The sequence below is a fragment of the Columba livia genome, chromosome 1 (assembly GCF_036013475.1).
Source record: "Columba livia isolate bColLiv1 breed racing homer chromosome 1, bColLiv1.pat.W.v2, whole genome shotgun sequence".
Classification (NCBI taxonomy): domain Eukaryota; kingdom Metazoa; phylum Chordata; class Aves; order Columbiformes; family Columbidae; genus Columba; species Columba livia.
The window spans coordinates 194,984,685-195,123,864 of NC_088602.1; the positions used below are offsets into that span (position 1 = coordinate 194,984,685).

At 43.5% G+C, this 139,180-nt stretch overlaps 2 protein-coding genes across 7 annotated transcripts; one reads left to right on the top strand and one right to left on the bottom strand.

The window, feature by feature from the left end:
* Positions 1 to 16,991: 16,991 nt before the first annotated feature.
* On the bottom strand, positions 16,992 to 97,767 carry GRAMD4 (GRAM domain containing 4). 2 transcript variants are annotated; one of them, XM_065048970.1, is made up of 20 exons: positions 97,460 to 97,767; positions 71,344 to 71,554; positions 61,632 to 61,752; positions 47,822 to 47,942; positions 40,944 to 41,005; positions 38,839 to 38,971; positions 38,344 to 38,369; positions 36,573 to 36,664; positions 34,912 to 35,003; positions 33,882 to 33,930; positions 32,970 to 33,041; positions 30,648 to 30,691; positions 30,440 to 30,549; positions 29,058 to 29,212; positions 26,591 to 26,626; positions 25,071 to 25,218; positions 24,503 to 24,596; positions 23,372 to 23,456; positions 21,917 to 21,985; positions 16,992 to 20,898 (listed from the first exon to the last, which is right to left on the bottom strand). In XM_065048970.1, the coding sequence occupies exons 1-20, from the start codon at positions 97,486 to 97,488 to the stop codon at positions 20,797 to 20,799; spliced, it is 1,851 nt and encodes a 616-aa protein (XP_064905042.1). In that variant the 5' UTR covers positions 97,489 to 97,767; the 3' UTR covers positions 16,992 to 20,796. The 2 variants fall into 2 exon arrangements, with proteins under 2 accessions (XP_064905042.1, XP_064905043.1); XM_065048971.1 differs by lacking the exon at positions 26,591 to 26,626 and having other exon boundaries at positions 97,460 to 97,765.
* A 43-nt stretch (positions 97,768 to 97,810) lies between these two features.
* LOC102092935 (histone H2B 5) lies at positions 97,811 to 118,171 on the top strand. Of its 5 annotated transcripts, XM_065048974.1 has the most exons (4): positions 97,935 to 98,057; positions 102,279 to 102,333; positions 102,699 to 102,864; positions 113,238 to 118,171. In XM_065048974.1, exon 4 carries the CDS (start codon positions 113,270 to 113,272, stop codon positions 113,648 to 113,650), a length of 381 nt encoding a protein of 126 aa, XP_064905046.1. In that variant the 5' UTR covers positions 97,935 to 98,057; positions 102,279 to 102,333; positions 102,699 to 102,864; positions 113,238 to 113,269; the 3' UTR covers positions 113,651 to 118,171. The 5 variants fall into 5 exon arrangements, with proteins under 5 accessions (XP_064905044.1, XP_064905047.1, XP_064905046.1 ...); XM_065048975.1 differs by lacking the exon at positions 102,699 to 102,864 and having other exon boundaries at positions 97,934 to 98,057; XM_065048972.1 differs by lacking the exons at positions 102,279 to 102,333; positions 102,699 to 102,864 and having other exon boundaries at positions 97,811 to 98,057.
* The last annotated feature ends 21,009 nt before the right edge of the window (positions 118,172 to 139,180 follow it).

Here is a 139,180-nt window from a genome sequence, read left to right on the forward strand (position 1 = left end):
TGGAACTGGTAAATTAGGAGTGAGTTGTGAGCTCACTCAGGCTCAACCCTGATCCTGGCCAAGTCATTCAGAGCATGTTTTTGATGCTCTGTACGCATTCCTTGGTTTGGGTAGGTATGAGATACCTAAATAGCTTTATGTATCCATCTATCTTCTTTGTTCTTCTGGGCTTTCCTGTTAGTAGCATTTTCCACATTGCAATGATATAAGACATTGTGCTGAAAATTTACTTAAGTACTATTGTATATTTGTGTATTTAAACTGATGTCTATTTTGCCATTGCATGGTGATATAAGGAAGCCAGAACTTGTAGTATATAGCACTTAAGCACTTCTGGTTTAGTGTGTGGGAAGCCAAAAACACTGCAACAGGTTGCCCAGAGAGGATATAGGGTATCCATCCTTGGAGATATTAAAAACCTGACAGGACATGGTCCTGGGCAACCTGCTGTCACTGACCATGCCTTGAGCAGGGGGTAGACTAGATGTTCTCCAACGGTACTTGCAGCCTCAGCAATTCTGTGGTTGCATGGGACAATATATAGATCTGCCCTGAAACAAAATATTATATCTATGAAGGAAAACATTGTACACCAACTCTAGTCAAAATCATAGTTAATAGTTTAATTACGTTCATGAGCTACCTACTTTTCACTTTCTATTAAGATAATGAACCTCTAATGACACAGCATCTCATAATAGCATTCATAGATATTACATAATTTAATTTCCAATATAGTAAAGTGTTCAAGAATGTGCTTAAGTATCAGAATAACCCTACTGTGATTCACACCCAGGCTAAGCACCTGTTAGATGAACACATAAGCTTTACCTTTTTTAACACATCCACAGTTCTGCTGTCTGTCTCCCAGACCATGGAGCTGGCTAATAAAGGGCAAAATGAAGGTTTTATGTGCACTAGAAGTTCATATGTGTCCAGGTGAGATAACAGTGAGCTGGGAAACCAAGACCCCAGGAAGGGAAAACCTGAAAACACTTTCTGGTACAACCATAAGTTCTCCATTTAATTTCAAATGTATGCAGCTCAGCTGCTCCACATATCCCTGCTAACTTTGGCCTCAGACTGGAAATATAGGGAATTTGTTCTTCTGCAGCTGTATTTAACCAGGAAGACTGGTAAATGTGAAGCCTCCCAGCTGTCCTGATGCAGTTTTCCTGATCATCTTGTCCTTGCCCAGCACAGCACCCAGAGGTCACCCCATCCCAGGAGGATGTGTCCCAGCAGGCACAGCGCTCCACGAGCACCAAAGCCTTCATCTCCCCTTCCACGAACCCACCCTACACATACAGTTCCCCCAGCCTTCCCTTTCACCTTAAGCGGAAGAAAAAAGGCCTCCACAGCTTTCACCTGCATGGTATGAACCCCCACATCGCCGCAAGCACCTGAGCAGCAGTGCCATACTGTTGCTGATCGCTCTTTGCTGTGTTAACAGCCCATATCAGCGGGAGGCTATAAGAAACTGCTGAATGCCATGTTTCAGTACTACATTTTGTTCTACAGCATCATATTTTACCTTAAAAATCATGTTAATTAAAAATCTTTGCCTCAATTAATCTCCATGGCTTAGAGAATTTTGACTGAAGCTTTAAAAAAACCTCAATTCCTCTTTATCATTGTTTCTAATTTTGCATTTCTTTCAGAGTGATGATTCAAAGAGGTTTAATCTGATTCACTTTGGGTTTTTAATTGATTCCAATTCCAGTTTCACATCCTTCAAATGTCTCAAACAGCGATGGCAGGGAAATACAGACCCATTCTAATAACAAAATATCCTGTCCTGAAGATTTCCACCCTCATCTAAAGCAAAGCACCAAAAGCACAGTCATGTCAAACAAGACTTTGCTGAGAACCTGTACAGGAGACTTGAACCCTGGTGAGCAAACGGTAGGTTTTTAATCCTCAGCAGAAAACAGACCAACCTATTACTGTTTTTTTTTTTTTTAATTATTATCTCTCTCTACAGCTTAAAAAGCATCACAGACACATAAAAGAAATAGCTTGAGGTTTGTGATTCCTGGGGGCAGGGAGGGACTGTTTATTGGACTCACTTTCTTTAAACGAAAGGTGAAGTCTGATCCTACGGCTGGATCCACCAGCAGCTCTTCCACTGCTGTTGGCCCATATGTGTCTGAACGACGCTTTCAGTTCTCACCTGGCCCCAGATTGTCCTGAATGGAAGTAGTGAGATCTGAATGAGCTTTAACACTGCTCTGCCCATGGCTCTAAATGGAAGACTGATCATTTAAGCCTATTTAAAAATACTAAAAAAGAATATGGAACACACTGAATGCCGAAATCACAGCTGAAGCACAGAAAATAGGTTTGCTTTTGAAGCAGCAGTAGAATGGGTTTGGTTTTTTTCACAAGTATCTGTAAAATTGGTCAAAGAGAAACCACTTTGCCTTTCAGTGATATATTTAGAAGACCATTTGATATGCCAGTTCTTATGAGGTTTCACATAACCTTTTCCCAGATGCCTGCAATATTGTTGTCTCAGCTCCCTATTTCACTGTGGCCTAGCCTGTTATTCATACTGTGAGGTTTGTCACAGTATCTAACCTACCTGTTCTCACGCTGTGTTTTTTTCTCCTACAGTCTCTGAAGAACTCTTGACCTTACACATCTGTTGAAATGAAAGTATTTACAGGTTATGAGGCTATCCCATCGACATCCCTTCCTGTACTGCATCACACAGAGTTTCTTCAGGAGCTCCTTCTCATGTTGCCTAGATTTTAAATTCTCTTTGGCTGGCATTTTTCCTATGCTTTTAGAAACTCTGTGAATCATGTCAGTCCTTCTCTCTGCATTTTTAATTTTGTTTCTGGATTTGAAATGAGCACTGGCAGGTAAACATGCAGTGGATGCTCCACAGCCTTGGCAAATCTGGGCATTTAAACATGTGAAGGAAAGGAAAAGAAACCTTGCTTTGACTTTAGCCATGAAGAACATTTGCTTGCTTCCTGTATGATTGTACCCAGAAATCTTTCTAGTCACTTCGTGGTGCCTGGTTAGACATAAAAACTAACAAACCTAAAAATATTAATTGGGCTCTGTCTAATACGAGAGCAATCTGGAAGTCAACACAGATCCTGAAAATGAGAAGTTCATCATATAGAAACAGGGTGGCTTGCATGAGTCCCCTTTTTGAAGTGGTGAATTTGGGGCTACTACCAAGCAAGTTTACAAAGCTCACCAGAAGCTTTTTATCAAAATGATTTTTTTTGATTTAGCATGATTGTGTGTAAACAATGGGAGACATAGTTCCACCAAGGAGAGGATCCTCGGAGCCGCAGCCCTTCATATGTTCTCAGGAGGCTGACAACAGCAGCAGAGGTAAATGAGAGAAAGCAGAGGAGGTTGCTGCCTAATTCTTTCCTCGGGATTTTTGGCTGTGACATAGAAAAGTCACAGGAGCAAATGGGAGCAAAGAGGATCTAAACTCATACCCCTGCAGACTGCAGCTTCAGGGACATGTATGTGCTATAGATTGCAGCTTGAAGCAAAAACATTTAGATGTTTCCAAATTAGATGGGGTTTTTTGAACAATTTGTTCAAACTTTCACGTGTGCTAACACAAATATTCCAGCCTGCATCAGGACAAAACAACAAATGTTGAAGAACTCATTTTCTCCCGGGGATGAAAAACCTAATTTCTACTTGGCTGTGGAAAATAAACAACCCACAGTAGCTTAGAGGCTTAATTAAAAGCAGACTATACCTGTGGTAAGAACTGGCAAATATCGACTTTTTAATGGCTTCTGTGAGCAATCAGAACAAGAAAACCAAAATCTTGTTTGACTTTGCAGTGTAAGGAGAAAAGTAATTCTGAAGAGCAGCCAGGCTTTTGGACCCCGACCTTGGGGATGAACAAGACTAAGGCAAGCACTTAAGTGATGCACAGGATAGAAAATATTACCTTAACAAGATGTATTTTATAGAGCTGTGTGTTTTTACTACAAGGCCATGATTAAGTCGTAATGAAAAACAGAAATAGAAGTGCTTTTTGAGATGGTGGAAACAAAATTTATTACCACCACTGGTTGAAGGGTGAAGGGATCTAAGCAGTTTTCCCAGCACTTGCTGTGCAGACAGGGAGCCACTAAGAAGCGATGCAGCCGGCCACCTTGTGGAAAATGCAGTAACACTCAGCAGAGATCACACAGGCAGGATTTAAAAAATATTACACTAAAACCTGCAGAGTTTAATTTTATTTAAAAGGATTGTTTACTGTGAACCTTCTAAGACCTTCACTTGCTCTAAGGGCAGGCTCACAAGTAAACAAAAAGCCGCCATTGCAGAGCTGAAGAAGATTCAGCTGTCTTTAATACATGTAACAACAAGAAGAAATAATTAATAGCCTTGAACAGGATAGCAGATGAACAGAAAGTAGTTCCCATCAAACTCTCATCTTTGCCAACACTCTAAAACACACCCCAAGACTCATCCCGTTTATGTGAATGGTTTCTAAATGGCCCATTTGTTTAAAAGTCCCTTTTTGCTGTGTCGAATCTCCCTCCTATAGTCAGACAGCCACATTTCACACTAATAGTAGTGCTGCAGCTAGCAGACCCCCTGCAAGCACACGACTCATCGCTTCTGCGTTCGCTGGCCTGCAATGAAGTTCATTCCACACTGATTCATTACTAGGATGAAGATGCAATAGCAAATTCTTTCAGTCTTGCTGACTTGTTCATCTGTTAGTCAAATAAACAGAGGGAGAAGCTGGTTAAATTGGTAACAGGAAGACTTTCCTCATTGAAACATCACAGGCAGTAAATAACCATTCAGTGGGTTTTCATTTGTTCCCTTGATTATTTCGTGTCTGTAACAAAGAGAATACATCAGATTTTATGTTTAAATGAAGAAAATATATATATAGTTATTCGTACTGAAGTCATATGGGGCATATATAAGATATTTGCAGAGAAAGCATATCACAGAAAATAAAACACACACAATTTATTACCGATTTTAATCCTTTTTCTTCTTTCTTTTAGACAAGCTCATTACAGAAGGAGAACTGAATTTCTGCAGTAGCTGCCTTTGCTCACAGGCCTCTGATGAGCAATCAGCATTGTGCACTGAAGCATGAACTTTATATCTGTACAGAAATTCACAGTTCAACAAATTCCCCAGATCAACCTGGAGACAGAATAACAACAGAATTAGATGTGTTATTACAGATAGTGACCCAACACCTTCATTCTTCATCTTTCATTTACCTTTCCCTTTGCCTGCATCCAAAATGACAAGCTGAGTCTGTCTTCGCTCAGTCACTTCTGCATAAAGTGTTTGATGAAAAATCTGCAGGCCAAAAATATTATTCCTTTCTTTTTAATTTTGATGTTGTTTTTCTTATGTTGCTTTTCACATACAAGCCGCATATGGATGGAAGAGATAAAACAAAATGTTACTTTGCGTAGGCTTTGAATTAAAATGAGGTACTTGCGTTCCAGTTTTTTCATGTAGGAAAACACATTGTCCTGGTTTTGGCTGGGATAGAGTTGATTTTCTTCCTAGTAGCTAGTACAGTGCTGTGTTTTGGGTTTAATATGAGAATAACGTTGACAGCAAACTGATGTTTTAGTTGTTGTTAAGTTGCGCTTGTACCAAGCCAAGGAATTTTCAGCTTCCCATGCTCTGCCAGCAGGGAGGTGCACATGAAGCCAGGAGGGGGCACAGCCAGAACAGCTGACCCCAGCTGGCCAAAGGGATGTTCCTCAACATATGATGTCATGGTCAGTATATAAACTGAGGGGAGTTGACCAGGGGGGCTGCAATTGCTGCTTGGGGACAGGCTGGGCATCAGTCAGAGGGTGGTGAACAACTGCGTTGAGCACCACTTGTTTTGTATATTCTTTTATCATCATTATTATTATTTTCTCTTACTCTACTGTCCTATCAAACTGTCTTTATCTCAACCCACCATTTTTACTTCTTTTTCCATGCTCCTCCCTGTCCCACTGAGGGCAGCCAGAGTGTTGAGCGAGTGGCCGTGTGGTGCTTAGTCACAGGCTGGGGTCAAAGCACAACACTCATGAAAGATCCTACATTTCTTCTACTTTTATAAGAGCAATCACTGGGTGATTTTGTCTTTGCCATTGAAACCAGAGACAATTTTGGACTGCAACAGGTGGGATAATTTTAGTATCTGTTGTTGACTACAAAGCAAACTTCTCATTTAATTGTACCTCCTTCCCGCAAGCCTGCCACTGTGTCCCTGGTCATCGTGCTCTCCAAATGGCAGCTCCAGCTCCTCTGTGTGGCAGGAGCCACAGGGATGGACATCTCCATGACACTGAAAAGAGGAAGCCAAAACACCACCGTCTCTGGGCTGCCCCAGTGCCTGTAGCCAGCACAGAAGACAGAAAATTGGTTTCTGTCAGGGCGGGCAGTGGTTTGCTGGGATAGGCAGATACCAGTATTAAATTACAAGGATTTATTAGCATTTTTAAGGTATCTTGGCTCCCCTTCTTCAAACTAGTCTTGCAAAGGCATTAACATCTTTCTGTGGCACTGGGGAGAAGGACACCAGTGCTCTTACGGTTGTAGAAGGTGAATCTGGAATCTGTGGGAGCCTTTTTGAGAAGATCCATTCTTTTAATATAAGGCAAAGTATATTATACATATATATGTGTGTATATGTAATATTCTGAGGCAAATTAAAGTATCTCTCTATGGAAGATGGACCCAGGAGCAAGTCTTGCATTAGTGAGGCATTGCTGGGCCACGAGTGACACTGGAGGGGTTTTCAGGAACGTGCTGCCCAACTCCCAGCTTAGTAGAGCCAGTTTTTTAGGGTGGCACATCCCACTATGCATCACATGCTGCCAACCAGGCCGTCAGCACCACATGTTCATGAATAACATATTTAGCCACAAGTGAAGGGAGGAAAGTCAGGGAAAAGAAAAAAAAAATCAATATCTAGCTTTTTTGATTTTCACACCATTTATTACGGCTGGGACCAGTGGCAGACAGAGCCTAAAGCCAGGTGCTGGAATAAGAGTATTTCCAGATGTGCCTCCTGCCATGCAAAGGCCACTGCAACAGCTGTAAGCAGCAGCCTCCTGCCTCTGATACCAGAGTTTCCCCACTTGTTGGGTGACCCACAGTATGACAAGATGCCCATTTTCAGAAGTAAAAAAGAATTTGGCCTTGAATAGCAGGCGATATTTTTATATTTCAGTTGATTTTTTTTTCTAAACAGGCAAATGGGAGGGGCTTTTAGATTTCAGGTGCCTCATAAAAATACTCATAGTAACTTTAATAACTGCTGTCTGTCACATCTGGGATTTCAGACTCCTCTTGCCTCAAACAAGTCTTAAGCTAAAGTAACATCAGTGACATCAGCAGCACAGCATCTACCGCTTCATATTGATTTGTTTTGTTACCTTAACTCTTCCCCTTCTCCCTTCCTCTCCCTGAGTTGGCCAATACTTTTAAGATTTGTGGTCACTAAATTCTCTTCTAGTTAACACATATTCCATTAAACAAGAGATTTTGGAGCCAAGTCCTTGATGTGTGAGCTTAGTAAGGATGAATTTGTGATGGACCTGGTTTGTAAGGAAATGGCACTGCAAGGTGCAGCCATCCCCGCATCAGATCTGCTTTCATGTTCCCACTTGCTGCTGGTCTAGGGGTGATGGCTGTCACCTGCCTGTGCCAACCACATCTCACTGGTACCGCATACAGTAACATCTGTCCCCATGCAAAGCCTGTCAGCAGATTGAGAGCATCCTTCCAGGTGCTGGAGGGCATCACAGCTCCTGTTGGCATCTATTACCACCCTTCATTCACTGAAAGGATAAATATATTATCATATTTTGAAACAGTCCCCAAAGGACTAAAAGAAATGCAGTTGTGTCAGGGCAGCACCAGCTTCCCCCACGGGTGTTGCCTGAAGGCTCCTTTCCTGCTTCTGCCCCAGTCACCTGTCTGGCGGATCAGCCTCCGTGCCCTCCTCCGCAGCCACCAGTCCTGGGGAGCTCACCAGGCCCTCGGCACAAGCATTAGCAATGCCTTTCACTCATTTGAAGTCCCCTAGCACAGACGTATGTCCTGACAGGCAGAGAGGTGACCTGTAGAATGCCAGGTTTTTCTCCATGTCTGCTCTTCTTTCGAGCCCTGAGGTTGAGGTCTCCTCCAGCCCTACTTCAGGTCCCCCAGTTAGCTTCCTAATTCAACGCTACTGACCCACAAGAGCAGCATCACTTCTGCAGTTCTTCAGTTGCAGTGCCAGGGGTGGTGGCACACAGACTCCCACCACTCAGCTTTATGGCTGTGAGGTCTTGAGGGTCCAAAAAGTTTGGGAACCAGGATAACATCTTCAGAGGTTTCCCTTCCCTGGTACTGCTGTAGTGGAGACAGATTCCTCACCGAGCATGTTTGATGTCAGATGTCCCTGAAGGTATTTTAATTAGTTCAAGCTGGCTTATTCTACCATGGGGGAACACAAAGGTCCCGTAGCTTTATCATCACAGAGCTCTGAGCTGGTGCATCTGATAGCAGCCTGCATCAGATCTGTCTGCCATTAAATCATTAGCAGTCCATAAAAATTGAATATAAATCAGGCTACTATTCACCAGACTATTTTCTAATCTCATGAAACATATGAAAATAGCTATGCTAATGACATGGTTATGAATCCGGTTTTCTTGCTCATCATTACCATTTTAAAGTGGCTTTAATGGACTAGTAATTACCATAGCAACAAAGCAGCAGTCAGGATGACTACTATCAAGAGAATTTGGAGTCTTAAAAGGGAATGTGGATTTTTTACATCTTTTCAATGAAACCTGGGTTTCTTCTCTTTTGAACCTGGTAACAGGCCAGAAAGAAACAGGAAGAAAATAAAAACAATCCCATGAAAGCACTGAATATCCCAAAATCTTCACTTCTTAGTTATTGATTCAAAACTTAAGAGGTGTAAATAGAGAAACAAGGAGGAATTAGTACATCAAGAAAGATCTAAGTATGCATTGGGATAAATAAACCATTTCAGTAGCAAAAGGCAATGTTGCACCTAGGAAAGCAAATAACTGAGGTCTGGCGGAAGAACGGAGTGTCTTGCTGTACCTCAGGCTTCAGGGATTTTTTTTTAGATTTATTTTTCCTGCTTCTGCACCTTCCTTTACCAATGGTAAACATTCACAGAACTTTAAAATGACTTGCCATGGTACACATCACAGCCTAACATTGTTATTTTAGTTGTTCCTTAAACACTTGCAACCACAGCTGATTGCATTAGAGATGAGATATAAGATTTTTTTAAGTGTCTACTACTGCCTGGCTTTAAAAGTTCAGATCTGTCTACAAAAAATAATGACAGTGAAATAGCTATCATTGTTTATTGTCTCCCTGTTTCTGGAAGACTTGTTAGGTCAGAAAGAAGCAAACTGAGTCAGAGAGATGTAATAAAACTGTTTTAAACCCTCTTTTTTTTTTAATATTGAATCATATCTGCACATATGTCCAATGAACTCTCTGGATAAAAACTCCTCATGTGAAAACTGAGCCAGCCCAGCTGAGCTGAGGTCAGAGTGCTGGGATGTTCCTCTGCCACCAGCCCTTCACCAGCACAAGGTAGTGTGGCTGGAGGCTCTGGGTCCTGGGCTGGGAAGCTGGGATGAAGCCAGAGGCCAGTTTCTCATACCCCCTACTTACATGATCCTGCCAAACCACCAACCATAGCAGGGCTCTGGGCTTCCCAAAAAGATAGCTCTTCCTCCCCAAAATGCCTGACAGTGGTTGTTCTATTTAGGCACTAAACAGGCAAAACAGAGAGCAGGTATAGGCAAGGTGCCTGCCTGCATGCAGGTATCATTCAGCAGCCTTAGAGGATGGGGTTTTGCAGCGCATAGTCGCTTCTGACCTTATAAAAAGGCCATGGTGAGTATTTTCTGCTCTGGAGAGTGCCTCCCATGGCGTGCTGCCATGCCATACACCATGGGGACTGTGCCCTGACAGCCAAGGCGCAGGGCAGGTGTACCCTGTGGGATTTGGAGCTCAGGAGTGACATGCTGGGGCAGCAGCAGACAGCTACCCCAGCCATGCTGGCCAGCTCTGGGTTGCTCACACTACCAATTAAACACAACAGACATCACACCCTGGTAGGGAAAGACTTTTTCCCAGGTATTTCCAGTCTGTTTGCCTTGCTGGAGCCTGAGGAAGCTGCACTCATCCCTCCCCACCCTGCCTGCAGCTGCCAGACTTGTGCATCGGGAGGTGTGAGAAATTAAGTTACTTCAGCCTTTAACCTCCCCCTTGGCACAAAAGCATTTCAGTACTACAGAGCACGTGGATTAATTCTGTTGCTTCTCTTCTCAGAATCTGCAAACATTGTTTTCCTCTTATAAAGGGCTTGAGTGCGTGTCAAAAACTTGCATCCCGATGCCCCTGTAATCACGAGGTAAGGAGACCTTTCCCAAGACCTGCACACTGATCTGTAGCTAGACGCTATTTTCACCTCACTGCTGATGAGCATGTTGAAACTGTTGATGAGGAGATCTAAAGCAGTACACTTCCTTCGAGTTCCTTTCCTTCATTATTAAACACCCGCAGACAGACTCAGCCTCAGGCTGTACCCAGCCATGCCCAGGGCTCGAGGAGGATGTGAGTTGTCTTCAACTGTGAGCTGGATGCAGCGGGACACACCAGGTGAGAGCTCACAGGAAAACACACTGGCTAAAATACCCACCCCAAAGGTCTCAGAGGTGCCCAGCTGAGCAATGCTCTGAGCGATGGAGACTTCCAGCTCCAGCACAGCAATCTTTGTACCCCATGGGGACAAGTGGCTGCTCTCCATCCTTTGCACGGCAGCACATCACCCCACAGCTCAACAGGCTCCTGCATGTTACCCGCTGATGACAAAGGTGCCTGCTGCTCCTTACAAACATAGCAAATCAGATAGATTACAACGTAGCTCTTCCTAAAGAGACCATCAAGATCAACGTCTGGTAACTACTTCAGCTTCATCGCCTGAAAGAGCTTCCCTTTGAACTGGTTAAAAGTCTCACCTGCATTTTAGCAACAAATTAAGAGAGGGAAAAGGGTTTTAGGTCACCTCAGTCACAACAATAGTGAAAGGAAACAGAAAGGGTCCCCCTGGCTCTGCTGTAGATGCTTCTCATCTACGGCCTTGGACTCCAAAAAGCAGAAACCAGGTAGTTCCTGCACTTCAGGAACTACACAAAATAGTATAAAACCAGACAAAAACAGCTGCCCTAATAAAAGAGGATAAATGACAAAGACAGGTGAAACTCCCCTCTGCAAGGGTATCCCCTCTCTCCCCACCAGCCCTCTTCACCTTCCTTCTCTGCCCAACCAGCTTGGGGACCTGGGGCTTGGGGACATACCACTTGCCAGAGGTGCAAAGCTCAGGTGCTTCTATCACTTGTCCCAGCTGGGACAAGCTTGGTTGTGAGGGGGGTGACAACTTTCCCTGCCAAGAGGAGAAGAAAGCAGTGACTTGTACCCAGCCAGGAGCTGCAGAGGGACAGCACTTGGCTCCCACAGCTCTTTGTACTGGGGGGATGTGAGCTGCTCCCTTCACCTCCCAGTACAACTGCAGAGGAGCCTGGAGCTTGGTACAGGCACCTCCAAACAGTTGCCAAAGCCAGAAGAGCAGCACAAGATGGGCTTGGAGGAGTCATCCAGCTCGCAGGAGCTGTAGGTGTCCTCTGAACCAAAAAGCTTCAGCCAGCTCTGTCCATTTGGACAACTGCAAGGCTGAGTGCTCACCAAAGGAGCTTTAAAGTACCTATGTTTGAGGTTAAATGCCTCTTGGAGATCCAGCCTTCCCAGAAATCCTAAGTCTGAGTGAGTTTGTCACCATCATGCCCCCCTGTCCGTGTCCTGTTGTGCAGCATGTGGCATCTGCAAACAGGTGCTCAGGTCTTCTCTCATCGCATGACCTGTTTCTGAGCAATCTGATGTGATTGCCAAAATGACACTGCTGAAACCAGGGGAAAAGTGTCTGTCAGCAGGGCTTCCTTGGTAAGTAATGAAAAAATCTAATTCCTAAAACCAAGAATGAAGACTTAAAAATAACTGAAACCAGGCATATATTCTGGTTGTATATTCTCCAGCAAAAATGTTAGCAGCAAGAAGGATTATAGTACAGTGCTATGAAGTATCTCAGGCATGGAATGACATAGATATCTCATAAAGGAACTTGTGTGATGTGTTTCCAAATGGAGCTCACAGGCCAGGCTCCCAGAGCTGTTGCAGGAGCCTCTCAACATCGCAGTCCCTCAGGCCAAGGGACCAGCCGGGCTCGTCAGACACAGCCAAATGGTCCCCACTCCGGTCTGGTGCTGGTGAGCTCCACGGTTCGGGCAGCTGGTGTATTCAAACAGCAAGAGAGCAAAATCAGAAAGACAGCAGCAAATACAGCAAATGTTGAAATTGCTGGCACAGGTTCAGGAACACAGATCTGGGTGTGTTTAACAGAGACAGTATCTTCTTTGCAGACTAAGGGCACAATGGCATAACAGGAGCAGGACATACTGCATCCGAGAATGTGAGTTACTCCTGTTTAGGTTTTAAAAGCATTAATTGTTAGAAATTGTACGCCTGAGAAAAACACTCCGGCAGATGTGAGCTGAGGGGTGTCTGGGACACCCAAGCTGTCCCCCAGCAGCCACCACAGCTGGCATGGCCAGTGCCACATCTGCAGGCAGCTTATGAGTTATGGATGAGATTTGCAAAGATTCAGAACACCAGCACCACCAGCAGCTTCCTTTTCATGCAGATTGACCGTCTGATCCTGTATCTGCCTGCATTTTATACCAAGCTGTGTCTGAACTTCTGCAACTGGGTCAAGTGTAAGTCTGCCCACACTGCATTTTAAAGTGATAATGAGCACTGGGCATAGGGGAAAACAGGGACAGCATTGTGCTTCCTTTGTGGAGCTGCAAAAAACGAGATAAAACTATTTCTGCCAGTTATTCTCCTGACCCCCTTTTGCTAAAGGTGGCACTGCAGCTTACTTCTGGCAAAAAACCTCATCCCAGACCCAGCCCTCTAGAGGCCAAATTTCCCAGCAGATTTAACTGAAAGGTGATTAACCAGCTAAAACAGCAGGAGCACTCCCTGCCTTGCAGTGTCACTGATTCCAGGTGATGCTCCAGCGACAGGAGCACCTGAGTGGTGCCACCACCTCCTGAGCCATACGGTGGCCCTTGGGCCCTGCAGAAAATGCCGGGTGGCCAAAGGCAGCTTCAGGAACTGAAACAGGGAGAGCTGCAGGAGCACTATGGCCGGGTAGGGGCTAAGGGCCTGGAAAAAGGAGGTCTACCTTCCTGCAAATGCATCTGTTGTAGTTATTGTAAGCTTTTGGCCTGTTTGTCAGCATACACAGCTACACACTCACAAACACAGATGCAGAAAGGAGAAAGTAAGACTGGAGAGTGACGTGGGTTTCAAAAAAACAATTTAAAAAAAAATGCATTTCAATTTAACACCCAAGATCCTCACCTGTGATTTTTAGGAGGAGAATGCACTGCCCCGCAGATGACAATCCTTCTGTTCCTCCTGCGCGGGGGCTCCCAGAGAGCTGCCCCCCTGCCCCTGGCCTCCAGGAGGGACGAGCCCGACTGGGCGCAGCGATTCCCCGTGTGCCCAGTGCTGCTGGCGGAGCTGCAGCCCCTTGGGTAACACGCTCAAGTGAAAGCCCATGACATCTCCTGGCCGTGCTTCCTGGTCTGCCACAGCCATCCCTGCTCTGATGGCACTGACCAAAAACCTAGACAAGCAATGACTGCAAGTTTTGAGAGAAGGAGCAGGGGAAAAGTCAGTACTGGAAGGAATTGGATAGAGCAGATGAAATGTAGCCCTAACAACAGCTCACCAACTGTCTAAATATTTGCACAATCAGCTTTTGTGCAGAGTTAACTTGCACACACAGACTTTAGTTTTAGCTAAGTTTCTTTGCATTATTCGTTAATATTATAAACTCAGCACCAGCCTTCAACGTTTACCCAAATTATGCTCAAAACTTACCTCTGAAATCTGATGAACATTGCAAAACTGAAAAGGGGAACATAAAGGCAATTGTATACATCAGCTCTGTTAAGGTCACCAAAAACATATCTGGGGCTACAAGATTCAAGCGTGGCCAAGCCAGCCTGGAACAGCTCGCTGTGCTGGAAAGGGATACGGGCACTGGCCTCTGCTGGGTTACTGTCATTTCAGGGCTGGTGAGCCCTCGTGCTCCATAAGGGTGGTGGCAGGAGCTCTTAGTTTCTTGTGGAACCATTGTCAGCTTAAAATGTTTGCTGAAGCACAGGCCAGAGTTCAGGCTTTTCAAGAAGGCGTTTCCCCAGCTGGACCTGGAGCCCGGCACACGTGCAGACAGAGGTGTTAAAGGGTTCCTGCCATTTACGGGTTAGGAGAAAGCCACACGGTGCACAGTAAAGCTCTGCTAAGCAGCCCATATTGCCAGGAATACAAAAAAAAGAACCCTACTCAAATATCAGGAATAAATCTTAGACACAAGCAAAATGTCCAGGTTGTTTGCTGGGGCCATACATTATTTTTGTGTGTGTTTATTTTCCCCAAGTTGAGAAATGTAACTGATATTCATCACAGTGACCTCACATGAAGGTGTTCCTCACACAAACACTTTGTACGCTTTTTAGTCCATTTAAAAGCAGAGTCTCAACATATTTATACGTCTTTGAAGACAGCATTTCCTCTCCTTTCCTCAAGTTCTCTGAACTCCGCTCAGCCACAGATGGTGGGGGGAGCACCCACAGCCATCACAAGTCCAGTTTTGGACTCCAAGCTGCCTGTCCCCAGCACCCCATCTGTCCTCCCCTCCAGCACACACCATTTCAGTCCTGCATCACCCAGAGCAAGTCCAGGGCTTAACTTCGCTCCGCTGTGCTTTGCTTTCCTTGGAAACTGCCCAGAGCCACTCATCTTGCAGGATCTGAGCACAGACACAGATGCCACCGCTCCATGAGCTGTGCAGTTGAGGTTGCTTATTTTGGGAAGCCGTAAGGGTCAACACACCATGAGAAACAATGTGAACCTCCATCAATGAGCAGGAAGACAGTTTTCTGAGGCATATCCCTTGCCAGGTGAGCACTGTGAGCAACGATGCCCTGCGTAGCTTTGGAAACTTTCCTAGAGCATGTCCACTGACCAACACCTTTCAGATGTTTCCTGTGAGCATCCAAAACACAGGGTGGTGCAAGAAAAAAACATGTGAATACAGGAAAGCCTTGCATTAATATGCTAAACCCCACCCCTGAATGTAAAGAAAGGTAAATACTACCATTGTATAAATACACACCATAGAGATATCCAGTGGAGGCTCACACTCCAGGACCCACCCCCAATTTCTCTCAAATAGCACCTAGAAGATTTAATCATTTTCCCACAAGCTCTTTTTTATTTTTTGCAAAAGGTTTCTTTTGATCTCAAATGCTTTTCATACAGATCCCATTTCTGCAAATGTATAGACTTGTATGAAAGTTTTAAGGACTTCTGGGTTTACAAACAGCTCATGTGGCTCTTATTCCTGCTGTGTGGCTGGTTAACATTCATGAGTGGCTAATAACAAAAAAGCCAAAACGACCAAAAAACAACAAAACCTATGGAGAGGATTTTCAGAAGTTCTCACTGACTCAGCTGTGAGAGGATAAACCCTCATGCCCTGTGCTCAGGAGACTGGCATGGGGATGCCGGAGCAAACAGTAGCCTAGGTTCAAACAGCCCTTCCCAAACACCATTTTGCAGCAGGCAGCTACTTTTACTTTTGTTCCTCTGCAGACACATATTTTGCTTGGCATAGGCTTGCACCAGTAAAATTGGTTTTGTTGGGAAGAGATTGTTGTCTTCGAAGAGCTCGCTCAACAGTTTCAAGAAGCATCCTCTCCCTTCCGTTGTGCAGATCATGAGCAAAGACATGATACAGCAGCATGAGAAACATGGAAGCCACTGAATAATCCAAAGTAGCCCATAGTAATTTAGCTCCAATTTACACAAAATGGAAGCTGCAGCAGGTGAAGGCAGTTCTAGTGAACTTGTAACATGTTGGTCAGGACACAGCCAGTCAGTATCTCTAAATAATCAGCACTGAAAGCATGAGGGTTCCAGGAAAACTGGAACAACACTGAAGCACAAAACCACAAATAAGAGGAAACAAGGAAGTTCTCAGTTCAAAAACTGAGTAGTCACATAGATGGCAAACCAGAAATCTGGGCAGTTTAGGAACACAATAAGAAAAAAAGCAACTTTTCTTTGGGTGTAATTCAGGTTGAACTTTTAGCTAGACTATAACGTAAAGGCCAGCACAAATTACTAAATGAAGTGGGGATGAAGAGAAATCTCTCATCTAGACATGCAAGTACTAGTAGGATTTTATCCATTCACATGAGATCACTCAGAGATGAAGAGCAAGGGAAAAAGAAAAGGGCTAAATGGGCCAAGTGGTTTTGGAGGAGAGTTTGTATGTACACATGAGGAGGAGCAGGAAAGAAGCACAAAGGAAAACATACAGATAATTAGAAAAGGGCGAGGCATAAGGCAGAGTCTATAGAATAATGGAAGTTAGTAGTTAGCAGAAAAAACATAGTGAAAAAGGAAGAAGTCAGGTATTTAAACACAGGAGGTATTTATCTTCTCCTCTTCCATGTCTGTCAACCAGATCCAACCCAGCCAAACATAGCATCAGTGCAAGCCACATGTCACATCAAAGACATGTCCACAACTATTAATACAGCCCCGAGGTGCCACATTAAGCTCACTGGACCTCTAGAGCATCCGCAGCCCAGCGAGGACACTGTTGCTGCAAGGGACCGTTCCCTTTGCAATGCCCTGACTTCTCTGACACAGAAAAGTCCGCCTCCCCCCAAGTGGGGGACTTGAGGTGGTGATGAATCTGCTGAAAAGCACTAACTGAACTCGTTTCAGGAAATCAGGTGTGGCTTTGATAGATAAGTTATTAAAGTTTGTAAAAAGTGTTAGCACAAAGCATTTTTAGGTTTATTTAAATAAAAATTATAATTTATACAAGACTTTTTAAATAAACAAGATTTTCTTAAAAAATGTACAGGGCAAATCATTTCATTATTTCAATTCTTTATACAGTATAAGTCTTTTGTCATGTCAAACAAAAGTTACACTGATAATGAATTATTTACAACTTCAAAATATAGACTCAACCTTCAGACATAAAAATTTTAACATCCATTATATTTCAATGATTAGTAGAAATCAAACATCTGCCAAAATGTACAGAATTCAATAAAAACTACCAGTGTGTTTAATACAAGTTTAAGTAGCCAAAAAAAGTACATCTTTTCATCTCTTCACGATTGGGTAAAATCTCTTTTCTCTCTGCAGGAACAAGGGCAGGGTTTGCTGCTGGCATCCTGTGTGATGTCGCTACCAATAAACAGCTTGTGCATTCAATCTTGCCTCACAAAAGCTACAGTGCACAGAAAGGCATGATTTCATATTTCAGCTCTTTTTGCCTTTTGAGTTTAAATGGTCACTGATAACGAATTAAAGCAGTCAGTTTTCATCTCCCCCTTTTTTTTTTCTCTCTTTAAAAGGGACTCAAACTGACCAATGCACTTCTAAAGAAGTTAAATCCAATTACACGTGAATGATCCAGCAATGAACCACAGACATCAGAATTGCAAATATAAACAGCAAACAGACAGACGGAATGACAAGAACACCACTTTCTGCTATTAGAAAGTAGCACTTTACATTAAGTGGTACGACCCAGCCTGTTACTGAAGCACACCAGGCCACACTGCAAAACTACGTAGGAACATTGGAATTTATCAGGTAGATATTTACTCACTGTCCGTCCCCTCCTGCCCTCCAAAGCCACGACGGAGCAGTGGGAGGAAAACCAGGAGAACCCGGTGTCTGCAACGCTACGTGTGCCAGAGCAGTTACGCTGCAGGAACCTGGACAACCAAATGTAAAGTGAACTTTGCAACATATGTACACAGTTGTTTGTCAGTTATATTACAACTCTATTAAAAAAAAAAAAAAGAAAATCCAATCTGTTTTCTATATATTAGAATGAAACAACGTTGCATTGCAGTTTGCACTAGGATTACCGTTTTAAGAATTGCTCATTTTTACCTTCACGCTGTGGATTCATTTCAAATGTCAGCACGTTAGATTTTATAAGAAGTTTCTAATTTCTTTGTCCAGGAAAAAGAAAATTAAGTGCACGTTGTACACATGAGGCATTTCAGTCTAGTTAAAGAATAACAATTTCTTTCCTCCCTCTCAGAAGCCCAGGTACGGTTAATTGTCCCAGCACCATCAGCACAGGACCTGTAGCTCCTCCAGGAAGCAGAACCTTGGACAACCTTGTAGACTGGGCTCAAACAGTGGAGGGTGGGACAGGGGAGATATAAGTGCAAATCAACTGGTTTCCTGCTAAATCTGCTGTTATGATCAGAGTGAAGGTATAAATTACACTTGAAAAATGATACAAAAATAAGAAAAAGAACATGCTCTCTGTAAAAAATATAGTTTTTTGTTTCTTAAAAAAAAAAAAAAAAGGGATAACCTTAAACACACCCAAAAGATTTTTTTCTTAAGACAAAATGAATCTGATTAAGATTTATATAACATTAAGCGATTTTAATGCCTATTTGTTAGCCACTTTCTATTAAAGGAAGCTTCTAAAAAGGAAAGCTAAATGATAATACACAGCAATTACAAAAGGAGATTAATAGAATTTAAAGTAGGTTTGATGAGAAAAATTTAAGATGAAGGATTTTTACTTAAACATAAAACCTACGAGTGTAAAGAAAAGAAACCACAAACTGTCAGCTACACCCATACTAGGTGGTGGTAAACTGGGTTTCCCACAAGCTTCACTTATATTTTCAGTTGTCAGGCCCTGATTTACACTGTACCTAAGGAGGTGTTAGAAGTGCACCCCTTTTTCGGGTCATGTAGAGACACGTTCAAGCGCTACTCTAAAGAGAGAACTCCAAAAAAACAAAAGCATTTTAGCCATTACGGTGGATTCTCCCCCATTCTTGTTCACAACTCCACCCAGGGCACAGAGTTTTACCCTGTCAGGGTTTCACTTTATAATACCCAACCAAATTCACAGTATTCAACAACATTTCTTCATATCAAGTTCATATTACATTCTTCATACCATACCTCTTCATGGCCAGACTGAAATAAGGTTTGTACAGTTTGACTGCCACCTTCTCCATCACTGCTGCATTTGTTGAGAGACTTAATTAAAACCCGTGTTAAGAGTAAAATACACTTTAGTGCTTGTGTCCTCTCACCCTCCTTCATTTTACCCCTTTTCCTATAAAGAAAGAAAATTCTTGTTTTGGTTTGTTTTTTAAATAATCCATGAATTTAAGTTCCATTTTAAAATAAGAATTTGCATCTCCATTGCTTTTTCTGGGGACATTTATATAGTATCTGGAGATATCCATACTGGTCAACTCAAAAGACACAGCAAAGGAAAAGACATACTGGAAGGCTTGGCATAACTCCTACTGTGCTTTCATGAAAATGCAAATAAAATTCTAAACCTCTCAGATGGGTGCTATTATATAGAATATAAAAGCTCTCTAATATTAAAGACAAAGGTCAATATGTGCTTTGAGGCTAGAAAGGCCTGAGAGAGTTTAGAGAAGGAGCACAGCCTTCCTGTTTTACCTGGCAGTTGGGTTTAATTGTTACTAAATTTTAATTTTGCAACAGGAAAGGCAGCAACATACCAACGCCCCCCAAATTACACTTCGAAAAGGAACTAGTGCTTTCACCTGCTGTATTACAGTGTTATTTAATTACAAGGTAACTCAAGAGAAAAGCCAAATTAAAAAACGAGTCATGTCTCAGTTTAGGTTAATTATTCCCACCTCCCCCAACACAAAAAATCTGCAAGTCTTTTATGCATCAACATACAAACACCTTGTACATACAACATGTACCATAGTTGAGCCCTTCTATGACAAGTATCTACAGAAATACAAATATACGACGCCTAACATTTTAGGAACAACATTTTGGTGCCCTCTTTTATAAAAAGTATCTGCCTGCCTTCCTTCCTCTTACTTTGGTTAATTAAGAAAGGAAGATATAGTTACAAACTTTCTCCTCCAGTTCACTGTACAAGCAATTTAAGTGTCTACGCAGGAAAAATCAAACCTAACCAAGCCAGTAAAATATCCTTCTGCAATGCAAGAATTAGCAAGGAGGAGTTATTTGAAGTGCAGTTATAAATATGGAAAGACTAAGATGATAATACTTCCTTGGTGTTGTTGCAGTGTTGCTATCAGTTTTAATGAAGAACCCAATTAAAACTCTGAGCTGAAGAAAGAGACTTCATGCTGCTGCAGTCATCATTCTCACATCTCAGGGAAAAATAACTAAGATAAAGGGACAAACGTACCCCTAGTGATATCAGTGCACTTAAAGGGACCAATCTGTTTCACTTTGTTTACTCAGTCAAGTTCTCCAAGTATCTTCTCAGCTTTTAATGTCAGTAAATAAACATTAAAAGTGCTTAATGTGCAAGGCTAATAGTGATGATAGCACTTTCACTCTTTTGTTTCATTTTGTTTTTTGTTTTGTCTTTTTTTACAAAAACCTTAAAAACAAACATGAAGGCATATATAAAATACACTTGATTTATGTAACAGATAGAATATAAACCACCAGACAAGAAAAATTATTGCAAAATAGATGAGGATGTTCATTTTTTTTCACTACCAAGTCGTAAAATAAGAAATTTTCCTTTAGGTCTTCTAAGATAAGATACTAGCTCTCACTGCTTGATGATGCAGAGGTTATTTTCACATATTGGTTGAAAATCGTCTCGAAAGCTTCATCTCTGTGTACCATGGCACCAAACACCAAAGGCTAAAAGGAAAAACAAAATCATGTCAGTCCAGACAAGAAAAATCTTGCTCTAGCTACAGTTTTGGCCAAATCAACAGGAGCAGGAAATGAACTGTACTTGAAGTGCTTTAATAAAGACACAAAAAATCCTTTTCTCTACTAAATCCTTGGATATATGGCCGAGTTTCTGAGAAAAAATTCACTTTTCCATCTTGTTCTTAAAACAAGCACGCAGTAAAATGCATCTGCACAGAGCATTAGCAGTGGAGAACACTTCAGCTCTCTTTCCTCTCCATCCGCTCAGTTTATGATGTTTTCTTGATCGAACTCTGCCTTCATTAAAGATTTCTAAAAATCTTTATCAGTGTCTTTTTGTTTTGACTCATCTATATTTATTTAGGTAGATGAACATTTTCAACCTTGTAACTGAGAAGTGCTTCTCAATATCAGTCAACGAGCAGAAAGCCTGGTACAACAGTCGTGTGACTCGGAGAAAAGTTATTTATAAGTGATTAGTTTAAAATAAGGTTCAGTCGAATGTTAAGAAAAGCTTCAGTCACCCAGAGGGTATCTGAGGCTTAGAGAAGCTTAAATCTTTAGCACCATATGACTGAAACATGAAAACTGCATCCGAGGGTCAGGCCCTTCCACCCCAAAGCCTCCTCACCCACAGACACTCTCAAGGCATCAGCTTTTCACTCCAGACTGCACCACAGAGCAGCCCCGAGCTCCTGGGGAAGGACACTGAGGGAACCATCAGTGGAGGTAACGAAATAATGGAGCAGAAAGGATGGTGCAAGCTTACAGTCAAATAGTCCAGATGCAGTAAAACAACCTACATGTTTAAATCATTAATATTCTGAAGGCAAATCTACAGAATAATAGACGTGTGGATTAAAAAGTTAAGAAAAAAAAAAGCCAAACACTGGAATAAAGGCGGGGCGGGGGGGGGAAGCCTTTATGTTGGTGCCAGCCAGAGAAGGAAGACAAAAAGGGCATGAGGTCAAACACAGCAATACAGATACAGCTAGGTACTTACTTTTTGTGTAGATGGTGTTGACACAGCAATACCCATCCCTGATCCCGGGAGAACAGAGAGCACTTTATACTACAAAGAAAAACAAAGACATAGACCAAAGATGTCCTGTGTACTGAACGACTGCAAAAGGTGCGGAGAAGGTGACACAACTCGTCAGTGGTTTATCCTCCCAGCCACAACAGACATCTGCCCCATGTGTATATGCCTACCTGAGAGTGCCTGTGAGCATCACCTACAGGTGTCCCTACAAGTAACGTTCACTAAAGGAGCAGCAAGCAGACCGGAAAAAGCTTATTTTTCAAAATTAAATAGATAAACAGGGTACCTTTTTTTTCTTTTTAAGAAGTCCGTAGCGCTAAGAAGGAATACAACTTGCTGAACTGGGCAATATCCCCAAGGAGGAACAGACCCCAGGCCTGACCTGTGTTTCCCACCCCCAAATAAAACCAGGCGTGGCACATTTTTACACTTGGCTGCATGATCCCTTTCTCATCTTCACTGAAAAAGCTACACAAAAGCAAAAGGACCTTTACGGCAGTAAAGACCTACTAAACAATGAGCCAGCATTACTTCAAGTATGATGTTTAGAACTCATCAATGTGATTTATTAATTCCAACAGGAATGTTCAAGTTGAGCATAATCTGTCTGCTGTATGGACACATGATTTAAAGAGAAGGAATTCATTTGGAAATCTGGAGGTGCGTAAGCAGCAGACACTAGGCTGAGGTATTTCTTTGCACAGCATGATTTAATCTGTGGCACTCACAGGCTGTGGCAGAATGCAGAGGGTGTCTGTGTTTAAGAGCAGGACAAGTTCAGAGAGGGTAACAAAAAGTGTCATTAAACATCACACAGAGTGATGCAAGACACCAATAAAGCCAGTGGTGATCGCAGGCTGATAAAACTCGCCCAGAGGAAGGACCACCTTGTACTTGCCCTGCTTCCTATACCATACACTTCTTGATGGGTGACGGGATCCCAGATAGATGAACCTCCAGCCCAATCCAGCCTGCCTGCTCTAATGATTTACCTTTCTCCACTCACAATAATCCCTCGTCCCTCTGAGGCACCTGCTTTTTAGATGGTGCATCTACTGATATCAACACCCAAACTTAACTTAGTATTACACAGTTTCTGCTAACGATATCTTTAAACGATATCTTTAATCCTACACAGCTCTAGTCAATGCAGGAGTTATGAAACAACAAAACTTTAATTTTAAAATAATTCAGAAGTGTAAGGGTTTTGTGGTTTTATGTTCATAGTGAGTTTGTGTGTGGTGAGTCCAAATGGCTAAACAAGCAGTTCTGGGAAACATTCTTGATCAAAGAATTACATTTTACTTATAAAAATGATCAATGGCATGCTTTTTCAAAATAAGCAGAAAAGCAAAACATGACTAGCTGAACACAAAACTAGTTTTTTCCCCCATTTGCAACACAAAACATACATACCTTCTGAATATCTGTTATATCCGTGAGCTTTATAACTTTATTTCTTTTAGATGAGCCAGATTTGGAGCTTTCAAAGCACAAGTAACTGAAGACAAGGAAAGAAAATGCTCATTTAGTTACAGTATTCTAAAACAAAGCTCTCAATATCCCTCCTGTCACTTCTGAAGTTTGAAATCTCACAGGTTAAAATCAGCTTTAAAAAAAAAAAAAGAAGAGGCACATGATAGGCAATTCGGTTATGATTTCTAATTTAGAACATAATAATCCATAAATTCTAGCAGCTGGTTAATATGTCTGAAAGTCCAGAACATACAAGCACACAAAATAACACTTGTATTTATATTACTGCACTGAGTTGTTAAACCCGACAAGGATTTTCAAGACACAAGAGGCACATATATCCTTAAACAGCTGAAATACCAAAACTCAAAAGGCTTGTAAATCTTTTACCATCTTAAAAGAAGATTAATGGAGAACACTGCATTAGTTTCACGTTATTGTGATGCAGATGAAAGCTCACATTTCTAAATGCTGGAGAGCGGTCTCCATCACTAGGTGACATTGCATACAGATGAGCTTTACTTCCATTCATTACAGTCCAAAGGAATTTCAGTGCAAGACCCAAACAGTAGTGACAATAGTTATTGAGCCTCAGGAGACTGGGGGGTAAGGAAGGATTAAAACCAAAGCTTGAATTTCTATTTTCTTTTTGTTGCACATTGTTTCAAGGAAGTTATACATTCAATTTGCTTCAAAAAAAAGAAACTAAGAGTATTTGCCAAATAACCATTGATAACAACTCTCAAAATACACTTAGCTTTCCGGTTTGGTTTTTAGTATATATGTAGACAGTATGTTATCCACATGGAGAAGTGCAGCTACTAACAACAGACTGCACAGCGCCACTCTCCGTTCCTGTGTGAGCCTTTTCAAGGCAAAATCACATTTCTTAAGTGTTACCACACCCCAGATTCAGCTCTCCCTCTCCTATGGTACTTTCTTGGAGTCTTAAAGCACCATGAAAATGCATTTTTGTTTCAAAATATTGTTCAAGGATTACTTTTAGATTCATATTTTTTGAATGTCTGTTGCATTTCTCTCCTAAGCAATGTGTGGAGGACAATGACTCACTTTTCTGTGACATAAAGAACTCCATTCCTGATGTAGTCCGTAGGCATCTTCCTATCTCTGTTAATCAAGCAACAGCGCCAGCCATTTTCACACACTGAAAAAGTCATAACAAGAAATCTCACCTTAAGAAAAAGAGAGAGACAGGCACTACCCTCAAAAGTTTCCTTATAAAACAGCATAAACCACTGAAAATTAAACTTTAGATACCTAAAACTAGATGTGTTTACAAAGAAAAGCGTTTAAAAAAAGGTGCTTTTAGGCATCACAACATCTGTTTTAACACTGGTTTAAAGAAAACGCCAAAACAAAAACCACCCACACAATTATTCCCTTTAACTTGACTACTCCATTTGCATTTCCACAAAAGGCCGTGCCAGGCTGTGCATTCTTTCAAAGAACTGCAAGGACGTGGAATGAAAGAGAACGTCTCCATTCATCCTAATTTAAAGCAGGTCTTTTTAATCAAAAGCCTGTATCGGTACACTGCACGGAGAGGGAATTCAACTTCAAACTATCCTTGGCTTTTTAGAAAACACTCTGCTAATGCAGCCTTCCTGTCACATAATACCTGCCAAAGGACGCTCATTTTCTGACAGGTTAAAAACTTCATGGAAATTCCCCCTCTTGGTGGTATGAAAACGACTTGTGTCTTCATCTTTGCTTATGCCCGTCGGGGCACTCGAGCCCACGTAACTTCTGGATGCTGCTGTCTGAAGCTGCAGAAAAATAAACACAATTCCAAAATTTGAATAGCAACACTTAAGGTGCAGTCTTTAAAATAACTCGGCTAACTATTCTTCCTAAAAATATCCGTAATGCAACGATATTTGTTAACTACTTACATAAAGTTAGCTTTGGACTACTGCGCTACGCTACTGCCATAGCACAAAGCTCTAATGTGCTCTCTGAAGATGACTTTTCAAAGTGCTGCCCTTTGATGGATGCCCTTTGCAGGGGTGAAAGCACATGGTGCAAGACGTACCCATCTTAAAATACCACTTTTCTACAGTAAAGGGCACATCTGATTAGATACAGCTAAGTCACTCCACACAACTCCAATCATTATACTAGTAGGACTAATAACAGTTAATACATTATCGATACTTGGCTTGTCTTCAAGAGACAGACCAAGGGCAAAATAGTATTGCACAAAACAAGTTTAGAAGGAAAAAAGAGCAAACAAAGTCACACAAAACTGCATCAGCTCATTAGGAACATATATGCTGAAATTGAAAGGAAGTTTTCCACGCTAGGATCCATACCTTTTCATGCCCTGACAGCTAGCAGGAAAAGAAACAAACAACACAAATGTGACAGTGACAAAAGAAAAAAGTGAAATCTATTTAACAGTATAATACATAGAATAAAACATGAACCGAGTGAAGCTGCAAGATCTTGCTCATAAACCAAGAGTCTACACACAATGAATGCAATTAAAAAAAGAAGAGCTATCAGTGGTTAGAGCACACCAGTTCAATTTATTCAGTTTGTGTTAGAGCCATTGATCTTTCCTTTGCTTTGAAGATGAAGTGAATGTTGAGAGTGTTGACATGTGAAATAAAATCAGAATGGCTGTCAGCATCCTCAGGGAGGTGGGGAAGGTAGCGTGGAGCTCTCAAAACTTGAGTTTACTTGAGTAAAATCTACTTTTACACAGAGCTCCTGAACCACCAGAGGCTGCCCTAGCAACCAGGCCTTGCTTCTGGAAGGACAGCAGGCAGCTCCTTTTGGAAAACTTGCCTGCGTTTGCTTTTTCATCTTGGTGGGGCAGCACACGATTCCAAAGGCTGGCTTTTGCCATCGAAGCATTAACAGCTCCGTTCTCAGCCCTACTGCACACATGCAGTTAAACAACTGGCAAAGTGACAACATGCAAGCTGAGGACTGAGCCCCTGTCTGCAAGGCCCAAGCTGTCGGAGGCCAGCCAGTCTCCGCTGCCTTTTCTTGTTTTGCACGTAAGTTGGCAGAACTCGACATTTAGCAGGATTTAGTGCTAACAAAGGAAATCCAAAGCAAATGAAAAAAATGTGCACTCAGTTACTGAGTACAAACCAGACTGACAAAACAGGCATGACAGAAGGTATTTACCATCCAGCTTTTAGGGTAACTGTAATACAATGATGCCTCGGAGAAAAAGAATAAAGAAAGTTGACATGGAAAGCAACCGATTGATGATAATTGTACTCTTGCTTCAGCTACTGCCCCTCTGCTGTGCCCTCAGCAACGACCAGGCCCGTGGAACCAGGGGAAACACTAGCTTCTCTACCGAGTTGTGTGCACATAAAGATCACAAGAATTTTTGGAAGGCTTTCTTAGACAAGTTACTTGGCCCCATAAGCACACAACCAGGTGAAGCTCCATGTCCCAAAACATACCAAGCAAGAAGTCTAATGCTTTTTGCGCTGGAGCAAGGGTTATTCCTGCTCTCTGCTACACTGCTTCCTACCTACCCGTTATATAAGGAGATTTTAAAAAGGTGTTTAAACTTCAGTGGCTGAAGATGTGACAAAGTTCTGCTCTTACTTCTAGTCCTTCCTAAAACAGGCAAATATTTCCCCTACCCTTAAAAGAAGTGGCTAATTCATCCATAGCCACTCAGGCCTATGGTCTATTACTTAAAAAAAAAACATTGCACCCAATTTTGATAAGCCTTAAATTGAACTGGAAGTGATTAGATTTGCAATGCTGGAAGAGCCCTGACTGAAACACATCACCAGCAACCTGAAGGTATTCCTTTTCACTTGATCTGTCATCAGCTTTTGACATACAACCTTTACCCATCACAAACTGTTGTCAAGACTGTTCTCTAAGGACACAGGGTCAGAGTTGTGGGATAGGCAATGAATACTGCATTGTGTCTTGGTTTACAGTGGCTTAATGTGGCTTAATGTATGTGGCTTAACGATAAGAAGCCAAAGCAAATGCACATATGCTGGCACTACGTGCTTTTGGGCTCTGCCTTATCTATGAAAAATCGAAAAACATATTTGTTTTTTACCTTTTTTTGTACAAAAATTTATTTTTTTTAAACATTGAGGTTCCCATAAATCTCTCAAAGGTAAGAAAGTTTGTCTCAAATTATTGAGACTGAGTTATCTAAGACACTTGGAAGCAGATAACGCAGCCCGGCACATCAGTTCCAGGAACACAAGCCAAGACCATCAAGTCAGACACAGGAGTACGAAAACCCTGGTCTTGTCAAAACTTAAGCCACACGGAAAAGCCAGAAGGGATAACTACTCTCTAAGTATACAGATTCAAGTTCAGCAATTCAGAGCCTTTCCACCTCTAAGACAGATTAGAAGGACGCAAGAAGCTGTCACCACCACCACGACAGTATGTGACTGATAACCTGTAAGCTCCAGAGGCACAGAAAATTTTAAGCCCATCTTTTGCCAGCAAGAGAAATACAGACTATGGATGGCTCTGGGTGCTCATTCACCTTTCTCGTCCCTTGGAAAATATAGGAGCAAAAGACTCCCTTTCTGTCAGAGACCATCCTTCTCCTCCACTTCCTTCTGAAATACTCACATTATGCTGCAGTTCTTTTACCACCAACTGCTCCATCACCCCTAGAACCCCATATTTCTTCTTCTTCACAGGTTAACAACCAAGGGGTTATGTGTTTGTCCCTTTTGCTCTCCAGGTGTGTGCCAGACTGAATTGCTGTTGAGTGCTGCACATTTTAGTTAGGGAGTTCATGACAGTACTCAGATACTCCATGAATGCAATCAGATATTGTGATAAGACACACGAAGCAAATGCTAAAATGGGATTAGACTGAAGTTTTCTTACGACTATTTTTATTTCTAAATCAATAAACATTCACAAATTCAGGGATATGGAAAAGCATTACTTGCTTTTCAGATATTGTGTCAGGCCACAACACAATTTGCAAAGTTGCACAAAATGCAACATTTAAATATTTAACTATGAGATATTAACAAAAGAAAAATTTACTGTTAGAATACCCACATGGTGAAAAGTCACTTATCACCACTATGCTAAAAGGTCACCTAATACAAATAACCACAAGACATAATGCCTTAATCTGTAAACTACTTTGTTACCTCTGTTAAGCTTATCCCGCTAGTAAGCCACATATTATACTCAAGCCTTATTAATTTTTTTTTAACTAACTGTTCTTCTATCTACACAAACATCAGAATTTCCACTGAAAAAGAATGTCTGAGAACAGAGGAGTACAAAAAGACTAAATTTTGACAATAAAATCACACAGAATGTATCTTACAGAGGTTGATATGAATATGGATGGCATTATTTTTCTGTGGTTAACTTCATATGACTTCCAGTACACATATACTTATCTCTATATACAGATTTTGATAACAGATTCCTTTCATAGAAGAAACAGAATCCATATAAAAACTCTGTGGGTCTTCAAAATAATAATAAATAGAACTAGCATTGACTGTTAGAATTTAACTAACCTTCCCTTTAATGTGCTCTAGTCACAGGAGAAAAGGGAAAGGGAGAAAGGGATCTGATTTTCAGATGTTGGAAACAGAGGGACAAAAAGATTTATTAGGCTCACCCGTCTCGACACTGTAGCATTAGATCTTTCTTTGAGCTGAGGATCTGTTGGGAGACTTGTCCAGATGATATAAGGAGTATCATACTTAGCTCTTAGTCTGGGGCATCGTTTGAAGATAAAATCAATAAGGAAAAACTTGATTCCAGCATAGAGTCCTGAAAAAAAGGTCACTTCAGTATGCATGTTGAAGGGGCATTAAGAACATCACTGTTTTGATCATTAATTACACCAAATGCTGTATCTTCAGTCAGAGCGCTAAACCATTCTCTTTGTTGTAACATTTTGATTCTTCTTCCAGAGACAGAAAATGATTTTTCTGTTCTTCCCCTGCCCAGATTCCTTCCTTCCCACCCCCAGTTCTTTTAAACCACTTATGTAGCTTCTTGTTATGCAGGAGAATATTAAAATAATTCAAACATACATTCCTTATTACCAGAAGTATTCTGAAACATGATACACTTCCAAGCCAGAAAACATGCCAGAGCATTCAACTCTGCAGCTCCCTGCAAGAACTTACATGGCAACAGAGGGCTCTCATGCACTGCACTAAACTCTACCTTCCAGCCCAGTAAGGCCTCTTTTCTTATACAAGTTATTTCTTTGCATTCTAGCTGATTAATAAGGGCTTGAAATACTCCCTCAAATCATTACTGAATGCAATTCAGATCACCTTCTAATAGTCAGAGTAAAAATAAAAATCTTCACACATCTAATTCAATTGCCATGTCAAGCAAACCTATGTTTATGTTCAGGCCGACACAATCCAAGGTTCAGTGTCACTAGAAGTGATACTCATTTGACTATATCGTTATTTCAATGAAAAAAGAAAATTCTTGGTTCACAGTAGATGGCTTCATATCTTAAAGCTAGTCTCATGCTGTAGCAAGAACCCTCTTTTCCCAATTCCCAGTTGAGACTTTATCTGCAGCTTCACCCCCAGTAATGTGCTCACTTTGTCCAGCCTATCCCCCAGGTTTTACAAGTAGTCCCATTAACTTTTGCATTTTTTCCAACCCTGTCAGCTTTGTGCCTTCTATGTGGTCCTGCATAATTAATTTGCATGGATGTATGAGTGAAAAAAACCCAAAATATAGGACTTCCCAGAAGCCTTTTAGCTGACAGTGTGAAGACCTCTGCTAACAGCTAATCATAAACTTCCCCTCTTCAAGGAGGGAATGCATTATCCCATCTTTTTCTATTATATTATGTATTCAGAGAAGGTTTTTCAAAATGCACATGACAAACACTGCCAAGCACAATGAAAATACTTTAAGACACTACATTATTTATTAATGCAGTGTTTTCTTTCTTAGGCTCTAAATTCTCTGTGTTTTAACACATTAAGTCTAGACTTTAACAAGTCAATTATTTACTGTGTTTACCCATTGCAAGCCCAATAATCCTGTAGGGCAAAAAGCAGGATGCAATAAATGCTGCCCATAGAGTAATGTAGAGCTTCTGTGTTATTTCTGGCTGGACCCACATGAACAAGCTGAAAACAAAAAAGAAACAAGATTTTATTACTAGTGTTCCAGACATTGGTCAAGTCTTGGTTTAAGAGAAGAAAAAGACTCATGTCAGAAAACTTACTTTTTAATTTTTTCCAGTATGTCTGCCATCTTGCCAAAAAGGTTCTGCATAAGAAGCAAAAGAATTAAAACTAAGACCTACATTAACTTGTTTTTTTCTCCACATAATAGAATCACAGAATGTTAGGGATTAGAAAGGACCTCAAAAGATCATCTAGTCCAACCACCCTGCCGGAGCAGGAACGCCACATGAGGTTACACAGGAAGGCGTCCAGGCAGGTTTTGAATGTCTCCAGAGAAGGAGACTCCACAACCCCCCTGGGCAGCCTGTTCCAGGCTCTGTCACCCTCACTGAGAAGAAGTTTCTTCTCAATTTTAAGTGGAACCTCTTGTGTTCCAGTTTGAACCCATTACCCCTTGTCCCATCCTCATGACACTCACCCTTTATATATTTGTAAACATTAATGAAGTCACCCCTCAGTCTCCCTCTTCTCCAGGCTAAAGAGCCCCAGCTCCCTCAGCCTTTCCTCGTAAGGGAGGTGCTCCACTCCCTTAATCATCTTTGTTGCTCTGCGCTGGACCCTCTCCAGCAGTTCCCTGTCCTTCTGGAACTGAGGGGCCCAGAACTGGACACGATATTCCAGGTGTGGTCTCACCAGGGCAGAGTAGAGGGGAAGGAGGACCTCTCTCGACCTACTAACCACCCCCCTTCTAATACACCCCAGGATGCCATTGGCCTTCCTGCCCACAAGGGCACAGTGCTGGCTCATGGTCATCCTGTTGTCCACCAGGACCCCCAGGTCCCTTTCCCCTACGCTGCTCTCCAATAGGTCATTCCCCAACTTATACTGGAACTTGCGGTTGTTCCTGCCCAGATGCAGGACTCTACACTTGTCCTTGTTATATTTCATTACATTTTTCCCCGCACAACTCTCCAGCCTGTCGAGGTCTCTGGATGGCAGCACAGCCTTCTGGCCTGTCAGGCACTCCTCCCAGCTTGGTGTCATCAGCCAATTTGCTGACAGTACACTATTCCCTTGCCCAAATTGATGAATATATGATGAAACCAACAGTTATCTTACTCTGTTGGTAATAAGCAATTCCCAGAAATTTATATTTAACTGATTTTTAGCCATCAATGTACTTCACAACTGAATAGAGAATAGCAATACTCTGACTTCCACCCCTTTTAACACCCTGTTCTGTAACTTACGGTTTTTTGTTAGAAGTGAAGAAGCTATTTGACCCCACTGTCACAACCAGAAAGTGTTTACATCACTGCAAAAATTTTAAATTAAGCCGTCAAATCTAAAATCTAAGAGCTTCTGTCAATAGGTAACAAAGTGGAAAGTTTCTTCACACATTTTGAGCACTGAAATTTCAGGAAATAGTTACTGAGTTCATCAAGTGCTGGGCTGTTAGCTTCTTTGGAAACACACCACTATCAATCAGGTTCTACTAATGTACCCTGGGAGTTACTGGATTCCATGCAATTCCAACAACTGTTGATGTAAACTGACCCCTGCTCAGAACTAAGTGGGTTATTCAGCTATGTTCTCTGACCGATCCCTGCTGTCACAGCACCCATAAACTTCACCTTCCCAAGGTGTTCATATAAACGTATGCATGGCCACCGGCAGAAGGCAGGAGACAAGCGTACCCAGGTAAGCTGCTTTCGGCAGCGGCACAGCATTGGACGTGCCACAAGGCTGCAGCTCAGCTGGGCGGTGGAGGCATAGAATCATAAAACCATAGAATTGTTTCAGTTGGAAAAGACTCATGATCTATCGAGCCCAACAATAACCCGGCTGCCAGGCCAGCTCAAAGCGGTGGAGCTGGGAGAAAACCTCCCTTCACCCTCTCCCACACAAGCAGCAGATTTCAAGGCTGGTGTAGGCGGGTGGTGGTGTTTAAAGGAGCCCGTTTTGGAGATGCTGAACAAACTGTTGAATTAACACAGCTTAACAGACAGTAACCTTCAGATAAATCTTGAAGGAATAGTTTTGCAGTAAGCAGATTTGGGATGTGGATCCACACTCCAGCACACTGGTAAGGTTCATCACCTGATCTACATTATCTGTCTCTAATAGATGCATATGAGCTGCTAACAGTCAGAAGCTGTTCCTGTCCCCCTGCAGACCTCACTCAGAGCCATGACTGGAGACCCTCAACCACTTCTCTGAAGCACTGGGCCATTTCAGAACCTCCAGGAATCTTTCCAAGATCTCTGCTGCTCATAGGTAAAGATCCCTATGCAAGGAAAGTACTGTGTGTTTGAGTGTTTGTTTCCACTTGCTGCATAGCAACATCCTTTGACCACTTGGACTATGAACCTCTTTGTTTCTAAGGCAGCAGCTGGAGAGGTCCAAGAGCAGCACAGTACCTGCGCCTTCTGAGCCACGTCTAGAACAAGCTGAAATTTCTCAGACACGGTCAGGTCTTCTTTTGGGGGTTCCTTGGGCAAGAAAGAGACAAGCCATTAATTTTCAGCTCAGCTGAAACTGATATTTTACAAAACTCCTCATGACAAGACGACCCCTCAACATTCTCGGTAATAATCCTCTCACTTTAAAGAGTCTCTAAATTTACCAAGTTCTTCCATTGTTTCAGATTCACTGTTCATATCTATGGTTATCTTTAGTTCTCAATGCTTTTCCTCCGGGGTATATGCAAACATACTAATACGAGGCTGTGAAAGACACAATAAGCCTTTGAAGCAGCGTGGTTACAATGGCTTTCAGTCTACGACCACAAGCTTAAACTGACCTATTTCTGGTCTAGCATAGAAATGTAATTTTTTTAGAAATTTTACATCTAGAACTTTTAAATTTATTTATTTAAATAGTTTATTGGGCTTTTAAAAGTAACAAAAGCATCCTGGAAGCAAGAATTCACTAAATCTTGGTGAAAAGTTTGATATTCAAAGAGCTCCATCTTACATTAACACTTAAAATCTTTCCTGCTTAAAGCAGGGCATGCAAACATTAAATACAAACTGTTACAAAGAAAACAGAATGCTTGAAGATCTCACAGGATCTAACTTGTCCCAGGTTGGTATGTTCACAGTGAGTCCAGAAATAGGATTCAAGCTTGGAATATTTTAGGGTGAAACGCCCAAATCTGAGAGTGCCATTAGTGAAGATTTCTAAGTTGCAAGAGGAAGAAAAAAGCTGTAGTGTCTTTATTTGCACCTCACTCCTCTTTCCTCTTACAACTACTCACATAAACACAGAGGAAGGTTTTAAAGGTGCAACCTTTAACGTAGGCATACAGGTCAAACCAGGCAGAGACCTACCATGGGTTCAGAAACTTCAGGCACAATGCTCCACTGTATTCTCCAACCCCTAGAAGTTATGGAAATAGTTAAAGAGAGCAAGTACTTCTTCTCCACCTGCCAACATGGATTGTTTGTAAGAGGTTAAAAAGTAGTTCTCCGCAACAAGCACTATGGCTAAAAAAAGTATTAAAATAATCCCCAAATTAATGAAGAACCCACAACATAAGTACAAGTGGCCAACCACAGACAGCTTTAACCATATATACATTAAAAAAAGACTATGTAGATATTACACAGAATCACTGCTTGTGGGTTTTACAACAGAAGAGAGCTGTGTGCACAGAGTTAATAATTAGTAATATTTTTTTCTTTTTTTTTTTTTTCATGTGAACAAAATTAGATCAACTTATTCAGAAGCCTATTTGCCACTGGTAATTTTCAAAGACTAGAGTGTGACACAGTAAGTCTCAATTAAGAAGTCAGAAAATCATTTTAAAATATGCACATTAAAGTGCTTTCCAGCATTTAAGGTGGGAGAGACCATCATCCTAAACCAGCACTTTAAGAAAATCCTCTCAGTACACAAAACATACATTTTTTAACAAGTCTTAATTTTTAATAGAGATTGAATTTACAAATGGAAGATACTTTGGATAAAGTATGCTAAGAGCTACTGAAAAAGGCAGAACTGAAATGTCAGGCCTAGGTGAAAACTCTCTCCAGAAAAAAGCAAAAGGCTTCAATATTTAAGGTGATGTTCTCCAACTACTCTGAATGCTGCAGAATTTTATTTCAGAATTTTAACGTGCCGAGGCATTTGTCAGAGAACATGCAGCATCATTTATGATGACCCAAGTCACAGGATAGGAGGCTAATTCCTTAGAATAGTCAAAAATAGAGAAAGCAATGAAATTAAGGATATTAGAGTTTGAATTTCACTGTTAGACTTAACTCAGAACATTAGAAAATTTACAACTCCATGCAAGAATAATAAAACATATTTTAAGCAAAGCATTACAAGAGAATCATCTAATATTTAAGTAAATACCTGGCTATGAGGTAATTTAGGGACAACCTCAAAATTGCTAAAAATAAGAACATAGGAATGGCCCAGCCATGCCATACAGCATTCATGTAAATCTGCAGATTAAAAAAAAAAAAAAAAGAGATGTGGATTATAAACTGGTGTAAAGTGAGATGCATGAAATATTGTTTCCCACGGTACTACTGGGTTCAGAATCATGCAATTCAGATCACAAAAATTACTAAATTGTAGCCACACTATGACAACAGCACTGCAATCATGAACGTAACATCAAAAATAAAATTGAACCAAATTTCCAGAGACTATACTTAACTAGTTCTCAGCTGCTTGAGAGAGAGTATTGAGTACTTCCAACACTGTGACTACACGAAGGCATAGGAAAAAGTAAACCCTAAAGTCTGTGAAGCTGCTCTGTGACCATGATACGGTCCAACCTCACCCAGGGCAGCTGAAGCACCGGTATAATAGAAGAGTTGTAACAACTAGCCCCATACAGGGCAACAGGATAAACTCTCACTCCATTATTACAGGCCAATTAAATCCCATATTTTTACCAAGGCTAAAAAAGATTGCAAGAAAATAGGTTTTATTTTACCTAACAATTAAAACCACAAAGTGCTTCAAAAGGCATTTGGTCTCTTTCCCATCTTCTGAAAATACAGAAACTTCAGCCTCCCTGCCAAGAGATGACAGACTTTTCACTGATAACCCCAAACCAAAGCATCATCCTGGCTCCGACGTCCCAGAGCTTTCTGAACAAAAGCTGAAGTTCCTTCTTTCAGCTTTTATCTGCAGAATGGGTTTGTCAGGAGAGGCAAGAGAGAAATCAGTAGATCAGGAGAAGGGACAGACACACGTCACTAGGAGGGGAAAGTCTCCTCCTCAATATTCCTTCAGCTGTGCTGCGCAAAGTAGCATTAAAAAGGGCTCTATAACTTACAGGGAGGGACCTTTAATGAAAACGTGTCTGACATTTTCACCAAATTCATTCCGTTCATTCAGCTACAACTAACAGTAATAATTTCCATCGATATGAAAATACTTTATATGCACCATAACCAAAACAATGTAGATCGTTTAATTAACAATTAGAAGGAAAACAAACCAAAACCCCACTAAATAGTCCTGCCACTTTGTGGCATGCAAACCTTCCTACATAGCATGGGAATGTTTGAATTTAGGTCACAGACCCGATCTTTTTGCATACTAAATGGTACGCAAATCACAGCATTTTGTCTCTCATCAGTAAGCGTGATCCTAACGAACGGCAAAGAGGACTGATGGTGAACGACAGCTTATCACACATGGCAGCTATCAGCATTTCAGCCCTTGACAACAAGAGATTTTGCAGAGGCTGAAGCAACCATTAAATTGAAGGACTGGGAGACAGGAAACAAGAAATGAGAGAACAATGCCCAGATTATTATAAGTTATTTTAACAGTTACAAAACTATGCTACAATAAACCCAGAATACACAATTGACGTGACTTTGAAATATAATTGAAGCGACAAGTACTGGTATTTTGTGTTAAATTAAATTACACTATTTGATTTGACTTAAACTGTAGCACAACTCCTACTCAGATATGGCAGTTTCAATGAATTTGAGGAAATATCACATTTTTAAAGTTCTTACTAGTCCTGGAGGAATAAGATAACTTACAATAAAGGCAATAGCAGAAGTGTAGATAGAATACCAGTCTGATAAGGCAGAAAGATTCTTCACAAAATTAGTAACAGGTTTGGCACCTCTCTCTAAACACAAGTGGAGAAAAAACACAAGTGTCAGAATTAGCTGGCAGTGGTTAAGTAACTTGTAAATTATGAACAACCAAATTAGAAAATGAATAGGAGTATTCAATACATGTAATGATAAAAAGGCTTATCCAAATTAAGAAAAAGTAAATCCATAAATGTACCTGAACAATTAGTTAAGGAATGCATTTTCAAAAACTTTGTGTCCCACCTCTGCAGCCCTTTGCTCTCACTGTCACTGAACAGGAGACAAACCTGTGCCCAGAGCAGCGCCACCCTCACACACAAATGCCCACAGCCACACAGAGACAGCACCGAGAGCTCCTCCTCAGGTCCCCAGAAACCACTTGTCCTTTACCCTTCCTGTTCCTCTAAGCTCTTTACCACTTGGGCAAACCAGCGAGGGGACACGAGAACAGGAGAGGGCTGCTGCAAGAAGACCTTTGCTTTCCCTGCTGGAACACACCGGTTCCACCTTCCCTGAGAAGGCTGAAGACTCTGCTTGGGCAGGAAGCCTCAGGAGCACCCACCCTCATTTGCAGTTTGCAGCTCACAACTTCAAAAGTCTTCCTCAACACAGGCTGTGACCTGCTGTCCCAATTTGTCTGGCTTGAAATTCAGCTATCCTTGATACATTCCTTATGGGAAGTAATTAAACAACTAGGACTAGATTTCCTTGAGCATCAGTGGCACAACCAAAGCAGCAGATGAAGTGGAAGGTGATGCCCAAAGCACTGGAAGAGGTCATGGACTCAAGTACTGCTCTGCCATCCCACACCGAACCCACAGGGAAGGTCAACACCTGGAAACTGCTGGTGACAACAGGGGTCTTGAGGAAAACCAAGGTTTTGGGAGCTCCATGTGGTCATCAGGCTCCCCTGGACAACAGGGATCTAGATTTTGTGGACCAGCTAGTGGAAGTTAAGAGTGACTCAAAGCTTCAACTTAATACTGCTTTCTTTAAATCTATTCTGAGGGCAATGCATGTCCACCACAGAGAACAGGTCACAAGTATTCTCCCAAATGAAACCAGAAGAAATTCTGGTATTAGAACAAGGACAACAAAACTGACTTTACATGAAGACTACAGACCCTGATTTCAACTTCACTTTTCCCCCACAATAATTTAATAATTTGGAGCACAAATCAGTCATTTTTTTTAAGCCAAAAATTCTTTCCTGCACAGAACTTTGGGAGGGCTTCACTACTTCATTTAACCTGCCATCTCGCATCCTCCACCTTTCAAAATAATTTGTCAGCTATCCAAGAGAAAGAAATGCAAGACACACTTGGGGCATACATCATCCAATCCCTCCTTCTTGTAACTGAACAAGCAGGAGAACTACAAGCAGTTCAGGCATAAGTGTATGAAAACTACTACTTTTGCCATTGGACAAATACTCTGTTCTCATTCATTGCATGTTTACACATTTTAATTTTAACATTACGTAGGGTATCTCTGAACTGAAAATGCAATTAAGGATTAAAGGCAATATTCTACCATTGCTCCTCTAAGTTACTTTGAACTCCAAACACTAATTCAGGATTTTGGAATAATTTCTGCTTATGAACTGGCAGAAGTATTTCAAAACATTATATTTTGAAATGCAGCAATCCTTCCAGTAGGGTCACTAAAAACTGTTTTTACTTCCAGAAAATAAATACTGCTAAGTACTCACTTAATCTTCTCATATTTTCAGTCAACCTGAAAAATAATGGATAAAAACAACTTGTTAAAAAGGCAAGTAGTGCACAGTTGTGTACATTTGGTGCCTGAAATACTGCTCAGTTATGAAACTTGATGCAAACATCTAGCTGATTCTTGCCTGTTATGAAAACTGCTTCTAGTAACTAACACAGCCTATCTTGCATCAGACCAAAAGCTGAAATGTAAAAGCCTTCCAGCCTAACTAAGACTTTGTCCAGTTTTTGAGAGGCATATGATGGAACCTGGTAAATAATGTAACTCTTTTTACCTCAGACAGCAAATAAACTTCAAATTTCATGTTTTGGCCAAAGAATTCACAAACCTTTTGAGACAGTTCTGTATGTTCTGTTTTATTATTTGTTATATAAAACACTTGCTTAAGCCATGTAAGAGGTTGTAAAAAAAAAGAAAAAAAAGCAACTCGTAGATAATCCAACAATTTCTCACAATCATGCTAGAGATTTACCTTCTAGCACTGAGTGGCTCTTCTGTTTCCACTGTATTCTCTTCTGGTTGAAATCTGAAGTCCTCAACATACTCCCCAAATTTGTCACAAAACCACTTCTGGAGCCTCGAACTGACTGTGTGACTACGCTTATCTATGAAGAAGAAGAGAAACAGCACTAGGTGTGAGGATAATAGTAGAAGACATCTTCATCCCAAGCCTGCCCCTGTTCCTGCACGCCACACATTGCTGTGAAGCAGAGTTCGTGCAGCTTTTCTGCTCTTCAGCACCACTCTTCACGAAAACTCGCCATGCCACTTCCTTCTGCTGATGCAAAGAAACCCTGACTGCACCAGAAGGGTAAAATAAGACTGAAGGTGACTCCTGCTTTGCTCTTAAGAATAGAACATGGAAGCATCTTATTAACAGAAGTACAGAGATTACTTAAACATCCTAACAAACAAGAATTTTTAGCAAACACTGTAAAAACATTTTCTGGTTTAAGAGGTTGCCATAAACAAAAAAACAGACATAAATCTCAGCACTCCTATTGTGCTGAGGGTCACCTTGAGAAAAACCAGAGTAAAGCAAAACACTCCTGAGCAGGGTGCAGGACACTGCCGTGCAGCCACAAAGACTGGAGAGGAAAGGGAGGTGGAAACTGGAGTAAGACTCTGCAAGGGGCATTCTTACTACCACTGTTCAACCATTTTTAGGCTGTAAAGATGCGTGTGTGTGTGTGTGTGCACGTATCTCTGTGCGTGTAATGTGCACTTCCTTTCTTCTAAAGCCAGGCTACAGAAATAATGCTGCGTGTGCCACTTTCTATATACGGAACATAAAGTCATAATACTGCCTGGAAAGTCTTATATGGCAAAGGAACACAGTGATGCATGCTTTCTGTATGTCAGTTTCAGTGGAAAAACATAACATAAATACATGGGTATATGGAAGTAATATAAGGGTAAAAGCCTTAAGGTAGCGCAGGTGAGAACAAAACAATCACCTCTGCTTTACCTGTAACTCAGAAAACCCCTGTCTAGAAGGAACAGACTGACTGTTCTTTGGAAAGGTAGGTCACAAAGAGGACACAGTCACAACTATTCCAGGATCACACTTAAGTACAGAACTCCACCAAATTAAGATATGATTAAATAGAGGCATGAAAGATTCATCAGGCAACTACTACAACAGCCAAAATGGTGCTTTTAAGCACAAGAGAAAAAGCAACCAGGGCTCAAAAAACAGAATCAAACTATTAATGAATGGCAGCAAAACCTAGAAAAACAGGGAATTTAGTGGCAGTTTACAGCTGAGATAACACTTATATTTGAAAATAAAAAAATATGAAGGAGCTTCCCACAGGCTAATACTTCAAATAGTACTGAGAAAGAAATTTTGAGTGGACAAGACCAAAAAAAATGGCAGGTTGTAGGTCATAGAACACATTGACATTATGGGAGTACAGGAGGAGCAACTTCAGATTTAATCTGCAGTTTTAAAAGTCTGAGTGGTTGTCTCAATCAAGAGGTGCAGGGAGGAAAGCTTACGTGTACTGAAAGATTGAGAGTCTGCCTGTTGCCTTAGTTCTTTCAGAAATCACTATATTATTGAATTCATAATAAGCAGCAGCTTGATAAATGTAGACAACAGTGAAGGTATCCAAGAAAATTAGTAACTCTAAGCTTATTCTTTCTCCAGAACATATTTTCTTTTGAAAACAGGAAGCACTATTACAGTTAATGGCATAAAAGAGCTTTTGCAGTTGAGAACAAAACAGAACACCTTTTCTATGTATTACACCTGTTTTCTGGTAAGCTGAAAATCAACAAGGCACACACAAATCATGATGTCAGGCAACAGGTGGTATTACACTCCTAAATGTTTTATGATACAGAAGAAATTCCTTGCTCAGGTGTGCAAAGTCAACTACAAAAAGTAAAAGCAGAATCATGTACAGAGAGGCAAGCAGCTGCTCAAATGGTCTTTCACAGTCAGCTTCTTCAGAAGTCCTGCTTAAGGACCCAGCAAGTTTTTCAGCAAGGTTTGATCTTGTAAAAATCAAATGGAAGGGGTAAAAAATTCTGGCTGAACCATACCACTAGTAGAGATCTGACCAAGATTACCTGTTCCATTGGCTTGTGTCTGTGGCTTGGCAGGTTGCTGAGCTGCAGGCGCCTCTTCTGTCCTGCAAAGAAAATGGAAACAATGTGAAATGCTACAGATGAAGATTTTTTTTCCCTTCGAGGTAAAGGGAGCACTGGTACCTCCATGGTTTCCACAGATGAGATAATATAATCATGAAAAGAGAAAAATCAAACTTATGCCCTTTCGCAATATTCAAAATATTCACTGCACATTGCACTTAGGATCCAGGGAAATACACCCACCGGGAAGAGGGGCGCGGTTGAGCCATTTCCCATCACTGACAGCTCCGTTTCATCTTACAGCTACTAAATAATTTAATATCATATGTGTTGCATTGCTTATGCCTTTGTGCTGTATATTCACTGCAATGCCACCCGGGAAAACTCTTCAGAGCCCCAACTTTTCCCATAGTAACAAACGAAAAGGGATTCCATATAGCAAGTTGATAACCACAATACTAGAACAAAACCATGCACGAACCTTGAATTCTGCCATTGTCACTAGAGTCAAACACCACTCGGCTTCACAGTGAGTGGAACAGGTCTCAAGAATCACTTAAAATGTTACGTTGCAAGCTCTTGAAATGCACAGATACCAACCCATTTTAAAAATATCTTTTTAAAAACTTGTAAAATTTAAATAATGGTCTGAAAAACTGACAGAAAAATGTTCTAAAAATATACGGCAAGTAGCAGGCATCACCGGTCTTATCTTTCAAAACAAGTCAAGAATAATATTCTCATCCATTAAAAGTGTACAGTTTTCAGAGAACACAATTGCTTTTGCCATTCTGCACATGTGCAAGGCTTCCAATTATATTTGCACCATCCACAGCCTCCGGCTGTCTTGAGAACACCTCGGGCTTCAGTCCAAAAGTCTTCAGCCATCCCTGTAGATATTCTACAGAAAGATTTCTCTAACAAGGCAGCAGCTTTGACAACATAACACCAGCCACAGCAAGCTTTACTTGACAGGGAGTTATATGACTGAAAAGATTACTGCTTGGAACAAAAACATGATGGCCATGCAATTTCATTATCACTCATTTATCTGACAATGTAGGTGCTTTCAAATGTTGCCTTCATCTTCTGCTCCTCGGGAAAGGAACCAAGTGGGACAGTGGTCAGCAAATGGAGAGCAGGAAGAGGGATCTCACTGTACGGGGCAGATCGCATCAATATAGATGGATGTATGGTTCTCTCTCTTGCTGTTCCTATAGCAAATACATCAGGGAAAGATCTTGCTGTACTGGCTGCACATGGAAAAGGCCATAACGAATTGTGCAGTCTGAACTAGCATGACAGAGAAACTACAGAACTAATTACCTCCCTTCCTTCCTAAGCACTCCCATGGCTAATGAGCTTTCCACATCCTCGTTCCTTTCTAAAAGAACATTTAGAAATAATTTACTGATTTAAAATTATAACTGGATATCCATCAGTGTGCAGTAGCCAAATTAAATGGTTTCTACTTTCAAAGCCACTTGTTCTCATTCCTCTTCAGGACTTATCCAGACCTCTTCTGTATCAGCAGCAACTCTTCTTTTCAAAAGCCACCTCAAATGCCACCAGTTTATTTTTTCTAGTTAAACTTTAACTTTGGTTTCTGTGCTTTTTTTCCTCAGCTTCTATATAAACCACGGGTTCCCCACCTATCTTACACCTTCCCCCACATCCTTGCATCTCCTCCATTTCCAGCTCCATCTCTCTGAAGACAGACAGCAATTAATGTGATCAAATTTGTACAAACTATCATATAGCATTGTCTTGTTTTCCTCTATCATCAGGTCAGACAGTTACACCATATAGGTGGGCATTTTCATCCTCAATCTGTCACTGCCACTATGTTTCATTGAAGCCGAAGACACATGTTGGGAGAAAGGAGGCAATCATCCTTGAGCAGGTTCACACAGGCAGGAGCCCGTCACCCAACTCGCTCCAGTTGTGTGAAGGTGCTGGGAGGGTGTCACACCTGAACAGCTCCAGTGACAGAGCCCAGACAGCATCGTACCACCACCAGAGCCTTCAGGCTGGGTCTTCCTTTGACATGCTGGGATTTATTTTCAGAAGCAGCACAGCATCATTACTCTCTGTGTTTCTCGGGACAAAATCCAAAAAGTCTCATCAAGCAGCAGTTCTGGATAGCAGCCTCACCGGCCTCCATAAGGGGTACATGACGGTTTGGTTTTGGCCCTTTTTGGTGCTTTTCTGTTTCATATTTTGGCAATGTCTTACTTGCCATCTGCCTGTTACTCCCTCCCTGTGAAGAACCTGACCTTTACAAATCATCAGGTTAATGACAGCTCATTACTGCACCTGTGAATCTGGTTATAATTAGCCACTTCAGACAGATTCGGGCCAGGAAGCTCAGAATTCATTGTTTAGGCTTGCACACCCACTGGGAAGCTCAATCCCGAAACGAGGTCATGTTGAACCAGCCAATACATCAAGACCACTGACACAGGAGAGGAATTACCTTTCCTACAGCTTCTGAACCACTCTTCATGCTAGAGATCAGCTAAAAGGCTGGTGAACACAAACAGTCCCCAGAACAATACAAAAGGTTTTTTCTAAGCACATCCCTTAACTGCAGCCTGCACCACAGAAAACAAGCTGCATGAATTCCTCTCGGACCAGGCTTTCCATCCAGAAACTGGTGTGTGATCGGTAACACCAACAGATGCCCAACCTGAGGTTGGGTCATGCTTCTGCAACTAGAGACTGCACCCATTTAAAAGCACAGGCTGATTAAAACAGATAAGAGCAACTACAGCCGATGGAGAAGACAAACACGGATGTGCCAGTTTTAATGTTTTTAATATCTACCCAAGTCAGGGAAGCAGTACTGTTAGAGCTGTCCATGACTAGCAAATGTATAGCATTCAAAAACAACCAGCACACACTGATGCAGCATCCACTCAATGCTGCCCCACAGAACAATGCCAAAGGATTATTTTTGTAACAGCCAGTATGACACAAAAGTTAAGGGAGCCTTGACATTGAAGGCCGTTTACCTTAGCTAAACATTTTGGTTTTGTGCATCTTTGGCCATGAACACAGCAACGAGTTGAGGCGCCTGTGAATCCACAGACTCTCCTCAACAAGTGTCTGTAGACAGGACTCGCTGAACACAACAGGTCCAGTCACTGCCGGGATGTTCTCAGACATACTGATATCAATTTTCCTACAGGCTGACTCCAAGTACTGAGTTCACATCACCCATCACCATTCTTTTGACAGCTGTTGTGGAAGCCAGTGAAGGCTGTGATATCTTTCTTACTGCTCAAAGCAACATGAATGTGTATGTGCTTCCATCAAAAGCACATTACAAGCTCAGAAACGAAAAAAATAAGCATAAAGGTATATTCACAGCCTAGTTTCAAGATTAATCATTTGAGTATACATAACTTCTGAGCTTGAGAAGCTGTCGCAAAACCGAGTTAAAACATTTTCCTATGTTTTGCTTCTCCTTCCCATTAAAATACATCAAATATTTCAGAAGCCTTTGCCCTCCTCACCACATACATTTTACATGGCTAGTGTCCTAAACTGGTAGTTCCAGAAACAAAAGGCTTCAGAAAAAATATCATCAACTCAAAGTTGTACGATATCCAAATGCTCACAGGCAGGAAAAACAAACAGACAGAAAACAAACCAAACCAAACAGACAAACCATGAAAACCCTACAACGAACCAAAAAAACCAAACTCTTGACAGGAACGACTTCACCTGTCAACAAATCTAAGTTAAAAATAAAGGCACGCACCAAGTTCAGCCAACTGGGTAATGTCAGCAATCCCACATGTATGTCAGCAATCCCAGCACAGCAGTTCAGGCAAGAACCTTTTAAGCCAGGTCTCGGGTTCCCACTACCTGTGCGGAGTCCCAGCCCGACAGCGATCCTTCCCGCAGGGAACGTCTCCAGCCCCCAGAGCAATCGCGAGCTGAAGCATCTTATCAACCGACAAATTCCGCCACGCGCAAAACTTCGCATGTGCGAAGACGCCGTGGTTTAACAAGAGGCCGGGAAGAGTGACCCAGGATAAGTGGTACAGAAGGAACAGTGGCTTATGCAGAAGCACTGTCTATTTTCTCCTCTTAAAAACAGCTCACAATGATACTAATAAAAAGGTTTGCATAAAACACAGCCTGTTGGTAAACGCTGTTGCAAAACTACCTTTTTTTTTTTTTCTTTTCTGTGTGATAGAGCTAGCTCACAATTTATAAAATATGGCAGTAATCACCCACAATTTACACTAAACAAGCATTGCTCACACAGACTATACCAAATTATTTCTGCATTGTTCCACTAGCAAAATGTCATAAGCTTAAGCTGTTGTACCAAATGCTGGGATGTCCCAAAGTGCGTTTATGGAAAACTTCAGCTGAGGCCACAATGCCTCTGAATACTCGGACAATGAACCCTACAGCAAACAAAACCACTATATATCCTCTTCTTCCACTCCTCCCTCCTCCCTGGGAACAATTCAAGGAAAGAAGCCCATGTTCTTCACTAAAACAAGCAAACAAAAAAAAAACTCTATATTTTTAGCTCACTGTTTTATCTTGGCTGAACACTCTGCAGCATGTATTTATATAGCTATAGGTATTGATCTACTTCACATGTACTTTTGAATGCCGCAACTATTAAAATAATTTCTTCCTTCTTATAATACATCATAGCATGATTTGGTTTTCATTAGCAGTTCACTTCTGTAAGCAAAAAGGATAGTATATGCCAACATGTTTATATGAATATCTATTTAGACATCTTATGAAAAATTAGGTAACTGAGAAGCAGGACAAACTTGGTTTTGTTGACATAAGCAGAGATTACTTTCTGCAGTAACTTGCTTAATAAAATTAAGTTTCCATTAGGCATAAATTTGGCCTATTATGCATTTGTGTCAGCCAACACTTTGTCTGTAGTCCTAATAAAAATATTTCAAAACACATATAGCGAAGTGCAAAAAGTTAAAAAGAATTGCACACAATGGAGCACAAGGGAAAACCATAGGCAGCCCAATTTTTCTTCTAGGTAAAAACTAGGAAAATCATCTTATATACACCTGACTGTCCCAAATAGGTTGGAACTAGCAAGACTAGTTAGAAAAGAGTTGGATAAAGTGGATAATTGGCTGAATGTAATCCCCCAGTGCAATAACCAAGCTAAAGGGCCTAGTGTAATCCTTAGGATACCTAAATGGGAATACAGGGTTGGAGCAGACAGCTCATGCTACCTTAATTTAGCAATGGCACACCTGCTAGAGATTTGCTGTTGTCCACAATCCAACAAGACACAGATGTTAACACTAATATTGATAAACAAAGACCTTCACACTCTTTTTTCTATAAAACGCATGTAATCATAAGTCACAGTGGGCCATATCAGACCCTGGACCATCCTCACTACTCTGAAATAAAGCAGGACGATGGCTGCTTTCCTGCAGAGGAAGGCAGCTCCTCATCCTCCTCCAGAACGCCCAGCAATGATGGGATCACTCTCCCCATTCTCTGGAGTGTGACCTGGAGCCCAGGCACCAGGGAAAGTTTAGATTGAATATTATGAAAAAATTGTTCACTGAATGGTTTATCAAGCATTGGAACAGACTGCCCAGGGAAGTGGTGGAGTCAACGTCCCTGAAAGGATTTAAAAGATGTGTAGACGTGGTGCTTAGGGACACGGTTCAGTTGTGAACTTTGCAGTGTTAGGTTAACAGTTGGACTTGACAGTCTTAAAGGTCTTTTCCAACCTAAATGATTGTAGGATTCTATAGGAATAGGAGGCAAACAGACCACAGAATGTAACCAGGCTCACGTTTCCTGTAAATGGCTCCTATTTCCATTGCTACAGAATACCAGTGGACACAGACTGCTGGCCTCACCAGAAAGACATTTCTATACCCAGGATGAGTACAAAAGGAAGCAGCAGGCTGGAAAGAGTTTGTATAGCATTGGGAAATCTCATATCCACGCAAAAACATTTGCCTGTTTGTTCTTGCTTGTCACCTCTAAGTAACTGGCAGTGCTTATCACGTGTGATTACCAACTTAGCCTGCAGTTTCTCCTGATGACAGCAGTTGATGGTGAACCATAGATCCTACTGCTCAGCCAAGTAATCTTAGCTACTGCTGAGGAAGATTACACAGGCAGCTGTGTATGCAAGGGGTCTAGACCAACAAGGCCACCAAGAAACTACTATGATCTTAAGATGTGAAGTCCCTGCGTCTTAGGCAGACTAAGGACAGATGACATCAAACGTGATTCTTTGCATCATTAAGGTGTGTGTCCTCAAGGCTGAAAGGACTTAGGGATATAAGGAGACATGTTTTCATTCATTGTTGCAGTGACAAGGAAGGCTCAAGCTCCAGTCACATCCACACATTTTGGGTTGTGCTGTGGTACTGGGATGTCCTTGCTGCTGCTGGAACAGGAGTAACAAGGACTGGACAATCTGGAGATGGCGCAGGTTTTGAAGAGGCAAAGCACGTGCAATGACATGACAAAGGCTCTGTCACACAGTGCATGCTGACAGCTCCAGGTAGGGAAGATCCCTGAGAGAAGGCATCAGAGAAGCTGAAATTCAGAATATCCCAACTAGACAAGTGTCAGGATATCTCTGCAGATGGGGCACTATGTGATGGTTAAGTAACTCCAGTGTACATCGTTGTACAAGATGTACTTTAACAGGAAAATACAGAGCGCTTCTTTCTCTGTGAGCTACTAATTTATTTTAAGAGAGCCTAGGCTGGAAATAGAGGCTTTCACCAGAACTCAGAGACAGTCAGAGATCTCAAGTGGCTTTCAGATTTACAGTGAAGATATTTATCTTACCTTGCTTTAGATATTTCTCTTACCTTGCTTTAAGTACTTCATTGACTCTTTGTTCTAGTTCTAATCTCCTCTGCCGTTCCTTTTCTAGCTCCTGCCTTAACGTTTCAGCATTTGTTTCTTCTCTCAGCTTCCTGAGCTCCTCCTCTATTAATAAAGGGAGAAGAAAAAGATTAAGTTACCCTGAAGTATTTCTATTAAAAAATTAAAACCTAATTATGACAGACTACATGGGTTTTTTTGATCTGTGCTATACCAAATATATTCACCACAAAAAAACAAGTAATCCGAGACTAGAAAGACTTCATAAAAGCACACAACTACATCATGTACAAAATACTTAGTTACAACTGTCAAGGTGTGAAGAAACAACAACTTCAAAGTTTTCTTTTCAAGATGCAGTGTATCAAAACTAAGCCCTTGGCACAAGCTACATTTATCTAAATAAAATGTGATGTACTCTTCATTCCCCAAAGAAATAATCAGCAGGAAAGGTTGTAAACCACCACACAAACAGCTACTCACATAGTTACATGATGCCATATAACCCTCTATCCATCAATTTCCGGCATCCCTGTATTTTTATAAAGTCAATTGGCCCCACTACAGACCTGAGTATTTTATAGTTTTAAGAAGGGGTTATTAGATGAGGACCTAAGTTCAGATTTTTACCCCTTTCCAAGATAACAGTGTGCCCTACTAATTCCCATGCAATAGTTTATATATAAATATATATACATACACACGCATATATTTACTTATACAAACACATATACACACTCTCACAAGATTTTTCATGAGAACTTAGTATCAACTATGCATGAGACTTTCTGGCTCATTAGCCTTGCTTTTTTGTCATTGGCAGTATCCTCGTTCATGACCTTATTTTACTCTAGAGATACAATGGGGTTACTATCACTGATCGCTTCTGGATCGCTTTTCCCAGATATGTACATAAGAGACATGACAAAAATAAGATTGGGAGCCTCTTTTTTTTATTTTAGGGTTTTTTTTGTTTCTTTGTTTGTTTTCTGAAGTTCTCTACATTTTGGTCTCTGGGCTGGTTTTTAAGCTCAATCTTGACAATAAATAGTATAACAGCAGGTATATTTCAAGCTTAAAGCAAACCAGGAAAGAAAATAATAGCTAATTCCACTTCCAGTGCAGACACAGGGGTTCAGGCTTTATGTCGTTTTACAATATTACTATTTTATATTCTACCCTCCAGCAATCTCTTCCATTTCTTTTTATATATTGCCTTGTAAATCTTTGATAATCAGACAGTTAATATCTGAGGCTCTCTGACACCAATCATTAAGTGTTTTCAGGAGGTCTGAAGCCCTAGTGCAAATATCCAGAAGAACTGATAAACTGTCATCTTTGTGCAGTCTCTCCGATCATTTTATCCACTGTGCACGTTAGGTGGTGGTAGATTATCCGTATTCCTGCAGCACTAAGAGGTTTTGAGCACAGAATTAGGAGAGATGGAAAAAAGATACATGAATCAAGAGGACAGCTTCCACCATGAGGTTACAGGCTGAACTCCATCAAAGTGAACAGACTGCCGTCATCTTGCAACTGATGCTACGTTACCAACCCCAGAACAAAGAGTCGGAGCATAGAGACCAAGTTATCCTGCAGCAACTAACACTATTCCCAACAGTAGGGTAGGGAACTTTCACTGTTGCAGCAGGTATTGTCTCTCCTGTAAATAAATGGAAAGATATGGACATAAGGGCATACTTATATGTGGAGCTGTTCCTAATTATGTGTCCACAAAGAACTTTAAATCCAACAAGAAAACTATGTTTATAATGAGCTTACCCTACTTTCAGGGGCTTGCCCTGTTCCAGAAGAAAAGCACGCACACAGCTGAGGGGAAACATCTGTTGCACTTCAAATGCACCGGAGTTTGTGCAATATCATGAAGATATTGCAAAGTGTTCCAAAGCTTCATAGGGATGTTATCTTCTCAAGGCCATTAAAGGGAAAAAATTCTTCTTTAAGCACTTTTTTTTTCTAAAAGGGAAGTGACTATTCATTGTGAATACACAAGAAAACCACAAATAACGTAAATTAACATCGGCGCCCCCGAGAGTCTACTCATATCTTCCAGCTTCCTTAATTCCAGTTGTTCTCATTGCGCTACATCTTGTTCTATCAAAACCAAAACAAAACCCCCATAAACTTGATCACTAGGAGGACAAGCAGTGCCAGAGATGCAGAATTTATTTATGCAAAGAGGCACAGTTAAAAGGTAGACAACGAATGTGGTAGCGCTTGTATAAAATACAAATAACTTCATCTCATCATTAAGGATTGTCACAGTTTTATGTTTCATGGCATTTCCTAACTCTGAAGTACACAGCTTTGCAATTTAAATCCACCCTACTACAACTGCTCTGGCCTCTCCAACTCTTTAAAGTGTTCGTTGCTACTCTGGCAGCAGTGTGGTCTGGCATTGTAAAACCCCTGTGTTTGGTTAAATACTTTACATTTGCTAAGCAACAGAAACCACAGAGGGGGTGCGGGGGAAAGAAGAAGCGTTCTTCCTTGCTCTCTCCCCTGAAATAATCCGCAATTTGGCCAAGCTGAACTGAATTCAGAGAGGACATTTCTCCAGCCCTGAGGGGTCCCTTCTGCAGAACAAGTAAAGCTGGCTACAAAGAGCAGCGGTCACAGATCCTTGAGAAGAGCTTGTAAGACCATTTCACCATGGTGTCTGTCAACTGAGCTTTACAGATTAGTATCCTCCTTGGCGATGAGAGCAGAGTGCTCCTTGGATTTCATCTTCAGACAGTCAAAATTCAAACATCCTCCCCTCCACATTCACACAAAAGACTCAAACATAAAAGGTCAAGCTTGAGGTCCAAGATTAACCAGCTTCCCTGATTTCCCTCCCAGGTATATCAATCTTGGCTTCCTATCTCCCACTGGGCAAGAAACTTTGAAGTACTACAAGAGGTTCACTGCACATCTTAACTGGACGTGCAGGTGATGTGGCAGCCGTAAAGGTGACCTGGTTAGAAGGGGACAATTACTGAACAGAAGAAAACCTCTGCTGAAATGCTGACAGAGACAATGCCCACCAGCCTGGGAACCAGAAGCACCTCAGAAGTACACAGCTGGGTACGTAGAAACCAGAGACATCCTGAGATACCACTGATAAGCACAAAAACAAACTGTAACAGCAACTTGCCAATTGAAAAGGTGAAAAACAGAGAAAACATCCTAAGAAAGAAGGAATTGGTAAATGACACTGGCTGTTTTATCTGCAAGAAAACAGCCTGGAAGAATAAAAATTGGCCTGAGGGAAAACATCAACATCTATTGGCTATTCCAGGTGAAAACCAGAAATTGACAGCATTTATTGGTTGCTGAAGTAGTGGTATCCTATGTCTCCTCATTTCTTTATGATATAAAAACAACTTAATTTTTATCCAAAATGAAGCTTCTCTCTCTGAGCACTTCCTGTGCAGCACATACTTTTCCTTTCTGAAATAGGCTGAACTGTCTGCACAAACTGTCCAAGAGATCTTGAACCCTTGTTGGGGAAGGTTCGGTTTGTCCTCCCATTTCTGGGATGGTTGGATGCCCTGTGGGATCAGTTTGTCCTCCCCTCTGGGATGATTTGGCAACTCTTCAGATCTTTCCAATAAGCCTGATAGTGATATTACTGTGAACATATAAATACATGTGCATGTAAGTAATCTATCATAAATATTTCTGCTGCTATATTATTAGTTTGCTTCACTAGTGATAAGTTTGTAGTAGCCTGTAATAATATACAGGCTACTTGATTTCTGCCAATAATTTATAACAGTTTTATATACAGATATTTTCATTCACATATATATTCACTTCACCAATCACAGGTACAGTTGCTAGTGGTGATTTTTGAGGTATTGGGGGAAATTTGTAATAAAGTAGAGAAATTTAGAGCAAACAACCTCCATGTCTGTGCATGTTACAGAATCCTACCTACCCACAGTCACAGTCTCCATCTATATACCTGCAGGCTGAGTAACCATTTAGGTCGTGAGAGCAGGTGTGACCCTGAAAAAATGCTTTAAAATGTCTCTAGCAAAGTCAACTCGTGTAGAAAAGCAGGACAATATCTGGATAATATAGCACTTTTTAAAAACTAGTGAATAATGTGAGAAAAGGAAATGATAGTGTTTCAACTACATCAATTTGCCTTTATTGCACTGTAAACCCTAGAAGAGTTGACCACCATCGGCGATGCATCCCCCAAGTTACCAAAAAAATGTATCCACTTCAGGTTTTCTACAGCATTTTATTTTCTATTAAGTGTAACATAACAGTTGCACCTGCACTCCAAGGATTTGATCATTTAAAGACTTAGCAATTTTAAAAGTTTAGCTGATACCATGTAACTGTTAAAAGACCGGCTAGGCAGCATTTCATTGCATCATTGTTATGTCATAAACCATTAGAGCAACTGAAAAATTTCAGTTTGCTCTCCGGAATACACAAGCGTGTAAGGAATGTTTTGATAACAAGTTCTTAAATAGCACAGCATCTAGTTCAGGTGAGACTGAGCAGTACCTGAGTGGTATTTAGAACAGAGGGATGATACACCAGGCTGGGCAGGCCCAGCAGCACGTTGGGTTTCTAATTCAATACTGCATGTGCAGTAAATCGGATGTTTCCCTTAATACGGGGATTGGAGGTGGATTAGGGAGTCTCCTAGCAGCTGTTTTGCATAATAGCATTCCTCCACAGGCCTACAGGTACACTGCAAAATCCCCTCCTGGGACAAAGTGACGAAAAAAACACAATCTCTTTCAGAATATACCTAGAGACTGCAGAGCATTGTTTCTAGCTACCAAATCAGCTTAGCGTTAAATCTAAGGAAGATAAGAGTTGAAAACTATAAATGCCAAAAAAGCATACACGCACTCTGTCATATTTACATGGGAAATACCAGTGCTTAACAAGACAGAAATAACCCTTCTACGTCTATGTTAATTATGGCAAATCGCCCTACAACCCTTTGAACATAACCAGAGTTCAAGTATGTTGTTTAATTGATACTAAACACGCTAAATCCCAACCCCACACTATCAAACCGGATCTCGCCAGCCATGCTGACACAGCCAGACACTGGGAGTCTTCTCCAGCGCAGGCAGCTTCTACCCTTGCCGGACTCCTAAGTCCTACAGAAAGCTAGTATTTTAACTTTGTCCCAGCTAAACAACGTTACTAGCAAGGTATCTGGAGTCTGAAAACATGTCTATTTTCATAATCACAGACACTGAAGATCTTTCAATCTTTATCTTAAACACCAGCAGCAAATGGCAGTGCTGTGAAAGACATGGAATGGCTCCACCACTTGACTGCCCAACCCTTCCTCTGTCTTCTGCGGTTAGGTAGTCGCTTCCCAAACAGACACAAGTCGTCTTCTTCACAGGTCTTCCCATGCTGGATAACAAGTGTTCTGGAGAGTCATCTCAGCAGACAGGCAGCAGTGGGAAGAGCGTGGGAGATGCAGTCCAGCTGTGGCATTGTCTGATGACAGGTTTAGAAGCTCATTCCTACTATAACAATACCAGATACTATTACCAAAATGATACAGTTCAACACTGTAAACTGACTGCATTTTAAGCAAGAGTTTTTCATTATGTTTTTTCTGGACACTGTCCTCATATTCTTTGCTGGAAAAGTAGGAATTCACATTATTTTGACTTTAGGTCCAGCAACCCTTTTACACCAACAGACTGAAGTCAACTTATGTTCTCACTCTAGCTTTTTATTTTTCTATTCCCTTTAATTCAGAAAAGCCAGGAATGAACTTGGCAAAGCATAAAGATGGGTTTCAGCATCACTGATCCCTCTTTGGCCAAGTGCTCCCTCAGAATCTGTGTGGTATCTATTTATGTGGACTCAATACCACACCATTTAGCTTTGAAAAATAAATAGATTAAGGGAAGGTCCTGTTAAACCGAAGGCAGATGCTCTCAGAGTTTGTTTAACTCAGAAGTGGTTCTTTCTGACAACTCAGGCACAAAGATGAGAATAATTCTTTTTCTCTTTATCTTGCTTATTTTATGAAGCAACATTGAGGAGGCTAAGCATCATGTACAAACCTTTAGCAGCTACATCACATGAAATGGAAGAGGTACTGAGCCCAGCATCCCATGTGGCACTGGTCAGGAAGAGCACAAGAAGAGGGACTTGTAATGGTCCCCTCTGAGCACCACCTGTCCGCAGAGCAGGGGCTGCCTCTGCGCCGTGCCAAGGAGCGAACGGCTGCCCCTGTTACAGCATCTCTGACACTACTACGCAAAAACTATTCCAAATACATCACAATTACAGTTTCATCTTTCTAAGAGCACAGTTTAAGGTGGCAGTGAAAGTACTAGCTACTTAGAAGGAACAGAGCCATCTCCAAGCCCTGATTCACCTCCGTAACCTTCAGCAGTCAGTGTCGTAGTGGAATTCCCCACAGCAAGAGTGAACTTCTGTCACACTTGCTGTATCAAACAACTTATTTATTCTGTGGTGTGCAGTCCCAAGTGAGCAAAGAAACCCCTGGATGGAAAAAGTAAAATCAGTGCAAAAATAACACACCAAACCACTCCAAATCCAACACCTCTACTGCTATATAGGGATCAAAAGGAGTTGTCCTCACGTTCAACTACACAACTAATCCTCAGTGAACTTTCATTCCTCCTTCCTCAAAAAATTATTTTCCTATTGTACAAAAAGACTCATAATGAACTACTTTATCTTTAACTCATCTTTGCTCAGCTACATTGTGTAGAAGAAAATAATGCTAAAAACATGCAAAGATTTTTTTAATAAAACCACTCTATGGATGGGGACAAAATGTAAGACATCCAAATGCTAATCGGGTAAGGAGTGAAAAAAGTCAGCAAAGAAGGAAAACTGAAGGAAGAACTATTCATGGGCTTTTTGCATTTGAGAACACCTGGCTTTGTCAATTCAATGGTTTTCCCTTGTGGTCAGGCCTCTTGCTTGTTTGCATGAGTCTTTTTTACAGGAAAAAAAGGAGGGAAAAAGAATTTCTAGTAGGAATATTGGTGTCATAAAATGCCGAAAAAGCAGACAGAAACAAAGATGAAGTACATCTATTTAAGTGTCTAGCTTTTCCTCCTTCCTACCCCATTTTATATATGCATTTTGGTAGAGTGGAGAAAAGACAACAGTTAAATATAAACCCAACATTTTCACTATAAACTTTCTCCCGCTCAGTCTGGATTACCTGCACACATCAAAACTCATCTGTCATATTTGGAAACAGTCATGCCAATCTGCCAAACCCTAACACAGGTCTGGCAGTTAAACAATCCCCGTTTGGCAGTTAAACTTTTCTTTTTGTTTCCATCATTCTGCTGTGCCTGTCTTTGCTCTTTCCAAGGCAGAGCTCCTGCTCCAGTACGTACAATAAGCACGGCTTTGGAGGAACAATTTTTGAGTCTCTGTGCATGTGCCTACAGGGCAGGGAGCAGCGTAGGCTCTCTAAGCTGATACAGAGAACACACCAACCATGATCCAGAAGCAGTGAAGAGAAGGTAAAGTCTGAACCACCATCCTGCTTCTCAGCACAATTAACATTCCCCTGGTACTACTTTCCTCACCTCAATAGCAAAGTTTCATGTGATATGTTCTTCTATTTTATGTGATAAGGGAGACTGATTTACAAAGCACATCATATTTGACAAGATTGCTTTCTCTGTGCAAACTGGTCTGGCCTCCTCTCTCACCATTCCTCTTCACTTCAAGTGGGTGAGGTTAGAAAGAATTAAGATGTCATTACTATGGTATGTACAAAATAGTTATGCTAACAACCAATTAGTAACTTTACATTTACATGTAGCGTTTTCAGTGGAGCTTTGTTGTGTTATAACAGACACAGGATCATTTCCCATTCATTGCTAAAGGATTTTAAATAAAGCTTCCTCAAAAAAATCTGATCTTAAAAAGTAGCTGTTTACTGAGACAGATCTTCTCAAAACATAAGTGAGAAGTTTTCTATTGCTATATACACTTTAGCCAGCTTAAAAGTCATGAAAATACTACTGCTCTATGAACTTTACAGAAATTTCAGAGACTAAAAATGCCAGAAGAGTCACAGAATCCACCTAAAATAAAGGGAACTGCAAAAATGTTGTGATTATTGCAGGAACTGTTTTCACTCCTTGGTTCTGGTAGAAGTGAAACAGGCTATAAACATTTCAACATCTGGCTTGGCAACAGCAGCAGGTTGTTCCGAGGGTTTTATGTTAGTAAACCGGGAAGCACAGGTTCCCCATGCGGCTCCCAGAGTCTGGTTATACAAAAAGGGAGGGCAGAGCAGGGCCTGAGCTTTCACAACAGTTCCACAATTCATGAAGCCAAGTTGGGCACCCAAAAAAAGGCAGAAGCAAGAGCACACCCCACCTACATAACGTGATGTGTAGGTGGCATCTGTTTGAGCTAAAACAACACGTCTCTGTCAGCGCAGTGCTGCTCTTTGGTTAATCAGCCCCACAAAAAGGCGACGTGACAGCACATGATTCTCCTGGCTTGGGCCCTCCAGCATTCTGGCATCTTCACCCCACCACCGTTCACACGCTTTGCCCAATGATGAGGGCATATTGCACAAGCTGGGCCTGGAACGACAACACGCCCAGGACCCTGGGCTGGATTCCCACCCTTTCCCCCTCCCCTGGTCTCAGGAAGCTTGTGGTCTTGGAAGCCAAGTTGAGAGTGAGCAAGAGCACAACCCATCCTCCACCAGTCAGAGTCCTTGCAGATGAGAAATGGAGGTCTGAATCCTGATTTGTCTATACTGAGGCCTCCTAAACCCCAGACAAGTGCTCCAACCTGCCCATGATCACCTCTTCCAACAAAGCATCCAGGAAAACATACACAGCTTTGGAGGGTTTTTTTTTGTCCAGGAAGGCTAGACATGAACCATTGGTATATGCATCTGTGTACAAGCAAAACCTTTCTTACACCTCTTAGTAAATTTTCCCTAGTCTTAAGAGAAGCCTCTCAGTCAGACCTAGAAAAACTTCTCAGCAAATTTGTTAATGCAAGTGAGAGCAGTTCTGGTGAACAGACAGCTCTGCCGCACCGCCTGGACTCGTCTTTTTCCTGCAGCTTCTCTGGGTGTCCAGGGAAATAATTCAAGAAGATGCCCACCAACAACCATACGTAAACCATAGTCCTCAGAGGAACTCCACAAGGGTGAGGGACATGTACACATCTACCAAGAACACCCAGTTGGCATCTGAGAGTCCAGGATTTTAAGTGGAAAGAAAGGAGACCTGGGGGCAGGAGTAAAGGGTGGGAGAAGCTCAGGGTGAGCTCCACAGCAGCCTCGGTGCTCACCAGCATCAGCACATGTTGCATCCTCAGGATCCCTTGACCAGGGTTGACCATCTAGCAAGGAATGGCTACTGTAGCCCACTGCTGGTATTTGGGTGCCTCCAATATAAACGGCAGTTCCTTATCTCTTACCAGAGTCTTAATCTTCTACACAAATCAACTCTTTTTCTCCTTCAAGATTCCTGAACAAAGGTGACTGCAGGCTGCCAGGTCGGTATGAAGACAGCAAAGCCAATGCAGTGAAACTATTCTTCTGCTCTTCTCCAGCTCTGCTACTGCAGGTGTTTGACCCTCATGTCAGGAGAAGTTCCACCAAGGGCGTTCTGACAGATGGCCTCTGACTCAGCTTCATAGCCAATTTGTTGCATGCAATTGTTAGGGCTATTCGAGGAGGTATTAGCACTTCTGTACAGAACAAGATTTTGTCTGGTCATAACCACCACCACACACTTCGCCACTTTCTAACACCCCAGATCTGCCTGAGCATTATGTATGTTTATCTAAAGCTCTACTTTCATGAGGCCTGTATTCCACTAGGTCACTCCTTTAACAGAGAACCATCAGGTCATTTATACCAAAAAGCAGAAGCCAGAGAAAGCACTATGGAGTTAATCACATACCTGGCGTGAAAAGGCACATGAGAACCAAGAGTGTGTGGGAGCTGCAAGGGGAATGAAATATGATCCTGACCTCTTTTGTAATGCTGGTATGGAAATCATAAACAAAACCAGCAGTTTTGAGAGCTCCTAGAGACTCCTGCCACAGCCTGCCGTACGGAGTGGAATGCAAAGCCCTTGTGGAAGAGGACCTCATGTCCTCCTAAAGCTCTTCATCTTCATGTGGTGTTTCTTCAGCTTACCAGTTCATGACTCTTCTCCAACAGCCACCTGGTTTGTTTACTCTAAGCTGCTGCTACCACCAACTCCTCTTCCCTGAGCTGCTGAAGTTCACATTTCAAAAGGCTCCAACACCTTTGAATGAGAATTAGCTAACACTTCATGTAAACCATAGGATGTACACATGCTTACAAAGCACCTTGTAACACCAGGACCAGAGTGCTGATATCTCCAAAACTGCCCTCCACAAGCAGAACAAACAAAAGAAAAGCAGGACATGTACCTCAGTGCAGTGCAAACCCAAGCAGATATTGCCTGTCATTTTCTCTTTCAAATGCAAGAACAGCAAGCAAGCTTTTATGCTTTGTTTGGATGCAACTAGGTTTTGAAATGGAAGCACCACAAACCACTAGTAACCTTAGCACATTAATCTAGCTGCCCCAATACAGTAGTTGCCTTCCAAAGCTGAAGCCTCAGCCAGCACCACAGCAGGGTTCATGTGCATTAAAAAGGTTATAGTAATACACAGTCCTTTATCCATGGATGATTCTGATGGTGACGGCTCCAAGATAAAGCTTGATCCAACCACATATATTCGGAGGTCCAGCAGACTGAGCTCTTCACACTTTTAGTTAAAAGCCTTGTTCTGCAGGAACCCACCCTGATATCACAGTGCCGCCAGTCCCAACATGCATTGAATGTTTTCAGCATTCCTGTACTAGGGCTCAGGCGGAATCATTAGATTAGAGATTAAGACCGTTCCCACACAGACAGGAAAAGCAACTTTAGCCCTTTTGGCTGGAGGAGTCAGCTGATCCCTCCCTTGCTTAAGACATCATTATCCAAGATCCCTTCCTCCGTGTGCTTCATCCTCCTGTCAGTCTGCAGCTTAAACCCCTCGCATTTCCAGCCACATTTTATGTGCGTTTACAACTACGCAACACACTAAGCAATTCCATTCTCACCTCTCCAGATGTTTAGATTATCTCTTTGCTAGGGAGGAGATTCATCTGGCATCTTAAATGAAGATATTCTCCTTTTACTGGCAACTGCTTCTCTCCAGCAGCTTCTTGCTCCAGATTTCCTCTGCAGCTTGTCGAGGCTACAGTTCGGTTTGGGATGTGTTTCACTGACGGTACCACTGAGCCAAACTGCACCATTACTTGTGCCTACTAATAGCTGAATGGGGTTTAAAGAAGACTAACAGTTTGATGTTCCTTTAGCCAGGCATTTGCAAATACAAACCCACACCAACTTGTAGCTGTGTTGTTTATGTGTACATTACACACAACATACAGCTGGGAGGAAATCTCTTTAAACCTTCTAGCTAATAACACACCTATACAAAGAACAGCTACAGAAGAGGTAAAAATAAAGTGACAGGATCAGGCTGACAGCAGTTAGAAACCCAACACATTAAAAAGCAAACCCATGGAACTTTAAACATTTCCCCTACATCCTAGCAGTTGGTTTGATTTTTGCGCACCTAGATGGGGGAAACGGAGTAAGTGACAAATGGGTTATGTAAAACTACAATTATAGCAAAGTGTCCTTAAGGAATGCCAAAATTAAAAACAGTATGCAAATACAGCTGAGTGACTAACCTTATTAAACACACCTATTGCAGCAATATGAGTAAAAAAAAAAAAAAAAATCACAATCAGGCTTTTTTTCCAATGGTAAATTAAAGCAAACAAACAGTACATGTTAATGTTTTTCTGCTCACCATAACTTCACATTTGGGAAGAAAAATAAATAACAAACCATTTCCAAAAAGCAAACAAACAAAAAACCACAAACAAACAAAAATTCCATACACTTCAAAGAGAAGGAGGAAGAAAATAGAAGAATACATACCATACATACATACCATATCCAAAAAGTGAGCTCCTACGTCACTCTAACTGACACAGTTACATATTCCAGCCCAGAATTTTGAATGGGGTATAGGGGAATAAGGGATAACCTTTAATGCGCTTCTTTCTCTACCAGTTTACCATTCTTTGTTTTGTTTTTATGTACAGAGTTACAACCAGCTTGTCAGGACACCACTATAATCGCAGCTATAGCAAACCTCAGGCTGTCTGGACCTGGCAGTGAGGGCTGGAGACACCCAAGACTGACCCACATCACTCAGCTGAATCGCCCCCATGGCCTGAACCTCCAACCACCTGCTCAAAGTTCACGAGAAAGAGTGAGCTTTGTTACCCTTTACCTTGGAGTGTGCTCCCCAAAATATGTGCCCCATGTAGTTACTGTAACCACATATTAAAGACTGAGATTGGATTCACCAGCCGTGGAAGAGTTTGGGAACCATACCACGTTTTTATAGCAAAAAGAACATCCTATTTCAAAACAGAAATCTGTTCTGGAAAGTTCTACTGTTTCTGTCACACATCAGATTACATCGGGTAATCACAAATGTCCCATCCTGGTAACAGGAGCTTAGGCAATATGACTTGGGGAATGGAAGGAGTGGTAACTGTACTGCACAGATAAGTAAGAATTCAAACAAATCACTGAAACCAACACGGAAAGTCAAACAGAGCTTTCGGTTTTTGTTTGACATTCCAATCATGACACCTCTTCCAGATTCCAGCGGAAGCTGACAGCAGCTCACTATAAATCCTTGCCCAGTCTCCTTTATCATGCCTTCCTCTCATACACAGTGGGGGAAAACAAAAAACAACAACAACAACACCCACAAAATAAAACAAAAATAACAGAAAATTAATTCAAAATTCTTGAGAATATGCTGAAGATAAAACACAAGTCATCTTTTAGATTATAACCTAGAAATTGAATAGAATCTATAGACTTGTTATTTCTACCCCTTGGAAAATATCTGACATGCTTTGAACACATAAAAAGCAACTCCCATATTCTGAACTTCAAAAACGACCCATTAAAATGACCATGTTGGGAAGCAACTGCACAAGAATTCTTGTTGATTTATTACAGAGATCTCTACTTCTACCAAGTCAAAGGAATGGTTTTAACTACCCTGTTTTACAAGTCAGCAGTTCAGATCTGCTGAGATAAAATCCTAAAAGTCTTGAGGGTGCCTCTAGCCATGAACAACAACTGTGTCTCATATAGACATATATATACACACATACATACCCACAAACCAAACAAGTAACACTTGAAATCTACAGATACTCTTATCTGTATTCCCTGTACCACTTACCAGTAATTTATTTACTGTTAAGAGATGTGTTTTAAGACATACAGTTGAAACAGCTTGTTGAAACAGCTGCCAAGGAGATGCACTGATCACTCCTTCAGAAATCTCTTCCTTCTTACAATCACTATTAGACAAAAAAAATGCCTAATGCAACCACATTAAGGCTGAGTTAATTCTAAGATAACCTGAAGATGTGAACACCAAGATTTCAACTGAGCAGCTTCTGTCATGTAGCGAGAGGTATGTTCTGAGGAATGCAATGAGGAAAAAATATCCGAGTGACCCAGAAACCTTGGGAATGCTTTTCAATTCCTGCCAGAGAAATGTCAGCCCACATGCTATCTGCGCATCAGCACACCTCAAAATTCTGATGCCAACTTCTGCAGTTTAGAGAAGCCTTATTTCAGCAGACTTAAGCTATTCCTTCCCACAGAGCATTAATTGAATACTTACGTAAAAAGTGCTTTTCCAGTAAGGCTATTTCCAGGTGACCTTTGATCTCATTCAGTCTGTCAGATTCCGTTCTGTTAAAATCCTGCACTCCTGAAGCCATGATGATGGTCCCTGGACCAGCCTATAAGAAAATCCAGACCACAATGACAGATCAGAGACACTTGTTTTTTTTTTTTCTTTTTGTCATTTAAATACATCAACTTACTTCCGGGGCAGTAAAGAAACAGCCAAGTGAGAAACTTGCAAGTATCAACAACTCTTCATACCTCTTATCCACCATTAAACTACCAAGATGAGCGAAAGCTAATCAAATGCACAGCATTTCTCCCATAAAATGCACTTCTGCAGACCAGAGGGAGTTACAGAAAACAAAGATGATTTCTTTTTCCCCCTTTTAGCAGTTCATCACTTAGCCTTTCTTCTGCTGATTTAAAGGCATATTTACATTATCTGTCTTCTCTTCCCATTCAATGAATCGTCAATACAACATACTTGACATATAAAATTATGAAGCTAGCAAAAATAATACTTTTCCAGACATTCACTGAGTTATCAGAAAGCACATATTGCATATTTTAACATCCATTTATGGAAGTGTAATTCTGAAGAGCACAACCTCTGCAATGAAGACGAGTGCCGCTCCTCCACCTCCCGTGCTGCCCAGTTTCTGCTGAAGGATGTGTCTGGTGCCCCGAAGCTCGTCCTGGCCGGCCAGGAGAGGGGAGAGACTGAAGATTGTGTGTGTGGACTGATTTACCAGCACCCCTCAAAAGAACTCAGCACCAGCAATACTGCAGAATGCAAGAACTAAAGAGTGACCTGACTAGGTAGGACGAGCAGAGACAACTGTCACCTCCAGGAGGGGAGCACAGGAAAGCCCCAGGCTTTCACTCAGGAGCAGAGGGCAGGTGACATTGTCCTCCTCCCATAAACGGGACATTTTCAGACAGCAAGAGAAAGGATGGCTGAGGGCATCTCCCAGCTAATAGTTGTTCAGGCACTGTGTGCAGTCCGCATCACATACAAAAAGTTTGTCAGTGGGAATTATAGGAGCTTCTCCAACAACTTATACTCAAAACCGAAGTGCTAGATTATAGAAGCCTACATCTAAGACATGATCTCAAGAGAAAAAGGGATTTATTTACCTATCCTAACCTTCCCCTATCCCTTGTTCGAGCTCTGAAAAACAAAGGAGTTGTATCACTTTCAAAAGTCAGCTTGCATACATTTAACCATGAGAGCTTAAATTACATACAAATATAAATTCTACTAATTTACAAGAGAGTTAATTAATAGACATTTTCTATGGCTTAGGAAAGATGTAACGAAAGCTCACTGACACAAAGTACTTTTACTGTTGGGAATGATTTGCACTTTTAAAATAAAACAGTGTGGAGATACCGACTAAACATGTTTCCTTGTTTGAGCTGAACAGATGCTGAGTTTAAGCCTCAGAATTTGTCTGTACAGGCAAATTAGCACTCAGTAGGCACCTACTGCCTGGCATTTACCTGGTACCAACTCCCCACACGGGCTTGCTCAATGCAGTGGTATTACAGTGGAAAAAGCAGAGATGCTATTTCCAGTCCTGAAAGCAGCACAGTGACACCCACACAGCTCTGTGCCAGGGCTGCCGGTCCCGATGAGCAGCAGCAGCCATGAGCTGCTTCCCGTTCTGGAGCCAGCACCAACCACGCCAGAGATGCCACAGCAGGGCCGGACAGACCCCCAGGCAGCCCTCACATGGGGAGCTGCAGCGCAGCATCCTCAGCTCCAGACCTCCCGTTCACACCTGTCTTTAGCCAGAGAGGAGCAGTAGGATGCCATTTGCAACCACTCCAGCCACTGCTGAAGAGTAACAGCTGTGTGGTTTCAGATGAGCACGGGATGGCAATTAACCTGTGTTGATTTCTTACCTATAGAGTTAGGTCATATTTATTTATGCCAGAAGACTTAGCATTATCACCTGCCAGACACCTGGAGAGCCCCAAGGAGAAAGATGTGACTGAGTCAAAGAGCAGCACCCTCACAACACACTCTACAGACAGGCAAAGGGAAAGCGTTATTAAAACACAGATTGTTGCCCAGGTGTTAAAGCATGGCTTTCTATATTGTATATCCACATCTGGTACAACAGGACAGTCTCTGCTCCTAGGGGTTCATATGCAGTTATCTAAAGAAACAGTGCCACTGCTCAAAAATAAACAGATAAATAAAATCACATGCAAGATGCTGTACTCATGAGGAATGCTCCTGGGCTCTGTGCATGTATTGGGTTTGCATGGTAAAGTTTAGGTAGTGGGGGGTCTACAAGGGTGACTTCTGTGCGAAGCTGCTAGAAGCTTCCCTGTGTCTGACAGAGCCAATGCCAGCCGGCTCCAGGATGGACCTGCTGCTGGCCAAGGCCAAGACATCAGCAATGGTGGTAGCACCTCTGGGATAACACAGTTAACAAGAGGAATAAAACTGCATAATAGCAACTGCAGCTGGAGAGAGGAGTGAGAATATGTGAGACCAATACCTCTGCTGACACCCAGGTCAGTGAAGAAAGGGGGGAGAAGGTGCTCCAGGAGCCAGAGCAGAGATTCCCCTGCAGCCCGTGGTGCAGCCCATGGTGAGGCCACTGTCCCTCTGCAGGCCATGGAGGTCCATGGTGGAGCAGATGGGGGCCCCACGTCAGAGCAGGTGGATGCTCAAAGGAGGCTGTGACCCCATGGGAAGCCCACACTGGAGCAGGGTCCTGGCAGGACCTCTGACCCTGTGGAGAGAGGAGCCCAGGCCGAAGCAGGTTTGCTGGCAGGACTTGTGACCCCAGGCGACCCAGGCTGGAGCAGTCTGCTCCTCAAGGGCTGCACCCCGTGGAAGGGACCCATGCTGGAGCAGGGAAAGAGCGTGAGGGGGAAAGAGCAGCAGAGACAACCTGCGATGAACTGGCCACTACCCAAGGCAGCACCCAGCTCCTGCCCAACCAATCCCTGGTCCCCAACCCTATGTGCTGTATTGGGGACAGGAACACAAAGGCTGAGGTGAGGGAGGAGAGGACGAAGAAAAGGGCTAGAAAATATCTAAAGCATATTAAAGTTTTCACCCCCATTGAAGATACTCAAGGTATTTCACCAAAAGATGAGCAACACTTCAGAAATCCATCTAGAGAAGTAGCTCCACTCTTGGTTCTTCAGAGATGTTAAATCATTAATTAAAACCCAGAATACCTTGACTGTGCCTCTTCACAAGCAGGAAAAAGCAAAAGATGACAAATATTGGAAAAGAGTGACATGGGTGAACAGAATTCTTTCTGAAAGTTTCCAAATGTGTGTTATCTACTACAGCACTGGACCCAAGATGTGTGACATCAGTTAAAGGGTTAAAAATCAGCAGGTACACATCATTAAACTAAGCCCAAAATATTACAATGAATGTCACTGAGATAGAGAAAAAAGGATAACATCCATTAAGTCAAAGCATAAGGCTGCTTCCTAAGACTACTAGGAGCAAGATCATGCAATTAGCATATAATAATAAAACAGTTTAACTAGAGTAGTAAGATACAGTGACACAGTTTGGTGGAAAACAAAGTAAACTACTTCCAAAATTAGGGACACCGTAAGGTATTAATAAATATAATTTAGAAGTGTTCAGAAAACTGAGCATGTCCAGGACAGCGATTTGGGAGACATTTTAGCAGATGCTTCTATTGTCCCAGGAGTCTCTTTCCCACACCAACTCACCTCATTGTGTCAAGAGGTGTTAACAGGCTAAAAAGATATAAGGTCTATATATTTGTCGGAGGTCAACCGCCTGCCTCCATATTCAAAAAGTACGTCTGTCTGAAGTTAGCATAACTGACTAAACGCAAGTTAACAAAAAAATTACCTTGTATTAACTCCAGTGTTAACTGGGTATTCTTTCGTTTTTCTGGGGTCTCTGCAGGCTAGGACTGGGACTTGAGCTGGATTAACTACACTTTTAAATGAACTACAGATGCCCTTTCCTTCTTCTGACTCACAGTAAAAGCCTTGAAGCCTTCCAGAGATTTCTGCTTTTCCTTCTGCCTCTCTAGCTTTGCCAGTATTTGACACAGGAGCCCTCTTAAAATGTTGGCAATCACTATTACTTAGCAAAGGCTGCGCACAAGGCTTGGTGGTGCCTCGCATGCCAGCAAAATGCCAGAGTTGAGCACGGAGAGTCAGAGCCAGAGGGGTTAAAGGAAGATTTCTGATGACGACAGATTGCCTCTAACCCACTATCAGAGTTCAGAGTTGCTATTCCAGGACACATGCAGCTCTGGATCTGAAAAACCACATCTACCCACAAATGTGTATTTCAAGCCATCTGCAGTTCAGGCTTTTCGTAACAGCGTCTCCCAACCTGAGAGCTCTCTGCCTTCCCTCACCAAACACACTTCACCCTGCAAGCCCTGGAATTCGGTTTTGTGCTCTGAGCACCAACACCACCTTCACTGTACAGCCATGGAAAAGGTCTAAGTCACTACTTAACAAAGCAGATGCAGATCTGTCCTCTCCATCTTCGCATCTTACAGAAAACTAACTGGCCAACTCCATCCTCCTTTTATTTTACTTTTACAGCATACACGGATCATTTTTCTCTAGGAATATCTAACAAAATGCTGCTCTCATTTCCAAGATTTTAATTAACTTAGAGAGGAGCAGTTCTCAAGCATGGAGGATGGGGAGCAATGAGGACAGAGTGTGCCAAGCCCGGGGGTACAACCGTCCACCAAGTCACTTCTCGAGGCCTGGCAGCGACTGGGAACCGACACAGAGAAGACATAGCTTAAAATAGAAAATTTAACTTGCATTCATTTGAGCAGCAAACAGGGAGGAAGTCAGGTAGGGCCTGGAGTGACAGGACAAGGAGTAATGGTGTTAAACTAAAAGATGAGAGATTCAGACTGGATACAAGGAATACATTTCTTTTATGAGGAAGGTAGTGAAACACTGGCCCGTGTTTCCCAGAGGGGCGGTAGATGCCCCATCCCTGGAAACATTCAAGGCCAGGCTGGATGGGGCTCTGAGCAACCTGACCTAGCTGAAGATGACCCTGCTCATTGCAGGGGGGTTGGACTAAATGCCTTTTAAATGTCCCCTCCAGCCCAAGCTATTCTTCAGTAATACAACACACCACAGAGCTTCTCCGGAGAGGTCATAGTCTCCTGAGTTTCTCAGCTGACACTTCACGGCATTTTCTTATGCCAAATTACAACAGGGTTCTGTGTGGCTGGTGCACTTACCTGCTGTAAGGAAAAGGAAAACGCAATAACACTGCTCAAGAAGAAAAGCATCTGCACGAACAGCTAATCTTTAGGAGCAATTCTAGGAAGCATACCCATATTGGCAAACTTCTAAAACACAGCTACATTTCACATCAATTAAAAAAAAAAATCTAGTGCTAGCCAGGTTTAGAGACTTTAATATCTATACAGCAATGTTTGCATCATGCTTTATACCTTTCAAGCATCATAAATGAGGTGATGATACAGAAGTGTTTAAGGGTTCAATTGACATGTTTCAGGAAAAGTCAAACTGTACTGGAACTGCAATTAATGTTTTCTGTATCACAATAACTCAGATTTAGTCCTAGCACACCGGTCAGGAACTTGCATAAGTAGATTGGACTGCATTCAGTACAATACGTCAGGTACAAGAGAGCTTCAATTTGCAATGCTCACTGCCAGGTTAGTGCAGAACCTCCATGGGTTTAAACACAAATTTGTTCTTTCCCCGCTCTGACGAAGGGGACTTGATCCTCCTCTGCACTAAGTTCATTCATACAACTGTACGTAATACTGAACATTTTCTCCCTTTTATAAAAATGTGACATTTGTCACACTAAGAGTACATAAATTCATTTATAGCATAAAATGATGAGACATACGTTAAAATGAGGCAAATCAAGCCAGAACTGGCAAATACAAGGGTGATCTACAATTTTCAGGGCACAGTCTCTATTCCTGAACATTTGTGTCTTAGCAAGTCAAGTTGACGGAGCAGTATTTTAAAGATTTGTAAGTTCAGAATTGCGGTCTAGCAGGAAGGACCCCATGTTGCATCTACAAATAGAAAACCATGATGGCATTGAATAACGGTGACTTTAATTACTGAGCAAGCAACACTACCTGAATTTCCAATGTCACAACAAAACAAATTCTGATACATTCACTATTCAGAAATAGGAATGGACCAGGTTAACCCCTCTACCTATTTTATGATTGTGGTGTTTTTACAAAACAATGCAGAAATAACAGTGCTGCACACAGTGCTGAACGTCCTTGCCTAAAAAAAAAACAAAACAAAACAGCCAACCACATATGGTAAAGAGGCAAGGAAGGAAGAAATCAGTGAAGCTATTCAGGAACTGAAAGAGATGCTTAGAAAAGAGTTAATTTGTTAACCCACATGTCTGTCTTGGCAACGATCTGATATCAGTGTCCAAGTATCCAGAGACCTAGGGAATTACCTTCTATCCAAGACACATAAGGGCACATAAATGAGAGGCAGAAAAGTACCCACACAAGCAAACAGCTGCCCTGTAAGTGGAGACCAAACTAGCTCAAATTAAGAGTTAGATGCCTTATAAACAAACAGTCTCAGAAACCACTGAGGAGAATTCAAAGTAAAATAACAAATCCTTCCAAGGGCTCTCCTACCAGGACCTAGCTGTATGCTTCACCCATACACAAGTTAGGATGTTTATTATTGAACTAAACAGGTAAACCTCACCGTTTAAAGATAAAGAACATAAGATGACCTCATATGGTCATCCTTTCTGTACTTCTACAGGCTGTATATTTTGCAAATGCTACTTCAGTAAGACATGTGAAGTGTTGTGAGTAAGTCCCACCACCGTATCTGTGGTGTGGGAGCGAACACTCACTCCACTCGTTGGAGGTGTGCAACAGAGGATGCTCTTCTTTGCAGATGGCCAGGGCTCTGCAATCACCACCTTTTATGACAAGACTTTTAACTCTGAAACTTCAATTTGTGGTAAGTTTTTGCATACGCTTGTCAACTTCAGGCACATACAAAAAGGGGCACCTAATGTGCACATTTCTAAGTGCACTAGATACCCTTGAGGCACAGTGCAGAACAACCTTCCATTCATTCATATTACTGTGCTGTACTGTTCTAATAGACAGATCTTTCTTTAATGGCTCCATAATGATTAATACACTAGACTAGAGAGAAGGGGAAAAAAAAAGTAGTAGAGAGGGGCAGAGATGAAGCCTCTGTCAAGGGAACGGCTGACAGCAGAGTCCGAAATATCTACCTACTGAAGATGCAGACAAGGCGACCAGGACTCAAATTTCACATACCTATGCTCAGTTCCAAGGCACTAATCTTGCTCTTTCAAGCCCACTAGTTCTGTACTTGGATTTTAATAAAAACAATGAAGCAGCAGCAGCGGAAGCACAGTACAGCTCACATGTATCTGAAAAGACAAGCTGCCTAACTTAAGCACAACACTTTTATTCACTTGTGTGTGATCTCAACAGCTCCCAAAGGTACTAAACAGGAAGAAACGAACAAGACTTGATCTTCTCGTGACCAGTGTAATAACACTATAATACTAAGTTGCTCACAGAGCCTACTACAGAAAGCCATCCTGTATAAGCAATTTAAGATTTGAGTTTTAGTCACTGAATTAAAAACAATTTAGGCACAATTCAACCACATGATCTCAATAAGAAATGGAGGCATAATACAGAATCACCCTGTTCACACAACCTCAGTCTCTATTTTAACACTGACTCAAACATACAAACATTACTTTCTCTACTCCCTGCATCTCTGCAGCACAGGGGATTATTTCTTTTCCCTTCATTTTATGGATTGGCAGTAGCACTTAGTGGCCAGATGTCTGTGAGGGCCAAATGCTAATCCCCTAAACTTCCCATCTGAAACTTATCCCTTGTGAGTCAGACCCCTTTCCTCATACAAGTTTCCTTATTTCGCTCATACCTGTAACACAGCTGTTGCTCTTGGACTGTTCCAGCATCACACTGGGTTTGAAGCTGCCAAACACCAGGAGCAGGGTAAAACAAGTCGGATGCTGTTGCTGATCTCTTTCTTCTCTCCCTTTCTCTGTTTTTAAAATATTGATACCCAACTGTTTCCCAAGGCCTTTGATCATGAAAGCACACTTAACAGTATGTAATCAGCCAGAAAGCGAAGTGTTTCTCTTCAGATTACCTTCTCAACACACAGAGCTCAACAATTTGAGAAAACAGAGACCATCACTGCAGATGTGTAGCTAGAAGACTTTATAGCTAATCGAAGCTGTAGGTTTACCTCGCTATTCCCTCAGCCACACCATCCTGGAGCTACTATCCTCCTGAAGAAACACAGACAACAGTATTTAGGGTTTAAGATCGATCTTCATGCAGCTTCTAGCTCTGTCATGCAGACCTTCCGATTAGATAAAAGGGTATTCCCTGCTCTCCACACATAAATGTAATGCTTTAGCCAGTATTTACCCACAAAAACCTCAGCAAACACCATGTTGGAAGGGCAGCAGCACAGATTAGTCCCTGTATACACAATACAGACATCTTAACAAATGACAGATGTCTTAAGCAAAATAAGAGCAAAGCAAAGGCATTCAACAGACCTTCCCTGTCTGAGGAGCTTGAGGACTTTCATAAAATAGACTTTTTGTGAATGAAAAATGTTCTGTCATTACCACTTGTTTGTTCAATGATCATAGGAAAAAACTTCTGGCAAAATAGCTCCATATATGCAGGATTGTATGTGATGCTATACAAGCCCAGCTAAATTTAAAAAACCTAATAGCTACAGAACAGGATCCAGGCTGCCAACCCCCAAGGAGATGCTTAAACCTATACAGTTCAGAGTCTTTTAGTTTAACACTTGCGGTGAGTAAGCCCTGTGCTTCTAGAAACGAGCTTTCAGACAACAGCCTGACCACAGTTTGGAGATAAAAACTGCACGGTGAGTTTCCAAATAAGATGGTACAAATTCTGACTTCCAAGTCACATTCTAGAATACAGTTAAATGGATTAATCACAATTTAGATGGTGGCACTCCAAGCTCAAGGATCCATGGCCATTTTTTAACAGTTAAAGCAGATTTTTTTTTTAATGTAACCAATATTTAACTTTTTCTGAAGCACTTAAAACAGCAGCTCTGTTTGAGTGCTTTTGCTTACAAGCACCAAAAAGTTTTAGCACCTGAAGAGTCTTTCTCACCTCCTGCTCAGGTTTAAACCAGCTCTACAGCATGGAAGCATTACTGGATACAACACGGCAGTGAAGAACAAGACGGTGTGACCCTCTAACCCTAATGAAGCCACCAGCTCTACAGTCCTGCCCAGCGCCATTTGAGCAGATTTGAGCTGCTCAGACTGAAAAGAAGTCTTTCCTTCAGATCTGTTGGTTAGTAACCCAACAGAACAAATAAAAATCAGACAGCATTCAGAAACACATCCAAGGTTAACAAGCCTGTCAACCCACAACATCTAAAAATTAATAATAGGGACAAGGAACTCCAACACGAATAAATTAATTTGATGTTTCCACAAAATGAAAGTCTATTACTGGAAGCTTACTTCCTAGTCCATGAATCTTCACGTCTTAAATCCAAAAAATATAGGGACAAAGAATTATTAATTTCTGTTGATTTTCTGTCTGATAACTATGTAACATAATATAATGATACTTAAATCAGGTACTTACAGGGTCTCTCAGCTCTTCATTGTCTCGAGTTGACGTTCGAGGTATTTTCACTGGGATTTCATCTCCACATTCAGTGTCTGAAGCATTTGGAGACTCTGCTAAATCAAGGAACTCATCTCTCTTGTGACCTCTGAACCTTATTTTGTCCAACTTCTTTAGCATGTTCAGCACTGCACTTTTCTGCTTTACCTTAACATGACGGTTGGAGTCCCTGCAAGAAACAAGACATGAAGAGTACTAAATACTTCTAACCATCTTTCAAGGGCCTTCCTGTCACCAGAGAAAAAACATACTGCAGCTTAGCTTTTTAACAGGCATTTTTTTCCACGGTGTAACAGATGCATAGTTTGTTTTTCAGTAGTTGATGATTTACCATCTTCCCACACTATTATGGCCTCTTTCTCATGGCTATTTTTGAAGTCAGAATGGGCAAAAACTAACAACCTGCACTCCAAAGAAAGATTAGGAAGTCAGTTCCTAACAGGCTGCTTGAAACAAGAAAGAGGTGAGCTGGTAAGTCCAAATTCTTCAACTTGCTGATACTCCCGGTCAAACACGGAAATCCACCAAACTTCACAACCGATCTTTAACTTCGTAGAAAAAATGAAGCAAAAGAGTAGCGAGGCTATCACATCTTCCTACTGCTTCAGGCTACAAAACCAGAAAGTACCAAGGGTTTGTTAAAGAAAGCCAGCAGACAGAGTCACGCAGAAGATCCCACCAAAAACTAGAGATTGTTGAAATCGACCATAAACCACATACAAATGCACTGCCAAGATCTTTAAAATTACCACAACTGACTCTGCTAGGTTTCTTTTTCTTCTAACTAGCATGACCAAAACCTTACTGTAAGATAATGAACATAACCAGTATTTCTGCAGAATGTGTTGGTGCCGTGACATTCAGAGGAATGAGAAACGCCCAGGACATTTCACTTCCAGAGAGAGTTTTTGACATGAGCAATACTTAAATTACAAATAAAACTGGGAGAAGCATTTTTGCTTTTTAAAAGACAATAGAAGGAAGCTTAATTAATGTATGATTAATGTATGATTCTATGTATGTAACTCATTGTAATAGTAGCTTTCCAAGACACTGGACTGCATCATTTCTGATGTAAACCAGACCTGACGAATCGCTTAAATTCAATGCTCTACGTATATCACAAACTGTACCAAGAGGTCCTAAGTTCCACCTTTTAAAAAAATTTTTAGAATAGTTCCTTGATCCTGCCACTCCAGCAAGTTACTGCTCTGGCCGTTTATAACAAACCAGACATAATTTTCTCTCCTACAAACTCTGCTCCTCAGCTCAGAGTGCTCCCTTTGGAGGGTGCCGCAACACCCTCCCCAATGGAATTTTGCAGGGGTAAAAATCTATTTTGAGGCACTTGTTCCTTTTACTATCCTTTTTTCTTATGGTCAACACTGCCCTCCTCTTCACTAAAACACATGCTTAGGTTCGTGGCACATCATTGCAGGCACTGGTGTGAGACGAAAAAGCGACAGGCAGGTCTAGACACGCGTCGCTTCAGACAGAGAAATAAAGAGCAAGAAAGAGGAGCCCTTTGCTACTGGCTTTGCAGTTGAGGCAACTCTCACCTCCAAACATAAACCTCTTCTCAACAGAGCTCTTTGTCTTTCCCTGCAGATTCTCCGCTTACCCTAACGCTTTGGCAGTGACTATTCACGCCAAGTTCAAACCAGATCGTTCCCTTCAAAATCTGCCTAACTTTGCACCTCTGCCAAGGTTTACCAGCACCCTTCACTTAAACACAGAAGTTTGAAACGAATACAAATCCCCCACAGTGCAGCTGGAAAAAAAAAAATCCACAAAACTCCTCCTTTATCAGAGATACTTTCAAGCCACAGCACTGTGTTTAACATTTCGCTTAGGAGAATCACTTGTGGTAACTCAGACCAAGGTTATTTTCTATGAACAGCTTTTCTTTGAAGTTCTAGTGCTTGTCAAAGCTAAGTTGAAAATAGAAACACTTCTTGCTCATTCATTGACTATTTGACGAAGAAACTTGTCAGCTATCACATCCAGAAATACCTCTAGGCCCTACTATTAATAGCAACTAGAGAACAAATGCTAACAGGGAAGTTTAAACCTCTGATAAGCGCTGGCACAATTGTATCGCGCTCTCCCCGTCTCAAAGGTCTCCATCTGTGTTCAACCAGTTTTACATAAAACGCAAATCAGACCTACAGCAAAGCAGCTGTAAACCAAACCCTGTTTGTTCATCATCCATGCCATCAGTGCTAATGACATAAAGCTATATGAAGAAACAATCAGGTTGGCTGAGTGCTATCCCTGTGCTGGCCGGCACTTACCAGCCCACAGCAGGCGAGGACAAGCACACACCCTGGGCCTTCTCCATCCCTCTTACGGAGCGAGTAGCTAACCCAAGGTGCAGATGAGCATTGCTGTCCTGGGCAGAACTGGGGAGTCATCAGTGTTCTCCTGTTAAAGTCACATTTATCCACCACTCTGCAAAGACTAGGGCTGGATCTGGACCTCTTTTTATAGCCCGGCATATACAGCACTTGAATGGACATTTCAAGATCCGAATTCAGTTTTCCCCTTAGAGCGGACTCACGTTCATTTATCACACAAAACAAGTGAGAGGCAACAAAAACATCTGAGACAGAGTTATCTCCAACCCTTCTCTTCAAGCTTTACCTTCAGGTAATGAAGAATGAATCAGAGAAAGACCTGAGCTGGAAGGAACAAGGATCATCGAGTTCAACTCCTGTCCCTGCACATGACAACCCCACAGTTCACACCGTGTGTCTGAGGGTGTTGTCCAGTCTCTTCTTGAACACTGTCAGGCCTGGGGCTGTGACCCCTCCCTGGGCAGCCTGTTCCAGTGCTCCAGCACCCTCTGGGGGAAGAACCTTTTCCTAATGTCCAACCTAAACCTCCCCTGGCACATCTTCCTGTTGTTCCCTCAGGTTCTGTCATTGGTGGCTAAAGAGAAGAGTTCAGCACCTCCCCTCAGTTCTCCCCTTCTGAGGAAGCTGTAGCCACAATGAGGTCTCCCCTCCGTCTCCTTTTCTCCAGGCCGAACAAACCAAGTGACTTCAGCCGCTCCTCACACAGCTTCCTCTCCAAACCCTTCACCAACTTTATAGCCCTCTTCTGGACACTTAATATACATTTTTTTTTTTACCCTGCAGTGCCCAGAACCGCACACAGTGCTGCAGGTGAGGCCGCACCAGTGCAGAGCAGAGCGGGACAATCCCCTCCCTGCCTGGCTGGCAATGCTGTGCTGGATGCACCCAGGACATGGTTGCCCTCTTGGCTGCCAGGGCCACTGTTGGCTCATGTTCAACATGGCATTGACCAGAACCCGCAGATCCCTCTCCACAGAGTCCATGAAAGACCCACAGGGCTGGTGAAAAGGCCCAGCAGTGGAACTGCCTGGTTTGGACACGGACTGGGAACACCAACTCCTGAACTCCAGCCTCCTCCTAGGACAGCTCATGCATCTCAGCCCTAGTCACAGAATAACCTGGCCAACGGATGTACCAAGGAACACATTTACGGTATATTTTACTAGTAAAACTGATGTACCTGCCCTTAAGTGTGTTACCATCGGCTCCTTTTAGAATGCAAACCTTTCTTTAAAGCACTAACAGATCACTCCACCGAACACAGCTTAAATTCTGTAACACAGAGGCTAGCAAAACCCGATGTCATCGGTGCCAATATTTTTAAAGTATTATTCAGTAGGTTGACCATTAAAAGAGGAACTAGTGAAGAATCATGTTCCTACGCATTTTTAAGTGCTGTAAGTACAAGAAGCTGTTATATAAAAATATCTGCTCAGTTATAATTTAAAAATAATAAGATCTTCTTGTCTAAAAATTGTTTTGAGTGTACCAGGCTCCCAGATTACTTACAGCTACATTAGATTAACCTAAGAAAAAACCTAAGCTTGCCAACAAGCTCCTATAGAAACCCATTATCTGGCCTCCAGCCAAATACACGATCTAAGACAGGCTTTTTATGTCAGCAGCCTGTTCTTGCAACTAGCAACTTTTTTTTAGATACAGATCAATAAATATGGTGACACTTAAGCAGTTTCAAGCTTGCTAGAAAAAAATCTTCTCAGAGACTTTGTATTCCAAGTAGCTTGAGTCAAAGGTAGATAAGCTTGAGGGAGCTTTTGTAAAAGGCAAGACCAGAATCTGACCTAGAATTAGCTTTATTGTAAAACAGAGTAACTAAATATCAAAAACACTTGCTTCACCCTCATGGCTATTCACCCCCTCACCCATCCACATCTTGGCCTCAGCTGGTTCAGCTCAATAATTTTCAGGCTGTTTCTAGTACTTCCCCACACCAGCAACACTAAAACCAACATGCAGTTTTGCACATGCAGAGCTCAGAACGTGAATGTAGACCCACATCTCCTTCTGCTTTCAAACTAACTATAAAAAAAAAATTATGAAATTATAATAAAAATAGAAGTATTTTAATTCCATGTGTTGCTAACACTAATTACCCAGCACATGACAATAATTGTTCCCACTACCATACAACAAACAAGCTATAAATAAGCATTAAGACTGGTGTCATGCTTGCAAATTACTAACTTGAGCAAAATAAAAATCAAATCCATCTTCCCCAACCAAGTCTATTTCAGCATACAAACACCCTACCATTAATGCAAGCAACAGGAGATCTTTCCCACATTCAATGCTGTAACAGAAAGTGCTGCAGAGCACAGTAAGGCAGACGCTGACTCTGCAAGACCAATTTAGGTCCAACTTTGTTGCACCTCAGCCAGATCTAATAATACAAGCAGGTCCTCTGTCATAATATAGTAAGGATATCTTACATTAACATGCCTATAAACAAGGCTGTTCAGGCACCCAGGTTTTTAAGGAGGTGGCTTTTATTTCTCTTGTTGCAGCAGCAGAGGTCAAACCAGCAAAATTAAACAGCAGCCTGTAAAAATTATCTTCAAGTTCCAAACCATCAAGTAAAAAACTAGGCAACAGTTTATGTATACAGGGCTTGATTAGTTAAAAGGTCTATATCTTCCACATTACAAAAAAAAAAAAAAAAAACACAAACAACAACAAAAACTAAACAACAAAACAATCAAAAGCAAAAAAAAAAAAAAAACCAAATCAACAAACAAACAAAAAAACCGCACCACACCACTAAAATAATCTTTAAATGTGCTTTTTTATTTGCCATTGATGTCCAGTTGTTAAAGCAAATCCTTCAAGGCTGAGGTATTACTCCTTCTACAGAGGGCCAGAGATGACTTTACTTAAACCTGATACGAAAACCATCAATTAAGCCCTAAACAACTGTCAGATGCTCAGTTTAAGTGAATATATCAAGACCCCAAAATCCAAACCAACATATGCACAGATTCCAAACTTATGTTAAGTAAAGAAAACCCAAATTTTCACAACCTTTCATGTGGAAATCATAAGGAGATATAGCATGGCTCTTCCTTCCTGTGTTTACCGAAAGGCTTCAGCAAGGAGACAACCAGCTGTTGGGGAAGGACAAGAGCCAGCCTGCCGGCTTAGTCTTCTGGGGCGGTTTGGTTTATGGGGCTCACTCCTATGGACATCATCCCCCCACCCTTTGTGCCACTGCACCCCCCATGCTCTGCTCTTGAACAGACAGGGAGGAGGTTGGGATGCAGAAGGGAGGAGAGAACTCGTGGAATGGCAGCATTCAATGCACCGCTGCGGTCTGAAACCCACCTCAACTCGCCCCAGTCTCTCCTACAAGTGGTTTTAGTTTTCTGCTGTTGCATCTCATTCTTACACAGAACATGCTGAATCAGTGGGCTGGTAGACCCGGCAGAGATTGAACAGATAAGTTTTCACACGCACTTTATTGGAGAAAGGACCCTGCTTCACAACACGGCGATTCAGTTTTCCTTAGCTGCTAACTAAACACAAACCAGCTACACAAAGTCAAACCTCTTTGCCTCAGTAAGTGTTCATCTGGAGCCTGAGGGGAAGAAAAACAGAAATAAATAAAACAACATTAAAACATCTTTGATTAATTTCCTCTTAGGTCAAAAAGGCCACGTGAGACTATGACACAGCAAAGGAAACTTCAAAGCACCCGTGCTCTTTGGCTAGAAAAACAGTGTTTCAGAAAACTGAAGACGACATCGGAGTTGAAGCAAACCTAGCATAGCCCTGAGCTCTCATCCTCACACCCCATCTCCTTCATATTCCTCTTTTAATCTCAAAACGCCTTCCACAGAAGTTCAGGGTAAGAGCTGTGGTACCCAGGAAAAGCCAGGCTCTGTGTGTATGAATAAATCACAGACACTGTGTCAACACCAGGATGTTTCGGTCTTATCATGAAGGAGGGACATGCAAATCGAGGGAGTGGAAGGTATTATGACTACATTAAGTGTTCATTACTTCTTCACTGAAATTCTCCTGGGTGTTATTTTGAAAAGAGCTGACAAGAGAGTAGGAACACAAGAAGACACACTCAAGGTCATCCACATACCAACTGATACTTCTTTTTTTTCTGGACATCTCTAAAACTGGGAACTTCAAGGAGTAGATCCAAGCTTAAAAGAGACAGACGATCCAGCTCTGTGAACTGCTCTGTGCAAAAAGTTTCCTCTTGCTACACAAGTACTTAACTCCTAATTTCTCATCCTAATGGACAGAACCTCATCTCAAGTCACTGTCCGAACATTTTGTACTTATTAATATTTAAGAAACTAACTGGAGAAAGATCAACTGACTGCACTTGAGAGCGCCTTCTCTGCTCGGCTTTTCTTTGCCTCATACACACACTTCTCTCAATCTGGAATCCAGAAGGCTCACATTTGTGAAGAAAGCCAAACCTTACCCACAGTGTCTCTTCTTGAGCAACAGGGAATGGTTTTGTATAGATGAAGCTGGCACCTTTCAATAAAACTTCACATTAAGTTCAACTCAACAAGATGCTGAAGCACACAGAAGGAACACAAACTTCATTCAACGCAGTCCTTTCATGAATGGTGCCCATGTGAGACTTGTATCACCCAGGACTACACAATATGTTAAATTACCTGTATGTCATCATTTCTCATGGGAAAACAAGAAACTGCAATACTTTGGGCCAAATATCCAGCTGGACTGGTCAAGAGGAGCTTACAAACACTCTCCAAAAGTTGCAAGTGTTGTGCAAATGCCTTCAATTTCTGACATCAACAAACACGCAGAGCTTGACCTTCAGAGCTGAGCTCTCCACACGCTCAACCCATCACAGGTTCATCCTGAAATTAGTCACCACCTTAGCATCACAGTCTGGTAAAGTGTCCCTCTAACTACGTCACCCTTGGCCCCAGGGGCATCACATGATGCAATACATATAGCAAGCAAATTGCTTTCTGGTTTTGAGTAACACCTACTGCAAGCTCCCAACCCCTTCAGGGTCAGGCGTCCTTAAAACTCTAGGGATAGACTAGATTGGATAGGGACAGACTAGAGGGATAGATATTGTTGTGGTTTTTTGCATGAGAGTTGAAGCTATCAGTTAGGCTACCTATGGTGTGGAGAATTACTATGCTTAGTAATTCAGGTTTACTTTGAGTTTAAAGGGAGATGAACAAAGAAAATCCCACCACAATCATCTCCTCTGTGTCACAGACTGCTGGCAGAACCAACACTCGATTAACACAGGTTGGAAAAGAGCAGGAAGTTGCGTTTCAGTGTTGCAGGCTTAATTAGATGCAGCTATTAATTAAGCATCAACTATGAAACAATTTAAATTGTCCACTGACTAGGGGGAGGAGGGGAGAGAGAAAAAAAAAAATGTAGAAAGCTGTGTAATATGCACTATGGTAGAACACGGGGACTGGAGACAGAAGTTCAACATACTGATCTTGCCTGCCAGCGGTGAGGTTGTCACAGCAACCATAATGCAGCTTCATGAATATGCATTACACTAAAATCTATTTTTTTCCCAAAAGAGACAGACGTGTCATTCAGCTCACAACATGAAGCTGCCTGGGAGATGAATCGGGGTTGTACAATAAAAGTGCCTTGTCTTCAAAACCATCAGCTCAGCTGCCGTAGACAGGAGGGGTTGGGGGAACAGGGAAGACACAGAACATGGTGGCAGGGGGCTGCAGGACTCTCTTCTGTACCTGCCTCGGCCAGAGGCTACTTCAGACATATCTGGCAACATTTTATTTCAGAGGTTCCCAAAATGAGCTGCTCAGTCCCTGCAAAGTTTCAAACCTGTGCAAGGCATCAGCATGAATCCCCCAACCAACCGGGGGACAGACCCTTTGGCCAGCCAGAGGAGGAGGCACCTCCAGTGACCCTGCACAGAGGAATGGAACAGGGGGAGCTGCTGCTCCCACTGCCAGCGCAGTGCCCAAGGCAGCTGGAACTGGGGTGCCTTGGCTTGACCACCACTGGAAAACTGCGGGTGGAGGGACCCGCTTTAAAACAGACAAACAAAAAAACAAACAACATGAAACACACACACGTGTACCTGTACAGGTCACACCCCACTGTGTCAGGAAAGAAACCGAAAGCAGTGACTATTTCAGCTGAGCAGCTGTACTTCGTACTTAATCACCCACTTAATATTACACCTCCAAAAACACACCTCTTGCGCAAACATGTTGACATGTTACACACCTCTGTTTCTCTTTCATAACAAAATCCAAAAATTAGCAAGCTTTGTTAAATTAATTCTTCTGTAAACTGGAAATTTTAGCTGCCAAAACAGGAAGATAAAGCTCACTTTTTCCTCTAGACACCTGTGTGTGAAAAATAGTAAAGCATTTACTATACCATCTGCAGAGCAGCACCAAAAAGCCCTGCAAGAAAAGGGCTTCACTTGCAGAGAGGAGCTCAAGCAGCATGGATGGACTGGAGGAGCCACTAGGTCAAGCCATGGGGCAGTGAGTAGCTGCTCAGCCCTGGTGTTCACCAGCTGCTCTGCCTGGCAGATACCCTGTGAGGGTCAGCATGTCACGATATTAATAAAAGCCTATTTCCCTCCAGGTGAAACCCTCCTTTTCCCGTCACCCACTGCGCCTTCCCCCGCCACATACCCATCCCAAGCCCAGCCAAGCCTGAAGCCCACTTGATCACAGGCTGACACCAAAGGGAGCAACCCATTCATTTCTGCCATGGCCTTCATGTCACTTGACCATTCATGCAGTTTATCAGCTCATTGCTGATACAACTAATTTTTGTGTTTGTTTTCTGGCAAGGTCAGTCTAACTGGAGCAGACAGCTATGCAGCCTCACTCACTCATGGCTGCACAAGCTGTTAGAGCTGTTGTGCCTCCCAAACAGAAAATGTTTCCGGTCAGGGGCGGAGGGAGAAAGCATCCTTTTACAGCAGCCACCTGCACTTAAATCAGGTTAAATGACTGCAAAGCCTCACCCTAAAGACAGCGTTTATGAAGCTGCCATGAGGCACATTTCAGAAACCAGTCCCATGACAGAGCTTCAATCTCCTCTGAAGGACGCGGGAAGAGCTTGTCACAGCTCGGCATTGACAAAAAGCTTTTTCTGCGTCTTCACTGTGAATTTTGTCTACTGGTGAGGGCAGCTGAGGGCGAAGGTGGGAAGATGAACATCACCAGCTCAGCAAGAGCCTCTCTATACAAGAAGGCTTAGGCAGCTCAGGTCTAGCTGGGCTTCAACCAAATCAGAAGCACCGAGCAAGTGCTGCCATAAGCAAGCACCACAGCTTCTGCCTGTAAAAACATACAGACATGGGGGTGATGGATCAGGGGAGAAGGATGTGACATGACTAAAACAGGGTGAGATAAGGCCATCACTGAGTATATCTCCTCTTCTACTGTTCAAATGGAAGTGTAAGACGCCTAGCTTGACATAGCATTCAGAACAAAAGTTAGCCTTTTACAATCTGCTTTAAAATAAACATTTGAAGTCAGAAGCACACATACCGGCATGGAACATCTTATTCAGACTAATAAGTTTATTATGGAAGGTGCTCGCTGTTTAGAAAGCGTGACCTCTCCCAGCACTGCCAAAGAATTTTAATTCTATCCTCTCAAGTAAAAAAAGTGCAAGTTACTGAGACCAATGCAGTTATACCTGTTATATGCTGTTCATCGTCCATAGATACAGATATAGATATAGCAGAGGATGGGGATTCTGCTAAAAAAAAGAAAAGAGACACCGTGGAAATGAACCATAAACCAGGCTTAGAGAAAGACAGCTTGAGAACAGCCTTCCAAGGGCTATGCAGAAGGGCTTGGACCTAGCAGGTATTTCTTTGAGAGGACCCTCAGCAGTGGGCAAGTACTTCCTCAGCTGGCAGCTCGCCCAGCAATCTTCAGAAACAGAACAAAGGTATATAACATAGTCTAGTCTTGAAGAATGACTATGTATTCTTTATTTATTATATTTTAAAAAATACTTCACCTTGCTACTCACTTAAGAGAACTAAGAGGTACACATCTGAGTAGGACACAGCTCACAGCCAACGACTGTAGCCTGATTAATCTCTGCTGAGCCCCACGCAGTGCATGTACCTCCATGGAGCACAGCTGAGAGCATGAAACCCACTGCTAAAGAGAAGCTGCCCCAGCCCTTACAAACAACCATCCACCTAACACATGTAGCCAACTTGCACATGTGAGCAACGCTTCACACGTCACACGGTGCCAAGATACCCATGCATTATGATTTCTCTTACAGCAAGACTACAGAGAAGGAATTACTAAAGCTATCGGGCAGAAGACCACAAAACTACAACCGCTGTGTTACATGTGCAGTGATAAAATGAACTCCTCTACCTTTTTGTTCACAAAACAATCACAGAGCCACGTTCATACTCCCCTAATCATTCAGCTATTGGGGCACCTCACTGAGAACAAGGCTAAAGGGCTAAGGCCAGAGTACATCAAGATGGTCTATTTTAAGGGGCTTCCATCAATTTAGGGAGACACTTCAGCAGAAGCCAGCATTAACATCTTTGTCAGTGAGTAACAAGGTTTCATCAAACCATCTAGATGCAAGTTTTCAGCAGAAGATTCCTAGGAGGCGGTGATTTTATGTGCAACATTTCACAACTTGCTTCTGCAAGCTTTAACTATCCTACCGCTGATCTGAGAATTCATGAAGCCTCTGAATTATCTATGTTGCACAAACAAAGCACACCAAAACCCAAGTGTTTCAGATGTGCTGCCTACAGAAACCAATGACAGGCACAGCCAAGGGAAAGAATTGAGTATTTTTTCAAACACCAGTAGCTCTCCAACCGCCACACAGTCATAAAAATTATTTTAATGACTTAGGAGTTTTTTAACTTTTCCCCTCATGGGTAAATAAGTTCAACAGTACATGAAGAACTACGAAGACACAGCTAGCACATGACAATTACAACCACCACTATAATTAAGAACCTTTAATTTCCTTCCTATATACTAGCCTTGAGCTTACAAAGAACATGTATAATCCACAAATCCCACACATTTCCATGTGAGAAGCAGTGCCGCTGTTCATTCTGTGCATTCTCCCTTCCTTCCAAAAAAAAACCTGAAAACGCTCCTGAAGTTGGTGCTATGGGCACAGAACACACAGGGCAGGAAAAACAATCAAAACACCAGGTAGATTATGTCAGTTTGCAATGCTGAAATTCCTCATCACGTCAACTTTTAAATGAAGGGCATGAAGTATTGTGTAAAAACTTGCATAAATAATATGTAAAAGGACACTGTGTGAAAGACAGTTATGCTGCACAACACACAAAGAAGAGATTTATCCAAGTAACCTAAGTGAAGGAGTAACAGAAACAGCAAGTTTCAAACAAGGCCTGGCTTCAGGCATCAGCTTCATTTCTGGCACAGCCTACACTACACAGCCACTTGTAAAAGCCTTGTAAACTATTCCTTGAAATCTTATCACAAGAGTAAAAACTCAAGGTCACACTCCCACCAGCCTGACATAAATGTGAAGAGCAGCTCCGCAGGAAAGCAGCGCTCTGGAAAAGAGCCTCCTCCATCCCACCCACACAGCCCAAAAGAGGAGAAGGATGTTTTTCTTCACGTAGCAGAGTTTGGAAGTAGCAGAGGAAGTTGCATGACATGGGAAAGCACCAAACTCCTCCTCTAGGTATAGAATCGTAGAGTCATTTTGGTTGGAAGAGACCCTCAGGATCATCGAGTCCAACCATAACCTAACTCTAGTACTAAACCATGTCCCTAAGAACCTCATCTACACATCTTTTAAACACCTCCAGGGATGGTGACTCCACCACTTCCCTGGTCAGCCTGTTCCAATGCCTGGCGACCCTTTCCGTGAAGAAATGTTTCCTAATATCCAATGTGAACCTCCCCTGGTTCAACTTGTGGCTATTTCCTCTCAGAGACCTCTCCTCCAGTTCTTCAGAGCACAACTCTTTATGTAAGTCCATCTGCACCGTCGGCACATTTGCTACAAAAAGTACTGAATCACTTCACCCAAAAGACAGGTTTGATATCTGAACTGCAATTACTTGTTTAAATAATTTGGCTATTTAACTGACTTCTCTTAACACAGTGAACTGGCAGGCTTGAGGCTGAAAGGCCCTTGTATTCAAGGTAATCTCCCCTAGAGGAGCAAACCTCCATTCCCTCACATTTCAAAATGCATCATTCCCTCAGCAGGCAGAATATCTGCTCTTTGTCCTCCTGCTTACAATAGTAACCCTGAATTAAAACAACAAACCCAAGCTGGGATAGCCACACCAGGCAGCAGAGTACCCAACCCTACGAGAAACTGGAGGGGCCATAAGGAATATCATCACAATCCAGCAAATTAACACTTTCATTTAGTAAACTGCTTGGGTGTTCTGCCGTAACTGCAAATCTTGCATTTCACATGTTGATCTGAACATGCTTTGAACAGCATATATAAGTGGAAATCTTTGCTATTAAACCTGATTCTTCCAAGAAGCATCTCCTCCACGCTCTTTCCCAATAACCCCTGCACACAGTAACAACTACTGTTAAAAAAGCCAATTTTGTTGATACTGCTAACTGCTCTAAGCTGAGGATGGAAGATGCACACCAGTCCAGCCCAGGAAAGGGCTCAGCAGCTGTGACGGTCAAATAGGCAACTGGTGGAGAAGTATCAGGATGAGGCTGAGCAGCCATGTGCCCCCACCCCCCAGCAGTTACAGATGGGGGACAACAGTGGGGGCCTGTGTCAGAATAACCTCAGAAACAATGACAGAGCCCACGAGTCAGACAATCGCAGAGAAAACAAAACAAAACACACATTATTCCAGTTAAGTTTCCTGCCTTTTCTCTCAAGTTTTGTTAGTTAACAAGACCAATTTCGTTTTGCAAACAAAACCAAAATAACTCATCACTCAGGACACTCAACACTGCTGCAAACTTCCTCGGGCCGGCAATCACAACCCGCACACCTGCAGACACACGCCACAGCTCAGCTGCCCCCTGGGCACACACAGCTGCATGTGTGACACACGGAGCAATGGGGAGCAGAAATGGGGATGTGCAGCCATATTCTATGAGCAATTTTGAGGGCTCCTTAAAGTATGAATAGAGTTGAGAAAAAGCAAAAAAAAAATTGCATCATTTCAAGAAAGCACAGAAATGACACGTTATAGAAATCTGTAAGAAAGGTACAAGGCCTCATCCTAACAAGTAAACCAGACAGCTTAGGTTATTACCATAAACTAGCCCAGTTCTTACTAATTGGGCCGTATTTGTAGGAAACTAACATTTTAATGGTGCTTGTTATATCCTATTGCCTCATAACTGCAGGTGGCAAAAGAAAATACATAGACAGGAGTTAACAGCTACATTTTTGAAGCTGCCTGAAACAAGTGGAACAAGATATCTTAGAGCAAGCCTTTAAATAAACCAGGGCACAACTGCATACCCAGCTGCCCTCCTCTGCTGAGGGGGCCCTGCCGCTGGCAGCACCAAAGTGTAGTTATGTGCTAAATGGCATTTCTCCAAAACGAAACCAGCTCCTCTCTTCATAAAGCCATATTAGTAGGGTTTCCACTGTGTTTCAACATTAGCTGTACTGGGGGCAAGGAAGAGGCAGAAAAAACATCTCTGCCAGTTTGGTTTTCTGATCCCAAACATGGAGTAACCCATGAATCCAACGGTGTTTGCATTTAGTGAATCCGCTCTTTGGTTTATCAAGCATGCCTGTACAAGCACTCTGACCTAACATACTTTTTGCATGGTGTATTTCGAAACAAAGTATTTTCCTGTCTCAAAATGTCACAAATACACCACAAAACCTGTCAGGCTGCTAAAATGATACAAACACAATGACAGTAAATAGCAACCTGGCACATCACTGAGCCTTCAGACCTGAAATAGATTTAAATTAACGCAAATATAGCAGGACAGAGAGTTTAGCAATAAAGTGAAGAAACCAAGGGAGAAGAAACAAGATTATTTCAGTCATCATTTCAACCAGACCAAGCAACTTAAAAGCCAGCTACAGCATGGCATTTCTGTCTGCCTCTAAGACTGGGATGAGGGCCAGAATTACATTACTTGAGCTGACGGGTTTATTTATGCCACGATGACACTTCAGTTAGCAATGACAGAAGGTCCAAAGGTCAAAGTACTTTAAGAAAAAGAGCCACATAAACACAGTATATCTATCTGAGCAGTATGGTCAGGGTGTGGAAGAAAGGGGCAGGGAGTGTTATTCCCCACACGCACTCACCTTCCGCACAAACCACCATAAAACAATTTCAATGGCGACCATTTCAAAGCTTTCTAAGTTCACAAAGGAGATTTCTGGAGTGATCCCACCTTTCTTTGTCCAGCTACTCCTAAGAAAGGGTTTGTTTTTTCCAAGCCGAAGCCAGAGAGAAGCCAGTGGTGCCTCATGGCAAAGTCGAGAGGCCGCGTCACCAGCTGAAGCCCAGAGATCATCCACAGGCCTCAAAAAGACCTCCTGAAAACTCCCTAAAAGATCTGCAGGAAGGACTAGAAACAAAGGCAGAGAGCAGTATTTTTGACACTTTGTCCGTCTCTTAACCAGAAATAAGATTCTGTGACTTCTTCCAGCTCTAGCTTACTCCCAGTTGGTGCACTAATAGTCACATATTTAAATCTTGGAATTTTATAAACTAAACTACGCATTTCAAATTTCAAGAAGGATCCTGAAGTTTAATTACCAATCAGGCTCAAATTCTTGTTTGGAATATTGAGCCTTTTGTTTACACTACACAAATGTTTTAACAGCCTCTCAGTATCATGGAAACTCAGAATTCCCAGACTTTCCGCATTAGTGACAGAAGTATGCTGAGGATTTCAGGACACGATCAAACCACCAGCTAGCACTGAACTCCCACTAACCTCTGATTTGGTTACATATTTGCCATAGACGTTAAAAAAATAATAATATTAATTTAAAAAATAATTATGCCACATTATTCTTGAATATTTTAGGGATTCCAAGATCTGTGCTCAAAACCAAACTACAGAGCATCCAATTTACTGATGGAAAAAAAACCACACACACACACAAAAAAAAAAAAAAAAAAAAAAAAAAAAAAATTACATCTTTGGATTTCTTTGTTGTAAGTATCTGGGGCCTTCATCCAGCTACAGAATCTAGGCAGCCTGACTAAACTCGAGCAGGGACTTGGCTGGCTGTAAATGGGAGTCTGTTCTAAGCAAGACCTAAGTCATGGGAGATGAGATGACAAGAAACAGGGACAGGCTGTCTAGGGTGAAAAGACAAGCTCTAAACACATAATAAAGGAATAGTTCCTATCCTGCTAACATTCTTGCCAAACCCTTATTTTATTGGATAGTACAACATATTCAGAAGTTAACCAGCTGTTTTAATCAAGGACTGTTCCAGGTTTTTATTGCTGCCCCATAGCATACCAGAAGCATTAGGCCCCCGAGGGCTGTGTTGTAACAAGGAGAGTAAAAAACACACCCTGCTACAACCTCTCCATCAGAACAGGCAGCCACACAACCCAAAAGACATTAAAGATAGTTTTTCTTGACTCGAAGACGGTTTTCCAGTAAGTGGAAAGGTTTCTGGGTGCCCAGGAACCAGAGAAAACATAAGATGGGAAAGCTGGGACTGATTTGTGCATAACGAGCCCTAGGATCTTTGCCTAAGAGCTCACATGTGTACAAAAAACAGTATTTGGATTTGGTACATAAGTTAAGGCTACAGAAGACGTCAGACCACGTTGTACTGGTGTTCCCACATGAGGCTGCATACAAGAGCACATGGGGGATGAAGAAGCTGTCCCGCTCCAGGAATGGCAGGACTACCGAACCACATGCGATTGAACAGCTTTATTTAAAGGTGCTTTCTTTAGCAGACTGGTCACCAGGCGAGCTTTCCTTTCCACCTTGCCAGGCAGAGAGCTTTGCTCTCCCCATGCCTCAGTGACAATACTCGTATTACTAGTTATGACTGTATTTTTCCAAGAACTTTAAGAGCTGAATCTACTGGTTAATCTTTAATAAAAAAAGAGTTATTTCAAATTATTATCAACTTGTAAGAAAGAAAAAGTGCATGCCAGTAGTTAATCTACTTCAAGAGCTGGTGTCTGGCATTTCCTCCATGGTTCGGAAACACCAGCAATGAGTGTGTTTCCTAAACACAGTTTCTCATTTCAGATAATGAGCAACCTGTGGTCAGACAGTCATCTTCAGCACCCAACCCCTTCTTACTGTTTCCAGGAAGCATATATGTCTTTACCTACTTTTCTTCTGACATTTACAAGAATGCATTATTAACTTCATAGCAACTAAATCACTGAATTAACAAAAGCTCCAGAAAATGCCACTCTATATATAAACTACCAACACTTCAGTTGAAACTTTTGAAAAGGGAGAAGAAAGTTAAAAAAGCAAACCACCGCCTTTAAAGCAAACAGACACTCTTTTATGTGTTGGTCCATGTAGCGCTTCCAAAACTCATCTAACACAATTGTTCAATAGTTAAATATGCACATGATATTTTTTTTTGTGCAGTGCAGTCTGCTGTACTTTCATATTAGCTCTCAGATATTATGATGAACTTTTAGCCAGCTGAGAACAAAGCCACCGTCACGGTAAAATAAGCAGATGTACTTTGCTTCAGACAATAAGGAATACAAACTGCACGGAAAGATTTTTCCATGATTTAACAAAGACAATCAATTGTCACCAACAGTAGACTAATGAGTCACAGACAACAGCTTAATACTTAAAGCTTATCTCTAAAGAAAAAAAAAATACATATGCAATTTCAAAGTATTAACAACAAAACCGAAAATGAGTTTTTAATAGATCCCATAGTCTCCAACCAGAATAGCTGTGTGCATCCAAATGAAATCCAAAGCGGATACTCCACACAGCCAGGCTTGCATTCCACCCAGAAAACCGGCCTGAGAATGCCACTCATTGTTTCTCATTCAAAAAGCATATGCTGTCCCTGCTCTGCTTTAACAGGGGACTGCCAAGGGCCAGAGAGTTTCCCCAGGCAAAGTCAAACTGCTGGGCAAAGCGAGCTCCACGTTCCTCCTGTAGAATAGTCCAATAAATGGCATTTGTGCCTCGCTGGATTTCAACGTGTGTTGTAGAGGCATAAGTGATCCAGCGTTAGAGGAAACCATCGCTGGCAGAGCCCTCAAACTGGGGAAAGGTTGCTCATGGAAGAAACAAGAAAGCAGAAGCAGCTCTAGAAAAAGTGTATTTGCTGTAAAAATGTTTTCTAACACAGTTTTCTGAGGAAGTCAGAACTATCTGACTTTGGCTGGTTATTCTCATAACTGAAAGTAAAAATGAGATCTGTTGAATTGTACATTGTGCATCTGTTGAATGTACATTGATCAGTCCCATCAGCAACTCCACTGGGGAATGAAAGCAAAACTCTCCACAATAGACCCAAACCCTTTTGTAAGCATCAAAAGCTTTATATTCAGAACATTCCTCCAAAACAAAACAGGGCTAGCTCCAGATAATTTGGAAGAGGCCACAGTCCTCATTTCTGCAGTGTTTCGCCAACTCTTGACATTAGTTTTAATTACTCCAGGTTTCCAGGAAGCTCTTAGAGCTGCAGAAAACCCTGGGAGCACAGTGCTCTGTGGCAGCTGGCAGCTCTCCTCAAGGATCAGCATGTCCCGCCAGACACTCCACGGCTTGTTGGGAAGGACATTCCACATCACACAATCCCAGGTGAACCCAGACAGCTGCTGAGATCATACAGCGTTCTACAAGAAACCAAGCCACACTGTATTTTCATACAAAAGGTGATCTCAGACACTCGGCGATATCTTTTGGGTTGCTTTGTAGATTAGCCTTTAAGAAGGGTGTGAAGATCTTGGTTCAAAGCCCTGCAGAAGTGTCTAGAAGTGGTTTAATGCCTTGAAAAGTCAGACTGCATGAAAAACAATAGTTATACAGACTCCACTTATTCCTGCCTCTGATAACGTGATCCTTGCAAGCGGACGCAAGATTTAGTAGTCTACTGAGCTGGTTTTTACTATTATCTGATGATCACAGTCCAAAGTCACCCTAATATTAGTCACACAAGGATGCTTTGGATGTTTTGCTGCTGTCAGGTCCCACGCTTCACAGGTACCTTTGCCCCACACCAACAGGATGGCAGCTGCTGGGAACTGAACCTGGGCTACACGGAGCACAAGGAGCAGCCAGGATCTTTGGTACGTGCAGGCAACTCCCTCCGCATCACTCTCTATCTGACAAGGGAAAAGGTGAGGAAGAGGGAGGATGAAGAAAGCCCCAAACCTAAAAGTGAGTTCAGAGATATCAATAGGATACCAAACTACAGATCATCTTGCACCTTGATTTTGATTCAGGTAGCCAAAGTCATATTCATTGAGGGGTGCATTTAGTGCCCGGAACACCACATCGAAGGCACACTGCATTTCAGCTTTGGGTGCTGAACACGCTGTTTTTTTCCTGTTGTGACAGGGCATCTTGTTGCAATAGTTGTGCATCTTACAAAATGCTCAGAGACCAGGCTAATGGTCCCTTCACCCCCGGTGAAGTGGTTATGGATATTTTCAGACTGGTCTCTTCTCTGCTGCTCAGCTCTCTAAGGCTCGAATCGGGTATGCCACCCTCTCCAGCCAACCCAGAAAGCATAAACTCACTTTTTGGCAGCATGTTGTCCCGAGAACAAAATCTACTACTGATAGTGGTCCTACTACTACAGGAGTGTCTGGAGAAGCAGCCTGTGGCCAAAGTAAACAACTGCATAGCATCCTAGACTCAGATCTGGAGTGAATTAGAGTAAATTACAGGGTTCACACATCCATGTCAGTCCTAACGTAACTAGGAGGACCCTGAAGCTGTATAGCCAGGGTCATCAGCTGGCTCTACCAAAAGCAAGATGAAAACAAGATACCCTTGCCAGGCTCATAACACAGCATCATGGACTCATGGCCTTCCAACCACGTTTTAAGCGCTCCTTCTCTAGAGGCTTTGCATTTCCCCATCCCTGTGGCTGTGACACTGCTTAAATACTGCTGATGGTTATAAACCCACACACCTCTGCGTAGCCCAGGAATTACAACGCGCTGTTAACCTTGAAAAGTGCAGCACGTTATTTTAAAATGAAGTTAATGTGCACACCTGGGAACACATAGGTGACATCTAGGGAGAGGGGAAGAAAAACACACAAACCATTTCCTGAACATAGAGCCTTGGGTAGCAAAATCCACAGTGAGATGCTGGAGGACTTTTTTCCTGAAGGTCACTAAAACTTTTAAGAAGTTCTCTTTTACATACACATTTCTATCCTGAAGCCACTTTTTAAACATTTAAGCTAACGATAAACTTCAAATTATGAAATAACCTCTGCTTTGAGCACCTAAAGATGCTTATGTATCCTTCATTGCAAAACCTGGTACTAATTTTCAACCTCTGAGAATTGGTTGGTTTCCAATCCAGTGAATTTAAAGCGTTCTATATACGAGTAACCTGATACCTGAAACGAATATTGAAGGAACAAGTGGCTTTTACAACATGGTAGAAAAATGCCAAGCATTAATAATGCCAGATACTAATACAAACTGCTGACAGTTCTATCGAGAGCTCTGATAAGACAGTTTTAGCGGTTGGAAACTAATTGCACTCAGTCACTAATTGCATACATCAGGCCAGCATGGAGTGCACGGCTTTGTTCTCTTTAATTAAGATAAGTATAGACCTCTTAAGTTGTGCAGTTATTTTCAGAGGAGTACTATGGAAATTTAAAATGCATCTATTAACCATTGTATTTGGACACAGAGAAGGCAAGCTACTGCTAACTGCTTTTTCATATAATTTTGCCGTATTTTTAAGAACCTTAAAAAATATCTTAACCAACTACAACACACCTACAGATGCCCCATCCCTGGAGACACTCAAGGCCAGGCTGGATGAGGCTCTGAGCAACCTGATCTGATTGAAGATGTCCCTGCTCATTGCAGGGCAGGGTGGACTAGGTGAGCTTTGAAGGTCCTTTCCAAAGCAAACTATTCTATGATATACAGGAAGGAACACTCAACAGTCAAGAAATCAGTGTCCCCTCCCACCAAGTTTGATGAGAATCACAAGGATGAAGTGATATTTTATGCTTTATGCCTTTTTCTTGTTTTCCTCTCTCCCTCCTGCCATGAGTAGTGTTACCGGCATTGCACTAACAGTTTTATTCTGCACCTGAAGTGTTGACCTAAAAATAAAAACCCTGTTTACAAATGCTATATTTAACATCAACTACAGTTACCCATATAAGCATACAAAACAGCTGCAGTAGAATACAGAAGCATCTAAACCATGCTCAGATTAGTATATACGAGAGATGCTCACCTTCAGGCACATCAGTGATGCAGAAAGTGCCCGGGGAGCAGGCAGGTCACCTCAATGGAGCACAAACCAGCACGGGATGGCTGCTGGAAAACCAAACCAGCCCCCAGTAAAGATGAGTCCTCACAAACATAAGCAAGCATTCACTCAAAACTGAAACCAGCTCTGTTTCAGACAGCAGTTCCCATGTATGCACCCCAAGAAAAACACGTACCCCAGTGACTAAGGATCTAATGATGACACTTATTGGGCATGTGTGGCCAGCCAACCTAGTCATAAATCCCTTAATCACAAGTCAAAAGAGTTGTCAGAGCCTGCATTGATGGCATCAGGGAAAGAGGGCTGAAGTGTCTGGGTTTTCTTCAACAAGAAACATCAGCTCTTATGGAAGAGCAAAAGTACTCAGAGAAGCTGTATCGGTAACTTTGAGCACCAAAGTGACCTCTAGGACCTGCATCCTAAAAAAATTTAAAAAAAAAAAAAAAAGCTTAAAATTTACTTTACAAGTTTCTTATTTTTACAGCATACTGGGAAATGTGAGGTCACTGCTGGAGCACTGTGTCCAGTTCTGGGCTGCGCTGTACGAGAGACACATGGACAGACTGGAGAGAGTCCAATGAAGGGCCACAAAGATGATGAAGGGGTTAGAGCATCTCTCCTGTGAGGAAAGGCTGAGAGAGCTGGGACTATCCAGTCTGGACATGAGAAGGCTCAGGGAGATCCCATCAATGTACATAAATACCTGAAAGGAGGGTGCAGAGAAGCTGGAGCCAGGCTATTCTCAGTGGTGCCCAGTGACAGGACCAGAGGCCACAGGCACAAACAAACACAGGAGGTTCACTCTGAGCATCAAGAAACACTATTTCACTGTGAGGGTGACCGAGCACTGGCACAGGCTGCCCAGGGACGCTGTGGGGTCTCCATCCTTGGAGATACTCAGAAGCCACATGGACATGGGCCTGGGCAACCAGCTCTAGGTGACCCTGCTTGAGCAGGGGGTTGGACCAGATGACCTCCAGAGGTCCCTTCCAACCTCAACTATTCTGCGAAATAAGAAAGACTAGATTGCTTCAGTCACTGATGAGATGCCTAGAACAAGTTTTACACTAAGTTTGATGCCTTCTTGTTAAGATGTATATCTAGAACAGGCAATGTGGTCTTCACAGACCACCACAAAGAACTTGCTGAGTTAACTGGTGATTTGTACAAATGGAATTTCAGTTTCCGCTGAGATGCAGATGTAGCTTTTAAACTAAAAGAGACAATTTTAAGTATTCTGAAAGCATGTTTAGAAAATACTGCCAATGTTTTTTTTCCCTCATTAGCACAGGCACGTATTAAACACATATGGTGACCCAAGATGCAAACAGAAAGGATTTTTCAAATGCAACTGAACATGTTGGGAATCTTTATCTTCCATTATTTTCAGAAGCAAATAACTGCATCTCCAATCATTTAAGAATCTCTGAAGATCTCATCTCTTAAGTCACAGAATTGAATCTATTAATACTGCTACCAAAGTGTGCACCAGGAGAAAAGAATGCGTCTTAGAGAAGGGGAAGAACAAGCAAGAGTGCTCCTAACCACAAATACGGCATTTTTAGTTTGCATCTGGTAACTGCTCTTTCAGTTTAGTCAAAGCAAGAAAATTTACTGTGCAAAAGAAACTGTACTATTAAGGTGAAGAATAAACATCCAGACTCTGTGTGAAGACTGCAAAGCCTGTTAATATTTATGAAGTCTGAAGTGGCTTCAAAGAATCCTTACTTCATTTTCCTATGTCATAACAAAAAGCAGCACTAACTCACTAAAATATAAGGTGAGTTCACCACTAACCTATAACTGTTTTAATAAATTCTGATCTTCTAGGAAGAGGCACAACTTCTTTGTTTTGTCCTCATCCCTCATATCAACAACAATGACCACAAGATGAAAAGAGAAAACCTGCATTTGTTAAAAAACTTGAAAGATCAAAACACTTAAAGCCTGGAAGCACCCAACATCATGACCTAAAAGCTATAATTTTGTGCACAGATTATTTTACGGATTTACCTGCCACCATGCAAGGCCAGGGCAGTGGCCAGAGAGGGAATCTTTTTTGGAAGCCCTGATCAAGCACTACTGTCAACAGCTTTTACTCCAGTTAAACTCTGTGTCACAAAAATAACACATTAGAGGAAGTCACCTGTCCTCCCAGCATGGATGCTGCCATGCAGATATTATTTAGCTGAGAAAAATCCATGTAAGAAGGAAAAGTAAAGAGTGCTATAGGATAAACCTAGAAAATTGTGTACTTTATTTGGGCCTGACACAGTCAAGTTTGGACAAGAGAGCCTGCAACTCAGGATGGCAGATTTTTCTGCACATAACACTGGAGTATTTTGGTAATAGCCAGGGCTTTGGTGACTTCAAAAAGACTATCACGGCTAAGCCTGATACATATTGGTGGGAGGAAGAGACCGGGACAAGCCACTGAATAGCCACATACCTTTAACCCAAAAAATTCAGCAAGGTACATGTTGCCCTTGACTCAAGCCTTCCTATATAGCATTTATTTTCCAGGCCTATAAGAAACAAAACATCAGGACATGTGATCTATTACACCTTAAATAAAAATATATCAATCATAAAACTGTTAATGGGACCATATACCACACAAAACACAGTTTCATACCTTCAAGAATCTTTATGGATTTGGTGGTGACCGAGTCAAAACACAAAGCATGATTTTTCAGCAGACAAAATGAGGTGAAATGAGGTCTTTTCTAATTTTCCAATAGATCTGTCATGGCTTTGGAGGTTAAACAGTTAATGTTCCTCCTTAGCTCTGAAGTCTCTGTATTAAGGCATGAATACTCAAGTATCAGAATGATGCTGAAGACACAACATATATACGTAGTATATGTATGTATCCACATCACATACATGCACAGACAATGTTCCACATCCCAGAAGTATATTTGACCTTTAACAGCAGCTCTAATCACTTCTCAGACACTGCAGAAGTTCCCTTACCAAAATAAAATATTAAAGTTATTTGGTTTGTTGGGTTTTTTCTCCCCAGATCTCAAAAAATATTTAATCTCTTTGGCATCTAATATCGCCCCAGCCATTCACTCTTATAATGAACTTCAGCTCCTACAAGCTTTGAACACCAGACAGCGGGAGGAGGAGAAGGGGTAGGGCCAAGGCAGAGCTTCTGCACTGGCTACCTGCTGTACACCACTGGGAATTAGTTCCCAGTCAGGACAACAGCAACGCTGTGTGTCAACCCCCTGATTTTGCCTCCTCAGTCGGGATCTCCCATCTGCCAGCGCCTCCAAAACCAGGTCCCACCGAAGCACAGAGCCAGGACAGGCTTTTCCCAGCTGCTGCCCTTAATTCTTCCCTCCCCCGCGGGCGCTGACGTCAGGTCACCAGGCCACAGCGATGCTGGCAAGGCGGGATAGGAGGGAGGTCAAAGCCTGGGTGATGCCTTCAGCCAGAGCAGAAGCCATACCACACCAAGGAGAGGAACACATATGTCCAAGCAGTACCAAACCCCCACCGTGCCTCCCAACAGCCACCCCCTGTGACCCAGGATGTGCTGAGCAGACCAGGTCTCAGGAGTGCCACAGAAGAAAAAACACAAGCCCATCAGTCTGACACCTAAACTCAGGTTAGTCGCACCTGCCACCAGCCAAAACCACCTCTGAGAGCTTACCTGCAGAGCCGGAAACATGACATGGCTCCTCTTCAATTTGGTCTGGCACCTCAGCCCAAAGTCACCTTTATTATGGCACAGGGATGAGCCAAACATACTTGTGGCCACCATATGAAAAACAGTGAACATAACTCAGGCTTTCAGGGATTTTTCACAGTTTGGTATCATAACACCATCAGTTAATTTTATATTTTACCAGCTTCACAGCTAGTACTTTAAATATCAGCTTCAAAACACAGACTAGGACTAAAAAAAAGCCCTCCTTTTTAAATAACTAGTTAACTAGATATGGCATTAAAAACGTTTAAGACAGCTCACACCTCTGAGGAACAAAACTACTTATTGCATCTTAAAAACTAAGGCAGGATACTGTCAGATAGTGCAGAGCACAGGCACCAGGGATCCCTTCTTGATTAAATATTTCCCCTCCCCACCCACTCCTCACCCGCCACTGGAAACGCAATCCCTGAGAACTTGTCCATCATTCATTCCACATTCACACAAGCTTAACAGTACCACATCTACTCAATCTAAAACTCTGCAGCTGTAGTAATGAAGCGTGACACGAAAAAAGCTGTTATTGTCACCTGTTTGCCCTATACATGCGTTCAAGCCCAGCAACAACCCACAGGAGGCTCACGACACGTGCACACCTATCAGATCTTTTCTGAAGGAGCCCGGTTTGACAGCTTGGACTGTAAACCAGCCATTTGCCCAGCACCACGGCCCGGCCACCCTCTGCCTCTTGACAGCAAGCTCTCCAGCAGCGCTTCTCTGCTCCTGCTCCTCCAACACCGCCGTGCCTCACTGCTCCACATCGAGATACATCCAGACACTGCGTGAGTTGAGGGACGGGTACATTGCTGGTTACTACGTAATATGAACATGTGGCCGGCCCCTAGTTCAGCCAGGCTTAGCTAAAGCTCAAGAATCAAAATTCACAACACAGACAACGTTACCAGGTCTTATTTCCAAATCGGATGCCCCCCAGACGCCAGCCCGTCTGGAGGGGGCAGGAGAGGGTAACGGTGAGTGCGATGCACACCAGTGGCCACAACACGGTCCCCAAGACACCAATGACTCGGGAGACCAGCGAGGACGAGCTGCGTTTGTACACAAAGACGTGACCTTTACCAGGTTCACCGCCACCCCACGTACGCGGTGTTTACTACAGCCTGTGACTCCTGGCCCCGCGTTTCACCTGGACGGTGGCGGTGATGCACCCCGTCCCCGCAGCCCTTCGTGCCGGAGGGGCGCGGGGACGGGAGAAGAGGAGCTCACCCGCCCCGGGAGGAGCGGAGCGGGGCAGCCGGGCACCCCCAGCGCCCACGGGGACTGTCTCTCGTTTCCCGCAAACGCGTGAAGGCCCAGAAAGACGGAGCCACCGGCCAGGCTCCCCCCGCAGCCCCCGGTCCGCTCCCCGCCGCCCCCTTCGCCCTCCGCCGGGGTTTCCCGTCCCTGGGGCGAGAGGGCGCGTCTGTCCCCCAGCCCGCGGGACCAGCGAGTCCTCGCCGCCCCGGCCCGGAGGGGTCGGCGCCGGCCTGGGGACAGAAAGGTTTGGACAAAAAAAAACCCAAAACTATTATTTCCCCAGAGAGGCGGCCCGGCGGGGCACTCACCCTGCTCGTAAATCGGAGCAAACTCTCATTCACGCTCCCCGCGGTGCCCAGGCCGCCGGAGCCAGGCGACGCCCCGAGAGCCGCCGGTCGCTGGGCTGCGGTGGTCCGGGCGCCGCCGGGGCCGGGCTGGCCCGCTCAGCCCCGGACAAAGAGCGGCGCCCCTGCCCGCTGCGGGCTCGGGCGGCAGCAGGTACCCGTCCGCCTCCACCGAGGCCGTACCGAGCGCCCTGCGCAGCCGCCGCCGCCGCAGCTCCCGAGCCGCTCGCCGGGGCCGCGCCGAGCGCCCGCCCCGCCCCCGGCGGCCCCGCGGCGGGAGCCCGCAGAGGCGGGGGCGGGCGGGGCCGATGGGCGGGCGGCGCGGCCTGGCCCGGCCCGCGGGAGGGCGGCGGCGGCGCAGAGCGAGGCGTCCCGCAGGCTCGGCCCTGCCCCAGCGCCCGCGGCCGCCGGGTTCCGCGGTCCGCCCGGCGCGGCGTCCGCAGGTTCTGCGCGGAGCGGCAACGAGAAACCCCCCAGCCCCGCCGCCGCGCCCGGCGTGCACCTGCCCTGCGCCGCGCCGGCGCCTGGTGCTCGCCGGCGGAGGAGTCCAGACGCCTAGCAGGCAAGATCCTCCATACTGTGCTGGCTCTTTATGGTGCAGTCTGTGCCGCCCTCCGCTATATGCATTGCAGCGGGGATTGCGCTGTCTGTGCTGTCATGCAGCCTGTACCGTAGTGCGATGTGCGGGGAGCGGTACCGTGCATTGTGGCAGGAGCGGGGCTTCGTTGTGCTCCGGCTCGATAAATGCACAGACAGGGCGGTAGCTTTGCCCGTGCTTTGCTGTCATCGTAACTAATTGCGCTCCGGTTAAGCGGGGGCTGGAGGCGAACACGTGCCCGAGCCGGGTTGTGCCGGGGGCCGCGCAGTGCGGGGCTGCAGCGGGACAGCGGGGCCGGGGCTCGGCTGGCGGAATGCAGCCTCACCCACACGCTGGGGAGACCAGTCCCGTAGGGTCGTTCCTGCGTATGGAGACCTCTGTGTCAACACTATGCATGTTTGGTAGTTATTTAGTAGACATATAGGGCTGTGCACCATTGCTCACGCAATGCTGTGTTTGGCACTGCTTTTTGTTAACCTTGATCTCTTCTCCGTAGCTTACATGTACAGGGAGTATATGCTTTAAGAAGCCCTATTATTTCTCATTGCTCTCATGTCCTGTCTTCTGGGTTTGGCAATGCAGGGACTGCCTAACGGAGTGGCTGTTGTGCAGCATAAGCAATATTATACAGTTTTGTAATAGATTTGTCTACCTCAGTGCCTGGCTCTAGCACAGCGTAGAGGAGCCGTGGGTTGCTGCGGAGCATCCTCCAGTGAGTCCCCGGCAGGGATGGCCCTGGCTCTGCTGCTTTGCTCCGGCACATTTGTCCGTCTGCAGGGAGGTGACTGATGGCACGTCTCCGCTCGCCAGTGTCGTCGTATTTCACATCATCTCATGCCCTTTGCATGCTGGCTTTGTAACTCTTTATTTTTTGAGATCAAGAATTTATGAATCAAAAGATGGGGGAGCGGAGCCATGTGGAGGCTGAGTCAGATTGTGAAAAAGGAAAGCCAAGCGAAAACGTGCAATTGCATATCACATTTACAAACACCGTTTCATTCATCTCCATATGTTGCTCCTGTTACTACTAATAAAGCTCTGGTTTCTCAGACTGGTGCTTCCCCGGGAACACCATTTGACCTTCCTGGGGTTTTTACTCTAGAGCCTCCGTAGCAGTTGTGTTGTAGTGTGCTGTTTTCCCAATTATGTTTTTATTACACTGAACACATGTTAATAACAGAAAGAATCTGATAGCATTAATGTACTCCCCACACTCTCCTCTTTTGTTCCTATTATTCGATGTGCAAAAGAGTCACAGAGTACTTACCAGCAGTAATTTTTTCCCCTATATACTGGTAAGATTTCCTAATTATGAAAAACAAAGCCTTTTCCCTGAGTGTACACCCCTGTTTGCTTCCTCTTTCTTTCCTCATTGACAAATGCTCAATGCTCATGACACCAAGCTCCATCACGGTAATTTTGGAGCTGGAGGAAATCTACTTTGTCTACTGAAATATTTCTACAGAAGCCTCTATAGGCAAAGGGAGCCAGAGAGCAAGGTCTGCTTTAGGCAATGATGGTGTCTGGGGTTTTCTTCCCTGGCAGGGAGGTATTAACTGTGGAGTGTACAGTAATTAATTTAATTCAACATTGGGAGAGAAGAAGAAGGAAGGAGGATCATATTGGAAAAAAGTTAGGGTTTTTTTTAAAAGTTTCGGATGTAAAGTCTTAGTGGCTATTTCAATGACCTTCAAGATTTCTATTTTAGACAAAAGGCAGCAACCTAGTGCAAGGGTATCGTTTGTCTTCTCCTGGCCCCATCCTTTGTTCTCCTTGGGTTTAGCCTGTCACTTCCCGCAGCTTGACTGTCCCTCGTTGGGGCAGCAGCACCTCTCACCCGTGACTCTCAAAAGCACTGTTCTGGCAGGCGATTTTTTTTCTCCAGCTGCTCATTTCACATCTTCTCTGGTGAGCAAGGTCTTTCCATCTTCTGATGACCCTCCACCTCTCTCTTGTCTGTGTCTTATTTATGCTTCAGTATTTCTGTCTTTCTAAAGATTGTGCTGCTTACTTTACCCTCTCCCTTTCTCCCTTCTTTCCACTTTTTCTCCACTCACACCTTTTCTCTCATTTTTGTCCTCTTTCATATATCTTCTTCTTCCTTTGTTTTTTTACTTTCTCCTTTTCTGTCCTGGTTTTTATACTGTCTTGCTCTCTCCTTTCTGACATCTCACTTCAGTCCACTACCTTGCTGTACCTTCCTCTTGGGAATTTTTCCCCACACTTTTCCTTTGCTCATTGTCGTCCCGCATCCTTTCTCCTGACTTCCATTTGCACCCATATATGTGCATACATGTGTCCCCACTGCAGATCTTGCATTCTCCAGCTGAAACAAAGAAATAACTGATGTTGATAGTCTGATCCTATTGCATGCCTTTCTCGGCACCTGAAATACGCAGCTCCTGCCCATCCTCAAACGCACGCATGGGGTAGACTGGAGAATTAAGTATGTGGGAAATGTTCCTAAATTCAGAAGTGAGAAAGCAGCTCGCGCAGGCTGCACTGAGAACAGCGCAGTTATTGTGCTGCCACTGACAGTCCCAGAGGAGAACTGTAACCCTCTAATCTGCTGGCGTTTTCTTCACATTTCTGACTTCCTGATTTTTGATAAGAAAAAGTCTACAATTTTAGGTAAGGGACACAGCAATCTATTTGAATTATCCAGTGAATCCTAGGCTGATCTAAAATAAGGCCCCACCAAATGCTTTTCTTTTTTTCCCCATTGTTTTGTTTTGTGCATTTGTTAAGCCACTTTTGTGCAGCTATTGGGAGAGAAATGCTTTTTTCCTCGTCGGAGATAAGCTCTGCCTCTGAAAAGGGCCCTGTGTGGGGCGAGGCTGGGATCTCTGCTGTCAGCTGCTCTTTCTTCTGGAGCCAGAGGGAGAGGAGAGAGCTGTGACTGCAGGATCATATGCGTTGGGTGGGAGACAGAAGAAAAGATGCATAACCCAAAGATGCAACATTAACCTCAGGAGGTAGGGAATGGAGTTGTTTAATATTATTTCCCTTTGAATATCACTGACTACAAACAGCATCATTGGAGATCAAGGGCAAACATTAGATTTTGCTATTTAAATAAGAGTTTTAGCTTAAAAAAAAAATCTGATTTAATTTTTAATTTTTTTTTTGTCTTTCAAAAACCATACTACTAACTGGCTGGAATGAAAACAGCTCCATCCCACGGATTCCACCTCCGCTTTCTGGCAGCTTACCTGACTCATAAAGAGAGTGGGGAATTTTATATGCTGCCTACATCAGCTCAACATTTTCCTTTGTGGTGAGAGTTAATCACCACCCTTGTCATATTATTTCACCGACCCTCTTGAAGATGTGACCTATCAGGGGGATTGTTTATCTTTCAAATCATCCTTAAAACACTTGTATAATAGGTTTGGGGGTTTTTTATTAATTTGGTGAAAATACACAGGTGGTCCATTGCAATAGGGTTTGTGTGTTATTTGCTAAAATCTGGTGTTTACCCCAGAATCAGGGAAGAGGGAGTTTCCATTTACAGGGGACTGGTCTCTGACTTGAGGTCAACCTGGAGGGTTGAGATGCCGTCAGCTGAAGGACCATCCTTGAGCTAATCACTGCAGGGGGTGTGCGCTGAGGAGAAAACTGGGGTTGTAGCCGTGATGATCAAGGGTTTAAGAGGGCAAGATTTTGTTGGCAGAGGTAATGTTCATATTAGACCAACAGACAGAATCAGGGCAAAATAGACATGCTTTTGGGCACATAATATCTGTCCTTATAACCTGTTTGTGTAACCTATATGATCCTGTCTCTTGTGAGGAGTGAGATTATATGTAGCGGACTGAAAATTGTCAAGCAAAAAATACTACATGAAGGAAGACAGGAAGATGGGAATGAAAACAATGGTGGCAATACAATAGATAGAGTGTGCACAGGAGGCTAAGGAAGAAGGTGTGGGAGGACCAGGAACGTCCAGTGCTCGTCCAGGAACGCTATTGGGAGTCACAAAGGGGACATGAGTTACCCTGGAAAGTGAGAGGAAGCTTGAGCAGAAAAGCTTGTGACCTGCTTGCAGAAGATATTAACAAAACGAGGTGCGGGGAGGAGGAAAGAGCTGAGGCCACTCTGGTGCTCAGGGCTTAAAGAGAAGTCTCTGTGTGAAAGAGAGCTAGGGAAACCATTTGATAAGGCTCCACATTTCTCTGTCACAAGGTCCGGCAGAATCAAGGAATGAGAAGGAAAAACTGGAAGAAAAAGAAGAACTGAGGTGAGCTGTTGTCAGATATGGATGAAGGGAGGGCAGAGAAGCTGCTGTCATGTTGGCAGAAATGGAGAAGTCCTCCTTGGGTCCTCTGTGGGTACCTGGAAAATGATTGAGTATCAAGTGGAGTGCTACAAGGCAGGAGGCAGGGAGCATCCCATCAGGAAGGAGCTGTCTGACCACAGCTGATATAAATATGGCTTATTTCCATTCTTGATCTGTATAAGCCTTAAAATACATTTCAGATACAGCAGCTCTGCCCTGAAGATATGGATGCTGCAGCTATCTCCCCTTCCTGTCACACCTCCCTTTTCCTCCCACACCAAAATTAATCCCCTTATTCTCTCCTCTCCTGCACTGTGGGTTCTCAGCCTGGCTCTGATTGTTCTCATCGACTGCACCTGCCTGATAACCAGAGCACAACTCGAGATAAGGATGCAGGAGTCCCTCGCAAAGATGTGCTGCTTGAAGCAGAGGCACTAACGAGCTCTGCTGGGTGAGCGCTGCCAGAGGCACCAGCAGGGAGGAGAGCAAAGGGTGAGCACTTCATCTGTGAGAAACAGGCTGGGGGACCGTGGCAGTGGGGAAACTAAAGGTGTGGAAGCCTCCAGAGGAAAATGAGTGTGGGAGGATGGAGCCACAGATGGCTAAAAATAACAGTGTGGTATAGATAATGTGGCACTCTGCTGACATTTTAAACCTACTGCCTTTGAAACCTGCTGGTGTTTTGAAAAGCAAGCCTTACGTTTGAATGTTCTAGTTTTTGCTGACCAGCCAGGACCACTGGCATTTTGGGGCTGTCACTTTGTCCAGCAACGCCCATGTTCTTCACCGCTGGTCTGGTGGTTGCACCCAAGTCTTCAGCAGAGAGCTCTTTGCACCCTTGCCTGATGCAAATATTGACGTATCCCTAATTATGCTATGATTTCTCTGGGAGGGAAGTGGCCTTTTTTGGCTTGTGTCAGTATAGTGACTAGCACACTAAGTCTATGTGATAACGATGTTATCACAAATTAGAGCTAAATTAAACACTCTTCACAGGCAGTTTGTGTGATGTGGAGTTTGCACATGGGCTGACCTGGCTTGAAACACTTTTTTATGTTTCTGGCAAACTGCAAGTTTTTCAAGCCCATGGCTGGTCATTCAAAGATATGTATTAGTCTCTGTAGAAATATTATACGTGGAATGAGACCAAGTGGCAGCAGACTTCCTGGGGCTTTGAATCTCCTGGCACTTGTAATGGGTGTGAGAGAAAGAAGGAAGGAGCAGTAAAGAAAAAAATAAAGGAAAGAGAAATGCAAAGTGAAGGACCTCAGTGCGTTTTGAGAATAATTCTTCAGTAGCACAGCAACATACAACAGTGGGGTCTGGTTAATACAGAGCAGTTACTTGGTATTGCCAGAGCCATATGCTATCACGCCTCAAAAAAAAAAAAAAAAAAATAAATAAAAAATAAAAAATAAAAAAAAAAATCTGGCTTTGTCTTTGAACTATGGAAGATATGGGTTTCTTCATCTTTTTCCCCTCCTCTGTTGCCCTCATCCTCCCACTTCCAAGTAAGGATGTGAGGTTCCTTCTTCTCATCTCCAGTGTAAATTTATCCATGCACGTTTAAAGCAGTTTACTGTCAGTGCTTGTGCCAGCGTTTACTTTTGCCTTCAATAACTCTTGTGTCCGTAGTGCTCACCCCTCCTCTATTTCTGGAGGGCAGCCAGCTCCCCTCTTCAGCAAAGGGGCTGTCCCAGCCACGCTGTTCTCTGTCCTCCCATGGAGCAGGCTGTGTTTTGCTGCTTGGTGCAGAAGATGACCTCCAGCACTCAGAGGACTCTCCGCCTGTGGCAACGTGATCTAGTGGCTGCAGCAGAGGAAGGTGTCAGCAGTCCTTGATCCTATTCCCGATCCGGTTATTGGATGATGTGAGCTCTGGAGAAGGACATTTATCTTTGTTTCCCCACAGGCTTTAGTAATAGTCACGCATCTCCATTTTACAGTAAAATTGCTATTACCATGCCAAATTAATTATTTAAGCACACATTACAATATTTTGAGTATCCTGTAGCAATGAAATCTGACTCTGCCACCCGCCGCCCTCTAGCTTGTGGCATGGCATGATACGCAGTCCTTCTGGATGTACCTTTGTGGTACCCATGCTCCTGCAGTTACACTCTGCTTTACAGCCATGATAAAGCAGCTTTCACATGTTCCTGACTTCTTCATTAATTGCATGCTTTCCACTAGTGTTTTTTATTGTTTTTTTTTTTTTAATCATTTTCGGGACGTGCTGAGCTGTGAGTAATGGAAAACGACAAGTGAAGTTATAGACTCTCATTTAGGAGGAATGTCAGTCGTGATTGATGGCAGCTGCACACGTCATGCCCGTCCTGCCTCTTTCCCCACATGTAGGAGGAGAGCTGGTGGTGCTCACTTCCTGGGTCTGTTGAGCATATGTGCATTAGACCCACATACAAGGTGTGAAGGTTGTTAAAAAGTTTTGCTGGGCTTCTTTCACCCCTGTCATTGAGAACATGGTAATACTTACATTGTGATGTACCTATCACATCACTCTTAAAAGCCTTAATGACCTTGGTCTGATCTTCAGTCTAATTTGGTAATACAGCTTTCCACTTCAGCATGGTTTTCTATCCATGAGTATTATTCCCAGTCAACGTGGTATGGCCAGAGTAAACATTTCGGTGTACAGCTCCTGTTGTTTCTTCTTGCTACACAAATTATCTGCAGCACTGGAAAAAGTCACAGAAACCTACTGAAACCTGGGGATGGAGTGTGCGGAGGAGGTGCCACATGTGTCTGCATTGGTTCCTGCCTTGACAGAAGCAGCTCTCATCTCCTGGGGCTTCTCCCTCTCCCACCCACATTCCCATCATGGCCTGCAGGTGCTGGGCTGTAGCTTTTCATGGTTTTGGCCATGGCTGAAGTAGCGCCTTTTAAATGGATGCCTGTTTCAGCACCAATGAAAATAGTCAAGAATTTTGATAATTCTCCGTTACTCCATAAAAATAGTTTGCTTAAATGCCATAGCAGTTCTTTAGTTGTATTATCATTACTAGTTTAGAGACCGTAGCTCCATTGTAGAAGGAGTTATTTAGATACAAGAGACTAAGTAAGTATATGGTCTTCTGCTTTCCCAGAGAAACTGAAATAATGAGGCCAAAGATCAAGTGATTTTCATTTTTGTTAAGCACAGAGCAATTTATTTTAAATCTATGCTTTTTATTTTCAGTAACACAGGTTGTCTTATAAAGCCGCTTTCTGATGTGTAATGGGTCACTAGTACTACAGACCCTGGCCACCGATGATTTTTGTTCTCACACCCGTCTCCAATCATCTGTACTTTGAAAATCACAGAGAAGATTTGTAGAGCCTGTGATGCTGCCAAGTAGCTGAGCTGCTGCGGTGCCTTGCTTGCTTCTCCTGCCCGGCAGCAGTGCTCCCGGTCAGCTGGAGATCCTCTGCCTGTAAGTCGTAGCAGGCTCTGACCTCTCCCTGCCTTCAGAGCAACTTTGCTGGATTAGTCTAAGGACAGGAGCTAAATGCTGCACCAGAACACAAAGGTGCTGCTGACAGGTTCACCTCTGGTGGGTCTGATTGAGTTGAAGTGGGATACAAAGGAAACAGAAGCCTGTTGCTTATAGAAAGGATTCGTGGCAGAAACAGCAAGTCCTGGTGACTTTGAAACTTGGCGAGGAAGCTTGTGCTGAAGTTTATGTTTTTATTAAGGTTTGGACTTATTGATAAGACCTCAGGAAGGGAGTGAGCCTGGTTGTGTTCCCTGTTGGACTCTATTAGTGCTGAGGGCTTTCCGAGGATGGCTGGGATAACACAGGTTTCTCTTAAACACTGGCAGTCTTTGAGGGAAAGCTGACTGGAGTGTAATTGTAGCAAATTCTGGTACTGGGTGTACTCTCTTAAGCATTTAACAGGTATTGATCTACAGGAAACATCATTTCTCCTTTTTGCATTTATTGGGTCCTGTTGGTCAAGCATGTAGATCAGAGAGATTCCGAAGCAGGTGGCTAATGAGTGTTGTTATAGAGAGCAGATAAAAGTCGTGCTAAAGCTTAACTACTCAGTTATTCACCGTAATAAACCCCTGATAACACGTGGAGTCTGATTTTTATAAAGTACTGAGCCTCCTGGATTCCAGTGGAAATCAATGTCAGCTGTTGGTGCTAAACATCTCTAAACACCATGCTTGTGGTTTTATAGACAAGTTAAACCCTGTTGACTTCAGGTAGTCCTTTAATCACAGTAAGAACAGTAGTATTTAGCCTCCTGACAGTCATTCTTCTTGCAGTACTGTGTCCCTCTGTTGCTCTGCTTGGCTCGTGAATAAGATTTTTTTTTTCTTTAAAAAATATGTGTATGTTCTCTGCTGGGAGCTGTGATTCAGGGTGCTGCTCCTTACTTTGTACATAACCCTCTCTGATTGATACACCCACAACCCCAAGATGTACTTGCAGCTTGAGCAGAAGTTGCACAAGTTGCACAGTTGCTGGTGATTAAAGATCTGGTTTCTAAAATCATAAATGGAAAATCTCAAAAAGAGAAAATAAAGGGTTACTGTAAGGATATCCTGTACTGAACTCCCAAGCAGTGAGTTAACACAAGCCATGATAAGAAGAAGTAGCACCCAGCATATCTCAGTGCTCTCTTCTGCTTGTATTTCTTCTAAAGCTGTAGAACATAGTGTGCCTGTGTCAGGGGGTGAGTTTGTAGCATTTCTTTATACATTAATGAGGAGGGGACATCTTCAATTTTAACATATTTTCATGGTTCAACATGCAAGCATAAATCTCTTCACTAGATGAACTGCATGTGTGCATCCAAAGTTAAAAGTTAACCATTTAAATGATAACTTTACTGGAGCAATCGTATAAAAAGCAGGAGAACATATGGGGCCTTACTATTGACACTGGATTACCTAGGAGGACATCTGGCGTCCCGAAACTGATCTCTGTGCCCTTCTACTATGAGAAGAAATCAGGCATTTCAGACTAGTTTGCCTTATTCTAGGAAATTTTCCTCCTCATTACTTCAGAAGAAAGTAAATTATTACTTCACCATCACATGCTGGACAACATACCAAGAGAAAAATTATTTTCAGTCCAAAATATGACTATCAGTTTTTGCACATGAGGCAGCATCACTGATGTCTCACGGTGACTCATCACGCTTCTGGTCTGCTTTACTGCCTAGGGAGAGCTTGCTAACAAATAATAATAACATATCTGCTCGTTTGCTCAGATATTACTGGCACCTGTAGGATGAACAAATTCTTGTTTAATAAGTTGCAGGTAGATCACCACACATTATAAAAGGGAGTGGATTTGCAGTCTGCACAAATAGCTATTCCAACAACAGTCATTTGCTGACATCTGAAAATTGTGAACTGTTTTACCAGATCTGTTGTCTGTGCTCTTACAAGCATTTTGATGAAGCCATTAGAAAGCCTTTTCCTTTCAGTGGAAACATTGCTTAATGTGTTGCCCTTCTTTGTGTTTCAGAGAGGGTAAAACAAAAAGCAGCAGCTTTTTTAATAAAATTATAAACAAATATTTATATATATATTTATATATATTTATATATATTTATATATATATATTTATACAGCAAGAGAAACTAAGGAAAGGGACAATAATTGCACAGAACTAACAGGGCACTCCTATGTAAGGGTCAGCAAGATCCCCTTAGCTCTCATTTACTCTAGCAAGGATTAAAACAGATCATGGAAAGATTAACAAATATCAGATGTCTGAAAGACAAGAGCTTGAGTGTTTAGTTTTTCACCAAAACACCCTAAGAGCGAAGTGCTGGTTATAGAAATGTAACTTTTATGGCTGATTAGCAGATTACAGCAAGGAGGCAGCCTGGTGGGCATGGGGATTTACAGGGGATGCCACAGAGCTCATCACAGCAAGGATGGCTTTTAATAGGAAAAAGAAGGAATAACAGAGTGCTGTTTCCAGCCCTGCGTGAGGAGGGGTCGGAAAGGCCAACTCATAGCCACCCATGGTCACCCACGCACACCGCTGGTTCCAGCTTGGGACTGGCCCTGTAGACTCAGCAGCAAGGCCAAAAATGCTGTGGGAGCTTCCCTGGCTGTGTCTCTCTCCATCAATGTATCAGGCTTAGGGAAAACAGAGAAAGCTTCAGGCTTCACGTGGGGTTTGTCAGCGGAGCTTCTCTCCCATCTCAGATCTGAGAGTCTGTGGTGATTTGTGTCTTTGAATATGTTTTCAGTTCATTTTCCTTTTAATGATGCTGAAGAAAGGGGTGTCAACACAAAGGAAGATGTATCTGTCACTCCACACCGCTCTGGTTTCCAGCAGCAGGCAGGCTGCTGCTTGGAGATGGTGAGAAATATACTCTGGTTGGTTTTGCTGTTCATTTTCTGAGGAAGGGAAAAAATGCCAGCACCGATAACTGATGGACTCAGAGCATACAAAGCTGTAAAGAAAAAAATGTGGCCAGAGATTTTCCTGAAACCTTCCAAATGTCACTGTGATGCCTCAAAGTGCATCCTCCTGCACAACCATACCCTGTGTCCCAGGGACCTGGGTGGCTTGGACCTGGAGACTAGCACCGTGTCCCCTCCCTAGGGGTCCTTGTGGGAGTCTGTGGCTGCAGTATCCCATGGGAAGTGTCATAAAGCACATTCTGGCTGAGAGGTACCCAGCTTCAGGCTCCAAGAGTCACAGAACAGCTGAGGCTGGAGATTCCCCTAGAGAACATTCAGTCCAGCCCATGCTAAGAGCAGGGCCGACTGCTGTGGATTGCTCAGAGCCACATCCAGTTGGGTTTTGAGTGTCGCCAAGGATGGAGATGCTGTGACCTCTCTGAGCAACCTGTGCCAGCGCTTGGTCACCCTCACAGCAGAGAATTCCAGCATGATAGCAAACACAAAATTTATTCATTATTGACCTCTTCAGGTTTTTATTATTTTGTTTTAATGAGGGGGAAAAAAATGCAACTATTTTCATGAAAATAAACCATTTTTTTAAAGGTCACTTGGTTTTCCCTCAGGAAGCTCTCCATATGGACACTTTGGGAATAATCTCACTTCTTCTGTCTCTATACTAGAGCAGCACCTGCCTGTGGATTGTGTTGCCCCATTGGCAGAAGGGTTGGTGATACTGTTGGCCATTATTGACATTGTTTATTTAGCACCTAGCAAACACAGTCGGGCTCCTTGTGCTAGACCCTGCCCAAACAAACTGTAAGGAAGACAACCTGTTCCCAAAGAAGCTGTTATTTACCTGTTAAACAGTAGGCTGCAAAGAAACAGGTGGAGGGCCACAAGGACGCTGAACCTTTTGTGCCAATCCCTGATCTTTATCATCATCACTTCACTCATCACGGCTGTACACAGGAGAAGAGTGAGATCCTGGCTATGCTACCCAAGAGTGTTAGCTGGTCAAATGGACAGAGATGTCCTGTAGGTGTGACCTTTTCTGGAGACATAAAATGACTCTGGTGGCTTTCAAATGCTTTATTCATTTTTTAAAAGCTGCAGTATGAGTGCACTTAACAATTAATATATATTTTAGAAGGGCACATTTTTTAAAAAGCCTAAGAAATAGTCATCAGCATTTTTCAGTTGCAGTATTTTTCAGGCAGGAAATCAGCTCAAGAGAGAAAGAAGCAAGTGCACAGTTATTTCTTCTCTTGGAAAAATGCCTTTCCATTGAAAAGACGTGTTTTTGAGCCTGCAAACAAGAGCGGTAGGGGATTTCTTCTCCTGATGTTGCTTCCTGAGTAGAAGAAGAAAAATCACAGTTTCACAGGAGGAAGAATGTGCAGTGGTTAAAAGGGTGCAGGTATCAGTTTTGAAGGGTGTCCAGGACTTTCAGGGCAGTCTAGCACTTGCCTTTCCAAATGCCTCCATTGGGAAGAATGCCCAGAAAAATTAAGGACATGAAGTGGCAGAGTGAAGCAGATAGTTTGGTGAAAATCATCTCTTCGGAGATTTTAAAGAAAAGGTGAGAAGCTGATGTAGGAGGGCGCTCCTAGACACCCTCAAAGCAAAGCGTCATTGTCCGTGGTTTTCAATGTAGCTCAGCTCACTGGACCATGAAGCTGTGCCAGGGCTGAGTTCACCTGAAGGAGAACTACTCTCACAATGTGAGAAAAAATACCTTGTTTTTAACTTTAAAAAGTCAGCAAAGTATGTTAGTTTATGATTGCCAGGTGTATAACCACATATGTTATAACCACAGGTTTCCTGAAAGTAGGAAAATACATTAATGCTCATAAACCAAAGCCAACTAGAAGAAAGCATCAACAACTTTCAATACATTTGTTTGGGGCTTTTATTATTTTCTTTTTCTTCCTATCCTCCATACTTGATAGTAGGTTGCTAGTTATTCCAGGGATTTGAGAGAGTTTATATGTATTTACCCAGGTTTTTTGTTTTGTTTTAATATTTGTATGCTTTAGTCATGAAAGTTTGAGGTTCTAGTGCAGCAAGGAGCTGGTGGTGTTCTTGCGGCCTGTTACATGACATTTTCTTGCACGCTGGCCTTTTCCAGCTAGTTAGACAACATCCCATTTTGAAATGACAAAATACTTCTTTTTGCAAGATGAAGCAAAGTAAACTTGAACGAGCCTCTCAGGCCTCACAAAGGCAAAACTCCCATTAATGGCAAGGAAGAAGCTGTTTGAATAAAAACTCAGTGCTGAGGGAGAATCATAAAATCATTTCGGTTGAAAGAGACCCTCAGGAACATTGAGTCCAACCATAACCTAACTCTAGCACTAAACTATGTCCCTAAGAACCTCATCTAAATGCCTTTCAAACACCTCCAGGGATGGTGACTCCACCTCTTCCCTGGGCAGCCTGTTCCAATGCCTGACAACCCTTTCTGTGCAGAATTTTTTCCTAATATTCAATCTAAACCTCCTCTGGTGCAACTTTAGAACATTTCCTCTTGTCTTATCACTTGCTACTTGGGAGAAGAGACCAAGCCCTTCCATGCTACAACCTCCTTTGAGGTAGTTGCAGACAGCAATAATGTCTCCCCTCAGCCTCCTGTTCTCCAGGCTGAACAGCCCCAGTTCCCTCAGCTGCTCCTCATCACACTTGTGCTCCAGGCCCCTCCCCAGCTTCATCACCTCCTCTGCACTTTCTCTAGTACCTCAATGTCTTTCTTATGGTGAGGGGCCCAAAACTGAGCACAGGATTCAAGGTGGGGCCTCACCAGTGCCCAGTGCAGTGTCAGAGGTGCCAGCTTTCACCTCTCACCAGGCAGGTGTTCGGGAGGGCTGTGGTGGAGACATTCCCTCCCTGCTCCCTGGCATCCCACCAGTGCCCACCTGCCCTTGCGGTGCTCAGCGCTGCCCTTCGCCCAGCACAGAGCACAGCCCAGCGTTGGTGCTTCGCAGGGCAGGGCAGCCGGCAGCAGCCATGGTGCTTGCTGCAGGCAGAAGGCAGAATCTCACCTCCTCAGAATTTGGAGCCACAGAGTTTTCTCACATGGTTTGGAAGCAGGAGATGGTATCCATCAAGATGTGGGCTTGTAAATCCAGCCTCAGCATTGAAGACAGCTGCTCCCACATGGAGCAGCCACCAGCTTCTTGTAGACTTGGTTACAACACAGCTGCTGTGTCTGACTTTGGCCACAGGCGTGGGCACCAGTGGAGAAGCCAGGCCAGAGGGTGGCATCTGACAGAGCCTGAAGGAACAGCAGGAAGATGTGCCAGGGGAGGTTTAGGTTGGACATTAGGAAAAGTTTCTTACCCCGGAGGGTGCTGGAGCACTGGAACAGGCTCCCCAGGGAGGTGTCACAGTCCCAAGCCTGACAGTGTTCAAGAAGAGACTGGACAACACCCTCAGACACACGGTGTGAACTGTGGGGTTTTCATATGCAGGGGCAGGAGATGGACCCGATGATCCTTGTGGGTCCTTCCAACTCAGGACATTCTATGAATCATTCAAATCTCACTCCTTCCTGAGGAGGAGAGGCAGGGCTGGGCGTGCAGCCGTTGCTTTGGCACAGGCACCATTTAGGTCCCTCTCTGATGCTGTGTGTGTGCAGACCATATGTTACAGACCAGCTTTCTCTCTTGTTTACTTCTATCCATTTTCCCATGTGCCATCAGCCCTGAAGCTCTTTTTCCTCTTTCAGTCTCTCTTGGCCAGCGGAGTGTAATTCCTGGGTCATCTTCAAAGGAGGCACAGAGCAGTAAAAGCCCAAGCCCTGGGGTGATGCTGGAAGCTGATCCTCCAGCAAAGCCTAAAGAAGCCTTGTTTTTCAAGGGAGCTCTCAAATACCCTCTGAAACACAAAACCATTTACCAGGTTACAAGTTATTCCCTCAACCCACGCAGTAAAACACGTGTAAATCTGTAGTGTAGAGGAGATACCCAGTGTTATGACGATCTTTCTGTTAGCACACTAACAGACAAGAGCAGTCAGCTGTCTCTTGGAACCAGTAGGCAGAGTCTATGGAGATTGTAATGACAGTATACAATTACTTTGTCCAGTCTCATGTAAAGGTGGTTTCAATGATATTTTGCAACAGTCTGCAGCCCATTCCAGCAAGATTTAGTTTAATCCATGCTGCAGTTAGTGCTTTCTTTGGAGCAGCAATGTTCTTCTCAGAAATATGTTCACCCTCAGCCCGTATTTACAGAGTAGATGCCAAGTAGGCCTGGGTTCAATGATGTTTACAAGGCCAGTGTTATGAGGATTTAAACAGAATACAACACAAAAACATACACAAACCAGAGCAGTTCTCACTGGCAGTTAAAAAATGTTTTCACAGGGTCATGGGGTGTTTGTCTCAGGTTCAGGGATGTGGCTTGTCTCCAATTCAGGCTCTCTCATCTTTCAGTAAAACCACACTATAGAAGAACAAGAAATAATTTGATTTTTTGGTTTTCTTTCCAAGCCACTCCCAGACCCAGAGAAAGATCTCTCAGGATGCCGGAGCCAGCAAAGTCCACCTCTGCCCCAAAAAAGGGCTCCAAGAAAGCTGTGACAAAGACCCAGAAGAAGGGCGATAAGAAGCGACACAAGAGCAGGAAAGAGAGCTACTCCATCTATGTCTACAAGGTGCTGAAGCAGGTCCACCCTGACACCGGCATCTCCTCCAAGGCCATGGGTATCATGAACTCCTTCGTCAACGACATCTTTGAGCGCATCGCTGGAGAAGCCTCCCGCCTGGCCCACTACAACAAGCGCTCCACCATCACCTCCCGGGAGATCCAGACAGCCGTGCGCCTGCTGCTCCCGGGAGAGCTGGCCAAGCACGCTGTCTCGGAGGGCACCAAGGCCGTCACCAAGTATACGAGCTCCAAGTAGCCAGACGCCACCTCTCCAACAGGACCATCAAGCACCAGACCCTCTGTGCAAGCAGAGGTAGGCAGTCACGGTCCGGATAAACGTCACAGCTATTATCCACCACAATTCACAGCTTTGGGATGGGCGTGAGAAGCTGTTTAGTGGAAGAGGGGACGGTGATCTGGATGTCAGCTGATTTTTATAGTCTGTTTGGAACCTGTGATGGTTTCTGCAAGGCTGATGGAGGAGGCCTCTGCTTTCACATCTCATCCGAAGGACTGACTGACTGCAATATATCTAAACTCTCCTCTGTGCTTGGCAAATGTGCATGTTTGGCGCTGGCAGGGGAGACTGACAGCGGCAACACAGAGAGGCCGTCTCTGAAGTCTTCCTGTTTGGCTGCTCTCTCACAGTCATCCAAGATGGGCATCGAGGAGTCAGCGCTGGTCTCCTCTCCCTCGTAGCCCAGATCCATCCTGGTGTGCAGCAGCACAGCCCACCCTGTGCTGGCAGAAGTGGCATCAACAGCTACTGGGCACGAGCTGTAGAATAAAATCCATATTGATTCAACAGCTTTCTGTGCTTGACAGCCTGTTTTAAAGAGCAAGCCTGGCAGGCAGGCAGATGCCTGGGTTGTTACCAAGCGCTTGTCCTCCACATCACTCCTGAGGGATGAGCCATCGAGCAGGCTGAGGGTGCTGGCGCTGGAGCTGCCCACTGCCTCCCACCTTGTGTCAAGGCAGATGGATGGACAAGGGGGGATGTTGGGAGTGGGTTGCTACCTTCCCTGGCTGCTGCTTTGCCTGCTTTAGGACTTGCTTTGGTGCACCAGACCTTGCTAATTCTGCTGCTTTTCAAAGACTTTTCCTGCCTCAACACTGCCTGGGCATTCCCTTCCACCATAAGCGTGGGTGAGATGGGCTGATGCCCAACGGGTCCCCTCTTCTGTGGGTGCTGGGGTGGTGCAGGACAAACAGCACAGAGGTGCTGGGAGGGGACTGAGGATTTGGGAAGGCATCTGGAGTGGAGCAGAGGTGGTTAATGCAGCCTTGGGGAGAGGCAGCTGCCTTCCCTGCTTTATTCACCGGCTAGAAAGCAAAAGCAAATATGGGCTGGGTAGATATGCAGGGACACTTGCTGGCATCCCAGTGATATTTTAAAGATTAAATAATTTTAAACTACTTCAGATATACTCCCCACGTCTTCCCAAATTCCACAATAAGGTAAGCAATAATAAAATGCTTGTAAAAGCCATAGAGATTAGTGGAAGGATGTCTTGGTTACAGGTTTATCTTCCCAAACTGCTGGATAGCAAAAAAGCATGTGTAGAACTGGTGTGAAGTTGAAACTTCCTACTCAAAACATAAAATTAGCCAACATTAAAAACAAAATAGCAAAATCTGTGATAGGCAGTAGCACTCAGATAAAAAATATTCATGTCAAAAAATAACAACTGCTTTCTGCAGCTTATTCTGCAAATAAAAAGGGCAGCAAAGACACAGGATCCAGAACTGAGTGCAGGTTCTCCCCAAACCCCAAGACCTTGCTTTTAATTGAAAGGTAAATTCATACCCTGAAATAGCAACCTTGCAGTACATCTCTCGCTTTCCCCAACCTTTATCTCTACGTTGTTTCACTTTTGAAAGTGATGTGAAGCCTTGCCAAATTGATGTTGCTTTTGGAGCTGAACGTCTCTGCAGCTCTAGAAGATTCGGTTATTTCTTGTTTTTACAACAGCATGGCAATTGTTTTCCAGCTGGTCTGAGGAAAGCACCGTGTGGACCTGCTCAACCAAGAGCACCCCAGAAACCCGAAAGCAGTGTGGGGTCTTGTGTGGTCTCTATGCGAGAATGAAGGTCAAGTTGCTGATGGCCTGCTCCCATCCTGCTGCTTTGAATTTGAACACCCCACACCCAAAAACAGCCTTTCCTCCGATACTTTGCTCAGTGACAGCACACAGCCATGTTTCATACCTTAATGGCAGCAGGAATGTCAGTTGATCTCTTTCAGAAAGAGCAAAAGCCAGTTCTCCAGGTGTCAGCGCCCACAACAATCAGCTCCCAGCAGACGTACCTGTACTCAGTAGCATTTGTAACCTTTGGAGGTGACAGCTTAGCATTTCCTTTTGTTTTCCAACCACGTAGTCAAAATCAGATACCAAAGATGAAAATGTACCAGTGGTGTGCCTGGAGCCACTATCTTCTCCTATCATAAATCAGCAAATGATGCAGAAGGGGAATAGAGAGTGAAGGGCTGGCTGGCAGCACTGGATGGAGCTTTCTCCCCCCGTCCCTATGACCTGCAGGTCAGAATTCATCCCCTTGGGAATGGAAGGTAGGAATTCAGAGTGGAATAAATCTGCTCCCATTCAAGCAGTGTGTGCAAGCCAGGACACACATCTCCCAGGATTACCTGGCACAGCCTCTAAATCCTCACTCTTTCAAGCAGAGTGGAGTCCTGCCCCAGTCTCTGCAGGCTGCAAGAAATCAGGAAAATAAAATGAGTCATTGTCCCTCCAGAGAGTCCTGGGCAGCTCAGGGAGCTGGGGACAAGGCTGGGTGCTCAGGCAAGAGCTGCTGGCCCCATACACACACTCACAGGACTGGTCTCATTTTCTTCTGACACTGTTGCCACCTTCCATTATTTGAGATTGTTTCAGAGAGAGCAGAAACAGTAATTTAAGGCTATAAAAATACTTGAAGACTTAAAGACAATTTTTATATTGTCTAAAGCCAGGTGACTGAGAGTGGCCATCTCTATCCATTTATAGTTTAGGCTGTCATTTCACACATCATTTGCTCTTCACTTTCCCGTTGTATCACTTTTTTACTTGCCCCTGACAATGCAGAACACAGGATTGAGGAACTGGTCTAGGTTAAAATGAACCTTTCATTTTTTTCTTGCAAGCTTCCTTTTAACCCAGTTCTGGTGGCTGCTCTGATTTGTCACTGTCATACAGACACTTGTGCCAGCCAAGGGAAAGGCAAGACTGGCATAAGTTAGGACTGCCCTAGAAAGCAGTTGGGAAATTAACGGTCTTAGTGTCAAAGGGGAAATGAAGAAAGGAAACCTGTGTTTCCTGCAGTGGTCCAGTTAGCAGAACAGACGTGGCTTTTCAATGCACTGCTATTGCTGTTACCCTTGCAGTGTCCCACAAGCGGTTTCTCTGACAGTCCTGACACTGGAAATCAGACACATCCCATTTCTGCAGATCCCAGAGAACTGAAGTGTTGCACAAGGGAAAGGGGCAGATTGGGAAAAGGTCTCTGGTCCCCTTCAGCCACCAAACCATAGCGGTTGGAGGCTCCTCATTCAGCAGGCAAATAGCATGCCCTTCCTGCAAACACCTGCTGCTGTATAGGCACATGCTCACAGCAGTTTAGCAGGAATTATTTTGACTGTGATGATCTAGACTGAGCCTTAAAAGTAGAGGCAATAGAAAATGGTCTAAAAGTTCAAGCATCGAGTGTCCATTCAGTCAACTGAGGTGTGGCATATCCCACAGTTCCCTGGTAAGAAGATCTGCTGCAGAAAAGGGGTTCTGCACTTCAGGACCTGTTCTTTTAAAAAACTTGTATTTTCAGCTCTGGACCTGACAAAACATTTTAAAAATTAAGATAATATAATGAGCCCTACTGACCCTACCCCTACTGAAATCCTAGCAGCATCTCTGAGACTTTCCTGTGTTTGGCCAGTTAAAAAAAAATCAATTGCAGATTGGAATTTGGAAAAGGGAGATGAAAACGTGCGATATAGCCTTGATATTAACCTCATACTAACCCATGGAGGTTACTGCACTGAGTTGTTTGTTTTCATGTAGAATTCATGAGAGAAAATTAGCTGCTATAGATCTACTCCTGATTTTCCACCCTATTTCCCTAGAAGGCCTTACAGTCTATCTGCCTTTCATGGCAGACCTCAACCTACAGAAGAACTGAGTGGCCATGTGCACAGAAGTTTGCTCCTGCTCAGGACAGACAGGTCGTCAGTCAAGCATGGGGAAAACAAGAGTAGAAACAAGTGTGGAGGATGGTGCCTGTCCTGGACACCGCAGTGTCCTGGGAAGGGATGCTGAGCTGGGCCCACGGAAGAGCCCTGCCCAGAGGAGCACATGGCTGTGTCTTCTTCTGCCCAGCCGTGCGGAGGGAGCCCCAGGTCCTGGCCACCCCTGGCATCAAGCTTGGCATGGCCTTTGCACAGCCCTCAGCATTTGTCATAGCATTTCCTGACTCTTTACATCCAGACAAAATTGTTTACAGGGAAAGAAAGAATGTCAACTAAACCATAAAAATCACTTGCTGCCAGAATTTTGGGAGTTCCCGAGGCCCAGGACCCGGGGAGCAATCTCTCATGCTTACTCTCCATGCATGGTATCTTGTGGGCTTATGTACACAGAGTTTTTCTGACAGAAGTGTTACATCAAGTGTGATCTGTCTTATATTACTGCTGGTTTATGACTTACCTTACAGCTAATTGCCTGTTTTCTGTTAAATGTACAAATAAAAGGTAAATGCCAGCCTGTTGAAAGTCAGGCGAGACCCAGCTCTCAGGATGTCTTTGCTTCTGCCATGACACTGGGGCCCCAGAAACGCTACATTTCTCTTTCTGCATTGTATTTCTCTGTGACTTGGGGTGAGAGCAGCCGCCCTTTCAGCAGATTCGGAGCCTGGCTGGTCCTGGCAGAGGATCAGTCAAAAACCCCACCACCAAAGGGATGTCGCGAGGCCTTGTGGGGTGTCACCCCAAACATGGGCGCAACATGAGTGTGTGTGCGTTTTCAAGCCCTTCCAGAGAGCTTGCCCAGGACAGAGTCAAACCTGCAACCTGTCCTTGCCCCACTCCTGTTTGGGGTGCACTCTGCTTGGCACCCGTCCTTTAACCCCAAAGGGGCAACTCTTTTGGCTTGCACAGACTGAGCACTGTGAGATTCTGTGGTTGGAAAAGTGGTTTATACATATTCAGAATTACCATTTATCTGAATTGACAATTGCTGCCACTAGAAACATCTTCCCTTGTACTAGAGAAGTTTATAGGCAACAAACATGGAATAAGATGTAGCACCTGAAAATCCCAGGAAGAAAAATACCTTCCTTCTAAAGAATGATTGGAAAATATACTCAAGTGAAACCCTGACCTGCTGGACATCAGCATGATAATGCAGTCACTGGAGTGGGAAATGCATGTGGCACGCTAGATGCTGTGAGCTGGAGAAACAAGCTAAGGCTTCAGATAGGGCATATAGCACTAATCAGAGGTTAAAAGATTTAGTCTCTTTAAAGACAGACTCATAAGCTTAACATAATTGGGAAAAGCCATATGTGGATAAAAATCCCCTTATAACTAACTGACCTGAAGTGCTTATTTCCAAAGAAATAAATTATACTATTTCTAGTGCTGATTTCCATTTTGATACCCCTTTGCAGAGCAGCACCCACAATGCACTTTTGTAACAGAGGTGATACCTGGGCCTTGGGAAAGCCCAAACCAGCTTAGAAAAGGTAAAGTGTAACTTATGGTCATGCCGCTTCAGGATGTTGGGAGATAAGTAATTTTGTTATTTATTTATTCAGTTATTATTTAGTTATTATTGTCTTTAATTATTCAAAGACTATTAGTTGGACTCAGATGCCACATGGCTAAGGGTGTTGGCAAAACCAGATACAAGAACTCAGGAGCATAAAAGAAACTACGAGAGAATGAGGTTCAAACTATGTAAGAAGGAACAGCACTTCATGCGACAAGTAGTCCACCTATCAAGCCCTTTGTCAACGGATATTGGAGAACTTACAGTTTGGTTCAACAACAAATTAATGAGAGAGAAGCGCATTGAGAGTTGCTAAACACATATAAACTATGTTGAAAAGGATTAGAAGCTGTGAGAATAGGGGGAATATGTTATTATATGTATCTGCTCTGTTACTATAGTCTTTCTTGCCCATTCTCTCATAGCCACTGCTGGAAACAAGATTTTGGGTTGATCCAGGTTGTCTACATAAATTCATGTACTCTCTCCCTCGTATTACACAGGAACTGTGGAGGGTTTTGGGCAGTTTTCTTAGGCCTCTGATGCTTAGAAGAAAGCATTAAAGACAGCTTTTTATCTTCGTTTCCTACATGGTTCCTGCACTTGCCTTGATGGTTGTGTGGATTGTGTTAGCCTGGTTTACATGAAAGATGTAAGAGATGTTTTGTTTCTAAAATAGTTAAGAGTTAATAAACACAGATGGCGTGAGAAAGGGAGAGGAATGGAGCTTCTGCTTTCTCACATAAATGAGAGCTGTTCTCAATGATATTTCTCATTTTCTCCTTTGAAGCAGTTGATTTAAAAAAAGTACACAATTTTCTGCCTTTTAATGTCCATAATTATAATTCCCCCAACAAAATTTTCTTTCAGAATTCATTCAGAAGAAAATTCTTATAGATTTAACTTTCTTCTAAAACAGAGGGAGATTATAATAGTAAATGGGAAGACTGATAAGAATGGGGAGTGAATGGCAACGGCTTGGTGTGAGGCACCAGAAGGGAGCAAAGGCAGGAGACTCTAAGTAAACACTGAAAGAGTGGCAGGCCCTGGTGGGACCTCGATGAGGAGCACACCAGGATGCCAGCACACACAACGTGCAGGAAACCAAGAGGGGGAGAAAACCCTGGTAAGCCCCAGAGGTGGAGCAGGATGGACAGTGTAGGTGCTGCCAGCATGGCATATCCAAAGCCAGCGCGTGGTCACCAGTCTAAGGGGAACCCAAGAAACGTGATGAGGACATGATAGTACCATCCTTCATCCTCAGAGTTGTTGCAGAGATGGACACATGCCTCCTGGTGTCTGCTTGCAGGACAGATGGCTTGGATACACCCATCTCGTGAGCATGTGGCTACGAGAATATGAACGTGAGTCAAATCAGCACTGCTTTAAAATAAATTCACCTGCCTATAAGGGGATAAAGTCACCCTCCTGCAGGGACTTGTGTTGAGTTTGCTGACACTGTGGCTACTCATAGATTGTTTGCATACACCCAGCCTTGGGGCAGGAAGAACATCTCATCTTCTGTGCACCTCTCCAATTTATTGCCAGTTGAACCTCCTCCTGTGCAGGCATGGGAGAGCATTCTTTATATAAAGTACATCCATATTTATTTACCAACACTGGAGAAAGCATCGAGCACAACTTTTTGAATAAACCAGAAGATGCTTCTGACCTAACTGGCCCCACGTGCTAGGACACGTCCTGCTGAATACCAGGCTGCCTCTGAAAAGCATAGCTACAGACAGGAGAGCACAAGTGCTGCCTGTATAAGCACCTGCTCTCCTCTCTTCACCTGAGACAGTCTGGGAAGACCAACAAAAGAAGGGAGCATGAGTGCACAACATCCAGTTTCACTGAAGTGAAGGAAATTAGAGGCTCCTGTTTCCATTTCTGCAGGCCTGCTGTTTCTTTGGAGTGCTGCAGGATTCAGGGATTCCCAGGAAGCTTGATCTCTTGGGCACTAATGGAAACAGGCTGTTGAACTGCTCCATCTCAACAGAACCTGCCCTTGCAGGAAGCTTTCTGAGACATGGCTCAGATCTAGCGAAGTGGGAAGCCTGTGACAGCAGGGGCTGCTGGTAGACGGCTGCTTTCATTGGGAGGTGACTTTGTTGGGATGAGTGTTTATCCCACTGCCAGTTCGTTTTCTCATCAAGGTAATAAAAACCCACATCCAAGTGCTGACTTTGGAGATGCATCATCCTTCCCTCTCTTCTCACAAATACCCCGCATGCCAGGTCTGTACAGTCACACACGCATTAACTCGTGTTAAGCCCGTACTGCTCCCATACTGACCTGCACTCTGGCCCAAACTGCGGCTTTAAGTGGACAACTCAGCGGGAGAGCAAAATAAGAAAATAAAAATCCATCCCTCCACCTCTTTTGCAGCTCACATTATGGTGAGAGGACCCAGACACCTCTCTCTGTAGGTGATCTGGGCGAACAAAAGCTGGCCCCGGGGGTCCACCAGCAGCCCCTGGCCACTTTGCAGGAGACAGACAGGGCTCTTTTTAGCCCGGATGATTCAGCACAAAGAAGCCTTTATAGCTCAGCAGCAGGCATCTCGCGCCTCTTCTCATCACGCCTCTTCTTAATTTTTAAATACAAGGGGACAAAAGTTCTTACAAACCCCTGATTCTGTCAGTTCCCTGAACATATGCCTGTAATGCTGTTTCTGGCATTTAAGTATCTTTAAATGGAAAAGATAGAGCTCTTAGGAATCACGGGACACTGCGTGCACCATCTCTCTTTCAGAGCCAGCATCTTCACTGGCATAAGCTAATCGCTACTTCTGATATTCTGCATTTGTAGGGCAGGATATTGAATAACACTGAACAGCAGTAGAAGAAAGTTTGATGCAAGCAGCTGCACGCCATGAAGAATGAACACGAGGGTCTCCATGCCAAAGGGTATCACAGCAACCAAGAGCTCAGCCACATTCTAAAGGGATTAGAAATGCATAGATGGCAAGAAGAATTTTGATAGCAAAGGCTGAATAGATGCAAGTTTGCAAGCAAGGGGAGCTCTCTGCTTTATAATGAAGTTACACTGGTCACAAAGGAGCAGCAGGAAGAAGCCTTATCCCACCCTGGCAGCTGCAGTGAGGCTTGCAGCATCCCCACAAACAGCCCAGACCTGCTGGCCCTGGCAAGGAGCCTCTGACAGGTAGTGGCAGAGCAGAAATTCATGCCACAAGTGCCCTGTTCATGTGAGTGTATTGTCAGCTCAGACTGTTCAGAAAGGAATACTTATTTTTTGGAAGTTTTCCCCCTTTTTTTTTGTTTTTTTTTTGTTTGTTTGTTTGCTTGTAATTTACCATCTGGATCACATTTTTCGTATTTTCTCCAGAATTCCAGGGCTTAGCTTGCCTGTGGATAACTTCAACAGCCAGCTACACACCTGCCAAGGCCTGAGTGGGCAAGAGCTCTGGAAGTGACCTGGAAGAATGTGAAGTCAACCTAAATACCTGCAGCTTTGCTTCTGGGCACAAAGATGCCAAAGCATCTGTGCCTATACAAGGCTGAACCACTTTGTACTGATAACTTAAGCCTGACGTTCTTCCGATTTCTCTCTAGTGAGATGTCTTGTGAAAAGCAAGAGTACTGAGCCACTGCTCAGTTAATTCTATAGCTCAGAAACGAAAAATCGCTGATTTCTTTCCTCTCTGTTTCCACAAGTAGGAAAGAGAGCTTGAAACAAGGCCACCAGCTATGAGGAGGAGCACAGGAACTGCTGGCTGTAGGCACCTGCTTCCCAGTTCCCAGCCCCTGGCCCTGCAATTACTTCCGTTCCTAACCTGAGGCTTGCTGAGGTTGTGCAGATTTTTGGAAAAAAAGAAATCAGGGAAAACGCATGAAAGTAGAAGCAAGTATTTCTGAAGTAACGTCAGTACCCTAAAAGCTCTTTTCTGTTATCTCTTAAATGCTTAATGGAAAAGGTACAGGTGACTTGGAGCAGGAGTCAATTCCCTAGTGATTGCCATCCCCTCCAGGCTCAGCATCAGGCACAATTTCGCTTCCCAATATTTTTGTACAAGGAGTCAATTTAGGAGCAGAGCAAGGGTGAGGACTCCTTGGAAATTAAGTACTACAGTATTACTTAAATATCCCATATATCTTTTAAACACAGCTAAGTACCTGCACACCTCCACTTCTCATTCTAAATTCAAAACAGAAGTCTTCTTAGCTAGATCTGAAGATCTGAGCACTAGTAATAGGAGCATCTGTTGGTTGTGTTGTTCTCAATCTTCATAAAAGATCTTTTGCCTGTCCCTGAAGGCAGTTTAACAGTGAAGCCCTCAGTGTTATTTTAGCACTGAGAATAATGTCCTCTCCTTATCTTAGTTATGTAGCGTTCCTGCACTTGTCAGATGAAGACCGACCCAGAAGAGGTAGCAGCAATATCAGACAGTCTTCTCAGTCCCCTGGAGTCAGCTAGGTATAAGGTTTGACTGAATATTATAAAAGATTTATCTAAAGACATGTGGTTGAGCTGGCATCTCTGGTCACTTGTGGGATTTCATGGCACAGCACATGTCAGGTTGCATTTCTCTGTGCAGGGCTGCTCTTCTCCCATACTGGCATCTCCCTGGCTCTGTCACTGAGCACTCACAGTCCAGATTTAAGATGTGAATGTGTTTTGTCTAAACCACACCAAGTATTATATCCTGTGGTTTTTTTGCTAGATGCCTGGTCATTGTGCTCAATAAGCTCCAGTATGAGATCCTACTTAGATTCTCAGATTATAATTAAGTGACATTTCACTAAGAATTGAACTTACTTATTTTTAACAAGGTGAGAAAGGTCCTTTTTCTTCTTCTAAGGCTCAGTTCTCTCCTTCAAGCCAGCCAGCTAAGACACCTCCACCAAGGTGCTGAGTCACAAAATCTAAGATGGTAGCACCTTGTCCTTACAGAAAGGGGTGAGCTATCATCTGGGTTTTGAAGCCTGAGCTGAAACAGGTCCCATGCTGTCCTGACAAGCTGAGTCAATCAGACAGCCACAGGGAGGCTGGTATAGCAAATACACTCACCTGCCATCCAGCCCAAAGCCCTGATCCTGAAGGACAACACACACACAGCTCCTTCCAGCAGCTCCTGTGTGAGCTGGCTTCAACCTGCTGCTGACAGGTATTTTCGTTCTTGTAGATAAAGATAAGCTGTGGATACAGCAGAGCAGTATTTGGTACTAGTCGGTTCATTGAAACTTAGCCAACTTGTGTCAGGGCTGAAATAAAACTGACAAGAATAAGTCATCCATCCCAATTATTTTATTTTTATTTCAGCAGTGCTAAAATAAATTCAAATGGAAGCAGGTCTCGACAGCACAGAAAACAGCTTCTGTGCCAGAGAGGCTGCTCCCCGGCACAGGGACAGGCTGGCAGGAGGGCAGGGGCACGGCGAGGAGCAGCACACCCACCAAGGGACCCTGCCAGGCACTGGGGGAGCAAGGGGCCCTGTCCCAGGCTCTGCTGACCTGCCCGGAGATTTATACCTGATGCTTTGGTCTGCTCAGCATAGAAAATGGCTGTTTTCTAGGCAAAACTAGTGTTCTCTTCTACACGTTTCCACTTGATGTAGAAACCCCCAGGTTTCATCAGCTGAAACTGAGAGGAAAATGGCAAACTGGAAGCTCATCCAACTGTCCCAGCTCAAGAGCAAACTTGCTGCAGAAAGTCTGGAGGAATGAGACTGGATAATGTTTGGAGTCATAGTGAAGAAGGTCACTCCTCAGAGTGCAAATAATGTAAGGAACTTAAGTGTACCCCTTACGTAATCCCAGTGAAATGCTGGTCATCTTTCCTGAGAAACTAATTAGGTTTTCAACTTAATCAGTTAACTCCATGTAGTTAATAAAAAGCTGCAGTATTGCAGATCTCAGCTCACCTGGTTTCATGTAGTAACGCTGTGTTTAGTTCTCAGAATAAGTCTGTAGCTTATCTAGTGCAATTGTACCAGACACTATTTGAAGAAATTTTGAGTCACCGTCCCCGGAGGTGTTAAAAGACTTGTAGATGCAGCGTGTAGGGACATGCTTTAGTGGTGGAGTCGGCAGTGTTAGGTTAATGGTTTGACCTGATGATCTTAAAGGTCTTTTCCAATCTAAATGATTCTCTGATTCTATAGGGTGTTGTCCATGACCCCTACTCCCACGTTTCATGGTCTGCTATAGCAGCAGGCTGTAGGCAGGACCCAGCAGGCAGGGGGTGGTGGCTGTTTCAGTTCACCACTAAAGCCAGAGGGATAGTGGGGGTAAACCTGGCCACCTCTAGCTTAGACTTTATGGATGCTCCTCTGATTTAGCTCTGACAATCTCAGCTTGTTGAGGAAGTTTTCAGAGAGGGCCCCAGTGACTTCCTCCATCTTGTTGTTTGCAAGTCTCTAGTTGCTTCTGGACACGTGCATGGTGTCCCTTGCTGCAGCCTGCTCAGTCAACATGAAACCACAGTGCCAATGCCTGTTTGTATCCTAGCTTGTTCCTCACAGCTTTCCAGCTTCTCCAGCCAAGCGTTGGCCTCATCAGGTCTCTGTCAAGCCTGAAGTTGTTCCTGCAAAGTTTCCTCAAGCCTTTCCCACTTTCTTCTGCTCCTCCCCACAGGCAGTTTTGGCCAGCTCTTCCCTAACAGGCAAGGAGGTGCCAGTTCTTTGTCTCTCTCTGAGCCCTTGTCTCCAGAAGTAGATTAAAATTGAAGAAATTAGGTTTTTATCTGTCTCACAGCCCCTCGCCACAAAGCACAGGTGAAAAGGCCTCAAAGGATCGCTCATCACGCCACTGCGAGGGAGGAGGCTGAGCACTTATGGTGCAGTCGAAAGGGGAATCGCAGTCCCCAGACTCACTGGCAGCTGCAAAAACCCAGCACTGATGAATCCACTTTGCTTTGCTTTATTCTGCTCTGCCTGGATGACTAGTGCAGGTGCTGGTATCTCTCCTCACTGGAGCGAAGAGCAATTTCCGTGCTATAAGCCAGCTGACCTGTGCTAGGACAAAGTGGCCTACAACCCAGGCATGCACATTTCTCTCATTTTGCAACAGAGGGAGCCTGAAAACCTTCCTTGAAGACCAATATCTGAAATTAGTGAGTTTGTAGTTGGAAAGATATGGCAGAGCGGGAGCAGAGACCCACCCATCCAGTCCTTTGCATCCTCAAGGATGTCACATCTCCGACCCTCCACCAGCAGCTGTATGCAGGCTGTTAACTGTTGATCACATCAGGCTGCTGTGCTGGGAGACGCTGAACTGTGTCTGGTCCAGCTCAGCATGCCGGAGGCTGCCACAGACATGTCTTCTGCATAGATCTGATGCTTGCCAGAGCTGGGGACACACCGCAGCCAGAAGCCCTTCCAGAGCTATAGCCCTTCTGGGCTTCCCTTTATTTTTTTTGTGTATTTTAAGGCAGAGACTCTGCCTGAGCCACCTCTCAGCAGGGTTTGTACGGAAGCAGCATGCCCGGAACTCGGCCTGTGCCCTCTTGAGCAGCAGAGAGCCCCTTGAGAAGATTATGCCTGTGGCTCTGCTCTTCGTTGACCACTCAACTGGCAGGGCTGCCTTGCCTTCCCTGCAGGAAACCTTTTTGCTGAAGGGAAAAACTCAGCAATTGTTTCTGAATCCCACAGAGCAAGATAAATCCACCTGTGGGGAAAAAAATAAAGAAACAGAGTGTAGGTTTTGCAGGCAGTTTTCACAGACACTTGGCATCAGCCGTGCATCTCTGTCCTGCCTGCAGTGCTGCCACAACAGAAGTGTTCTGCCTTTCCCAAATCTGTCCTGGAAGAGGTTGTCTCTCTGCTGCTTGGAGATGGTGAGTACAGCCTACAAACAGCCTTGGAGTTCACGAGCTTCAGCTTTACCTGCCTGTGTCATAGGGCTGATATCCTAAGGCACCTGACTGTGCTTCTCTTTCACTGAGCCATGGCAGGAGCAGCACCAAGCTGGGCAAATTCAACTAACAGCTTCTCAGGGACTTGGTTCACGCCCAGAACCAGTGGTCAAGGAGCGGCCCATGTACCCCCTGTCATCTTCTGGTTGGAAATAAAACAGGAAAATCATCCTTCCTCTCACTCTGCCTCCTGTAGGAACGGGATAAGGAGAGCATAGATCCCTGAAGCTTATGGAAGACAGTTAAATATTGCCACAGACTGAATGTTGTATTCGGCCGTCCTGACTCTCCCTCCAGTGTTTCTTCTGCCTGACAGCACTGGTCAAACCCACAGTGCTAATGTGGGCGTACTCCCACGGGCGTATTCTGCAGCAGAGTTTTTATTCCGTTGCATGGTGGGCGTTAGCTTCATCCAGCGTCATCATTCTGAAGGTGAAAGTGGAGGTTGTCTCCTCTACCGATGTCTTGGAGATGCCCTGAGGCAGACAAACTGTGCAGTTGCACAGAGGGAGGGTTAGGGACAGTTATCTGAAGTCTGTGTCACGTCTCCCGGTGCTGAAGGGCTTATTCCCATTGCATCAGCGTGGCAGGGGCAGAATGTGGCTCCATTTGAGTTTGTTGTCACTAAGCATAGTGCTTTCCTCAGGCAGTAACAGAGGCTGTGTTCCTTCTTCTGTGTTTAGACCCCAGAGATTTGAGTTCCTTTGATTCTTCTTGCATGTATTCCATACTCCGCAACTTAGGTACTTGTGGGAGCAGAATCTGACATGCTGCAACTCTCCCTAAAACTAACATGATCCTACTACACTGGGAGTTTGGGGGATTAGTAGCAATTAATTACACAGTTCTTTGAGTAGTATGAATCTTCCTCATACGCAGGTTGGAACAGTCACAAGCTAATGACAAATATTTGTTCTCTTCAATTATGTGTAGCAAGGGAGGACAACCCAGCTCCCTCCAGCTTTCCTCCTCCATCACTCTGACAGCTTCAGCACCACCTGCTGTTAGAGCAAAGCAAACACAGAAAAAAAATCCACACTTAATTTTGTATTGGGCATCACAAGCTTGTAGTGTGAGAGCATGCACTTTATTTATAAGCACCAGTAGGGAATGTCGGCAAACCTGACACATCGCTGACCTTCCTGATCTTAGAATCATTTAGATTGGAAAAGACCTTTAAGATCAAGTCCAGTTGTAAACCTAGCACTGCAAGTCCACCACTAAACCCTGTCCCTAAGTGCCATGTCTACATATTGGGGATTGGACTAGATGATCTTTTGAGGTCCCTTCCAGTCCCAAACATACTGTGATACTGTGATACTGTGATATCTTTTAAACACCTTACGGGATGGTGACTCCACCACTTCCCTGGGCAGCCTGTTCCTACCTGACAGCCCTTTCAGTGAAGAAATTTTTCCTAATGTCCAAGCTAAACCTCCTCTGGTGCAACTTCAGAACATTTCCTCTTGTCCTATCCCTTGCTACTTGGGAGAAGAGACCAACCCCCTCCACGCTACACCCTCCTTTCAGGTAGTTGTAGACAGTGATAATGTCTCCCCTCAGCCTCCTGTTCTCCAGGCTGAACAGCCCCAGTTCCCTCAGCCGCTCCTCATCACACTTGTGCTCCAGACACTTCACCAGTTTCGTCACCCTGCTCTGAACTCTCTCCAGCATCTCAACCTCTTTCCTGTAGTGAGGGGTCCAATACTGAACACAGGATTCGAGGTGCGGCCTTATCAGCGCTGAGTACAGGGGTTGATCACCTTTCTAGTCCTGCTGGCCACACTATTCCTCATACAAGCCAGGATGCTGTTGGCCACCTTCTTGGCCACCTGGGCACACTGCTGGCTCATGTTCAGCTGCTGTCAATCAACACCCCCAGGTCCTTTTCCCCAAGGGACTTTCCAGCCACTGTTCCCCGAGCCTGTAGCGCTGCCTGGGGTTGTTGTGACCCAAGTGCAGGACCTGGCACTTGGCCTTGTTGAACCTCATACAATTGGGCTCAACCCAATGATCCAGCTCGTCCAGATCCCGCTGTATGGCCTTCCTACCCTCCAGGACATCCACACTTCCACCCAACTTGATGTCGTCTGCAGTCTTACCAAGGGTGCACTTGATCCCCTCACCCAGACCATTGATAAAGAGATTAAACAGAACTGGTCCCAATACTGAGCCCCGGAGAACACCACTCATGACTGGCCACCAACTGGATTTAACTCCATTCACCACAACTCTTTGGACCTGGACATCCAGCCATTTTTTTACCTAGTGAAGTAACCTTTCTTCTTACCTTCTTTTGCCTTTTAGAAGGTCTGCCCCTAGCAAATCATTCAGGTGAAACAGAGAAGTAATGTGTTTTTTCTGGGCACCAAAGGATTTCTAGATGTTGTGAAGATCAGATGCTTCACTGTGATTTTTCCAAAGTCAGACAGGAAGCAAGGGAGCAGGGCTGTACCTACCCACTGTCAGTTGGGAAACACTTCGTGAGCTGAAGGCAAAACCATACTTGACAGCTGTAGAATAATGACCTGGTCCATCTGTGTGGCCCACTTGTAGGTGGATATCAGCCACTTTTTTGAAGATGAATGGTTTATTGTCACCTACATGTCCACTCAGCACAGAAACCTTATCTGAGCAGCACAAGGGCACTTCCCCATTCATTGAAGTCTTGGAGATCAGTTTGGACAGGATTTTGAGCAACCTAATCTAGTTCTTGTCTCTGACAGGGAGGTTGAACTAGATGATCTTTGAAGGTCCCTTCCATCCAAACCATTATGTCATTCTAAGGGAGTGAATGCAGCTGTCACCTGCATCTTCATACCACTGACCTGGCAGCTGCCAGCAGAGGATCCTCAGGAGCTTAGAAAATAGGGTTTTGACATGATACTGCATAGCTGGGACTTACCTAGCCTGGCCCCAGGCCCATGCTGGGCCTCCCCCCACAAAGGGTACCACAGCTGGCACTTTGTGTCACAGCTCCCATTTTGGGATGTGTCCACTTCCAGCAAATCCCCAGACTGATCAGGTCTTTTCCTGAGGCTCAGTTAATCTCGTCAGTCCAGAATAAAAACAAAACCAAAATCAAACCAAAAAACCCCAAACAAACAAAACAAGCAAACCCACAAAAACAAACAAACAAAAACACAAACCCCCAAAACAAACAAAACCAAAAACAAACAGTACAAAACAAAAACCAAATCTTCCTGGTCTTCCCTCTGGGCTGCCTTTCCTGTACCTCGCTGTTTTTCTTCTACTGTCCTTCCTCCAGGCACCCATCCCTCACAAACCTCCCGGCTGGAAGTCCCCAGGGCACCAGGATCAACCTTGCAGGCTCCCACCCTGCTCTGGAGTACTCAGCCCTGCCTCCCAAGCCCTCCCAAAAACGGTTCCTGCTCCCCAGCAGCTCTTCTTGTCTTTGTCCTCCTCGTCATCACCATGTGATCACCGCTCTCCTTCATCTGGGAAGACAGATTAAGCCTCTCTCTGGTTTGATCTAAGCTGAAAAGTGCTGGATCATCCTGCTACTTTTCAGACTCATCAAATTTCAGCCATAAGTGGTAAATCACATTATCTCATCTCTGATTCTATCAGCCAAAGGGTCTTATAGCCATGTCCTTGGAAAAACAGAGCTTCCTATTCATGTCAGGAGACGAAAGTGCTGATGAGCCCTCTCCCATTTTGAGAAGGAAGGGACTTCCTCTGAGATGTAATGAAACTCATACAGAAGATGATAGCTCAAAAATGTATACAGTCACATCACGCCAGGACCTGGGTCTCCAGGTACTGATCTTCACCCAAGTCTTGGCCTGCACCACTATGCTACATCTGAAGCAGCATCCTCATCCTGGGGATATTATTAGATGCAGGCTCTTACTTTTGAATTACTAAATATTTAAGGAAAGCTAAAATTAAAGAACTGTACTCTTCAGAGCTGGATGGACAAGCTAAGGCTGACGCTTGACCTCTTCCCCATGGTCCTCTTGCTCTGCCTGGCATCGGTAGTTCGCTGCTGGCTCACAGGGCCCTCCTCTGGTTCATTCCCCTTAATTAATCAGACAAAAAATAAGTTTCCACTCTTCCTGTGTAGCGCTCACATGGTGAAAAAATAGATTCAATGCATTAAATTACTGTTGTAAACATACCGCAGTGAGGAGACTTGTAGGCTGGTCTCACCCTGCAAGGGATGGTCAGGTTTCACAGTGATTACCAGCAAATGGAATAAAACGCAATTAAAGGCCCAGTCCTGGTGTTTGGGACTGAAGCACCACACTGCACTGCGGAGGGGTGGGGGGACCTCAGTAAATGCCAGGATCTTTCGGGGATCTATGGTGGCAGGAGGATGGACTGAAAAGAAACCCAGAGGCTGCTCTTTGATAGGAGTGCCAGCCCGCTGAGTGCCACCAGCCTGCTGAGTGCCACCAGCCCTCTGAGTACTATCAGCCTGCTGAGTGCCACCAGTGTGCTGGGTGTCACCAGTCCACTGAGTGCCACCAACCTGCTGAGTGCCTGTCAAGGTTTTGATTGCAGGGTGACAATAAAACCGTGGCAGATGCAGTGTTAACCCCCTCTCCCCGCCTCTTTTCCCCTATAGCCCCTCCTTCTCCTCCCTTCCCACTAAGGACAGGCAATCGGGAGGGAAAGAAGGACAGAGAGAAAAGAGTTGGAAAAACTAAAAACGTTTTACTAATGCTACCAACAAAAATAGAGAAAATAATACAAAATATACAAAACCAATCTTGAAAGTCCCAGCAACTGCTCCGGCCGATGAAGGGCTGGCACCTGAAGTCCTGGACTGGACTCTGCAGCCAACCGAAGCTGGATTCAGTCTGTCACTAGGCCTCAGTTCTCAGGGATGACTAGCAAAGTCCTCTCCTAATGTCGACCATAAGGAAAAGGGACGAGATCCTCGTGATCTCTCACTTTTATATGAAGTATTCATGTGAATGGGATGTTATACTCTGTTGGTCAGTTTCTGGTCACTTGTTTCTCGTTGCCCCTGTTGCGAGATGTACATCCATCCATCCTTATCAATAACCTCGCATTCCATTGCTATGTTCACCAAAACATGTATCTGGTTTCCCGGGAAAATGCAGCTAATATGAAGGCTTTAGCTGACAAGCAAATTCACTAAAAGAGAAACTTGTTTTTGACAAAAGCAGGACAGTGCCACCAGCCCGCTGAGTGCCACCTGTGTGCTGCCGAGCCCTGTGTCTCCCAGTGCTGCCTGCCATGCTCGGATGGCAGATACAACATCAAGTGGCCATGCTGAGACCCCCTGCAGTGACACCTTGCTGGTGTAGCCACATCTCCATGACCCAAGTCCCCGTCCCTGGGGTGTCCTGCAGCACCGTCCAGACATGGGACTGGGCTCAACATTTACTCCCTCTGCTCTGTGGTGCTGAGAGATGACATTTTCAGGCAAAAGCTTTCCAGCTGATGACTTTTCTTTCTGGACTGCTTCTGAGAAAAGGGAAGGAGTGACCCAAAGAGTGTCTAGGCCTTGAATTCTGGGTTGCTAGGAGAAGTTTCCCAGCATCTATAGCCGAAAGCCATCCTGATGTACTCGGGTGCCTTTTGAGTTGTTTACATGGAAAAAACAGCAAATACTTCAGGTGAGATTAAATCTTCACAATAAAGCCCTGTCAGCAACAAGAAATCCAACACCTCCCGCACCATCAGCAGCTGGCTCAGTGATGTCCTGCCCTCCTGAGCCCCAGGGAAATTCGCAACCTCAGTGCCAGGGGACACTGGGAAGTGAGTACCACTGCTCCCCCTTGCCAGCGCTCTCTGCCCAGGGCCTTTGAGACTACCCAAAACATGTAATCTTGTATTACTCATTTATAAGAAAATTCCAGTCATTTGTGTTCAGTCATATTAATATAAAATTCATAGTTGGAGGCATTTTGCATGTATGAAATTCTTCTCTTCTGATAGATTTTAGGAAGCCAGCAGTGTATCACTTCATTCTTCTTCATACAGTACTCCCCTGCTCAAAATCCTATGACATCTGAAAAAAATATCTGTTGGTGTCACCAGATGAAACGTTGATGTTCCTTAACTGCAATTTTTATACACTTAGAAGGGTTTTGGGTTTTTTTTTTGTGGTTTGTGGGGGTTTTGTTTGTTTGTTTGTTTGTTTCTGTGTGTGTTTTTTTTGGGATTTGTTTGTTTGTTTGGGGGTTTTGTTTGTTTTGGGGTTTTGTTTTTGTTTTACTGGTGAATGAGCAGTTCTTTGTAGTGGAACTACGGGGGGGAGCTGAACATCTGCAACTGTGCTCCTCCAAAACAGACACGGGCTGTAAGCAGTATCATTCAAGCTTATATATGCATAGTCTGCAGTGTAAAAGGGTCCTGACCCACATCAGGGGCTCCACTGAGCTATTGCAATGTAAATAATAATAGGCACATCTGGTGTATAAGGTCAAGAAAAGATTTGTCTTTAAAAGACCAGGATTGATGCTGTTCCTGTACAGCGAATAAATGATGCATGAACATTTTGTCCTTGGTAGCCCTAAAACTTACATTTGTTTACATTTCTCCTCCTTACAAGTAACCCCTGAAAACTCATGAAAACACCATGAATATAATATAGCTGCTGTTGTGTGTATTTAGTATTTAATACCTTTGAGGTTTGGTGCTTTTCATAAGGCCAGGTTTGAAAAGACTGTGACTTAGAAAAGCGTTAATAGGCAAATTATTAAGTTTTCCTATGAAAAAAGAAAAGACTCCTTCTGAAGAACATCACTGGATGCTCATTGAGAGAGCTAACACTTACTCCACCGTTATTACCATTGTCTTAAAAGGCAGAGCAACTCTATCATGATGAATTTTTCATGCATTGGGTAGGAAGGAATAATTAGATTGTGCTTCATACCTATTGTCTGCAACTGCTTTCTAATTAACTAATTGACTACAGAGCTAATGAGACGCAAAATGAGCTTTTATATTTGAATTTGACCAGACCTATTTTAAGAACCATGCAGACAGATTGGCCAGAAGCTTTCATTTGCTGTCAGTCAGATTGGTATTTTGGAAATCCTGTTACATTATCGCCTGAGCAATGTTTCGCCTGTTTCGCAATGGTTTTTGCCTCTACCTGGTGTCTGGAAGGTGAATTGCATGATTCCCAGTTTTCCTTTGGTGGGAGGCAGACAGTCTTTTGGGATAGGAATATACATAGAAATACAAAAAACACTCGAAGTTATCACTATCTGGAGACTAATTTATTTTCCCATTCCATAGTTGGGTAAAGAAACTACTGGAATGGATTGGCAGTGCGGATATGTGAATAAATACAATATATTCATCACAGTTAGCGTCAGCAGTCGTGACTCACGTATCTGTAAGAGTTCTTTGAAAGCATTGACAAGCAAGTGTCAACAGACAAGCAAAACCCAACAGATACACTCAACCCAGGGGAAATCCTTCAAGAACAGCTTGTAAAGTAGCTGCTGGGGAGTCAGATGGAGTGTCTGCATGTGAGCCAGCAATTGGCAAAACCCAGGAACACACGGGCAATATTCACAGGGAAGCGGAGTCCCAGCTGAAGTCCTACACTGACATGTGCCGAGGCTGCTCTGAGCAACCAGTTTCTAACAAATCAGCAGAGGAAAGTGAATAACAGACCTTCAGGGATAATGGGTAAAATCAGTCAACTGTATGCAGCTGTCCAAGGTAATAATGACAAAAGTTACTTGCAAAAGGGTTTCAGAATACCCAGAAACTGGACAGTAAAATAGCAGATGAAATTTTCAGGTAAAAGATAGATAAGTTTAAGTGAAATTCCTTAGCAAACCCAATTCAAACTTCCATTATGGAGAGATACAAACTGAATGAGCCATTGCAAATCAAAACATGATGCTCAGTTCTAGCCCCCATTTCAAAGGCAAATACAATAAGGCAAACAAAGAAACAAACAAAAAACAGTTACAGAAGAAATTACAGCCATATACCCTAAAAATAAATAATTGTGGGGGACTCTAATGGCTTCCCATGAAGTCCTGAGCAGCATGAAGAAAGGGAGCAGAAGGCCTGTCTGAGGGTGTCTGAGACCTCAAGCAGGTGGCAGATGCTATAGGGAAGGAAGAGGAGGGTTTCTCATGCAACGTGTGCTGAAGCTTCACAACTGCCTGCGGGAGGATGCCAAAGTTTACATAGTTCCAAAAGCAATCAGCCAAAATTGTGGAAGTCCATTTGGCACTATTAAAAATGAAGGCATTGCTGGTCAGGAAGTCTTTGGACCACAAATGGTTGCAGCCTGAAAGCACTTTTCAGGAAGCATCAGTACCTGCTTGTCCTCTCCTTACACTTTGCCTGCAGGACCTGCTATTGCCCACCGTCAGAGACAGGGTAACAAGCCAGGCAGCCCTTTACTGTGCTTATTCTTGATTTTGATGTATCACCCACATCCAGTACCTTCCACGTTTGAGAAAGACCCCAACGGCTACTAAGCATTTACTGGAGCACATTTCCCGCTATATTCAATTTCAAACCTCAGCAGGAGCTGTTTATCTGAAGAGTCTGTTATAGGAATGGAGAAAAATAGCCAGAAAAGCCTCAAATAAATGTGAAAGAGGACTAAAATCTTTTCCATTATTAAGTCCATAGCGTACAACAAGTGCTACCTTGAGAAACTGCAACTTACTCCCATAACATGCACTTAAGGTGGCTATCTAGCATGCATAAGTCATGTTAATTCTGGCATACCTTAACTCTTGAGAGTTTGTCTTTGCATAGGCAGTAATGTTCATTTAATTTGGTCTGTGTGTGTATTTTTATGTGAATAATTAATATGAACCATTTATAAAATCAGCAACACTTTACATTTGTACTCAGTTTGAGATGACTTTCCTCTACAAGACCTGTCATGGCCCAAGCTGCCTGCTCTGCTCTGCAGGAGCAGGCAAAGCCCATATAGCAGATAGACACTGACCCATTGGGGGGTCCTGTCTGCCTGCAGCCTTCAGTCAAACTATGTCTCAGGGTGGTCAGTGCTTCCACTGACCCTGAATGTGGTCCATGGTGGTCACTGGTGCTCAATGGACCTGGGAGATGCTGAGAACCTGCTGCCGTGGCCACCCCACCTGCAGGCATGGTCCTCACTGCATGGCCAGCCTCTGGCAGCACCAACAGCAAGAGGACAGTTATGTGTGGCTTTTAGATACACTGACGGGTGCCAGATGAACTCTTGCAATGACAGTGCTAATAACAGTCATACAGTGGCAATCCAGCCCAAGCAAGGAAACTGGGCGCAGACCTACCAGCAGACATGTCAGCTGTGATTATCACATCCCAGCGTTTTTCACTTAGCAAAGCTGTCAATGCGTAACTCAGCAATCTAAATTACCACCACTGATGAGGCCTGCCGGGGAGGTCCACCCAGCATGGTGTGTGTTTGACATGCCAGCTGCTTCTGATCAAGCTCTGCAGCGCTGCAAGCTCGTGCCCTGAAGCAGTTGCCATTGCCAGGATTCGGATAGGGAAAACTAGAGAAAACTCTTAATTAGGAGCCACATCTTTTGCATCAGCCCTCCATCACCTCTGCATATCCACAGGAAACCTCCATGTTCATACGCAGGGGATGAAGTGCAGAGAAGGGGCAGATACTGGGCAGCTCTTCTGTCACTGTCAGGTTTCACTGTCTCAGTATCGCCGAAGGATGGGCTGGCTTGGCACAGGCTGACTACAAACCGCTGACAACCATCCCAAGAAGCTCAGCACCAGGTAGGAAGCCTGCCAAGCCGTGAGATTATTGACATTTTCCAGTTTGCAGACACTTCTGCAGCATTATATCTCAGTAAGTCCTAAGAGAAAATGGTCTCAGACAGGGACAGAAGAGTGGGAAAGCTGACTGGTGATCCATCCTAGAAATCTTCTCCTTCTCCTCTGCCCCGCCTCGGTAATTCATCTAGCTCTCTCAGCTTTTCCTCATAGGGGAGATGCACCAGACCCTTCATCATCCTCATGGCCCTTTGTTGGATTCTCTCCGGTGTGTTGATGCCTCTCTTGTACCGGGGAGCCCAGAGCTGGACCCAGCACTCCAGCTGTGGCCTCCCCAGTCCTGACCACAGGGGAAGGATCACCTCCCTCAACCTGATGGCAACACTTTGCCCAATGCAGCCCAGGACACCGGTGGCTTGCTTTGTGGTGAGGGCACATCACTGTCTCAGGATTCCTGGCCCCTCCCTAGGCCCTGTGCCCTGTAGGCCAAATTCTGCTTTCAGCTACTCCCATGATTTAAGAGGATTTTTTTGAATCAGGCTGATTTGGTGCCGTTAGCTAGGTCGGCATAACAGGACAGACAGATAGAGAAGCAGAGATTTCGCAGTGAGCTCGTTCATGGCAGACACAGTCAGTATTGTATTTTGGCTGAAAAGACTTGCACAACCTCATTAAAACAAAAATGTTGTTCACCAGAAGTAGCAAGTAAAATGAGGCATGAAGAAAATTAACTCATTTTCAGTCAAACCAGCACAAGGATGTACTCTAATAGCCACCCAGTTCCTACGTAATGGATTAGCAAGGCTGACCACTTCTGTATTTTTTTTTAAATTATGTCTTAGAGGTGAACAAACCAGCTGATCAAGAAGTACAGTGTATGAGGAAAGCAAAGCATTTCCAAGAGAGCCATATGGCCATACATCAGATGGGGATCAAGAATTAGGACAGGGAGCAGTCTAGGTCGTACTAGCTAAGACAGAGGTACAGGGCAATCTGCCTTCGCCAGCCCTACTATTTGCAGATACTCTGGCGTCTGTGGGGTATATGCAACAGGAGGTTGCATGTGAAAGCAAAGGGAGAACAGGAAAATTCCCCTCTTCCAAAAGACTGAAGCCTTCCCTTCACCCCCTTTCCCAAGAAGCAACCCACTCGTGCCCAGCAATTTCCACCCTTGAGAAATGCAGGATCATGGTCCAGTGTCCTATGAATAAGCCAGTACCCTTCTCTGCCCGTGCCTGTGCTGAAAGCTTGTTAAAAAATTCAAAATAAGCCAGTTTTGACAACCTTTTTCATCAGTGACAGTGGCAGCTGCTAGTATATTTTTAGTTCCAAGTCTCTCAGCCTCCTCATCGTTCAGAAAATATTTAATTCTTTGCCCTGTGGGTAGAAATGGAGATTAGCACTTCCTAATGTTACAGTGATGCTCCCCAGCTGAGTAGCAGAGATGGTGGTGGGAGTCCCAATGCTTTGCCCGTGGCCTGCAAAACCCAAGGGCACCTTTGCATTTTCCTAACCTGATACGGTAGAAGGTGCAATTAAGTACAGAGACAACAGCTAGGGGTGATGCTGCACACTCCAGTAGGAATGTCTAGAAATATTTCCAGAGGATTTTTTTCCATCTGAAGATGCATTTTGAGACCACGAGGACAAAGAAATTATCAAGATGGTGTTTATAGCTGTAGGTCAGGTCTGCAGAAGCAGGGAGGGTGCATATGGTGCCATTTTAGCTCTGCAGAGCTCTATGCTGTTTGTCCAGGAACTGCTGCTGTGGCAAGAGTGGTGGCACGGTTTGAAATGAAATCCACTCCATGAGAAACCATCTTGTGTGACTCTGGTTTCCCTGAGGACTGTGGGACCAGTGTTGGTATAGGGAAAAATGTCTTGGCAGCAGCAGTAGGGATGGCGTACAAGCCTGACAGATTAATGACCTTCCAGCTCCCCAGCCTGTGTAACCAGTGATCATTTTTGTCCTTTCTCCTGACTGCAGCTTCCAGATTAGAATATCTGAAGATAAGGGTGTTTTGGGGAATGCCAGACAGGATAAGAAATGACCCCTGGCTGTACCTGAGCGAGAAAGCGGGTCCCCTTGTTCCCACCCGGCGCATCCTCCCACCGCGGCCGTGGGGCTGCCGGTGAGGCTGCTGCCTGCACAGGGGCTCCAGTAGCTGCAAATGGGCTTGACCAATCTTACTTAAAAGCAGAATTTGGCATGTTTCCCAGATTGTAGTTACCTATATATAAATATAGTTATAATTATGCTACCTAACCAAGATCGCAGAGCACAAAGTTGACAAGTGATGACAACTACATTCATTAGGAGTGTATATGTTCTTCCTCTCTTTATGAAACAATATTGAGTGATCCCTAAAGAAATCCAGCAATCAGAGTGTGATCTGCTAATAAGTGCTGATCCCAGTGAAGGCTGGTGGGGA

Excerpts from the sequence above, each read along its gene's own strand:
- GRAMD4 (XM_065048970.1), bottom strand. The coding sequence starts at position 97,488 with ATGAGAGTTTGCTCCGATTTACGAGCAGG. Across the intron at positions 24,597-25,070 it reads AAATGAGCGTCCTTTGGCAG|TGTGTGAAAATGGCTGGCGC; the intron begins GTATTATGTGAC and ends TGACTTTTTCAG. Across the intron at positions 20,899-21,916 it reads CAACACCATCTACACAAAAA|CCTTTGGTGTTTGGTGCCAT; the intron begins GTAAGTACCTAG and ends TTTTCCTTTTAG.
- LOC102092935 (XM_065048972.1), top strand. The coding sequence starts at position 113,270 with ATGCCGGAGCCAGCAAAGTCCACCTCTGCCCCAAAAAAGGGCTCCAAG.